Genomic DNA, 144,179 nt, shown 5'->3' on the forward strand with positions numbered 1-144,179 from the left:
AGCAACATCACCATAGACAGCTCTCCGGTTGTCTTCTACGAGCTCTCTTCTGACCACTTTCCGGTAATATTGACGTTGGGATCTTCACCAGAAACAGTGCCTATTCAACCACGGAGGAACTATTATCGCACCGATTGGGTCCAATTTCAACAAATCGCCGACCAACATATTAATATCGATCTGCCACTTGATTCCCCGATGGAAATCGATGCAGCCCTATCTTCCTTCCAGCATTCAATCACAGTCGCTCGTGATAGGACGGTTCCAGTACAACATATGCCGAGTTCCTCTCTTCAAATCGACAGTGTCACCAAGAAACTCATCCGACTTCGAAATATCTACCGGAGGCAGTATCAACGAACTGGCATCCTAGATAGGAAGACTACTTATAACAACTTAACTAGGATAATCCAGGAAAGGATATCTGAGCTTCGCAACAGGAACTTCCAGCAAAAGCTTCGATAAATTCTCCCACATTCAAAGCCCTTCTGGTCCTTAACGAAGGTGCTTAAGAAAAAACCGAAGCCTATTCCTCCTCTGATGTCACCCCAGGACGCAGCTGAAGGAATACCTTTAATCACACCAGTAGAGAAGGCAAATGCGCTAGGCCAGCAGTTTGTGTGTTCTCACAATTTAGGACTCAACATTGTTAGTCCATAAGAAAGAGCCGTTGCTGATAGCGTAGCTGAGGTTGACCAATCAGACAGCTTGGTTCCTGAGGAAAGTAGAGTCACTGCGAATGAGCTGATGGCTTTTGTGTAAAAATCCAAAAATATGAAGGCCCCCGGTTTCGACAACACATTCAACATTGAGCTGAAACATTTGAGTATTCAACACGTTGACTGCCACGACCATTCTCAGAATTCCGGTCTAAAAAGCCAATTGCATTTAATCATTTTACATTATTAAAGACTATAATTATATTACATAGTAATCATCAAAAAGCATAGAACATTGATTTTTTGTTCTCTTCCCAGAAGCCATCTATCCATATTAGCACTGATATGCTACGAGTTTAAGCGTAGCTACGCGACAATGGCAAGTAAACACAGTACGAGTTATCTCGTAGTTGGCAGTCAACGTGTTAACAGGTGCTGGGAGCTTGGTTACTTCCCTTCAATGTGGAAGTTAGCTAAAGTTATCCCAGTTTTGAAACCGGGGAAAGATCCTTCCTTTTCCAAGAGCTATCGGCCCATCAGCTTACTCTCTGCCCTATCCAAGCTGTTTGAAAAGTCAATACAAAGGCGATTTCTTGCTTTCGCAGATGAACAGGATATAATTCTGGAAGAACAGTTTGGGTTCCGGAAAGGAAGATCCACCATCCACCAACTCACAAGGGTTAACAACTCAGGTCATCTTGTTTCCACATTCAAGATCTCCAAAACTTGTTCCATCAGACGAATGCAGAATACGATTCGGTGATGAGGTCATTCAATGGTCCGATGAAGTTATCTATCTAGGACTCACCTTTGACAGACATCTGATATTCAGGTCACATGTTGACAAAATCGTTCAAAAATTCAGCATACTCATTAGGTCTCTGTATCCGCTGATTTGTAGAACATCTAAACTGTGCCTGAAGAATCAGACGGCTGTCTATAAACAAATCATCTACCCCGCAATTGAATACGCAGTCCCTGTCTGGCGGGGCTGTGCACGGACACACAAACTTAGGCTTCAGCGCATTCAAAGTAAGATCTTAAAGATGATTCTAAATCTACCCCCTTGGACAAGGACTAGTGAAGTACATGAGATGGCCTCACTGGATATACTAGAACAAAAATTCGAACAATACTGCACGAAATTTGAAGAGAGGTGCTCAATCTCTGAAATACAAATAATTCAAAATTTGTACGTATTAGGTTAGGGACAGTTATAAGTAGGTAGACATTTTATAAATAATTAAAATAAATATTATGATTAAACATTAGTATGTAAAACAAGAGTAACTAAAACACCTAATATTAATAACGAATCGTATGAACAACAAAGACGAAAGGCCAAAGGGTCAAAACACTTGTACTGTAAAATGTTGATGTAATACACAAAAATAAGATTAATAAACAGATATTTATGCAAAAAAAAAATGCAATGAGATTCGATCATTTCTTCTTGTGCGTTGGATGCAAGCAGACGTCGTGGGACCAGCAGCTTCGGAGAGTGCACCTTCTGCGTGGTTAAAAACCTAAAACGCTCAGGTCGCATCTCTCATTTGGACTTCAGTCGTCAGGTGGAGCAGTCGACAATGAAAGCAGACCTTTTGCGTGGTATAAAGTCTCAAACGCGTAGGTCGTGCTTTCATTTGGACATCAATCGTCAGGTGGAGCAGTCGACAATGAAAGCAGACCTTTTGCGTGGTGCCAAACCTCAAACGCTCAGGTCGTGCTCTCATTTGGACTTCAATCGTCAGGTGGAGCAGTCGTCAATGAAAGCAGAACTTCTGTTCTTGGTTCTAAATTTATTTCTTGAACTCAGGTCCAGTTCCTTATTCTAGGATTCTATTCGGTTCTTTTTAGAACCATAATAATACTCAAAGAATTATGCGAAATTTTGCTTTACTGTACTTTATACAACCCATTTTGATGGTCGAGGCGAAAAATCGTCTTCAAGTTTCAGAGCTTAGCTCCGGGTTTAGAATTCAGAGCCTGTGTGCTGAACTGGATTCTGGAAAAAGATTTCGGAACTGATTTCAGTTTCGAAATTGTAGTTCTAGAACTAAAATCCAACAGAATTCTGAGTCTGTTCTAAGTTCTGAATTTAGTTCTTAAGCTCAGGTCCAGTTCCTAATTCCAGAATTCTTCAAATCGGTTCTGTTTAGAACCATAATAATACTCCTAAAGAATTATGCGAAATTATACTTTACTGTACTCTATACGGCCCATTTTTATTATAAAGAACTATCTAGTTATTTCATTACATTTAATTGTGTTTCAGAATGTTTAATGTAACTAATCTGTAATTTAGTCTAGACACATCGTTTAAAATTCTAGTAGTGAAAAAGGGGAAAGTTGCACAATTCACACAATCGATCAACTACCAGTTCGAATTCGGAAGTACAAGGTGAGATGAAAAAACTGCAACAAAGTAAAACGCCATAATTTTTTCATTTTTTTTTTAAATTTTATTGAATGAAAGCAAAAAATGTCGGAAATAACATCAAATTTGAGAATCGGTTTAGATTTGTTCGAATTGGCCACCTTTGGCACGAACTATGGCCTTCAAACGGCCAATGAAACCATCACACGCTGCCCGAAAGTGGCTCTGCGGTATTTTGTCCCATTCTCGGCGAAGCGCTTGCTTGAGATGATCGACACTTTGGTATTTTTTAGTGCCAACCTTGCTTTCCAAAATACCCCAGGCACAATAGTCCAACGGATTGGCATCCGGAGATTTTGGTGGCCATTGTGCGGTGGAAATGAAGCGAGGAACCTCATTTCTTAACCATTCTTGGGTGGCGCGTGCTGAGTGCGATGGTGCTGAGTCCTGTTGGAATGTCCAAGGTCTGCGGCCGAAATGTTTGCGTGCCCAGGGCTTCAGAACTCCCTCCAAAATATTTTCGCGATAGATTTGCGCATTTATTTTGACCCCACGGTCGATGAATACGAGCGGCGAGCGACCATCGGCTGTTATGGCGGCCCACACCATCACCATGGCCGGCTTTTGAGTTCTGGTGGCCAACCGAAGTTGCAAATTTTCAGCTGACCTCTCTGGCAAGTAAACACGATCATTTTGTTTGTTTACAAACTGCTGGATAACGAATGGTTTCTCATCGGAGTAAACCAAATTCGGCAGTTCACCACTTTCGGCCAAGCGAAGCAACTCTTTAGCTTTTTCGAGTCTAACTTTTTTTTGCGCATCAGTAAGATCTTGCACTTTTTGGAACTTCAATGGCTTTAGTCCAAGCTCATTTTTCAATATTTGCCGAATGGCATATTGCGATATGTTCAGCTCACGAGCCATTTTTCGGCCACTGCGACGCGGATTTCGTTCAATTCGCTTCTTCACTTTTCGAACCATTTCTGCCGATGTTGCTGTTTTTTTTTCGTCCACTTCCTTGACGTCGGGCTACGCTACCAGTACCACGGTAACGAGCGATGGTACGAGACACAAAAGATTTATTCACTTTTAAATGCTGGAGGGCTCTAACGATAGCCACTTGTGGTTTTCCAGCCAAATGCAAAGCAATCACACTATCACACTTGAATTCCATCACAAATAACTTTTTTTCTGAAAAATTCCCACCAAAATGCTTTTGTGCGCTTGTAAATAATATAATGAGCTGTCACTAGAATAAATCTGACAGCTGTGGGACGAGCGGTTTAGAAATGACAGCAGTCTGAAGTTGGTTGCAGTTTTTTCATCTCACCTTGTATAAAGAAAGTGTGTCAGTTTTATTCGTATTCACGACATACAGTTATGTCTCTGACATTACACACCCGTACTTTTTGTTGTATTTCCAGGGTTCGCGACATTTCAGCGCACGTCCGGCAAACTTCCGGTGGAACCAACAGATTTCTTAATCCTGATCGCGACTGGATCTTGACGTAGATCGGCTTCTGAACGAACCTCTTGCGAATTTGATACGGCGAATTTCCATTGTGAGCGCGGCAATATGATTTTGCAATTCGGACACCGCAACTGATTCGGTGCCATTTACGGGTGCGGCAGCAACGTGCGAGGATGGATGCTCAGCCATCTTGTCTGCCATTTCAGCAAGCTTTCCTATAGTCCCATCGCTGATTGATAACACCGCATTAATGTTTGCTGGCATTCGCTGTAGAAACAACATCTTCATTAGATCGTCTGTCACAGTTAATCTGGTTGCGATTTCTTGCATTTTTGCGAGGAGATGAATAGGGCGCATGTCTCCAAGGTCGCAAGCACTCAAGCACTCGTTCCAGTCGTCCCTGTGCCGACACTTGGAATAGAGAAATCAAGCGTTGACAGCTTGACTGTTTCGTATTTATTCACATCTGGTGGGGCGGTGACTAAATTCGCTACATGGCAGATGACAGATTGGTCAATTTCCGCAATGATAAGATGGAATTTGGTGTGATCGCGTACAACGTTGGCCAAAGCAAATGGCGCCTCGGCTTGAGCGAACCTCATCACCGGATCATTTCTCCAAAAATCAGGAAGCTTGACCGATCTCGATTTGCCATTTGCACTTCTGATTTCAGCTATCACGTCGGGGTCACCTGTAAACCTGTGTTGCTAGTAAACACCACAACGGTAAATATTATTACCTGATCTCAGTGCTTTTTAAGAGTAATTCATAGACCTGTACATATTAGCATAACCAACTTTGTGAAACCAATGGAAGCATGATGAGTCGCTGTCCTTCCGTAAATCAGGTTAAGGAAATATTCATATTCATGAAGATTCAATTTTGCATTTCAAACGAGTATGGGAAACTCGAACCTGGATTATTATTCGATCGAAATATAGAATAGGGGTGATTGTCAAACACGTTTGCTTCGGAAAAACACTAGATTTTTTATACTTACTACCTAAGTTTCGAGATATTTCAGTTTAATCGGAAAACTCGGTAACTCAAGTAGAAGATCCGCACCACGGAAAGGAGATAACTTTCAAGTCCGAGGTCTGGTATTTCATTCAGCTAGCGATTTCAGTGTTTTTCCAGGTTGGGTATCGACATGAGAGTTATAATGATAATTTTTTGATAAGAAATTTACAAGCCGAAGGATCCACTAGAAAGACGCTATATCAATTTTTATTTCGGTGCTTTGTTACTGAAATGTTCAAATGATGGGGGTTTATTTTCTCCGGAATAATAAAAAAAAAACAAAGGATTCTGTTTAACCAAAAAGAGATGTGTTTATTTTAGGACTTCTGTATTTTTTTTCTGAAAGCTGTAATATTATTTTTTTTCAAATATTTGTATGTAATATGGATTTTTTATACAACATAAGGGTACTGATCGTAATGAAATGCGCTTCGGTAGTTGGGAAACGAGAAACTGAATCCTGCATTTATGCGTGTATGGTTTTATTCTTCAACGATTCATAAAGTTGCTTCCAACATCTCTCGAGCTTCCCTAGTTAGTATTTTTCCATGTAAAAACGATAGCTTTGTCAAAAAATCGTAACCCGATGATCAACAGCGTAACAATAGTCAATAAAACATTTTTTTAAAGCCATCATAAATCTATTTTTGATTCGATTTTAGAGGGAAAAATTTTTCCATATCGGCCAGATTTGCGTCTTTTTTAATTGTTCGATAATAAGGATCCGAGTACCGGAAACTCACAGGGAAAAGAAGGTTAGTGTGAAAGATTGTAATAGATCTCTTATTCCATTCAGTCTTGAAAATGAAGACATAATGAAAAAATTTAGATGCATTGATTTCGATTTTTTTTCTACTGTCTAATGTTGATTTTGATATGCGAAAATTAGGACGCATGCTTAGTGGTAATAAAAAGTCTTACTGAAATAAAAAAATATATATGCAAAACAATGGCTGCGAAGCGATAAAGCTTTTTTTCTTATAACTAGGATTATTTTTCTTGTAAGAATAGAAATAAAATATCATCTGCTCTTGAAAAAAAAACAAATTTAGCAACATGCACAAATTTAAGAAGAGCGAAACCGGTCAAACACTATTTCGTCGCTTTGCCAGACGCAAAATGGCAAAGAAAGAGATTCTTGGTCTGCCAATCTTCGTCAAGACAGAGCTACAAGTTGCAAGCCTTGCCAAATGGAAACCAGTTTCGTTCTACTTATTTAGGCAACATTTTGTTCTATTTACAGGTATGACTTGGAGAATGTTTTAAGAATTGTTCCTTTAGATGATTTAGACTAGCTAGAAAACATTCCTCTTGCTTAAATAAAATCTCATAAATACGCCGAGGATATGTACTAACCATATTAAGACAAAATAAAGTGACAAACGTAAGGAACTTTGTTTTTATCTTCTATCAAAATTGTGTATTACTTCTGTATACCACACTCTTAGTTTTTCCCCCTAGAACATAAAAAATTACGTCCAGCAGTAATGACTGCTCCAAAAAACCATCATCCAAAAAGGCCTTTTTCCAAAATATATACAGCAATTAGTTGTTCTAAACTACCTACGCTTTTCTCATCAGTTAGCTATAATACACAACTATCCTGCTCCGAAATAAATGATATTCTTAACAATTAACGTTACTCTACCTTCTCTAAGTCTATATAAAAAAAAAAACAAACAAAATACATTGGTTTAAAGAGATGAATATCATCAATCAGTCGACATTTTTTTCTTTGCAACGTCCAAGAAAAACCCTCCCAGCTCAGAAGAGAGGATGATTTCCCTTAACTGTTGGAATTGTTATCCACCGTTTGGCAGAGGGACGTCACGAGCGTTTCAAACTCCGGCAGGGACGTTTCGAACTGCTCGAGCTGCCGGGTTAGATCGTCCACGTCGTCATCCCCGTCGACGGCACCGTCGGCACCGGTCAGTATCCGACCGGCATCGTCGGCGTTGGCAGCTTCCTCGTCGTCCACGTTGGAGATCACGTTCGACAGCTGGTTGAACTCCTGCAGCGGCGGAGCATTGAAGCACTCGCGATAGAACTTGGCCAGATCGCCGATCGGGGAGTTGGTTGCCGCGAACGGGAAATGCTGCAATGGGAATAGGAAAAGAAAGAGAGATAGAGAGATGCTTAACGTGTTCAAACTAGTAAAGTCTAAATGCAATTCAATCTAAGCAAGCTGAACATTTTAAGGTTTCGCTAAAAAACGCCTATCGCCGTAGTCAAGACAACTGATGACGCACGCGCTCGTAGACAATTTTTCACCTCATTGCTACTACGATTTAAAAGTTTGTACCAGTAGATTGTTGTAGAAAACTGTCAGAAGAAAGTCGCGATAAGAAAAGTTGTTTAGAAGCGTACGCCAAACAGTGCGTTAATTGAGGTTCGATTTGCACAATCTACCATAAACTTTTGAACGGGTAGAATAAAGTACACTTCTTATCATCGACTACGTGAAAGTGAATACAGGTAGGAACAATCTACGATTGACAATTGCATTGGAAGGCATTACCCGAACAACACACTTACCAGTTCCTTCAGCAACCGTTCATCCTCGGGGCCGGTGTGCCGAACGGACCATCGGGACGACTTTCGGAATTCGCCGGTCAACGAAGCCGGCGGCGAGCTGGAATTGACACCGCCGCCAGCAGCCGTTCCTCCGGCCGTCGCCACCGCTGCACTACCGAGATTGGATTCTCCACCACTCTTCGGTGACTGTGACAATCGGAAGTTCATCGCTCCGGCGGATTCGAACGAGCCCTTGTTGCTGTTGTTGTTGACATTGTTGAGGTTGTTGGTGGCGTTGCTGTTGTTGTTGTTGTTTGCTTGGGTCGAACAGTTCTCGTCTGCCGTTGGAGAATTGATCGACTGCCGGTCCTCGTCGGTACCACTTTTGAGCGAACTAGTGTCATCCTTTGGTTTCGGAAGTAACCAATGGAACGGTGGCGTCTCCGGCAGAATGAAGTCCTCCTCGGTGTACTGCTTTACGCGGGAGGCGTCTACGAAGGCGCCGCATCGCATCGGTTTGTCCAAATCGATAATTTTCTTCTCACTGAAAAAAAAAGCAAGTAGAAGAACACTGGATTAGTTGAAATGTTCGCCGCGTTTGAGCAGGTGCGAAAAGGCGGTGCATTCCGAGTCGGCTTCGAATTGATAAGGTGAAGTTCAACACACTGATAAGTACTGCGTGGTCCCCATCAAATTGGGTTGTTTTTGGTTCAGGTCCGTATATCTCCTCTGCTGATAGGAAGTTATTTAATATTGTTACCCGACGAAAGAGCCGGATTGGTGGAACCACGAAAAAAAAACAACAACAACGAAAGCATCAAAGTAAACACAAGGAATATTCCATCACGAGTTAGTTCGTCTGATGTTCGACCTTGACCGTGCGAATATAATCGAAAACTGATGGTTCCCGAGGGGTAATTGTTATATCATTCGGTATTGCGTCGTTCGTTGGTCTGCCTTGCTGCTTTGCACACTGCCGAACGAAGGTTTTTAAAGTGGCATTACTGATCTCATTTTCATCCAATTTCATCTACTTGAGAGGTTTGAATCGTATTGATTCGAGTCGCGCTAGGTGCTTGCTTTTTTAGTAACTTGTATCTTTTACTTTGCTGAATTAGCTTGAGATTTTTGGGGTTTTTAACAAACATCTTTATCGCTTTCTTTTGCTTCAGTTGAGTATTCCATAAAAAGGTCTGAAACGAGTGTGACGAATGGTTGCTTCTCCTGGAAGTAGATTATAAACTGTCACGGAATGCCCGTAAGTGCTTACGGGTCCGCCCTATCAGCTGTTACCTTCTGTAACAGTAATATTATGAAAGTGACCTGACAAACATATTCGGAGAGGAGAATTTGTATGTCGGTGAACACTTCCATCGTTTCACTGAATCGGTTTTTCGAAAATGAAAGGGTTAAGCATTGGAACAGTTCGTAACGCGCTTCGTTTAACTTTTGTACAGTTTTTCTTTGTTTTAGAATAAGAAACAACCTAAACGTAAACCGCATCCGGTGAACTGAAAACAAAATTTCACACGTGACAAGAATACTTTCTATGTGACCGAGTAAAGACACATCGTTTTTCATTGAAAAACACTGGTGGCGTGGATTGCTCTTGTTTTCCTCTTTCGAGCAGAAATCGCAATGAAACACCGTCAGAATGTTGCATTTCTGCTCGAAAGTGCAAAATCAAAGCAATCCACGCCACCACTGTATTTCAATGAAAAACGGCATGAATGGACTGCAGAAGACTATCAATAAGCAGAATAACAAGCCGCATCTGTCTAATTTAGGGCCTGTAAGTTATATGATAATTTGATGTGTAGAGAATCGGAATGCGTAATTATGAATGAGTACTACGTAAAAAATGAATACAAGACGCTTCCGTGTGATCAGTTCTGACCGCATATCTTCTACGGTGAAAAAGTAATGGTTTGGCAAGCAATTTGTGAGCGTAGATGACTACCTTATGTTTACGCATTAGGGAATGTTTGAAATTGTGAATGCTTTTCACGGGCCGAAAGTATCATAATCCATCATTATTTGGCCGGATTTGGCAATACACTGAAGTCTGTTTTACGCGGATGATGTGCACCGTACTGGGACGCTTTTACAGAGGGGCCGTAAGGGCACGTACCCACGGCCTTAGGGGGCGCTTGACGGTCCTCAGCGAGCGAATGAAAAATCATTCATTTTATTAGCGCACCCAAATAAATCTAACCCCCGGGCCCCTTAATACATGAAAGTAGGACTGGTACAGCACAAAAAAGTACGCGCAAAAACGCATAACCATCTTCAAAAAATCATGAAACATTGAGATCTGGTGTTATCTAGACAAGAATTTGTTCAAAAAAATCTACTTTGGAACATTAAAATTTTGACACTTCCGAAATCGACAATTTGTCTAAGAAATGCATGAAACGTCCAGAATCCGCATTGAAAAAAAAAAACGCAAAACTAAAGAAAATTTGTTTTGATGCCAATTCTGGTACTTAGACAAAATTTGAGATTTCCGAAATCGAAACTTTTTATTTGATGCAAAATGTCTTAGAAATGCATGAAAAATCCAGATATGGTTTAACCTCAGAACATTAAAAGAAAATCGACTTTGAAATTTGGAATCTACTTTTAGATTTCCGAAATCGAAATTTTCTGGAGTATCTCAGAAAAAAATTTTTGAAAAAAAACATTGACCGGAGACCTCCGAAATCGAATTTTTTTGATGATGATATCTTAGAAATGCATAAAACGTCAATATCCGCAAAACTAAAGAAATTTTATTTGTATGCCAAATGTCTTAGAAATGCATGAAACTTCCAGATCTGGTGTAATTTCAGAAAAATATTTTGAGATTTTTTGATTTTGATTTCCGGTTTCAAAATTTTGTTTTGCAAAATGTCCTAGAAATGATAGTCCAGATTTGGTGTAAACTCAGAAAAAAAAATTTTGAAAAAAAATTCTGGGACTTACACTTATTCTGAAATTTCCGAAATCGAAACTTTTTTGTTTGATCCAAAATGTCTTAGAAATGCATGAAAAATCATGGTCTGGTGTAATCTCAGAAAAAAAAATATTTGAAAACAATCGACTTTGGGACTTGGGGACCGCGTAACTTCAGAAATCCGTATAGAAAAAAAGGTAAAACTGAGGAATTTTTTGTTGATGCCTAATGTTGTCGAAACGTTCAGATCTAGTGTAATCTCAGAAAAAATTGAAAAAAATTGACCTCTGGGACTTAGAAAAATTTTTCTTTTAATGAAAAATGTCTTGGAAAATGTATGAAAAGTTCGGATCAGGTTTAATCTCAGAAAAAAAGTTTTTTGAAAAAATAATCTGGGACAAATTTTGAAATATCTGAAATCGATACTTTTTTAAATGCAAAATGTCTCAGAAATGCATGAAAAGTCCAGATCTGGTATAATTTCAGAAAGTTAAAAAAAATATCGACTTTGGGACCGCGTAACTTCAGAAATCCGTATAGAAAAAAAACCGCTAAACTGAATAAAATTTTTTATTTGTATGCCAAATGTCTTAGAAATGCATGAAACGTCGAGAAATGCATGAACGTCTAGTGTAATCTAAAAACATTTAAAAAAAATCGACAATTGAGTGTAAGAGAGTTGGCTTAAAAAAATTTCGGGGTAACACCAAATCTCGAAATTTCATGTATTTCTATGACAAAACAAGAGAACCGGGCAATTTCAGAAATCCGCGTAAAAAAGCCATGTAAAAAATCCGCATAAAAACCTCGTGAAGAGTGACCTCAGTGTATGCGAAAAATAATTTAATTTCCTCAATTCCCAGTATTTGGAAATCAATCCGATCAACGGCAAATCGATTAACCTTTATTCGTCAAGAATTGAGAATCGCAGTTATTTACAGTTCTTTTCAAACAATATTTTGAGTCTTGATTCATACACGCACTTATTTGTCACTCTGGAAACCGTGCTCGGATCCTGATAAAATGTACTAGCAACTTATGGAGCAACTTAGTTCAGCAATCTTTTACAAAATCCATGGCTCTGTTTTGTTGCAAACACATACTCGGATATTTCATGATTTTAGCAGTGAAAGTTCTGTTAAGGATCAAGAGTAAACTAAGTTAACTTGTGTTGGTAATTTGTATATTGCGTACATTTTATTTGGTAGGTATGTCATAGATCTATGTATTCATATATGCAGTGCAACCAGTTTATCAAACTGACTTGCACGATTGAGTTTCAAACAATCTTTTATTAAAATAATTTATTCTCAAATGAATGTTCAGCCTGACTTTTTGGATGAAATATCAGTTTTGATCAATTTTTCACCAACGTTTGATGGAAAATTGTATACATTTTATGAATGTAGATTTTAATTCCCCAATGAAAATGTTAGCAACACTGCTTCAATGCATTTGTATTAGATTGCGCTACACAAAATAAACAAAACTAAATATTTCTGTTACAAAAGCAGTTTTCCGGAAAAATAAATAGTTTTACGACAACGTTCCATATCTATTGCATTTCGCGTGTTAAATTAAAGGTTCCTATTTTGCGGGTTTACTTATAGAAAGTACGTAAATCTTTATATCGCAATAATCCATATAAGAATGTGTTTTTTGCTAATCAAATGTAAGTAAGTAAGCTGTTGAAATTGCTCATACGCTTGCAAAGAGTCTTGCTCCTTAAGACATAACAGAAGCTCAATGCAAAGCAAAGTCTTGGCATTACATTTCTTTTGTGAAATTTGGCCTTTCTGTCAAAGCGTGCAGAATCATTGCATGGCTAGTACTATGATCCTACTGATACTAAGAATCCTTCCAGATCGGGGCTCGAACATACGACAATTGGCTTGTAAGACCAGCGCCGTATGCACTGAACCGCCAACCCAGGTAAACTACAGGATTACTAGACATCGAAGTGTGTTTGTTCTCAAATTAAGAAGTTAAGAACGGATCATCACAAACTTAGCAGCACTACTATTTGTCATAAAACATCGAACATGAATTCAACGAGATTGCACTCGACTGATCCAATATGCGGTCGCTTCGAGCAATACAAACTGTACGAAGAAAGAATGCTCTTTTCCAGCAAATGTTCCAGAATGATCATCTGCTTTTTGTAGACAAACGTCCGATCGTTGAGTGGAATTTTTTCGGCTCTACTGCGTCATCAGATGGATGACAAACACGTTTCGGCGCGCGGACAAACAAACAGCTCCGTCATTTTATATCTTCTTATGGATTAGCTTAAGGGGGAATTCCACTTTTTTTTGTTTTCGGTGTTGCCTGGACCAGCCGATGCGATGCAACGATTTTACGAGCAAAACAATCGAAAGACGAAGAAGATTTAAGTGCATAAGGGAATTTCTGATGATAATTTCAACCTCGATTTCATCACTAGTCCGAAGCGGTCAACAAACTTTACTATATAAATACTATCTGCCTAGTCAGGCCCTTTAGGGTGATTGTAAACTCAACCCTGAAATCCCTTACTGTTGCAGTTTTGGACAGCAATTGCGATGTCCGAAGTGATAACGATTATACTTCTGGAACGGAAGGGGACACGGGTCAGACAACTTGCCAGGTTGCACTGCACTGATAATAATTAAGTGCGATGTTTGCAAAATGTTGCTCTAATTAATGCTCGCGAGACAAGCTGCTTTTCCCACACGTGCCACACGAGCTCGCTCGCTCGATCCGTGCGAATATTGGGTGGAAATTTGCTAAGGAAAAGTGCAACCAAAAGAACTAGCCTCGACAAGGGCGCCGGCTGTTGCAGGTAACAATTAGAATAATGCGGTTATGTGTGCGACGCCGGTGACAGTGACTAGTTTTTAATAGTCGCGGTGTTTGGTAAGACGTTCAGCGGGGAAAACTGCTCCGTAGCTTGCGAGTGGTTTTTGCGTTATGCAATGTGCGCGACACGACTCCGTACTGGCGGGAAGTGTTACGAAAGCAGCCTGCTGTGATTAGAGCGACAGCCGGCAGTCAGTACAAATTATGAAAAGTCAATTAAAAATGAACCTTAATCTGTCTCACGGTGTCCGACTGCCGGAAGAAAAAAAAAACGAAATTTATCTACTTTCCAAAGAACAATAACAGACAGCAGGCTGTCGACGGTGCATAAAAATAAAAGTGAGAAGAAAAACAAAAAACGTTTGGTAAGATCCTACGATTTTAATCTGCGTTCAACATTCGGAATGGAAACCGAATGATGAATATGCTGCGTGGCCTGCAATTTACCACGTCTGTTAGTCAGCAGCGATAAATAAAACAATTTCCATGAATTTGAATTTCCCTACAGCGCTTCAGGCCCCGATGACGACTTTGGCTGTTTGTCTGACTGTCTCTGTTTCTACGGAAGGGGGAAGCTTGCGGAAAACGCAATCCTTCTTAACGCGACGCGTCCCACCCACACACATCAAACTTGAAGAAAGAAGTAATCAACTATTTTCAATGCGCTCGTGCTGATTGTGACTGTGCAGTACGAGAGAAGACCCGGGAGATGTGAATCTTTCTACATTTATTTTCCAACTACAATTGCTTCGGAAAGGGGAAACAATGCAACTGGGATAAATACGAGCGTCTAAATCATTTTACTTTGCATAACAAGCACTGACTGGCCGCCCGAAGTTACCGTCGGTGCAAGGTCTAGACTTTTACCGAGTCGCAATACCGTAGGTGTGTGATGGCAATTAATCCTCCCCGGAGGGACAACAGCAAGAAAAACGGCAATCTGCTTTCCGTCGAAGTTCCTCCGTGGGCGTTTTCAGTTGGCGTGTTCGATCCAAGTTGCCAGATGGTGTTGGTTGCTAGTCAACGACAGAAAGTGAACTAAATAACTAATTTTGTCAGCATTCGAACGCAGTAGGCGAATTGAAAATTTTCCGACATTATCGGTTCGTGTCGTGAATCCGAAAGTTTGCGCCGAGCGTTTTACATAATTTTCCCACGTAGTCACCACCCATCTAATAGGCGATTGCCAGTAAAGAGAGAAGAGTTCCTTTGTGGAATGCTTGCACTTTAGGAAAAATTTTCCGTTCCTCAAATTATCACCACCGACAAACCAACTCTGTTGATAACAGAGTCACACTCTCGGGACGGTCAAGACATTTGATAACCGATTGCCTCATCTGGAAGCGTTTGTAAGCGAAACAAATAAAAATTGTCCAAACATTCGTGCCGGACCCTTTATGCGCCTCATCAACGCGCGTTAAAATGTATGTCCCGGGGTGTGAACATATCAAGTGACATTACGCACCAAACACCACCGAATCAAGTTATTATTTACCCAATAGGCTACTGTTGGACATCGTCCGACTTTTTTTTTTCTGTCGACACTTGGATGACGTTAGTTTACATATTCGTACTAGTGCACATAAGTAGCTTACATCGTCAGGGCCCGACCGGCTGCAACATAAACAAACATAAACGCTGTAAGCTAATTCATCCGTCGTCCGGACGACCGGCGTTTCCACCTCGCCTACTCTTTCTGTCAGTTGTACGTTGTTGTTCACGATGACATAAGTTTCGTTCCCTTCGGGTTAGGGTTGTTGATAGTGCTTTTATTTTCTGCGTCAGATGATGGTGACTCATGTAGATTCTTGGAATTTTCGAAATGTTGTCCGTAGAATGAACTCATGCATGTCGTGTCCGTTAATGAGCATGTAGTGTCATTATGAAAACGAGTGTCAGTAATTTTTTTGGCATTCATCGCGTTACAAGAAATTGTTTGCTTCTTCGAGGCTTAGCAGACAGGCTCTCCCGGTCTTTCAGGAATAAAAGGGGTGTTGACTTTCAACGAGACGTTAGAAGTAATAATTGTCAGTGTTACAATAACTATAATTACAATACTTGAATAGTTTTGGGCCGTGTCTTTTTTTGTTGAAAACAAACCTCTATCTAGTTGGTCAAAACCAAATTTCATGACAATCTATCCACTGGTCATGTCAGACGAGTTCTAGTTTTCATCAAACTATGGAAAAGATGCACACGCATGAATGCGCTCATGCATAAAAGCAACGATGAAATCCACCATCCCCCGTACTCTTCACACCTGGCCCCCAGCGACTATTTTCTATTTCCAAACCGGAGAAGGTTTCTACAGGAAAAGAAACTTTCGTCGAATGCAGAAACGGAAGCCCATTTTTTGAAGGGTTTGACAAATCTTTAGTTTTTCAAAGGGCATTAAAATGTTATAGGACCGATGGGGCAAGTGTATCGTTCTAGTTGGAGAATATACTGAAGTAAGTAAAAAAGTCAACTTTTTCTTTGTTAGGCCCGGGACTTCTCATTCCATGTTATAGTATGTGGCGATGAAGAGTTGTTCGTTGTTTTCGTTCTCTTTCGATGATTATGGTACTATCGGTAGTCCTTTTCCCTAACTCCTTCCAAGGAACAATTGCTAAAACCATCATTACGATCTGCATTGAAGAAATTATTAGAAAAATATTGGAACATTCCGCAATGCTTTTGAAAGAGAATCATCGTGATATGATACTTCTACATTCGTTTTGACATTTTCAAATTGGACTATGTCTTTTTTTGTATGTCCAGCTTGGTCTACTTTGAAAGATTTTCTGATAAACTTACGTTTTGATTCAATATAAAACCACATATTTTTTGAAAATTGATGATCAAAAGATCTAAAAGGTGATTTTTTTGAGGTTAGGATTTTCATGCATTAGTATTTGCTCAGATTTTTTGAGGTTATGATTTTCATGCATTATTATTTGCTCAGTATGCTCTGACATTTCATCATGAATAGACTTACTAACGAGCAACGCTTGCAAATCAGTGAATGGGCCCTAGAAAAGTTGGCAGAAAATCCGCTTTTTTATCGACAAATTTTGTTCAGCGATGAGGCTCATTTCTGGTTGAATGGCTACGTAAATAAGCAAAATTGCCGCATTTGGAGTGAAGAGCAACCAGAAGCCGTTCAAGAACTGCCCATGCATCCCGAAAAATGCACTGTTTGGTGTGGTTTGTACGCTGGTGGAATCATTGGACCGTATTTTTTCAAAGATGCTGTTGGACGCAACGTTACAGTGAATGGCGATCGCTATCGTTCGATGCTAACAAACTTTTTGTTGCCAAAAATGGAAGAACTGAACTTGGTTGACATGTGGTTTCAACAAGATGGCGCTACATGCCACACAGCTCGCGATTCTATGGCCATTTTGAGGGAAAACTTCGGAGAACAATTCATCTCAAGAAATGGACCGGTAAGTTGGCCACCAAGATCATGCGATTTGACGCCTTTAGACTATTTTTTGTGGGGCTACGTCAAGTCTAAAGTCTACAGAAATAAGCCAGTAACTATTCCAGCTTTGGAAGACAACATTTCCGAAGAAATTCGGGCTATTCCGGCCGAAATGCTCGAAAAAGTTGCCCAAAATTGGACTTTCCGAATGGACCACCTAAGACGCAGCCGCGGTCAACATTTAAATGAAATTATCTTCAAAAAGTAAATGTCATGTACCAATCTAACGTTTAAAATAAAGAACCGATGAGATTTTGCAAATTTTATGCGTTTTATTGTTTAAAAAAGTTCTCAAGCTCTTAAAAAATCACCCTGTACTATCCAAGACAATGGTTCTCAATATTGAAGAAATGACTTGAAATTGGATTACCAATACAAATAGGGTAATTCGTTTTAGTTTTAGTAGTAAGAAAATTTGTTATTACATTTACTAAGAAAATTAGGCGAAGAAATGTTAGAAACATCAGAGACGTTCGGTCCTGGTGGATAGATGCTACGGAAGCTGTTTGAAAACACTCGTTAAAAAAAACTTGTGGTAAGACTGGTCTTACAAGCAAATTGTCTTATGTTCAAGCCCCGAGCAGGAAGGAGCGTGTTTAGTGTCAATAGAATTGTAGTACTAGCCATGCGATGATTCTGTACGCTAGGAATTTGCTGCGATGTCTTTGGAAACAGAATGGTCAAATTCCGTGAAAGGAATGTAATGCCAAGATTTTGATTTGTCTTGTATTGTAGCTTGCTAAGCATTTAATGATTGCTTGTAAGTGACCCGGGTTGGTGGTTCAATGCATAGGACGCTGGTCTTACAAGCCAGTTGTCGTATGTTCGAGCCCCGACCTGGAAGGATTCTTAGTGTCAGTAGGATCCATAGTACTAGCCATGCAGGGATTCTGTACACTAAGAATCGGCTGCGAAGTCTGTTGAAACAGAAAAGCCCAATTCCACAAAAGGAATGTAATGCCAGGACTTTGCTTTTTGTAAGTGATTATCTAGTATTTAATTATGTTTATGAGGTAGTTTTATGCGTAGTGGAGAGACATTAAAAGATGGTCGATTCCTGTGGGTCTTCTCCTTCTCTAAATAAAAAATAAACTAGATTTGTTTTAAACGAAGACATCGCAGATTCAAACAAAATATCAACAACAAAAAATCGTTAGAATTACCCGAAATTTATTTTTATAATATTCAATTCTGCGTGTCCAAATTGTTTCGAGGTATCTAACCGATAGAACTGTATGCTTCCAAGATTTATCGGCTCGTCAGATTACTCTCTGCGCTCTTCAACTAGCTTGGCGAGTCAATCAAGAGGCCAAATTTTTGCATTCGTCAATGCGTTAGGTGCATTCCTGGATGAATAGTTACGATCCGCCGTTCACCAACTGACCGGAATTATTAGCATTATGCAGCGAAATAACACAGTTTCTAAAATGACCGACCATTATCGGCAACATGGCGAAAAAACCAGTGTCAAAAAATGTCACGTGTTTTCATTGTCAGATTTTAATGCAACAGCCTAAGAATCGTTTTTTGCGGTCTCATTCTTCAATGCATTCAGAACAAACGAACAGAAACGAAGCATTATCTTTTGCCTTTCACTTCAGCAAAAGTGAGTATCAATAGCAACGTCATTCGTTTCCCTGCGACAAGACGAAACCAACATATCGTCGGCAGGAGAATTCAGTCGAGTTTCGATTCTCATTCTTCTTTCCATATAATGAAAATCTGTCTAATTTAACCATAGAAAGTTTCTAAAATACGATGAATTCAACTCCGGAGACACTTTGGAAACCAAAAATGTTACAAAACATGAACTCATTCACTGTCATTATTGATTCTTCGATTCGGCAGAATCTCGTCAGTATTCCACAGTAAACTGACATAATCGGATTCTTCATATGTCTTTATTATTGACGCGAATCATATCTCAGAGAAATGTGTAAGTTAAAATGGGTGGTTCTCTTTCTATGAATTGAGTAATCGCCACAAGGTAGTATTCTTGGACCCACTTGGTTCACTTTATTCTTCAATGATGCCGCATCGATCTTTACGATAAGCTGCAAGTTGCTGTGTTCTGATTTTAAAATACTCATTGTAGTACAGGGTCAGGAGGATTTGTAGCATATCTAGGAAACAAATTATACAAAGCGGTTGAACAAGGTAATGGTGTTCCAAATTTATTTTGATGTGAATACATCTTACTTTACTATGAGGCACCTAAAAATCTCGGGGAGAGTGATAAGTTTTTGATCGTGAATATCTCGTTTTATTTCACGTATCCATATATGCTTGTTGAGTAAAGCAGTATAAATTTTAATGCTTTATTAATTCTAGTCTGCGTAGTTGATTCGTTCAGTTCAGACCAGAATCCAATTCTAGGAATCAGTTCTGAAGCTCAGTTTCGGAATTCAAGATCTGATTCTGATTTTTTTTTCATTTCCAGAAGCCTGATCTGAAATTCAGTTTCTCGTCCAGTATCGAGTACCCTACTTCTGGAACTGAAACCGAATTCCAGAGCTTGATTTGGAACCGAATTCTGGATCTCAGATCAGGATATTGATTCGAGACCAGGACTTTGGATCCGAATTTAAAAAAAACGGAATTCTGGAACTGAAATAGAGGTTAAGATCAGAATTCAGTTCCAAAAATCCTGTCCGGGATTCAGATTTAGCATGCAGTTTCAGTGTTCAGACCGAAATCCAGAAACTGAACTCAGATTCAACATTAAGTTGTTTTTCATTATTTCAGTTCTGAACTGCATTTCAGAGTCCATGTTCGGGGATGCAAATCTAGAATTTGGTTCCAAAGTTCTGCTCTACCATTCTCGAAGTGTAACTGAATTTAGGAACTAGATTCGGAAGATTTTTGAAGTAAATTCCGGATCCAAATTTGAAAACGGAATCCTGGATCGGAATTCTGTAACTAAATCCCAGCTGCGGATCTGAAACCAGGTCCAGAGTTCAGTGTTAGGATTCAGGAATTCAGAGCCGAACAAGAATCCTGGTCTCAAAATTCAGTTCCACAACACAATTCAGTTTAGAATTCAATTTCCGAATCTAGCATCTAAATTGAGTTTCATAATTTAGTTCTAGCATTCTAGGCTAAAAAAATTGGTTCTTGAATCCCACATGGAACCCCTCGCGATCGTGAAACAACCAAAATAATAGTTGTTTTTCTGAATTTGATTGGCTAAAACTTGATACAACTAATCGATTGTTGTTTTTTCTAAACTGTCATTTTTGTTTTTCGATCAACAGAAACGATGGTTGAAATAACAAAATGTTTGGTTAAAAAAAAAGATGCTGTCAGTTAGTCGAGACACACACCTTTCAATTTCAATAAACCCGACTCCTCTGGTAGAAGGTAAAAGTTAAGTTACTAAAAGATTTCTGCTTGCCTAAATGACCCTCTGTCACGTCTCTCATTTTCCGTTCTATATATTCACATCCTTGCTCTCTCTTGAGTACTATCATTCTATAATTTTCATTATCTGTTTCTACAAAAATCATCTCTGGTTAGGTGAATATCGCATAAAAAAAAATTATTCCTTATTGATATATGTTCTGATTTTTTAAATGAAAATTCGGCATTTTAAGACACATAAAAATATGTAATATTTAATATAAATAATATACTGTCTTTTAGTTGTGCTGGTGTCAACGAAAATTGAGCCATTGCAACTTACAGTTTCAACAGATTATATGAATGAATATTAAACATTTTCATTTTAATCACTTTGTTCATACCATTTTTGTACAAGACTTGAAGATTACATGATGCTCATTCATTAACATGCATTTCACGATGGAGAATCAAGTTGGTTTTAAGACCAAAATTCAAACGCATACAATTCACTGGGTTCTAGTTTTGGTAAAACACGTTTTGTTAATTGCAATATCTCTAACGGCTATCAGTTCAGTGCATAGCACTACTTTATATCAATCGTTTCTTTTTGTAACACCAGAGCAGTAAAGATGTAGATAATTTATCATCGCATTAATATTCTGACAACTAGTGTTATGATAAACATCAATTTACTATCAATCAAAAGTTACTCTTCACGAGTTTTACAAACGTACAATAAGCAATTTCGTTTGTATGAAAATGTTTAAGAAACGCGTTTGAATTTCGACTAAAGTAATGGTTGATTTTCCATTGCGATTTTTGTTTTGCTTTGTGCTGTTTTTGACATTAGACAGCATTAAAAACAACATATTTTTCAACTACTTCAATATGTGCAAATCAAATTGCAAATTGGTTGAATCAACTAATTATTAGTTAAAACAACAACTGCAAAAATCAAAAATTGCGAGATCGTAGTTTTTTGATTGGAGGGTTTTCCGTGCAGTTCCAGAATTTACATTCTTTGACATCAAACGATCCTTTCTATTCGTTTTCACGTCATCCAGTTATGTCTCTGACATTACCCACCCACAGAATATTCTAATAACAGCCAAATCAAATATATAAGAATACATTGAAATATATTCATACAAATTATAACGTTGATTTTCGTCAAATGAAAGGCGTCACCGTGCTTTTACGGTGTTAATTCTCGGATCATTATATTTTATTACGTAGGGACAAATTAAATCAGCCTATCCGATAGCAAGAAAGATAAATAAAAGAAATAGGCCGGACCACAGTCTAATAATCTGTAAAAATAAACAGAATTCAATACTGTTGGCGTGAGTGCAGGAGTTTCTAATCTTTCTCATGTTTCAGGATCTTAATCATTTGTAGTGTTTAATCCTATTTACAGAAGAATGAGAAGACCGTCCACCAGACCAGAAATTCCTGATCAATAAACAAAAAACGGTATAAATTTGTCAAAAACAAAGCTGAGGTACTAAAAATTCCCGATGGGGAACTTGGTTTTCTGATCGATGTGCGGAACTCCTTTGCATAGCTAGGTGCTGTAGAATGAGACGCTACGAGACCTTTCATCAGGCCGGGGTTCGAACATAAGCCCCATCTAGCTTGTGGGACCAGTTCCTTGCCTTACCTGAACAAACGGTCCAGGTTAACCATACCCGATCAGTATATCATGACAGAAATACTTGTTAGAAATCTTAATTTTTACTAGTAACGAGACCCGCCTTCCATCGGCGAAATACGTTACGAAAATTGCTTTCTGTTATAAACTTGTTACAGCTTGCTGATCGGGTTGCCATTCAACTACGAATGAACTTTAAACTAATCCCATAAAACAAATAAACTGACGAGGATCGTGTCACAAATCGTCGGTTCCGTTGAATCAGCGAGTACTGTTGAAACTTTTCTTTGGGCAAACCAAAAAATTTTCCTGATTCAATGGTAGAAAATTTGCCATTTAAATCCACGCTATCGTTCAGTTGAATGTTGTCACCCGTTAGATTAACACATCTCAGTTCCAGGGAATTCCGGCGTACAATTTGCATAGCTGCTAGAAATCCGCTGTCGCGAATGAATGCTTATGGACACAACAAATCAGTGGAATGTTTACCCGTACATTAGCCAAACGTTCCACGCACGTAGTCCGCCGTCTAATTGGGTTGCTAAAAAGCACAGCTCTGCATGACTGAAGGAGCCTACTCACTCATCCTCCACGAGAGGATGACGTGTGCTAAATGTTTTTTGCTTGCCCGCGTCGGTAGCGCTCACATGACAACAGTTTGTGACTTTTCAGTATTTTATTTATTGCTTGCTACTCCTGTTGCTAGTACTACTATCGAGCCGGTTTTACGAAAATTTGTTGTTTTTCGGTTAGAGGAAGGTGGCACGAGGATGGGCGAAGGGTTTTGCGTTTTCGAAAATATCGCATATAAATTCCATCATTATTTATCTTGTTTGTGACGACGCGATTGCCCGTGGCCGGGAGGGCAGGTATGCCATTTATTTTCTTTGGCCAAATCTTTTCGTTGGCTGAAATTTGTTATATTAATTATTCTTCTCTCGAGTAGGTTACAAAAGATTTCAAATTTTTTCGGTTGCTGATGTTTTTTTTGTCGTCGTCGTCGTTTTTATGGTTCGATGATTAGAAAAGCCATCCCTGGGGGTCACTGTTATCGCATTCCACACTAGAACGGGAGGGGGGCTTAATGTTATCAAAACACCGAATGATTGTGCGAAAAGTTGACTCTTTTTTTACGGCACTTAGTAACTTAGAGATGATAAGGTTTCGTACCGATTTTTTTTTTCGTTTCAAATGGTGCACACGGCCTTCACTTATTCATCGCATTTTTAAACTCTTTTAAACATCGCGCGCCTTTTTGATGGCCACTGACGATTTTTACACACTGAATCCGAATTCATGCATTTTTCCTCACTGTAATCCTTTGTTATCACTCTTAGCAGCACTCGGTCCGGTGGCGGCGGTACACCGTATTTCTTCACCGTCACTTGTCCACCTGTATTTCTTTTTCTTGTATCCAGTTTCGGTCTCTCCGTTCTGGCGGACGACGATAAAAAGTGCCACGCAACAGGATATACTTACTTTTTCTTATTGTAGTTATAGCGGATGTGCTTCGGGCTGATATCCTTGAGGAAGTGATCGCTCTTCAGCATAATAGTATTGTCCCGTCCGGTTTGCGTGGGCGAGATAGTCATCTTGGTGCGGAAGGCTACTGCCATGTCTAGTGTTCCGATCTGGGTGCACAACTGTCCGACGCGTAACTGCTTGTGACCATCGCCTGTTGCGGAATGAAACCGAAAACGAGAAAGAAAAGCACGTTAGTTAAGTGGTGAACAGTTTGAATCGGGCTGCGTTGGTTGTTGTGTGGTTTGCTGAGTACAACATTGCTATGGAAGTAAGTAAGTAAGTAAGTACGCGACGTTCAGTCAAACACATACACACATCGTGTGCATGTCAGTCACGAAAACCAACGCAGTGTGCCACGGTTCCCATGGTATAGTGAGAGAATATGTAAGGGACCAATACCATCGTCGGTCGCAAGAGATGATGGCAAGCATTGGTGTGTGGGACGAATCGCCCCAGGGGGGATCGAGTGGCGACTGCCGTTTAGTTCAGATGGACTAATGGGTAGGTCGTGCGTCTGTTGGCGCTGCCCACACCAGGATTTACTCGTTAGATTCGCTCGTTCTCGTACACACATACACTGCCTTAACAGCAGACAGTTAATGACGTCGGCATGTGCATGCATTTCACATACTGAGAATGAACTGTGGAATTCGCTGATGGCGCTTGAATGGTATGCGATGAAATAACAATAACAACAACGATCATAGTAGACGATAAATACGCCCATCACCTACATATCCAACACCGCAACAGCAACACCGACGTGGCGTTTTTCGTACCTGACTCCGCGCACGGATAGCAGATCGGAAAAACAATTTAATTTACCAAAGCCGGCTGCGATGATGTGATGAATTATGGTTGGAATTTTGTTTGCGATTGGACGGACAATGCCGGAGTTCGTCATCAGTAGAAGGCAGTAATAGATTAGACAAAATACCATCCCTGTTAATGACTTTTTGTTTAGCATTCAAATACTTAATTTTCAATTACCAAATTGCGTCAACAATGTCATTACATTTTGATTCGAAGTTAGACATAAACATCAACATTGCTGAGGTTATCATTCTCAGTCGAGAATGGGCCGAATATCAGGGTTGTTACAAAAAAATTAAAAACCAAAACGCGCGAAATCCGCGTGAAGTCAAAAATTAAAAACGCGCGAAGTTGAAAACTAAAAAGCGCGATATTCGAGCGATATTTGAACTCCGTACCAGAATTTTTGAACTGTCATCCGAACCAGAATTTAATTCCTGAATTCAGTTTCAGAATTTAATTCCTAAATTCAGATTCAGAACTCATTTCCAGAGTTCAGAATCTGCATACTGAAATCGAATTTGGATCTTGGGTTCTGGAATTAGACTCTGGGATTATAATTCAGGTTCGGAATTCTCGTTGAGTCTGATGTTGTGAATTCTAGAGCTAATTCCACCGACTGAACTATTGATCTAGATTCCAAACCGGAATTCGGCAACTGAATTCAGAACTAGTCTCAGGTTTCGAATTCAATGCGGATTATGCACATTATGCGTATATATATACATCAATGGAAAGCTAAAGTCCCTAGCTAACAACTGATTAAGAAACTAAGTTGATTCAATCGATTGAGAAAACTTTATTATCAATTCGGTAAAGTGATAAATTTTGACCATTTCAAAAAAGGTGTTCGGTTACCGGCACCCCAAGAAATATCGCTAAAAATGGAAAAATATAAGTAAAAACTGCAAATTATTCAAAGAAAAAAGGCGGGTGGGTAATGTCAGAGACATAACTGGATGTCGTGAATACGAAAACAACTGACATGTTCCTTCACACTTCCGAATATCTATTAGTTGATCAATTGTATGAATTATGCAAGTTCCCCTTTTCCACATTTTTCGCAAAAACAAAGAAGGCTTCACATGATCTAGATTACTGTGAATTTCACACAGCGAAAAGTGCAAAAATCAAATCAAAGAGTTCTAGATTTGCACTAAACTGAGGATATTTCCCTTCGATTTGCGAGCAAGAAATCCTAATAGTTCTTTAGAAAACTTTTAGAGCCATTAGAACGGCTGATTTTGTGTAATGCTCTCCACCGTTGCTTTTTCACCAATGCAAATGACTGGCAGCTGTGACGTAATCGCTCTTGTCGGAAGCGAAACTAGCTTTGCAAACGACACAAAATACATCTGCCCGCAGTGGCGATAGAATCCAAACTGATACAATTTTTGTTTTTGCCTGATTTCGTTTGTAGCTTTTTCACTAATGGGTGGTCCTACCGGCTATAAAAACAGCAGCATATAGAATTTTAATTTCGATATTTCATTTCAGATTTGCATTTCATTGAAAGAAACTATCCGGATGCTGTACGGGATTCATTCCTGCCTTTCAGAAGGACCAAATTGTGGAACTCACTACGATATTAAACACTGTTCGAAACATTTTCTCGAACGATTTGTTGTACAGCAGCAGATATTTTGTTCTCTTCCTCAGAACGCTTTCTGATTGGCTGGTGTTGACATGGGTCAAATGAAACAGGTTTTTCAATAGTGTATTATTGAAATACTTCAATACTTTTTCTTTACACGCTTAGGTTAAAAATTTCGATTCTATTGGTAGTTAGATTATATAAATCCTTTCACAGATCACTGAGCTATGAGCTTTAAAATACGAGAAAGGCAAACGCGCCTTATGAATTATCCTCTTTGATATTCGTTTATACAAAACATTTCAGAAAAGTTTAATTTTGAATTATTTGAGATTATGTCACACAACTGAATATTTTATCATAAAATTGTGATCATATTTCCGATGGCATGTAGCAAAAATTATGTTGATTCGTTAGATACAACAAGAGATATTCACGATCAAAAACTTATCACTCTCTCAGAGGGTAAATTTTGAAAAGGCACCCCATAGTAAAGTAAGTCGTATTCACGACAAAACGGAATTTATTCTTTTCGGAGGCGTTTTGGACAAAAATCTTCATTGTCTGATGGTGACTTCGCCTTGGCTCTCTTGGCCAATGATAAGGCCGGTATTCCACCGGGTTTGCGGCATTGAATACGTTGCTGCAGTCAAATTGCTTGGCTTCTTATCCATCAAGCAACGTTTAATGGTATTAATCAGTGCATAAAAGTTCATTTTCCTTCACTTGGACGATTTGTTTGAAGTCACCATGGCTAACAGAACCAGAGAACTGAAGTTTTTACTTATATGACGGATGTATCGAAGTCGTCAATTTGTCCACGTGTTGCATATCACCAAAGATGCCAGCTAAACAATAAGTTTAGCTAGCAAAAAAGAAAAGATCGCGCCAATTTTCAAAAGTCTGTAATTTCTGACGAATGTCTGCAGACAATCTAAGTTTCAAAAGTCTGTAAGAAGTCTTCAGACGAAAAATGGTTTGCAGGTTAACTGCGATATTTGATAATTTACAGACAAATTTGCAGATATGGCATCTCTGCATGTCACTGACAATTTTTCACCATTTGTCGAGAAAATGGGGTGCCGGTAACCGAAATCGGTAGACATGTTAAAATTGACGAAAATAAACTATGGTTTCGAAAATTTTAATAGCATCCGGTATTAAATCACGAAAAAGATCGATTTCACCTCATAAATATTCAATCCACTCACCTTTTCGATTGATGCTTTTCAATTTATGATACTATATAAAACCTGTTTTAATCCACCGAGTGGTGTAATGATGCCTTTCTCATGTATAATATTGTGGTATTCTATTCAAAAATTTTTTCTTCGATTTTTGAAAGAAACCAAGAGATTGTTTGTGCATTAACTAGTACAACATACAGAATAAAGCAGTGCTTTGATTGCGCAGGCCATCCTTAAGAAAACGAAGTGGGTTCACTATTATATGCACTTCCGGCACCGGAACCCGAGAACCGGCATAATCAAAGTCGGTTCGTACGGCCACCAACTAACATGACACACAAACTCTACTAGTACGCACTCTAAATTACGATTTAAATGTTTGTCGCATCCGAAAATATGCAGTAATTTTTGATAGGACCATAAGACCTTTCAATTGACCCTAAGATTGGGAATAACGGTTTAGAGTCCGATTTATAACATTTTTCACGGTTTTTGTTCCGCCAGTTTAAGTGACGGTGTACAATACTGAACACACTTTACCCTATAACTCCGGAACCGGAAGTCGGATCCGGAAGAAATTCAGGAATTCCGTATGGGACCACGAGACCTTTGATTTGAATCTAAGTTTGTCAAAATCGGTTCAGCCATCTCCGAGAAAACCTAGTGAGATTATTTGACACACACACACACACACACACACACACACACACACACACACACAGAGAGAGAGAGAGAGAGAGAGAGAGAGAGAGAGAGAGAGAGAGAGAGAGAGAGAGAGAGAGAGAGAGAGAGAGAGAGAGAGAGAGAGAGAGACATTGCTCAGCTCGATGAACTGAGTCGAATGGTATTGGACACTTGGCCCTCCGGGCCAATTTTCACTAGTCGGTTTTTCAAGTGATTGCATAACCTTTCTATATGAGAAAGGCAAAAATAATAAAAAACTTTTGTGTTGATTTTCACGCAATTAAAAATTGTTTTAAGCGCAGCAAAACACATGACATTTGTCGGAATGACGCTATCTGCTTTCTGTCAAAATTGTACGGTGATGTTCCGGCAACCGAACATCTTCCCCTATATAAAAAAGAAGTACTCAACTAAATATCACAAATCGATCTTTAGAACCATTAAAATATTCCCAAAGGAATATGCGAAGTTTTTCTCCACTGAGTATGTAAATCTACAAAAAAAACAATAGCATTGTTTGTTGAATGGTTGAAAATCTTTATTCTAACACATTGCTGAGTTTGGCATATTATGTTTGAGTCGGACTGTTTAAAAGTCATATCAATTGAAAGGTGCATGGTATTTAATTAATACAACAAGAGTAAATCGAAACAAAATTATGTCCAGTAACTGTGGTTTGTATTCAAACTTCTGAATCCGGTGGACGGAAAACGTTACTCAGACGGATTGTGGGAAAAAGCGAAAGAAAGTGGTTAACTTTCTTTATTTAATTTAGACTTAATTCAGTCTTATCTGAATGTAGAGTTGTGTGTTGTGATTTTCTGCGCTATGTTCGATTCATATTAATTAATTAATCAATAATCTTATAATGAAATATGAATTTCAAATAATTGAGATTGGGTATTATTTACACATATGGAAAACTCTTGGTTTTAATGATTGGATTTAGATACAAATTGATAAATTTCGATCGAAATTGATCACATTTGTCAGCTGGCACAGGTAGTATCATTCAAATAAAGTTTATATGTGTAAAAACAATATAAAATTTGATCCGAAATATATTAGACAGTCTTCAATAATACGCTTGATGACAAAACGTGAATAATGTTTTTTATTTGTTAGGTTTTATAGTTAGTAATCGTTTCCACTCAAGTAAACTGAAATTTTGTCCCAAGTATATGGAATATGTCAAAACCATCACCATCTCGAAATCTCATGATAAGCACGTAAATTTGACTCTTCAATAGAAGATATAAATACTACAATGAATGGTTTGCTCCTGGCATACAACAATGAAAGCTGCAGAACCTAAAAGCCTTTGATTAAAACTACACATATGGACGACGTAAATTGTATTTGACTTGTAACAATGCAACAATAATTTCAAAAGTTTATTTTACCTTTTTTTATATATATAAAAAATAGGTATAGAATTCGCTCAAACTTTCGAAAAATTTTCCGAGGCCCGGAGGGCCGAATGTCATATACCAATCGATTCAGCTCGACGAACTGAGCAAATGTCCGTGTGTGTGTGTGTGTGTGTGTGTGTGTGTGTGTGTGTGTGTGTGTGTGTGTGTGTGTGTGTGTGTGTGTGTGTGTGTGTGTGTGTGTGTGTGTGTGTGTGTGTGTATGTGTGTTGTCAACAAAGAGGTCGAGATCTCAGAGATGGCTGGACCGATTTTTATCAAACTAGTCGCAAATGAAAGTTATTCCCGTCACCCAGAATGCTATTAATTGGTTTTGTGATCGGATGTTTACTTTTTGAGTTATACAAAGTTTTATGTCAAAATTTTTTGTCAGTATCTGTCACATTTGACCTTGAAAACAGAATATGTTTTCAGACTTAGATTCCGCACGGTAATAGCTATCCAACAAGCCATAGATTGTTGAAATCCGTCCATTTTTAACGGAGATATCGAAATTTTTGTGTAAGCGACTTTTTTCCCTATTCCAGCAGTAGAAGTTTTGAGCGCTGTATGACAAAGAAATGCTTGGGAGTGACGTAAAACCCGATTTTTATACTGTTACATACAATTGTTTCTAAGTACCAAAAAGACTGTGTACAGCATCCTTTTTCATGACATTTTACCTCGGACCGATTTTAGCACGGTTCGTTTTTGGCAACATAATCGTTCGAATATGACATATATAAATCAGATGATGGCATCATTTTCGAGTTGAAAGCAATTCCATAATTATATTGTTTTAAACTACTTAGAGCAATAAATGCTGGAAGAACATAACACCCATATACCATTCGAATCAGTTCGTCGAGATCAGCTAATGCGTGTGTGATAATAATTTCAAAATAATAATTTCACTCAATTTTTTTCGGAGATGACTCAACCGTTTTCTACAAACTCAAATCCATATGAAAAGTCTTAAGGTACCTGAATTATGTTTGGTTCCAACCTCTGGTTCCGGAACTACAGAATGATATATGAAACGAAATTAAAATTGTGTAACTTATTTTTCTCGTAGATGGCTGAACCGATCTAAGATTCAAATGAAATCTAAGAATCATCTAAGATTTAAATGAAAAGTTTTAATATTCTATGAAACATATTGCTTTTAAGTCAGATCCAACTTTCGGTTTCGGGGATACAGGGTGATTAGTATAAAAATGTCTATTTCACATAAATTAATCAGGTTTATCGGGTTAGCAGATTTGGATAGTCGATAACCAAATAAACTTATTTCATTTTTGGTTGTATTCAGTTTTCGATTCGGAAGGCACCCAAAAATTTAATTCGTACTACGATTTCTCAAAGATGTTTACACTGATTTTCAAACATTTTGAAACAAATGTAAACTATACAGCTACTCATGTGAATTTATCTGATTTCGGCTACACCGATTTTCGAATTCCGGTTTCAGTATCGAATCGTTGTTCAAAGTTCAATCGTTTTCTCAAAAAAGTCAAATCGAATTTCAGAAACAAAAATTAAATATTAAACAAACTTATAGTCCCATACAAAATAATGAATTTTATCCAATTCTGACTTCCGATTCTGGAATTACAGGATGATGAATTTTTAAAACTCAAACCGATATGGAAGATGACAATCCCGAAAAGCTTCAAAGTTGGATTCAAAACTATTGCAATTTATTTGTCAAGTCAATTCATGGCCATACGAATCGGTTTGGGTTATGCTGCTTCCTGAATACCGGCTCTGGCAGTACCTTAAATTACCGTAAACTCTGAAGTGGAACTTACTTCGACATATCATGGAATGTTTAATCGACTTTTAGATTCAAATTCGATCCGATTTGCAGTTTCGACATTACAGAGTAAAGAGTGATTAAAATCTCAAATTTTCGCTTAAAACGACGGTCATTAAAATAATGTCATGAAAACTGAAAAACCGAAGAATATTCATGCAAACAACACGTGCGGATTGATAAAAAAAGGTATCATCTCACTGCTAGGTGGATCAATCACGTTTTTAGATTCTGTACAAGCATCGGCGTCTCAATTTATTTCAGTTACAGAAATGTGGTAAAACTATTCAAAAAATAAAAAAATAAATGTAATCAAAAATATCCAGTTTCATTTTTTTCTTGGTCGCAATAATTTGACAATTCAAACCGCGCCAGTCGAAATCTAGTACCACCTAGTTAGGATCTCGGTCAAGTGATCGAAAGCGATACGTAATGCCACAGTTCAGTCGAATCAACTTCAAAAATAATCGTTTCGAGAAACTCGATTGCCTTCTGTTTTCTCTTGTTGTCGGATTTTACCCTGAATGTCTTTCTATTCCCATCTATATATTTTCCCTTTGAGCATTTTCTTCTTTGTTTCTTTTCTTATCCAACTTCGCTTCACAAGCCTGTCGTGCGAAATTTGCTTTAAGAATGAAATTTTTTATTGCAGACAAAACTTGAGATTTCTTGTAATTGCTGGTAACAGCTCTGCCGAAATAGCAGCTTGTAGAACTCGAGATAGGAGAGCATGCAATCGAAGTTTCGTTCACTGAAGAAAACATTAGCTAGAGCCGCCTCCTCAAAAACTTTGGTTCACCAATCCGGCCAGCTAGACCAATTGCTGAAACGTTTGTCCATCATAAACATTTTGGGGTTTCATCAAACTCACAAGTTTAGAAAAATTTCAAATAACCTTCTTTTCGAACAAATGTGTAATAATGTGTCTTGAAATTCGCGTGAAATCCACGAAAATCGCAACAACCCTGCTTCCAAAAATACGCAATTTGCAAGTTTTTCAAGACGAATGTATTCTTCAGCAATTACTGTCATCCTTCATCGATCATCGTAGTAGGCCAGTTTTTTTCTCGTTGAATTACGATGAACAACAAAACGTACTGCTCGATTGAAACAAAAATAGAAAGGATTGCTACTGTAATAGGTCTAGACATTGGCTGAGATTCAAACGGAGCAGGCTGGCATGAATCCAGGTACTTTCACCCTATCTATATAGTACAACATTTGACCGACACAATGGATCACTGCTGCTAGACGACACCAACTAAGCAAATGGCTTATGGGAGCGGGTTCGGTCCTAAAACAGACATATAATAAACAAACAACATCAAGTACACGCGATTTACGTCATCACTTTTAGTGGGCGTATAGTTCATATAAAGAGATAGAGAGAGAGAAAAAGATTGAATTTTTTGGCCCTCGGTTTTTTTTCTGCCTACTGAGTTCGGTCGAACTTGAAAAGATTTTTTTTTTCAAATCATAACCGCAAAGGCAATTTTCTAGTTAATGGTTGGTGAACTATGTCAAAATAATACTACAATGAATACTCCGACAGTAGACTAAAAATATAATCGCATCGTCTGATGCCGAACGATGATTGATTGCGTAATTGAATGATGACTGCCAGGTTCGGGACAGTAGTTCGGGTGACAGTTCGAAACTGGGCCGGGGCAGCAGGTGATTCACGCCGTGTTTTCTCCCGAGGGGTGGTACGACCATTATCTAATTAACCGCCGCCATTCAGGCGGCGGCTCTCTCAGTGCATCATGCTACTGTTACTGCGGAAGCGCTGAGAAAAACAAGAGCGGTTATGTACTGTTTAATCAAGCGGAGATTTTTCATTTTTCAAATGATTGGCATAAACTGAAGGGTGGGAAGATTTGAGCAGTTGATAGCCCCGGATAAATGGTCAATATCATTGGCGAAGTATTTGTTTCCGATTCTGGCGAATGATGAGCGAACTGAAAATAGATACCGATGAGTCAGGCGGAATTTGCTAGATATTTAATACAAAGCAAGATAGGCTTGAATTATTAGCTTCCAGTACAATGCAGAAATCTTTGCGATACAATCAACCGACAATTACATAAAAAATGTCACAGTTCAGAACATTTAAGCAATAATTGTTTGAGTCGTAAAACTCGACTCACTTAATATCTGGACGCATCTGGTAGGGTTTTGACAGCAGATCGTTCTGAACTTTCTAGTATTGAAAACTGTGATACTAGATTTTTCTAAGAAAGACTAGAAAGAAAGAATTCAGCTTTTTTTTTTAATTTGGATACATCATCTTTAATGATTATCTGAATTCTGGTTTTGCAAGCGATTTGTAGCTGTGGACAAAAACACAAAATTGTACCTGAAATTGTCTGTACCTGAAAAATCCCAGATTTATTTGGAATAATAAACTCTTCTTAACACTCAAACGTTCGGGTTAAGATTTTCATCGAATTTTTTCTTCAAAAATTTATAATGTTTTTGATGCGTTTGGCGTAAAAAAAACGGGTAGCTGCTTTTGAATTGGGACAAGGCATGCGGCATGTCAAAAAATATCTACTCCTTTTCACAAATTGTTTTAAGTCATTAAAAACTTATTTGGAGACAGTTCTCGGGGACCATAATTCGGATTCACCTGTGAACAATTTTGAGTGGTTCTGCGGTGTCAATGCAGTTTTACATTGTATTTTGTTCATTCTTACATAGAATTTGTTATACCTGATCACATTTTTATATCTTCTCAAAAAAGTTTATTCATATTGAAGCGTTTTAGTAAAATTGTCATTGCAGATTATTATAGGAATGTTTCCATGTATATTCATAGTTTTTTGGATCAAATACCTTAAATGGCAAAATCGACTTACCCCAACGCGATCGGGAATAACTCCGTTTTTTTAACCAATCAACACCGAAAAAAACAGAACAAAATTGAAGAATACCCGTTTTTTGACACCAAATGCATCAGAAACTATACATTTTTGAGAAAAAAAATTCGATGAAAATCTCAACTCGAGCGTTTGAGTGTTAATCCACCTAGTGGTATGATACTCCCTTTCTCTTGCCGTTTGAATGGTTTCATAAAAGCAGAACATTCACAAGATTCTATATTCGGCCGTTCCTATTGTGAACTGATTAAATAACCTAATATTCGCCTTCAAACGAGTCTAAGTCTGTCGAAATCGATTCAGGTATCTTCGACAAATTTTGACACTTGGATTTGTCGGTTACTTCAATTATGAGATTACAATCCAAACCTGATCAATGAACATCTAAGTTTATTGACATTGAATCGGTTGAAATCGGTTTAGCCATCTCTGAGAAAATTGAGCGGTAAAAAAACAACGCGTTTTGTCGTTTACGTCACTTATCCCATTATATCTCTGGAACCAGAAGTGTCAGCAATTTGATCTTCGAACTCGACCAATGGTCCAATAGTAGCTTTCAAACCAGCCTAAGTTTGTTGAAATCGGTTAGAAAATTTCCGAGAAAATTGATCGGTAAAACTATTTCTGAAGGATGCACACACAAACATTGTCCAATCTCGTCGAGCTGAGTCAAATGGTATATAAAACAATGGGTTGCCGAGACTCCGTCGGATTATATAGAAATTCTATTACTTTTCTATAAAGAAAGGCAAAACCCAGAGATCTAACTCTTGGAATACAAATATTTATATTCTTCTATGGGAGTGATTTATTTCGTAGAACATTATTTCACTGAAAGGATCATTCCACTGAAGACTAAAAATATTAATATGAGCGAGCCGGTAAAATATTGCACGTGACCAATGATTCAAGATACGGTTGTAAGACACAAATGTCGAAAGTACCAAGCACTTGGAAACCATAAAATTCCCCCTCACACATCAGCACATCTGTCTAGGTTTATTCATTCCCTCGGTCGGCTAGCAGTTTGATTGGCACTTTTAAATCGGCTACAACAGCAGCAATCTCGTCCATCCGCGAGTAAGAAGAAGAATAGTTGAAAAAGATCGTAATCTCGAATCCCACGCTTCATGCTGGGGTTTACATGCGATAGACAACGCATTAGTTTTATAACCTAAGGTAACTCAGTATTCTTCGCGATGAAATCATCCGACGGCTGCATTAAACATGTTCAGTGTTAGTTCAGAACTTTCAATTAATTGTGTTGTTTTGAGAAATGATCGTTTGAGTCGTAAAGCTCGATTTTCTGAACGCAAGTGACCACCAGAACCTGGTGGTGTTTTGACAACTGAATTTTCAAAAAAATAACCTCTTTCAGTACTGACAGTTTTGAAACACAATTCAACTATGAAATCCGACAGAAGTAAGTAAATATAAAATAAATATTGTCGGATCGAAACATTGAAAAAATGTTAAATTTAAATGAATCATTTGGTAAGCAATTTGCAACTGCGCACAGAACACTGAAGTTTTTTTTTGTTATTCCTCCAGAACAACATAACAGAACAGTTTTGGTTGTACTTTTTGACTTACAAAATGTGCCAGAAAAGATTGAGTCAATTTTTATAGTAGCTCTTGTTTAACTGCCTCTTGTTTGAGTCCGGGTTGGCGGTTCAATGCAATGCAGGACACTGGTCTCACAAGCCAGTTGTCGTATGTTCGAGCCTCGACCTGTAAGAAGTCTTAGCGTCAGTATGATCGTAGCACTAGTGATGCAATGATTCTGTTTCACAGCGACTACATAGCCAGAGGCTATTCCAAAAACCGGAAATTTTTATCTCGCAAACCGGGAAAAACCGGCAATTCACTTGCCACCCTGATACGTAGTATTCACATGCAGATTTTCTAAACTGTTTTCCTTGCTAGATATTAAAAAATTAGTTCAGGGTACATCCTCTCGAGCTGTGCCCATTACAATCATTACAAAGGCAACGCCGTCCATCGGTGTTTTGACAGTTTAGTATGTAATTATTTTTTTTTGTTTAACCATCTACTGTTGATCAAAGTTTGTTTTTAATTTGAAGTTTATGATTATTAAGTGCTAGTTTAACTTCAAATAAACACTAATTTATCAAGTTTTCTTGAAACAAGTACCCGTTTGATGAAAATTATTATTTACAAACATCGTATCGAGACTTTCACAGGTGGTATTCGGGTGTGCTGTGCAACGCTCGTTTGTCGTTCCGACTTACCCACACTTCGTCCCGCAAAGGCTTTCCAAGCTAATTACACAACACAGTAACTGGCGACATTCTTCCTGCTGCTGCTACTGCTCGATTGTTGCTCATTAGGGAAATTATTTACGCACGATCTTGGCCATCTTGGCCGTTAGCCGGTAGCGATCGACGGGATGTTTTATTTTCTCTTAAATTGGCATACCCCACCTGCAGGTTGCGTGGCGCTCACCCTGATCCGAAAGCTGACCGGATTTTTAATCTCTTTTGCCGAGAAAACCGGCAGCCACTTGAAACTAGGAAACCTGTGCTGATGGAAATCCCATCTGTGATAAACCTGTAGCTTATCATCCTAAGCTCGCGATTTCGAAAAGAAAAAACCTGAACGAGTTTGTTTTTCGTTGGTTGAAATAATTACATACACCAAAGCAATGTTTATTTTTATCTTCCAGCTAGCGCACGTGCTTTCCTCAATTTACTTTGAATGAACTGCACCGAACTAAGCGGTAAAAAATAGCGTTAGGCATGTAAGGGGTTTATTTTTTTTCGAATAAACTCGTAAACACAAATAGCATTTACTAATCCAACCATGACGCTGGTCATCGGTGAACGGTGAACGATATTTATTGATATTGTGGAAACAAGAGCCATCAATCAGTTTCGAGTCTATCATTGCGGTGCGTTTGTAGTGGACAGTCGAAGAAATAATAACCGAATCAATCATGCAGTCGTTTTCCTAATATTCCATTGAACATAGAAAGAATGTTGTCCGACGTAAAATCACCATTCGCTCATCAACCAGATTATTAATTTTCCCAATGCTGGAAACTATCAGAAAGTTTCGCAATCATGTTGACTTCAAAGCTGAGCCTGCCTACACAGTCAGTCCAGGACGGGATGAAAATGCGGAAAAACATTCGCAATGCTACAAAGTGGCCACTTTTTCTCCAGATCGCCTCTCGTCGTTCGTGGTTCCGACGCACAGTGGTTCGAATCAATAAAAACGTGGACATAAAAGCAGTAGCTGTCAAACCGTTCTTTTAATGCATATATTTGCTTTAAAGAAATTATTTACAAATATGTATATAATTCTATCCCAAAACTATTCTATTCAAAAACTACTGTCCCAATTTTGTTCAAATTTTGCACACACTTTCAACATGTAAAATACCAGACCCCAACGTTTTCTTTTTCGTTGTTTGTTATTTTGGGGATGTTACCAAGCTACAAATCTGAGGATTTTTTCGTGCAAAATTTTAGTTTTCACTTTGAACAACCACCAAAAATTAAAAAAATTAAAAAAAATCAAACAGAAACGTTGGGGTCTAGAAAAACATCTACTATATCTATGCTGCTTTGATTTGTTGACTTCTGATTAGTCTGCCCTGCGATACAGTGGACCGTAAATCATGATTTCGAAGTTCAAAAATATCTCTTCACCATCTTATTTCTCAATATTGTTTAACGAAAAAAATACAAAATGTTGTTCGAATGATGCTTTGTTATATGCATGTAACGTTTGAGTTTATTTTGTGGAACGATAGTTCTGATGTTTTTGGTATATATACATTATTATTTTGTTATACACTACCCAGCTGGTTAGGCATTGATATTGGCATCCTATGAGCATTAAAAATAGCTTCCAGCTCTGAATCAACAATCTGAAAGCTTATTGTCTGTAAAACGATCAGTATTCAGAATTGTGAATGCACACTAAGCCATAAATAAGCATAATCAATTATTGGCTATATATTTTGACAAAGTCGGCATTAAAGCTGTCTTAATAGCGACTAAAATGCTATTTAATGATTTTATGCTGTCATAATTAGGCATTAATCTGTGCTAATTGGTTACCGGGGTATATTAATTTGAAAGCTGGAAAGAAATTGCAACTGGAAGCAATTGATATGCTAGAACTTACAACATATCAAGAAAATAGAGAGCGACACAGAAAACTCGGACGTAAGCGTGACTGATACTGATTGATCGAATGCAATGCGACTAAGTGACATGTTGTAATGAATTATTAGGTAACATTGATTACCTAATTGATTGATCAGGTTGTGAAAAGTATTGTGGATTGATTTAAAACTGCCTGCAAGCCTCTAAAAATCATTGGACGAGACATGATTGCAATTTCCAATGGACCAATTTCCCAATTTCCAATGGACAATAAGTTATTTCAACACTTCTACTGAACATTTCGCTCAAACGCAAACTTGGGTATTGTCTCCTACTTTTTAATTGTTGAAAAAAATCATTATGCTAACAACTGTTACTCATAGGTGAGCTAGTAATATTTTTCCCGGTTTTTCACTAAAATTCCCGACTTTTTCCCGGTTTTTCCCGGTGAAATCAAATTCCCGACTTTTTCCCGGTTTTCCCGGTTACTTGCCACCCTGTACTTAGCCATTGTAGACTAGCTGGCGCACCTTCTTGCGAACATTCCTCATTGAATTCCGTACAGACTTCTTGGCGACAAGTTTTGACACTTTTTTCCAATCTTTTTCGAACTGTTGAATGGTTTCGGCTGCCGAGACATGTTTCCTAAGATGTGCCTTCGGTAATGCCCAAAATTCCTCAATTGGTCGAAGTTGTGGGCAATTTGGTGGATTCATGTCTTTTGGGATGAAAGTGATATTTTTTGTAGTATACCGTTGATTTTGAGTAGTGGCAAGAAGCAAGATCTGGCCAGAAGACTACAGGATCCTTGTGGCTTCGAATGATGGGTAGAAGTCGTTTTTGTAAACATTCCTTGATGCATATTTCGCTGTTCATTGAAGCAGTGGTGATGAAGGGTTTCGAAATCTTACCGCAGCTACAAATTGCTTGCCAGACCATAGCTTTCTTACCAAATTTTTGGACTTCAAACGATGTCTCGGACTGGTTTAACACTTGCCCTTTTCGCACCGTATAATATTGTGGTCCCGGCAAGGATTTGTAATCGAGTTTCACGTAGGTTTCGTCGTCCATGATTATTCAGTTCAAATTTCCAGCAAGAATCGTACTGTACAGCTTTCGAACCCTCGGCCTGATCGATGCTTCTTGTTTCGGACTACGTTTTGGTTGTTTCTGCTTCTTATAGGTTCGAAGATTCAAACGTTCTTTAGCACAAAGAACATTTGACTTCCAAGTGCTCACTTTTTTGGCTACATCCCGAACTGGAACCTCCTTCTTTTGCTCGAACGCCTTCAGCATACGTTTATGCAACTGAGGGTTAGCAGGACCATTTTTCGACCCGTTTTCGGTTTATCCTCAAAGGTGTTATCATCCCTGAACTTCCTGATTGCATTTCGCACGGCTTTTTCATTTACTCCTTCCATTTTTGCTATCGTTCTCAGTGACAGTCCGCGTTCTGTGCAACATTTAAACACAATTTTTCGACGTTGTTCTGCTGAAAGTCTACGCATTTCGAAAGAAACTAATGAAAACGAATAAACAACTGCACAAGTGGTGTGAGACGAGTGTAAACAACAGGACGCAGCCATAAAAATTGACAGATTCTGAACCACTTCGAAATGCCAGCGGTTTTTGGTTGCGTCCATACTTTCTGGGACAGTCTTTAGATATTTAGGTAATTGAGGTAGATTCTACGTAGATAAATCCAAAAGAACTGTTTTTAAAATAAAGCGAATATATCTCAATTTTTTTTACTAAGAAGCGGTTTTGGACCACTGTGCGTCGTTCGACTACTAGCGGCACTTTCGTTTCTAATAACGAAACGAACGAAGATTTATGGTTGCAAATTGAAACCGCCTCTAGATAAATGATAGACCATTATCGCCGGCTTCGGCAGAGAAAGGTTCGATAGGAGCCAAGAAAGAAACATTACAAACTCGGGTAGAAATTGGCAACTATCGAATGGTGCGCGGAATAGTCGACGTGGTCATCGTCTCTAATAGTTTTAATATCGGCACCATCATTTATGTATCCAATCTACCGATTCAGGCGATTCAGGTAGTCTGGACAGCATAACTGGAATGCATCTAGCACAAATCTGAGCTTGAGCGCATTTCCAATCGCAACTACAATGGCGCTGTGTCTGATGAGCCAATTTAAATTCCAGCAACTTCTGAACTAGTTAGAATCAAGTGAAGACAATGAATGTAACGCGTAGGCGGCGGGAGGTTTTTCTTCGTGATTCACCCACTCACGGACCGACCCGCTTCAGTGACACATTAGCGGCCTTAGCAGAAAGAATTCCTCCGCAAACCGCGCGCCGACGGTTGTAATCGGAAACGTTACCGACTGCTGTTGTAATAACGATTCGACGTCTTGGCTGTGGCTGGGCGCCTTCCACGTTTGACCTAGTTACATGGTTTGAAAACAAGTGCAATTAGAGACGACAGTGTGGTGTGACCTCCACATACCACATACCATAACATGCCGGTTTCGCTTCACCTGGTCGATTAATGCTGGTTTTATGCAAACAGACGAGCGAAACAAAAGTTTGTTTAATTTCCGTTGTAATCGTCGCCTTCTGGCACGAGCTATTTTTTATGCCGTTGGTTCTAATGAATTTTTGAAAACTTCGTGGAACTACCGTTGCCTTCATCAAACTTTCATTTCCGCTTGAACGCAACTGCTTCTCATTGCACAACCTATTTAAATTCCTCCGAATGACATCCATACGTGCTTTCTTCGCGTCATGACCACAATGAATGGAGTGACCAAATGGTTCAAAATTCGTGATGCATTAGCATACATTTGCATAACAATCAACTATCAGCTTCACGATATATTCAACTGCACTTCCGTCGCTGCTTTTGTTAAAAGTCTCTTCAACCCCAAGCGACCGGCCAACGTCAATGAGTTCACACCGAGGTGACAATAGTTTCACCGTTGACGTAGGTCTTCTTGTCACGTCGTTGTGCTGCTAACTGAAATGGCAAAGGTGGATCTGATTATCGGGTCTTCAATCCCGTGAACCATGTAACTAGCTCAAGCCCGGATTTGTATGTCATTTCATGGTTAGTTTAGATGTGAATCTCCCTAAAATAAAGGGGGAACGCGTCACTTGAGCCAATTCAGTTCTGATCTATGATCTGATTCCCAACTGTCGCTAATTAGTGTCGTTTTTTTCATTTTTTCTATCGTTTATTTTTCTCCGGCTTTAACCTAATTGTGGTGTGACGTTCGCCTGGGACATTTTTCATTGATTCCATTCGCTCGGTGCCAATGTTCGCCCTGAAATTTGATCAATCGAACAATTTTGTAAACTTTGCACTGTTATTTGTTCATTTCTGCTGGTATTGATTAGCACACTTGCTGCTCGAGAAAGAACCAAACAGAACGTTGAAGCAAATCTGCGTTACCCAAACTCGAGCTCGGAAATTGTACCAGCAGGTTTTCACGAAGTACCAAGGATGCCGGCTCATCGACGATTAAACATGGCGACCGTACGAGGAGATGTTCCTGTGAGGTTTAAGTTTGCTTTTATGGACAAATTTGGTAAAAAAATTGATGTTTTGGCTAGGGATATGCAACTGCGGAGATAAGACCAAAGTGTTCGTGACGAATAAGACGATGCTTTCGAGGCTATGCAAGGTAGAATACCCCAAAAACCGCGTACTACCTTTCATTAAAGCCCATAAAGGTCCCATGAATTTTTGGCTAGATTTGGCGAGTTGCCACTACAGCCGGAAAGTCATCAATTGGTAATGCGATAAGAAGGTAGATTTTAACGATAAAAACATAAATTCACCCAACCGCTCACAGTTCCAGCTCATCGAGAGATGTTGGGCAATAATGAAGCGGAGTCTTAAGAACGGAACGGAAAAACGGCTCGGGACGCGACTCAGATAATCAAAGTGTGGAACAAATGTGCCAAGAAAGTTGACTTCGGAGGTGTGCAGCGTTTAACGGGAGGAGTCAAGAAAAATCAATTTGTATTGATATTCTTTCCTCAAAGTACAGTAAATTACCTATGTTTTGATGTATTACCCTTATTCGTACGTCAATTTATTATTCCGTATTCTAAATGGACATAGCTTTAAGCGCACAAAGAATCATCGCACAAAATTTAATCGAAATTAGATAACAAAACACAATTGTAGTTTGAAATAGCGAAAACCGAGATAAATCGTTCTGTCGATTGAACTACACTGGATGTGATGAAGCACAGCTCAGTAGGTAACCCTATCGAACAGAACCCCCGTTCACATCAGCCAAGGATAGAAAGTAAAGTGAAAGTGGTTACCGAGGTAACCAATAAGCTTTAATATTGGCAGTAGAATAGCATCCTATGAGCATTGAAAATAGCTTCCAGCTCTAAATCAACAATCTGAAAGCTGATTGACTGAAAATCGATCAGTATTTAGAACCCTGAATGCACACTAACCATAAATAAACATAATCAATGATAGGCTGTATATTTTGTCAAAGTCGGCATTAAAGCTGTCTTAAGGGCGACTAAAATGCCATTTAGCGATTTTATGATGTCATAATCAAGCATTAATCCGTGCTTATTGGTAATCGGAGTAAATTAGACTGAAAATCAAATCACACCAGCCGTTCATAGTCTGAAAATGTTTCCTTCTCAGTTGTGCTTCATCACATCCGGAGTAGTTCAATAGACAGAACGTCCCGGGGTTAACTGTTTCGCAAAGTTTTAATTTCCGCTATTTCATGCATCAATATTTTCTTAGTTTGTCTGATCATTTCAAAATCGTTAATCCTTACATGCAATCATTAATCTAACTCAGATTTCTAGTTTGTCCTCTTGCACAATGTTAATACAAAGGTAGAAATAAAAAATCGGGTTACTTTCTCGAAATACAGTTTGGAAATTTTTACATCCGATTCGATCGAAATACAGAATAGGGGTGAAAATCACTACATTCCATTTATTACCTAGGAAAACTCATTTGCTGATAAGCTTCTTCAAAAGTGATCTTAATATGCATATTAACTCCATGGGCTGTAAAGTCCCGGGCCTTTTGGCTTTATGTTGCATGAGCATTTTACTATGAGAAAGCTCTGTTCAAAGTGGGTGCCGCGTTTGCTCACTGTTGAAAAAAAAAAAACGAGAACGTGTTGATGATTCTGAGCAGTATTTGGCCATGTTTTAAACGTAACAAACCGGATTTTTTTTCGTCGATATGTGACAATGGATGAAACGTGGATTCATCACATCACTCCGGAATTAAAACGATCGTCATCTGAGTAGACAGCAACCTCTTCCAAAGCGCCCGAAAGTACAACAATCGGCTGGAAAGGTTATGGGTCTCGGTATTTTGCGATGTGCGTGGTGTAATATTTATCGACCATCTTGAGAAAGGAAATACCATTAACAGTAAAATATTACATAGCGTTATTGGAGCGTTTGAAGGTTGAAATCGCAAAGAAACGACCACATATGGCAAAGAAAAAAAAATTGTTTCATCAAGACAACGCACCGTGTCACAAGTCAATCAAACCAATGGCAAAACTAAATGAATTGAATCCACCGTATTCGCCAGATTTGGCTCCCAGCGACTGCAGACTGTTCGCAGATCTGAAAAAAAAATGCTCGCCGGCAAGAAATTTCGCACGATTGAAGAGGTTATCGCTGAAACTGAGGCCTATTTTGAGGCAAAAGATAAATCGTTCTACAAAAGTGGTATTGCCATGTAAGGGCGGCGCTGAAATGATTGCGGTTGCTCTTGATGGAGATTACGTGGATGAATACATCTAATTTTGAACCAAAAAAAAAATCTTTTCGTTAGTCCCGGGACTTTTTAGCCCATGTGTAAATAAGAATTTTGGTAACTTACTATTATTGCCGATATTGCGAGCCAAATTTACTGTTAGTTCGCCAAAAACGCCCAGACATAATCATGAAATATCAACTCATCAGAGGTTTAGAAAAGATCAGTAGAAAGGATTCAGCACACAAATGCTAAAGTTTGAAGAAGAAATGTTCTACAAATCCTAACTTCATTTCAGGGTATGAAAAAAAAGACAACTAAATGCTGCTTCTACTTCGTTTATTTTATCGTAGAATATCGAAATATTTTCCCATCACCCTTTACGGTTTCAAGAGAAATGGCGTCGTGACATGCGATAAGAAGTGTCTCGCCCAATTTCGGTAAGAGCTAGCGCTCTGTTCGGAATCTTGGCAAAAGTAGTTGATGATTTCGGTACAACCATTATTTCCGGTAAAATTTAGCTAACTATTGTGCCAAATTTCAACAAAAAGATGCTTTATACTGAGATATCTCGGCAAAGAGTATTTGAATAACTGAACAATCAGTAAATTTTACCGATTTCATTGTGAAATATTATTCATGGCCGAGAATAGGTTTTGAGGCGAGCGGGTCATTTCGCCGAATACCCTTTAAACATTTCGCCGAAAGGGTAATTTCGAATACATCACAATATTGATTAGAACACTAAAAATTCTGTCTATTAATCCATTTGATGTGGCGCAGTCACGTAACCGACGCCAAGATGGCTCGGCGACACAAAGCACTCGGTGAATGGAAAATGCCGCAATCATTTTCCGGGTGGATACACCAAAGGACATGTTTTGATGAGTTTACTTGAGAATTCCATTCTGCGAACAATAAACCAATCTAAAAAAAATGTGGATTAAACACAGGGAAATGAATTTATCCGTTATTTTAAATATGATGATATATTTCAGAAGTGCAATTATAGGTCAGCAAAACGGGCGTGAATTATTCCAATCACGATATAAAAATAATTGAAGAAATAGCGAAATTACTCTTTGAGCGAAATGGCTTTTTGCGCAGTGACATTCGACGAAATGTCCCTTTTGGCGAAGTGGCCTTCGGTGAAATGGCTTTCAGCGAAACGACTTTGGGCGAATTGACTCTGATCAGGTTTTAAATATGCAACTGTAAAATTTTGAAAGATTGGGGCAACTGGTAAGCAATAGTACATTGGATAGAAACTGTTGTTTTGTTACACGTCGACTAGAGATGGGCAATTCGTTCGCGAACTGCTCAAAAGAACTAGTTCTTTTGAAAGAATGAATGATCAATAGTTCTGGTTTTTAAGGACGGTAGTTCTTTAGTTGAAAGTCGTGGACCTTTTTTTTTTTTGCTCGTTCAATCTTTTTCGAGACTCCGAAGCGAACGGTGTCTCGGTTATTCACGAAACAAGAGAACGAACGAATGGCTCTCGAGAACTAGTTATTTTAATAGAACTCTTCAACACTGATCGGTTCTTTGAAATGAACTGTTTTGTCCATCTCTAACGTCGACGTTGGTTGTCATTCGCATGCGAAAATGTGGAATCCATTTGAAGCACACATCGCATTTGGACGGGGTTGATCGATGGAAAGATGGTCTCGGAACATGATTTACCCGGCGAACGAGATTTTTCTCAAACACATACTAAACACAGTGACAACATTGAAGAAAATAAAAGAGAGAAGATAGAATCAAAGGTTTATTTTAGTTTGTTGCTAAATTAAGACTGAGGTACACCTTTTTTGAGATATTGAACTGTTATTTTATATGGTGAATTTCCTTAATAGAAGTGATTCTTGTTCGAGTCGATTTTCGGATTAAGAGAATCGAAATTATTTTTGTGCTCAATAAGAACTAAACTGGGAATAATAAATAAACTTCTGCATTAAGCATTCGCTTCCGTAGAACTTCTTCGTAGAAGAAAGGTGGTCATCTGGCAGAAACTCTCACGGTCATCGTACTCGTGAACCGAAAATCTTTCACTTTGCTCAACAGCTCAACCAAAATGAAGCGAGCACCTTTCATTTCCTAACCGTACCAAATGTCCGTTGGATCTAAAAATAAAATTGAGTTGGAGGTGTGTCTCGGTGATCAGAGTGAGAATCAAAAAAAAAGTACGTCTTCATACTGACGCGACAAGTGAACGGCAAACCGTTGAAAGTTTTCTTCAGCCGTAGGAGACGAAAATTGAAACCTTTCACTTGATTTCTGGAGAATCGACTTCAGATCATAATTAACCTCCTTTCGAACGCATGAAGGAACAGACAGGTAGGACGACGATAAAGTGACGGTAAAAATGGTTATTTTAGGCGGTGGGTATGTTATTTACTTACTTACCTATTTACAACATTGCCGAGTGGCGGCGGCCATCAAGGGTTGGACTATTTTGAGCTTGTTGTATTTTTACGATTTGTTGAATTATAAATAAAGTACTTCAACGGGGGCCGATTCGCATGTTGTGCGATTTACTCACAACAAAAATTTGTTGGTTGGCTGGTTGGCTCGAGATCGAGACAAGAGTGATGCTCGTATTAGTCGCGTTACAGTTGGTACGAACAATAAATATCAGAAACGCTGAAGCAAAACTTGTTCAGTTAGAATTCGCTGACAATTTTAAAAAGCATCCTGAAGGTTTTTTTTTTGCAGTTTTGGAACCAGAGTAATTGTGTCAGAACAATCCAGTCAGAGAAACGTGACTACAGTCAATAACTACAAACTGGCGCCATCGCAGAGCAAACGATGAGGAGATGAGTGCCATCATTTTCTCACCTTGTCATGCAATAGCGCCATTTGAGTGCAATTACTCGCCGGGGAGCTCTCTGGTATTGATTCGTTCGTTTCGAAATCGGCTTTTCACTCCGGCAACGTGTAACGACCGGCAAAAGTTGGTAGAGTCGCAATAAATCGTAATGATAGCAATTTTGTTGTCCCTGGTTTCAATATTTGTTGTTAGAGCACTCATAACCGAGTGCAGTTTACACATACCGGGTGGATCCCAAAGAGAGAAAGAGAGAGAGGATTGAAATAGTTGTATTCCTGTATTCGGAAACCGGTTCTGGTCGGTTTGCCTTGAATGTGCGTCATTCATGCAGTATAGTCGTACGAGCCTTTGCTTACATATTCGCGTAATGTTGATTAGCTATCAATCAATTACAAATAATAAGGTTTAGCATAACCTTCTTAAGACATCCTTGAAAGAGCGACAGACAAGACCCGCGCTAGTACAATGTGACTTTAGTTTTTCATCGGTTACAGCATCGTGGTCACAGTCTGCTACGGATGTTCAAACAATCAATTGTTCGAAAATCACTTCAAGTGAAAAGAGGCGGGTCTTCCTGCTCCACGTTTGATTCTGGGAGATTTCAATTCGCACGGATTGATGTGGGGTTCCGTTTATAATGATAGCAGATCATCTTTAATATATAATATTTGTGACAATTTTAACATGACAGTTTTAAATATGGGTAGCATGACACGGATCCCAAGATCTCCTGCACGTCCAAGTGCATTAGATTTTAATATTCCATATGATTTGACAAAAAATGTTGACTGGATTAAATACCTAAGTAGTATTTCAAGTACTTCGAACTCAATGGAAGAGCTCACCCCACTTATGACTTCCTCGTTTGTTCGATTCTGGAGGCCGCTGAACAAGCCCAAACCAAACGATTTCTTGGCCCATCGTCTAACAGAAGGCCTCCAAACCCTTGGTGGGACAAAAAGTGCTCAGATGCTAAAAACGCGAAACAAAATGCTTTCAAAACGTTTTTAAAACGAGGAGGAGGAACTAAAAAATTCTTGACTTTAGAAACCAACTACAAGAGCATAGTTGGGCCAAAAAATGTAGCTATTGGAGACATTTTGTCGAAGGTTTGTCAAGAGAAACCTCAATGAGCACTCTTTGGAATACGGCCAAACGAGTGAGGAATCGTTAAGTAGAATATGAGAATGAGGAATACTCGAACCGATGGATATTTGACTTTGCGAGGAAAGTTTGTCCAGATTCTGTTCCAACGCATAGCATTATTAGGGAATCTTCTTCAAATAATGGTTCCATTGATAGCCCCATTTCAATGCTGGAATTTTCCATAGCACTCATGTCTTGTAACAATAACGCTCCTGGGTTGGACCGAATTAAATTCAACTTGGTGAAGAATCTGCCCGACCTTGCAAAAAGTTTTGCTCAAGAAACTTGTTTGTTGGAATTGTTCAACAAGTTTCTTGAGTAAAATATTGTTCTACCTGACTGGAGGCAAGTGAAAGCTATCGCCATTCAAAAGCCACGGAAACCAGCTTCTAATCACAACTCATATACACCCATTGCAATGTTGTCCTGCATCAGAAAATTGTTCGAAAAAATTGGGTCGAGACGAACGGATTGTTGTCAGATACTCAGTTTGGCTTCCGTAGAAATAAAGGGCCTTGCATTACTTTCGTCTGACATCCAAATTGCCTTCGCTCAAAACCAACAAATGGCACCTGTATTTTTAGACATTAAAGGAGCATTTGATTCAGATTCTATTGATGTTCTTTCAGACAAGCTCCATCAACATGGACTTCCACCGGTTATAAATAATTATTTGCACAACCTTTTGTCAGAGAAGTGCATGTATTTTTCACATGGCGATTTGGCAACATTTAGAATTAACTACATGGATCTCCCGCAAGGCTCATGCCTCAGTCCGTTCCTCTATAATTTTTACGTGAATGACATTGACAGCTGTCTACACACTTAATCTCGTTCGGTAATTCTTGCCTCTTTTGACGAGTTTTGAACAGCCGAACTACCGAACATTTCCATTCTATTGATATATCAGCACAAATGAACATTTATTGACAGCAGTACATCAAGGTACCGCAATGATAAAACGTGAATTTTACCGAAAAAATCACCTACCGAGATTTGAACAGCTGAGGTCGGTAATCCAATTTAAGTGTGTAGTAACCCCATGTACACTAAGACAATTGGCAGATGATGGCGTAGTTTCAGTTACTGGACCCAAAGCTATTGATCTGCAAAAACCATTGCAAGATACCTTAGATAACTTGTCCGTTTGGGCTGTTCATCTGGGTATCGAATTCTCTGCGGAGAAAACAGAGCTTGTTGTCTTTTCGAGATAGCATGATCCCGCGCAGCTTCAGATTCATATGATGGGGAGAATGATCCAACAGGTTTTGACTTTCAAATACCTCGGGGTGTGGTTTGATTCCAAATGCACTTGGGGAGACACATTAGGTATCTGATAACGAAATGCCAACAAAGAGTAAATTTTCTTCGAACAATAACAGGATCTTGGTGGGGTGCTCGTCCGGAAGATCTAAAAAAATTGTATCAGACAACGATACTTTCAGTGGAGGACTATGGATGCGTTTGCTTTCGTTCCGCTGCAAACTCTCATATTGTCAAACTGGAGCGAATTCGACACATACAATGAGTCTTGAAGTTCTGGCGGGAGTTCTTCCATTGAAGGATCGTTTTTGGGAGCTTTCGTCGCGACTGCTAATAAGATGCGAGGTACTGAATCCCCAGGTTATTAGTAACTTCGACAAATTAGTCGAGTTTCAATCTCAAACAAGATTCATGACAGTATATTTTAACCATATGTCACAGGAAATCAACCCTTCAAGATATATTCCTATCCGTGACAGCCTCCTAAATGTTTCTGACTCAACTTTATTTTTCGACATATCCATTCAGCGCTCAGTGCGTAGAATCCCGGAACACCTACGCTCGATGGAAAATCAAAAAATTATTAACAAGTAAGTTCAGGCATATCGACTCTGAGAAAATCTTTTAAACGGACGGATCACGAATTGAAGAGGCTACTGGGTTTGGTATATTCAACAATAATGTCTCGGCTTCATTTAGGCTTCAAAAACTTGCATTTGTTTATATAGCAGAGTTAGCAGCAGTTCTTTACAGTTTGAGTGTAATCATCACTTAATCTCCAAACCATTATTTTCTCTTCACAGATGGTCTGAGTGCAGTTAAAGCCATTTGCTCAAAACGCTGCTGGAAAAAATGAACCGTTTTTCTTGGGCAAAATAAAACAGCGTCTGAACGACATATTGAATAATAACTATCAAATCAGAATAGTTTAGGTCCCGGCTCTTTCCATTACAGACAATGAAAGAGCAGATATTTTAGCCAAATGCGGTCCTATTGAGGGTGAAATTTATGAAAGACCGATTGCTTCCAACGAATTCTATAGCGCGTCTCGCCAAAGAACACTGGCAAGCTTCTTGGGATAGAGATGATCTGGGTCGGTGGATGCACTCAATTATTCCTAAAATAACGACAAAGGCATGGTTCAGGGGACTGGATGTGAGTAGGGACTTCATTCGTGTGATGTCCAGACTCATGTCCAATCACTACACGTTAGATGCACATCTCCTTCGAATTGGACTTTCCGAGACTAATTATTGTGCTTGTGGCGAAGGTTATAGCGATATTGATCATGTCGTTTGGACATGCGTGGAGTATCGTGATGTCAGATCTTAACTAATAAATTCCTTGCGCACTCCAGTTCACGACATTCTTGCTTGTCGTGACCTTCCTTTCATGAAACTTCTTTATCATTTCATTAAGTCCATTGGAGTTCCAGTTTAAATTTTATTCTATGTTAGACTGTTTTCTCTTCCATGAGTTCAACCAATAGCCAACTATATGATATTGAATAAAAGTGATGAACTGATACAAACAATTCTGAAATAGTTATAAGATCATGTACAAAATAAATGTATTTTATTTATTGTAAATTATAATAGCAACTCGCTTGATAAAAACAGTGTTTAGATTAACTAATAAATACCAAAATACAGGGTGATTTTTTAAGAGCTTGAGAACTTTTTTAAACAATAAAACGCATAAAATTTGCAAAATCTCATCGGTTCTTTATTTTAAACGTTAGATTGGTACATGACATTTACTTTTTGAAGATAATTTCATTTAAATGTTGACCGCGGCTGCGTCTTAGGTGGTCCATTCGGAAAGTCCGCTTTTTTATCGACAAATTTTGTTCAGCGATGAGGCTCATTTCTGGTTGAATGGCTACGTAAATAAGCAAAATTGCCGCATTTGGAGTGAAGAGCAACCAGAAGCCGTTCAAGAACTGCCCATGCATCCCGAAAAATGCACTGTTTGGTGTGGTTTGTACGCTGGTGGAATCATTGGACCGTATTTTTTCAAAGATGCTGTTGGACGCAACGTTACAGTGAATGGCGATCGCTATCGTTCGATGCTAACAAACTTTTTGTTGCCAAAAATGGAAGAACTGAACTTGGTTGACATGTGGTTTCAACAAGATGGCGCTACATGCCACACAGCTCGCGATTCTATGGCCATTTTGAGGGAAAACTTCGGAGAACAATTCATCTCAAGAAATGGACCGGTAAGTTGGCCACCAAGATCATGCGATTTGACGCCTTTAGACTATTTTTTGTGGGGCTACGTCAAGTCTAAAGTCTACAGAAATAAGCCAGTAACTATTCCAGCTTTGGAAGACAACATTTCCGAAGAAATTCGGGCTATTCCGGCCGAAATGCTCGAAAAAGTGGCCCAAAATTGGACTTTCCGAATGGACCACCTAAGACGCAGCCGCGGTCAACATTTAAATGAAATTATCTTCAAAAAGTAAATGTCATGTACCAATCTAACGTTTAAAATAAAGAACCGATGAGATTTTGCAAATTTTATGCGTTTTATTGTTTAAAAAAGTTCTCAAGCTCTTAAAAAATCACCCTATATTAATATGACATTCTAAATGTATTAGGTTTAACGTATTTATGAAAAATAGGGGCGGGTCCATAGTTTGTATTGACTTTTGACATTAAAATGACTGATGATGGGCAAAGTGGCCGATTGATTTGAGTCACGTTTTCCGGGTTGTGGAGTGTGATTAATTGATAATGATTACGTTCGATGGGGCACTTTGTTGTTATGTTCGTTCGAAACAGAAATAGTTGTGATAATCTATCAAAGGGCGAACAAAAAAAAATAGTGGGAATATACTTTGCAAAGGTTATCAAGACCGGAGAGATCCCGGTAACAAACACATCCAAATGGTTGAGCCGATGTACTTACTTAATAGGCTGATCAACAACCAAAGTTCAGCCCAATTGTTTTGTTTGTTTGAATTCTGGCTCCTCCAGAATGAATTTGTTTACTTCTAATAGCATCTTGTTGGTCGACAACACAGTGGAATTATCAGCGCAACGATGAAGTGACCTTTTTCAAACGGCCAAACGACCAGGGCAGCAAACAAAAGATGACCGCAACTAGCGGTGCGAGACACGATTCGCCGGCGAATCGCGCCACCACCTTGGGAAACGCCGCTTCACATTATTGGCAGGGCAGTAAAACCAAATCACTTTTGTTTACTTCTCGTCGTTGCCGTCCGATGACCACCGAATGTGCACTTGTTCGTACTTTGGCAGTATCCAAACCGTTTTTTTTTTGCGATTGTTTGGTAAATGCCAAGTCAACAGTCAGTCGAGAGCAGATTTAACCGACCGTAAACTTGTTCCAAGGAACTTGAATTTGATTTTACGTGGTGTTAGTTTAGTTAAGCTTCCAGTACGATAGTTGTTGCCAGGTGGTGGTAGGAAACTTCTACACTCACTACCGGTACTGACATGACAACAGCCTCTGCAACTTTGTAGGTAAAATGAATTAGCCGGCTTCAAAGTTACGAGTTATGTCAACAGATAAGATTAAGCTTTCCCGTTTGTTCTAATCAACGAGACAAAATATTTCATCTTTAGATCCTGATAGCCAGAATTACGTAAAATTAGAGTTTGAAACTTTGATAATGGAAAATGACTTTCAATTGGTATTTCAAATTTCGAATGACTCGATCACACGAGACAATCGTTTAATTTTTGTTGTTCACTGCTTCGAAACACACACGTTAACCCGTCTGTCTGGCAAGAAAAAGCAAAGGAAGGGAAAGTGGAGGGTTTGAGTTTGAGCCCCTTGCCCCTTGTTCTATAAATAATCCTGTTGTTGCTGGGTTCAAACTACATCTAGCCGGTTCTTTGTGCGCTTGACATTCTGAGTGCAGATCTACTCGGTGCAGCGTTGAAATGAATTACTCAACTCAATTCGTTCGTCGCTAGTGTTTCCAGGTCTGGTCAACTGTCGTGTTTTTTTTCAGTTCCTTATTGCTGTTGTGTGTGGAGCTGACGAACCGGATTCATACAAAGAGAGTGCCGGACACTCGTGACAATCGAGTCTTGTTGTTGTATTCCGGGATCGATTTCACTCGGTACGATAAGTATAAAAAGCGCTATTTTCAATGATTCATTAGGCTTCCAAGTTTTGATTAGTTCAAAACTCAGTTGACAGATCCAAAAACGATAAATTGTTCACCGAAGACGGCTTCCAAATTGGTCATTGTTTCGCGTGCCGTGTGGGATGTGGCACCGTCTTGTTGGCACTACATGTCAGGCATGCCCAATTCTTCCATTTTGGGCAAAAAAGCGCTCGCCATTCACAGTAACGTTCCGCCCATCGTTGCCTTTAAAGAAGTAAGGCCCGATGATGCCACCGGTTTATAATCCACAGCAAACAGTGATTTTTTTTTGATGCATTGGTAGCTCTTGCAATATTTATGACTGGTCTTCACTCCGGATGCGACCTTTTTGCTTGTTGATGTATCCATTCAACCAGAAATGAGATCCGTCGCTGAACACAGTGGATCTTTCTCCAACTTTGCCGGTGCCTATTCATGGTTAAATTATAACCCAAACAACGATTCATGATTAAATTATAGACCAAACTGAACAATGACAAGTTTGACAATGACACAAGACACGATTCATACGTGATCTGACAAAAACAGTTTTTTGTCGTTCTCATATACTCTTCATTTTCTCAGATACAGCTGAGTCGATTTTCACAAACTTGGACTTAAAAAGTCTTTAATAAAAATAGACAACTTTTGTCCTTTGTTCGGATCTTACTTTCGGTTCTGGGTGAGATGTGTTTAAAATTTCAAACCTTCATTTAGAGCGAAAATGTAAAAAACGATGCATTCCTATTAACTTGGGTCAAAACTGCTACAAATGAAACAAATTATGCTAATGTATGCCTAAACAAACTTTTTTATTCATATTAAATATTCAAAGAAAAAAGTCTTTTTTGAAGAATCGCTTAATAGTACGGATGAAAACATGAATTAGAGAGCAAAAACTACCCCGGTAACCAATGCCACATACATACTAATGCCACATTATGAAACAAATAACCGCTAATTGAACTATCTTTGCGTTTCGTCTTATGTCGTTTTCGTTTTTAAATTGCACTACACCGGTGTAGCGAAAGCTGCACCTAAACCGTTCGTTTTTACCAATTGCACTACACTAGTGCTACACTTTTTCTGCACCGATACCACTGGTGTAGCACTCATCAAAAGTTTGGTGTAGCTCTGTGCAATGAAATCGTTTATTGTAGTCAATGGTTACTGTTTATGTTTTCGTCATTTTTGTTCGTTTATTCATGCCTCAGTGTAGCACTGCACCGGTGTAGTGCAAATTAAAAACGAAAACGCCATTAGACTCGTCAGCGCAGAGCAGTTCAAATTGAACTGCTTACTGCAAACTTAAACAGTTCAATTTGAACCGCTAAGCAGACGTAAAGTTATTGCTATTCGCAACACACTTGTAATAAGCACCGAAGTGCTAAGTCTTTCCTGACGTGCCGAACGATGCCCTAGCACAAAATAAGGTTAACCCCTAAATGACCATCTGAATCGGCCAGTATTAGTCGAAACTTGTTTTCGTTCGGCACGTCAGGAAAGACTTAGCACTTCGGTGCTTTTTACAAGTGTGTTGCAAATAGCAATAACTTCACGTCTGCTTAGCAGTTCAAATTGAACTGTTTAAGTTTGCAATAAGCAGTTCAATTTAAGCTGCTCTGCACTGACGAGTCCAGGACGAAACGTAAAGATAATGAAATCGGTTATGTGCCCTAGCACAAAATAAGGTTAACCCCTAAATGACGCTAATTGAAGTTTCACCTCACTTGAGTCTGAATTAAGGCCGACTTTGGCAAAATATATTGCTATTCATAAATAATACTTATTTATGGCTGGTGTGCATTCTAAAAGCTGAACTCTGACTGATTTACAACAGATGAGCTTTCAGATTGCAGATATTTAGCTATAAGCATTTTTGGTGTCAATAAAAGGCTACTTTAATGCCATTATTAAAGCTTACAGGTTACCTAGGTATAGCACCACTAGATGGATTAGAACAGTTTTTTTTTGTTATTTATAGTGCTAAGATTAGTTGAGCTTCGTCATCTGGTAGATATAGTTCATTTAGATTGGTTGATTGTCTAATTGATAATGCATTTGGATTTGATGGTATAAAGGATCGTTTGAAAACAGTTTTACTAAACGAATGAATCCCCACGAATATGAACTCTTTATACTTACGAATGGATTTCTCTTTGATCACAAAGCATGTTTAATCATTGCAACTAGAAATGTGTTCCCCTAAATGATCGATCCGTAGCCATCCCTTGTACAGCTCGTGATACAACACAAATTCGAGAGTGCATCATCCTGCTTCATTCAATCGAACGTCACACACGAACTTTCTTCACGTTTCTAACCAGCTTAGACTGCTTCCAGCATGATCTGTCGCAATATTTATAATAGGCGACTCATTTGAAGTAGTTGAAAGGCATTGGTAAATTTCAAACAAAATGTTAGATTTTAAACTTATAGTTTTTGTTCGTCAATCTCTAGGCAGCCGGTTGCCTAGTTAGTCCCAATCTGAGGTGCTACGATAATGATAAAATAAGACGATATTTAAGTTATTTGTCCTAATCGTTCCGTTTTCACAGTTCTAAAATCTACAAATTAATAATGATTCCGCAAGTTGTATTCACGGCATTATCGGAAATTGTTTTTTTTTCATCCATTTATTTGACACGACTCAAAATTGAAAAATTCAACCGAGCCAAAATACTGATAGTGAAACTGCTGAGTGAAGTGCGAATTTCGTTTGTTTGTTAACATCAACAGAACGGTCACACAGGTTCGTGGAGATTTCGTGCTGAACGAAAAAATTCTACCTAAAAAAAGCATATTCTTACAAGATTATAGCCAATTGCCGCAATTTTGATGAATTAAGTTTACCTTCTCACTGCTCTTTTCTTGCACTATCATGTACAGAATTTGCGAGGCGATGGTTAATCACTGCACATCGAAACAATCGTCGGGGTTTGAGGTGTAACATTTATTCGATGTTTATCATCATTATCCAAAGATAACCATGACTGGTCGAATTGATTTACGATCGCAAGAATCGTTTTTTACTTGACAGTAGAGAAATAAATTATTAACCTGTCAAGATGCAATTATTATTATTATTATAGTCATGGTACCACTAAAGTGTCTCCTGAGTAGTGAAAAGCTAGTAGAATCTGATCAAAAGTTTACAGTATTACAGTTGAATGATGGGATTCGTTTTTTTTTCGGGTACTCTTCTTTGTACAACATCGAGTTTATGGGCACATTTGTAAATAATATTTGAATATTTTTTGTCTGCATCTGCAAATCACTTGCTAAATCCAACATTTTTTTAATGGAATTTTAGAGCTATTTCGTTTTTTTTTGTTCCGGGTGTGCGTCAATTGTCTCCAGTAACATTGTGTTCTTGTCCAATAATAGTTTTTCGCTTAGGGAAAGGTATTAGTAGGGAAGCTATAACCTTGAGGTACAAAACGCATTTGGTTTGAGGTACATATCCCCACTTATACGGGTGCAATCTGGCCCGAATTTTGTGGATTTTTAGACTAGGGAGCTTATTAAAGTATCAATCTGTCAAAGTATCGCCAGAACCGACCGCTTGGAGTACCGCAAAAAAGTAGTGCGCCCAGATATTGAGTGAGTCGAGTTTTTATTGTGTTTCAATCATTAAATTGTATGCGTACGGTAGCTAGCGACCGTTTATTCATATATCAACTATTTGAAATAATGTACTGTCGTACGAATAAACGAGTACTCAAACGTTCAGAAAATAATAGATCAAAAAATAATGTTCTATGGTAGCTTGCCTAATTCTTTTAGCCATTTAAATCTCCAACTACGCGAAACCTATGGACAAGTCTGATGAGTCGTCATCCTTCCGTAATGTAGGCACAGCGTTTACTTTGTTTATCACCCTTCGTTTTCCCATGAGAACTGGTGGCTAGCGTGCTGTTAAGATATTCAGATCAGTGGCGTCTCGTCTTCATGTGCACCTCGTGCACTGCACTTGACAGGTTTGTGGAAATTAACTACATAACCACCCACCTCTAATTTATTCATAGATAATCTATTCTCTCGATCGTGTTTCCTGTTTGGGAAAACAGAACCGAAAAGAGAATAATGAGCGTTTTGGCCAACTGCTTGCTTGCTGATTTGAAATTTTAATAAAAAACATGCCAAATTATGAAATGGCCCAACGACTATTTTTCACAAAAGTCATTCTGAAAATTCAATTTTCGACCACTTTTTAAAGCATTACTTGAGGGCGTATTTCAGCAATGACACGTTGAATAATGGTTTCCAAAACATCAATCCTTGCTGGTTCATACACATAAACCAATGACTTCACGTATCCCATACAAAAAATAATCGAGTGGCGTCAAATCGATGGCTTGCGTCCAAAAGAGTGAAGTTGGTAATTGCGTTCTTTATGGTGGTCCCAGACGGACGATTATGTGCATAATAAAATTCACGAAGTGATCTATAAACAGTTTAACACTCATTTTGAAACTAAATTTTCACAATTTGGAAGTGTTGTTCTGGTGATAGCCTATTCATGATGATTTGCCAAACAATACTGAGGTAGAGACGTTACTTTACACTGTCAAAACAGCTTTCAGACAATAGAGTAATCCCTTTTGAAAAAACCTCCTGGAAATTCACCCGTTAAAGCCGAGTGGTAATGCTTAGGTATAGCACGGCTTCAAAATATCTCAAAGTCCAGAATTCGTTAATCGATCGTATCCTTAATCGAACTAGAAGTACGATTTTTTTGGACTTTGAACATGTAAAGTTTCCTAAGCCAACTTTATTGTACAAGATTCTTGCGAAAATTACGACAGTTACCAAAAAAAAACTTGTGCACTTTCCGCCGAGTTTGATCAGAGCTCACCGAAATTAAGGTGCCAGAGATTTGGAAAATGGGTAATCAAATTCGAAGATGTCTTTGCAGAAACCATTCAGCTCAGCAGAGTTGTATTGAAGTTTGTTATCATCCATAGCGTCGAATGGAAAAAAGCTACTTAATTTTGCGCAGGTTTAGCATGGGGGAAAGGTAGGTTTCAGTTGCAACGTCGAAGCAGCTTTGTTGATGAAGGTATTGATTCGAATCCGGCTTCTGGTTCCAGAAATACAGAGTTTTGATTGCTCAAATCTCAATTTTCTGTTTCTTAATGGATTTCTATTAGAGTTGAAGAAGTACTCGCCTTTTTGTAGAGCCGATAGGTTGATGAGCGCACAGCGAAGCTCGTAACGTGACAATTGGAGACTTACTTCCGAAACATCGATTTCTCAGGGATGATTTGAGGTTTGAAAACGAATAATTGTATACTAAAGGGTGATTTTTTAAGAGCTTGAGAACTTTTTTAAACAATAAAACGCATAAAATTTGCAAAATCTCATCGGTTCTTTATTTTAAACGTTAGATTGGTACATGACATTTACTTTTTGAAGATAATTTCATTTAAATGTTGACCGCGGCTGCGTCTTAGGTGGTCCATTCGGAAAATCCGCTTTTTTATCGACAAATTTTGTTCAGCGATGAGGCTCATTTCTGGTTGAATGGCTACGTAAATAAGCAAAATTGCCGCATTTGGAGTGAAGAGCAACCAGAAGCCGTTCAAGAACTGCCCATGCATCCCGAAAATTGCACTGTTTGGTGTGGTTTGTACGCTGGTGGAATCATTGGACCGTATTTTTTCAAAGATGCTGTTGGACGCAACGTTACAGTGAATGGCGATCGCTATCGTTCGATGCTAACAAACTTTTTGTTGCCAAAAATGGAAGAACTGAACTTGGTTGACATGTGGTTTCAACAAGATGGCGCTACATGCCACACAGCTCGCGATTCTATGGCCATTTTGAGGGAAAACTTCGGAGAACAATTCATCTCAAGAAATGGACCGGTAAGTTGGCCACCAAGATCATGCGATTTGACGCCTTTAGACTATTTTTTGTGGGGCTACGTCAAGTCTAAAGTCTACAGAAATAAGCCAGTAACTATTCCAGCTTTGGAAGACAACATTTCCGAAGAAATTCGGGCTATTCCGGCCGAAATGCTCGAAAAAGTGGCCCAAAATTGGACTTTCCGAATGGACCACCTAAGACGCAGCCGCGGTCAACATTTAAATGAAATTATCTTCAAAAAGTAAATGTCATGTACCAATCTAACGTTTAAAATAAAGAACCGATGAGATTTTGCAAATTTTATGCGTTTTATTGTTTAAAAAAGTTCTCAAGCTCTTAAAAAATCACCCTTTACTAGGTGGATCTTTCCGACCCATTGAGCCTTGTTTAAGGCACTCGTGCCGACTTCAGTCCATTGTCCGGTAATCATTCTTCTCTGTGGTGTATAACAATGGATCCAGCCAAACATGTATTCGAAATGCGCTTGCGTTCATCTTTTCATGTTTCAAGTAAGTATGTGCGGGATCTAGCGTTAGGATTTCCATCTGCAGAATCTGCGGTCATCCAGTACCATTTTATGTTTTACTATTGTGGTTTTTGTCGTGAATACGACTTACTTTACTATGGGGTGCCTTTTCAAAATTTACCCTCTGAGCTTTGGATCGTGAATATCTATCTAACGAATCAACATAATTTTTGCTACATGCCATCGGAAATATGATCTCAATTTTATGATAAAATTTTGAGTTGTGTGACATAATCTCAAATAATTCAAAATTAAACTTTTCTGAAATGTTTGGTATAAACGAGTATCAAAGAGGATAATTCATAAGGCGCGTTTGCCTTTCTCGTATTTTGAATAGATCAGTGATCTGTGAAAGAATTTATATAATCTAACTACCAATAGAATCGAAATTTTTCAACTTAAACGTGTATAGCAACAGCATTGAAATATTTCAATAGTACGTTATTGAAAAACCTATCTCATTTGACCCATGTCAACACCAGCCAATCAGAATGCGTTCTGAGAACGAGAACAAAATAACTGCTGAGTTCCACAATTTGGTCCTTCTGAAAGGCAGGAATGAATCCCTTACAGCATCCTGATAGTTTCTTTCAATGAAATACAAATCCGAAATGAAATAATCGACATTCAAATTCTATATGCTGCTATTTTTATAGCCGTTAGGACCGCCCATTAGTGAAAAAGCTACAAACGAAATCACGTAAAAAGAAACCTATTAACAAAATTTGGATCAGTTTGGATTCTATCGCCACTTCCAGGGTTGTTACGGTCGCGCGGTTTTCACGGATTTCGCGATTTTCGCGGATTTCGCGCGATTTTTTGGTCAGATTTTGATGCGATGGCGCGGATTTCGCGCGAATTGCAAGAAACATTATTTCAGACTTGTGAGAGATTTGATCGAGAATAAACGGTTTCTTACATATTTTTGAAGCTTGTGAGTTTTTCGAAACCCCAAAAAATTAAAGATGGGGAACGTTTCAGCAATCGAGCCAGCAGGTCGAACTGACCGAAATTGTGAATTTGATAAAACCAAATTTTACGAGGATGCGGCTCTAGCAAATATTTTCTTTAGTGGACAAAACTTCGATTTTATACTCTCCCATCTCGAGTTGTACATATCGCTATTTAAGCTTGGCTGTTACCAGGAATTACAAAAACTTTTCGATATATGTACTTGCGTTGTCCCATCCTAAAGCGGAAATCGAAAGAAGATTTTCGCACTTAAAGATATTGATGTCTGATGGAAGATATCGTCTCAGTGAAAACACATTCAATAATGCAAATAACTTTATTAATGGAATGCTATTTTTCGATAATATTATCACAAATTTTGTTTGTGATGAAAATCTCATTCTTAAAGCAAAATTCGCACGACAGGCGTACGAAGCGAAGTTGGACAAGAAAAGAAGCGGAGAAGAAAAAGTTAAAACGTTCATCTAGTTCTGGACCCGACAGGATTTCATCCGTGGTGATAAGAAATTGTTCTGAAAGTTTGTTGGTTCCACCATCCAACATTTCCAATTGGTCGTTGCGTTCTGGATTTTTTTTCTGAAATATGGAAGAAATCCCATGTGTTTCCGGTTCACAAAAGTTGACATGGTGTCTCTTCACACTTTTTGATATCTGAAATGGAAGGTGAATTTTGCATACTTTCTCAATTTCCAGAGCAAGAATTTCTATGGAAAAAGTATCAAAAAGTTCTTTACTAATTAAATATATAATTTACTGAGAGGTACCACGAGAATGCAATGTCGTTCACTGCATCAAAACCGTCGTCCGAACACGGGAAAGACAAACAAGCCTCAAGAGTTTTTCTCTTTGATACTCGTTGATACCAAACATTTTAGAAAACTATGATTTTGAGTTATTTGTGGTTATTTAGTGCTACTGAAAATTTTATCGCAATTTGCAATAATGATATTTTTTATAGCATGAAGAAAAAAATGTTACTGGGTTTAGTACAACAAGAGATATTCATGATTAAGTTCTATCTATTCTTGTTCAGTGTAAATTTAGAAAAGGCCCCCCATAGTAAAGTAAGTCGTATTTACGACAAAATGAGTAACAAGGGTATAGTATCTAACCATCATGGAATTGCTGCTTTCTGCGCTGTATCGAAGTTGTTTGAAATTATAATTCTGAATGTAATAACACATAGTTGCTCTGATTGCATATCTGAGACTCAGCATGGATTCATGTCAAAGCGTTCAACTTCCACAAATTTAGTAACCTAATCTTCCTTAATCATATGTTCTTTACAAGCACGTCTACAAGTAATTTTATAAACACCGATTTCTCTGCTGTGTTCGACAAAATCAATCATAACATAACGATCTACAAGTTGAATAGACTTGGATTAAATGGATCATATTTAAATTGGCTTCGATCATATCTAACTGGTCGTGAAATGATAGTGAAAATAAGAGACTGTACAACATCGCCAGTTACTGTAACCTCTGAAGTTCCTCAAGGAAGTCGCATTGGACCGTTTATATTTTTACTATATCTCAACGCTTTAAATTTTTCGATCAAGTGTATGAAACTATCGTTCGTCGATGACCTTCAAATATTTCATATGATCAAATCTGTAGCTGACTCAGAGTACCTTCAAGAACTGTTAGATAATTTAACTAATTGGTGTAAAATCAGCAAAATGGTTTTAAATACCTCAAAATGCTGCGTCATCTCTTTTAGTCGCAAAAAGTTTGTATTCAAGTTCGGCTATAATATTTCATAAACTGTCCTCGAACGCGCATCGTTTGTTAAGGACCTGGGTGTTCTTCTGAATTCCAAGTTAAATTTCAAAGAGCACATAGATTTTACTATTTTCAAAGCCATACTTCCATTTATCTCGTAATGTTATCAAGAAATCGTTCCTCATGTTATTGTCTCATTAGATTTAGTTGCTGTAGAAGCACTAGATTTAAAGAAGTGTATCATTTGGATGATTGTAATCTATTGATGTAAGAGATGACGAGGTTTTACGCCTGCCGGAGAGCAAGTTTGACAGAAACTAACTCCAGTGGGGTTTCCCTGCTCCAAATAAAAGAATAAAATATGAGGAGGAAAAGAAAGACATACAGAATAAAATCCGACAAAAGAAAAAAGGCGCTGCCTTAGAAAACGAAAGCTTAACAGGAAGCGATAAATTGTATTGAAACTGTCATTAGAAAGATTAAATTAGATCATCCTGATGTGGTCGAACTTAAAATTATTCTTTCCGAGAAGGAAAAGCTTACCGAGCAAGAAGATGTCGAAGCAAATAATTGTCTTTGCTGAAATCTGTTCAACTTCTTTCAAAATCACAAAACTGTAAGCAATTTAATTTTCACTGTTAGTTCTGCGGTAAGCATCACCTGCACCAAAAAAGGTTGTGTAAACGCTTCGCTCAAATATCGCGCGTTTTAGTTTTCAACTTCGCGCGGATTTCGGGCGTTATTGTTTTCGGCTTCGCGCGGATTTCGCGCGTTTTAATTTTGAGATTTTTCGTAACAACCCTGCACTTCGAGCAGATGTATTGTGTGTCGTTTGCAAAGCTAGTTTCGCTTCCGACAAGAGCGATTACAGATTACAGCTGCTAGGCGTTTGCATTGGTGAAAAACCAACGAAAAGAGGACAACGGTGGGGAGCATCACACAAAATCAGCCGTTCTAATGGCTCTAAAAGTTTTCTGAAGAACTATTAGGATTCCTTTTTCGCAAATCGAAGGTAAAAATCCTCAGTTTAGTGCAAATCTAGAACTGTTTGATCATATTTGTGCTCTTTTCACTGTGTGAAATTCACAGTAATCGAGATCAAGTGAAGCCTTTTTTGTTTTTGCGAAAAATGTGAAAAAAGAGGAATGCTTGCATAATTCATACAATTGATAAACTAATTGATATTCGGAAGTGTTAAGGAACATGTTAGTTGTTTTCGTATTCACGACATCCAGTGATGTCTCTGGCATTACCCACCCACCTTTTTTGTCTCGGTTTTAACCTCCAGTCAGTGGCAGTGGTATTTGGAACCATTATGAAAGTTTTAACACCACTATCTCACGGTTTAATATCAAGAATCAACAGCCCTATAACATTTTTTATTATGCGTGTATGTTTCTGGAGTGAAATCAAAATTCTTATTACTGCCTAAATTACAACAGATAAGCTTTTTCATTGTACTTTTAGCTTTTTAGTAGCAAGGAAAATCATTTTGCACCTTTTCGAAGGCCTGATGCTGATTGACTTTAAGACAGTACCTTCTACATCTCGTCGATCTCCTTACCCTCATTTAGAGGTTGTTTAATATGCTCCTTTTAAGAAGAAAACAGTATCCTTGAATTTGTGTAGCGTGCAACAAGTACAACTCTGAAACAATTTTCTGCACCCCACATGGGCAATTCCTCAACGATCGCGATCGTTACAGCCCGCCTACCGTCGAATGTCCCAGCGAGCACAAAATTTACCGCCAAGATGAGTCGGCAATTTCCACATAGCTTCCAATTTCAACCAAAACCAACGTCAAAATTCAACCTTGCGAAGGTAATTCATTGTTGATGGTGGCGATTCCTCAAACAGATGCAGCGGACCGTCGCATTCCATTCTGCTGCCATGATTCCATTCCATTATTCGGTGTGCCATTGGACTTTGCATCCGAGCCTACCGATGCCGATCCGTTGTTGTTGTTTTCGCTGTACGATGGAACTCACTACTATAAAACCACCATTTACCAATCCAACGGCGGCTACAAATAGCAATAGAACCGCAAGGCCGACCGACTGAGTAGTTTTTAATCAATTTGTAGTTTTTTTCTCCCTCCTCTGTGAAATTGGTTTCCCCGTGAGGGCGCCTGTCCGGAATAGCAAGTTTGAAGTAAATTGTTAACGGAGTCACAATCGAAGGCACTGCCGGTTCCAGTTAGGGATTTTCCCTGTATCTAATCTCTGTATGGATTATCTCTGGTGAACTCGAACAAAGCGCTCGTTGTCTTCTAGCCGGTCGTCGATAGCAACGTATCCGCCAGGTGTCGGTAGCTGTAGTCATGATGATGGTGGTGGTGGTGTTGGTGATGGTATTGGCAGTAGGCTCAATGAATGAAGGAGTTGAGATGTGGGCACGGAGAAAATTACGGTGCCTATTTCGTCGCTGATAGTTATAATAGGGGAAATTATCGGAGTACAATTTCGTTAACCAGGACGGGTAAACTGTTGTACTTCCCAATATCATAACCATATACAATTTTTTCTGCATCGAAAATTTCTACCGGTAGCAGCCGCGAACCGAGTTTCACAACCACGAAACAGGTTATATGCGCGCCGTAGAAAACTCCGAGCGATGCTGTGAGGTGAAGATAGATTTCAAGGCAACGCGAAGGAATGGAATTTCGCGCTCTCCGAACGCTGTTTAAGTACATAGCAGTAGCAACCGGGGCCGGCAGCAACAGGTAAGAAGTAGTGACGACTGCAGTGCAGCGACGATAATTACTGAACCGACGACTATACAACAACAACAACAACAACTCCAAATTTAGAAATAGCTCGTCACGTCACGAGATGGCCGTGGGGTATATGAAGGAACTCTCGTCTGTGCTGAATTTGTTTATAGCTGCCATGAATGAAATACCTGCGATTTCTCATATTGCATGCGATAGCGAGTGAAAGTATCGTTTCACGTCGTCGTCGTCGTTCGACAGCTCCGGTGATATGATTATGAATGGAAGTAGTTTTTTTTTGTGCAGGGAATTCGCATTTGTAATTAGGATCGTCCGATCGCATGCTCGTCTAGCTCAGCCAATGACGTCAATGGCTAGCTGAACATCCTTTCCTGCACATGCCGCCACACATTTGAACAGCATTTGAATCCCTAGGCCGATGCAAATATTGCTAAGTGGTTGCGTAAATGTCCAACAAATGCATTAGTTGTTTCAATATGGATTGCGATGAGATCACAGATGTTGAAGCAGAAGAAGAGGGAGTGTTTATTTCTCTCTGTTTTCTGTAAATGCAGTTAAGAATACCCATCATTTAAACTAACATGTCCTTTCCATAACAAATCCATCTATTTTTAAAAGACCTTCTGCTAACGAAATGGGATGACTGTGCGATACCGCAGCGTTTTTTCCATGTGTCTGGTTTTTCCCCATCTCAAACATGGGCCCACGGATTGACAGCGAAGGATGAACGTTGTTTCGCGTACGTGACTTGAGTTTTAAGATAGCTAGTAAAATCAATGAGCACCTGATGATGACAACCAAGTAGAAGTGTCATCACAGTTCAAACGGTGGCCACTAATAGTTCCACTGTCGGTGCCAGATGAGATTCGTTTAGTTCGATTATAACGTATAGTACTACTTACCCAACTGATGGGTCTGAGGATCGCCGATGTAAATCCGATAGAAAATCTGATACGAATCGGCACTTTGCCGGCGGGAAAGTTTGTATGCAGGCGTAGAACGCGTAACCGAAAGTAACGATTTCAACAATAGTCCCATGCGATTGTAGATCGCATGTGTTGCCCGTAACTGCGATTCACACTGGTCTTTCTGTACACTGAGAGACCAAACTTCCAGAATCATATTATCTCCCTCGACCGTTTGGAGGGAGATTTCTACACACAACGGGAGCCGCGTAACGATCGATTCATGCTGGTTCACGTCGAGCACTTTTTTCGTCTCCTTCAGAACGTCCGACTGATCGTCAATGGCGATGTTGAACTGCAAAACAGAAAAAAAAACAAAAAATCGATATTAGATTTCAATTTCAATATGTGCTCTATCGGTACCACGTTTTTTTCTCTTTCTCTAAAGCCAAACAAATGAACTGCGGAAAAGTGTGTTAGTAGAAAGTATATCGATTTTCCACAGACGTTGACCACCGAACAAATGTGCCGTTCAGGACACGAACAGCGTGAAATGGGTGGTGAAATTCTCCTACTCATACAAGAAACTGGCACATCGTACTTTGAAACTGTTACCTTATTTGCCATTGGACCGACATGGAAGACAGTTTGGTATTGAACTAGACCTTGACTTTGCGGGTGGGCTAGTAATTTTCAATAAGCTATATAATTACTTCGTCGATGTCAAAGTGCAGGGTGTTGCACTGTTATGGAATTTCTGTATTTACACATAATCAGTATCATTATTCTTTATTGATCGTAGGATGAAAGAACGAATCCTTTGCTTGAGACAACCGGGAGATTAACTGATAAGACTACAATGGAAACTTTTTACCATCCAACATCGGGTTTCGTTATCAGGTTTCAAATAGGCAGATAAGTGGCGTGTGGTTCCCTGCAAAAAAAAATAAAACTGCCAAGCTGGAAAGAGTTTACTTTGAAGCACATTGATGGAAGCTGTTGCATTGCTTCGTGCACCAAGTAACGGTTGAAGTGTTTTACTACAACTTTATGACATCGTTCAATTGTTTTCATCCTACGGATACACACGTACACAGTAAGGGATTACGTAAGCTAGAGTAAATGCTACACGTGTTTCCACTTTCATAACGTATTGAAGCACAACTTAAAACAGAATGATTACTTTTTAGTTCATTGAAATAATGACTGTATCAAGTAAGAGCCACAATTGCCTAGTAGAAAGCTGGTAAGCTGAGTCATTTAGAACTGATAGATTTTAAACCACCCACCATCCGCCGAATATCTACAAAAAAAACGGTGCAAAATTGTGAACTCAAATTAGAAATCTATCTGAATCTTAATCTAAAGCTTGAATCACTGCATATCTAAACACACTATTTATTTTCTTGTAACGTTCCTATTTATCGGATCTCGAATATTTGAACCGAAGTTTGTTCTGAAATAATTCTTCTTTAAGTGCTAAAAATTCCTTTTTTTGTCACAGAAGATTAATTTTGGACATCCACTTTGAAAAATTACAAAAGCGACCAGATCTTTCGGTACGAATTAGGGAGTGTATCGAAAATAAGCTATCCACATACATTTGTGTTGGACGCATGTATTTATGATGGTTTTTTTATGCTCAGATCACAGCATGCTGTGCTTTTGACTGTCAGTTTTCGTTTGTTTACTTGTTTATGCGGTTGAAATTCCACGTTTTCAAAATGTCGCATATAGAAAAGGAAGTGAAAATTAAGGTTCTGGACTCATGGCTAAGTGAGAAGGGTATTACTATGCGAAAATTGGCGAAGCGATTTGGAATTCATCATGCCAGTGTTAAAACTATCATTACTAAGTTTGGGGAACACTATTCTTTGGATGAGCTACCAGGAAGAGGCAGAAAACCCGGTTCTTCCAACCGAAACTGGACCGGAAAGTGGTATCTCTAATCATGAAGAACAAATCAATGTCAATACGTGATTTGGCCAAAAAAGCAGGAACGAGTGCCGGAATGATCCAGCGTATCAAGAGACGAAATTACCTGAAGACCTACAAGAGGCAGAAAATCTCGAAATAAAGTGTAGAACAGAAGGAGAGAGCAGTAACAAGGGCCCGTAAATTGTATTCGCGTCTTTTGCAGAGTCCGGATGCATGCGTTTTGATGAACGATGAGACTTATGTAAAGGAGGACTCAAAACCCCTTCCAGGTCCACAATACTTTACTGTCGTCGTTGGTGAGGATATCAGCGATGCGGACAGGTCGATTCAAGTGGAGAAATTCGGTCGAAAGGTACTGGTATGGCAAGCAATATGGTCCTGTGGTTTGAAGTCAACCATTTTTTACACTACCGGAACTATAAATGAAGAAATCTATCGATCTGAGTGTCTCCAGAAGGCATTGCTGCCTTCATCTAAGAAGCATATTACACTTCCACTGTTTTGGCCGGATTAAGGGTCGTGGAGAGGGTCTTCAAGAAGACTGGTGAGGCAGCTGGGAACATGTAGGAGTTCAAAAAAAATTTGGGCTCAAACCGCCAAAAAAATGCGATGCAACAAAAGTTCGAAAATTCGTGAAGGAATAACTTAAATTGTATCCGGTTTTCATTATGCTCCCGTTTAACCTCGGACAATAAAGGATCAATTTTTAGTTTGAATAAAATATCGTTTTTTATCATAATTTGAAATAAAAATTTGTGGATAGCTTTCGTGCATACTTCCAAGCACCGGCGGCTAACACCCGCAAACTCGCAAGTTGTATCGCCAATGTTTGACGAAGTTTTCTTGCGTGATAATGGACGACGGATCTTATGTGCTGAAAAACTTTAAGCAACTTCCCGGGATGTTTTTCTATGCTACCATGCAACGGAACAGCTTAGAAGAGCATTTCAGAACGAAGAAAAAGATCGAGTTTCCCAAAAAAAAGGTTTTGTTTTTCAGGCAATATGCAGCTGTGGTCTAGCAAACCAAAACTTCATCACTGAAATACCATTCCTACGCAACCATGATACTTCTTCGGAATTTTGGTCTGATTTGGCATCTTATCACTAAGCCAAATATGTTTGGTAATGGTATAAAGCGAGTGGAGTCCAAATTGTACCGCATGAGACGAATCCACCTAACTACCCGTATTGGCGACCTATCGAAGGGTATTGGGCTCTCGTGAGAAGAGAATTTCCTCAATATAAAAAATGAACTACTACATGGAAAGCACATGAATAGCTTCGAACCGTGTATATTTTTGTTGAGAACAAACCTCTACATCAGTGATTCCCAAACTGGTCCCTACAGTCCACTAGTGGACATTAGCTCATTTTCAGTGGGTAGTAAACTCAAAATTGTTAACAGGTGTGCAATGAGTTGCAAACAGTGAGCTTCGATGATTATCTTTCTGAGAAAGACTCTCAGTAAAATGTATTCATGACAAATAATATATGGGTAATACACAATAGTACGGAATCCTGGTCTGGAATTCAGATCTTGGCCTAGAATCCATGTAAAAAATCCAGGTCCAGGTTCAGAATCCAAATGAAGAATTTTGTATCAGGATCAGAATACAGAATCAGGATCCAAGGTCAGAATTCAGGTCCAGAGCTCAGATCCAGATCATGCCAGGTCCTTAATCATGCTTTAAAATGTTGGCCCACAATCCAAGTTCGGAGTTATGTTTCTGAATCCAGCTTCAGGTTCAGAATCCAAAATCAGGATCAAGTTCCAGGTTCATGATTCTGGTGCATTCCCAGTATCTCTGGCGAAATTTATTGAGTAAAATTCTTGTTTGGAATCCTGAATCCAGCTCCAGATTTAGACCCGAAACCTTCATCGAGAGTTCAAGGCAAAAAAGTAGGTTCAGGTCTAGAATCCAAATCCATGCTCAGTATCCAAGTGTAGATTTCTGCCTCAGGCTCAGAAACTCTGTCAGAATTCTGGTTCAAAAACCATGTCCAGATTCAGTTTTCAGACCCAAAAACCTTGTCGGATATCCAACTGCAGGGTCCTGGTTCAGAATCCTGGTCTAGGTTTAGAAGCTCTGTCAATAATTTAGGTTCAAGTTTAGAATTGAGAAATCCCAGAGAACTCAGGTCCAGAATCCAATTCAGGCTCACAGTTCAAGTGCAAAATAGGTTCAAAGTTTAGTTTCGGAAACTCTGTCAGAAGTTCAAAAAACAGAATTCTGACACAGAATCCAGGTCCAGAATCTAGGTTAAGGTTCCTGTCAGGAGTTCAGATTCACAATCTAACTCCAGGTTTAGAACCCGGATCCATATTCCGAATATAAGTACTGAATTCTGCTTCAAGTTCAGAATCCATATTCGGATATAGAATTTCTTTCAAGAATCCAGGTTCAGATTCAGTATCCTGATCCAGCAACCTTGTTCGATAGTTCAGTATTCTAATCCAATGTTCAGGACCAGAATCCAAATCTAGGTATCGCTTAGTTATTACTGGGTGAGAGGACTTGGGAGTTTTTCTAACAATTATAGAACCAAATACTAACATATGTAATAAACACAGTCGTGCAGATCTTGATCACCAAAACTTATTTTTTGTCGTAATTTCCCCTGTGGATACTGATAAAGAATTCTTTATTTAGAATCTGGATCTGAACCTGGATTCTGTACATGGATTCTGAGCCAAGATCTGAATTCCATACCAGAATTCTGAACTACAATTGAAACTTAGAACCTGGACTTGAATTGAGTAACCTGACCTAACCTCTGAACATGAATTTGTGATCTGAGTGCAGAACCTGTATTCTGAACCTAAAATCGGGACTTCGATTTTGGAGTGGAATTCTTAGTCTGTATCGGAATTCTGGAACGGAATGCTGAACCTCAATTCTGGATCTATAGATATAAATTCTAAAATTGGACTCAGATTCTGGACCAACATTCTTGACAGAGATTTATTTACCTGAACCTGAATTCTGCATCTGGATTCTGGAATTTAATTTGTAACCTGGACTTGGGCTCAGGTTGTAGCAAGAGTTCTGACCCCGGATCAGCTCTTGACAGAGTTTTTGAACCTGAAGCTTGACTCTTCACCTGAATTCTAGACTTGAATTCTGGACCTAGTTTCAGAACAAGGACCTGGATTCTTGAGCGAAAATCAGGATCCGAATTCTAGGCCTGCATTTTGGACCTGGGTCATGTAGACCTGAACTCGTGACAGGAATACATAGGTTTTCTTGTGTTCTGGACATGAATTCTGATCCCAGGCCAAGATTCTGGGTCTGAATTCCTGACAGAAATTTTGGATCTAAACCTAAATTCTGAACCATGAACATGAATCTGAACTCTGGATCTGATCTCAGGATTCTGAACAAGATTTTGGACTCGAATTTTGAAAATCATTCTGACCTTCTGGATTCAATATAATAATAATCTATATATATAAAAATGCAGAGATCATTCTTTGTAATCGCATCACGTAAGAACGGATGGACGGATTGAGATGCTTTTTTTTGTTTGATCAGTTTTTACCCCCACCGGGTTCGTACATCAAAAAAATTAGGAAAACTTACCGGAAAAGTGGGAAAAACCAATAAAGTTATTTTGTATGGACAATGGAATTTTCCACTGCAAAAGTCGCCAATGATAGCTAGATCTACAATTGATGTTTGGCGCGCAAGGAGATGCTCAGTATTTCGCCGTTGAAGAAAAGAATACTAGATCTTTGGAAAATCGTTTGGCGCGCAACGAGTAGATTTGGGTGGAGATTTTACATGCATGATTGATTCGTCATTTGGAAACATGTGCTTAATAGGGTATCAAAATCATTACTTGCCAAATGACTGTTTTAGCTATACCGTAAACAGAAGCACAAGTTCTAATGTCATTTACCAGTAGATGTAGTTAGATGAATTATGTTGGCCATCGTGGCCGTGAGTTGAACAAATCAAATGTACGATTTTTTTACGATTTTTTTACGTTTCAATGATAGGATTCTGCTGTTGAAATAATGAGTTCAGATGAAAATATTTATGGTATTCATGACATTTGTAAGCTGCTTAAGCCAAATCATTTCATTTTCCGAATTTTGGATTACTTGACGAATTACCATATGCGAATCGTGAATATACATATATGTTTGATAATATGGTGCCCAAACAACAACAGCATACTCGCGAACTAGTTAGAAAATACATCGCTCCAGTTAGAAAATACATCCAACTGTGACTGCAAGAAGTTTGAGTCTTTCAGATATTTGATGAGATGAAACAGTTTGAAATCGTCGGCGAATGATAGCTTCATGCATTGAAATGCGAAATTCAGATCATTTAGATATAGCAGAAATATGAATGGTCCTAGATGGCTTCCCTGAGGAACGCCAGAGCTCACGATGAATGATGGAGTAACGCAGTCGCCAATTCTCACGGTCATACTACGACCAGTCAGATATGATTCAATCCAATCCATCATCCCACATGTCAAATCTTTAGTTTGAGAGAGATCTACAATCTCTGTCCAATACACTGACTCGAAGGATGAGATGGCAAACGGTGCATTTGTTTAGTTTTTGCGTAACAAAAGCATTGAACATATCCACAATAATTCTTGATGATATTTCTTCTTCGGGACGAAGTTATTGTGTTGGATAGAATTTGTCGTAATTCGTTAATTGTAAGCCAAGTAATCAGTAAAATAATGGAAAGAAACATTTGGGAACTCTGCTGTTCGAAAACACAAATTTAAAAAAATAATTTCAGGCGAGACGAAGTTCGACGGGTCAGCTAGTAATAACATAATAATGGATTTTTGCAACTGATAGATTGGAATGGAAATGTTTTTCGCAATTATATATTACCCACATGCCTATATAAATTTATCATGAATACATTTTACTCAGGGCATTTCTCAGAAAGATTTTTTAAGTATCAAATCCCACTGTTTGTGACTCATTGCCCACCTGTTAACAATTTTACTACCCACTGAAAATGAACTAATGCTCACTAGTGGGCTGTAGAGACCAGTTTGGGAATCACTGATATAGGGGAATACACACCGCATGAAAAATCGCATAATTTTGAAAATTCACATTCAAATAACCGCTAAGCTAAGGAAATTTTTTTCTTACTTAGAAATTCATGAAGCATATAGATCGCGACGTTTCGTGCATTTCTAAGACGAAACAAAAAAAATCGCTTAACCATGAACATTCGCATAAAAACAGAAAATTTCGCTAAATTCTGAAAAAAAAAGAAAAAATTTCGCTAAATTCTGAAAATTCGAATAAAAAACGCATAACTTTGAAAATTCGCACAAAAACCCGAATAAGAAAACCGCATGAAAGAGTGTATAGGAAAATTTCCAAGAAACTTTTGCCTAGTTTTGTTTTTCTTTACAGAATGCATAGTTATTCACAGTGACTCGAAATATTACAATTTTAGCTATTCTATTCTTCCCAGCATACTCCGGAATGGTGAAATCATTTACAATTATTTAGAATAGTTTAGTAGTTGAGCGTTATAGTAGAACGTTTTATGAGGCAAATATTTTATCCATTCATTCAGAGTAATTCAAATATCAGTAGACAAAGATTCATCTCAGCTCAATTGAAATAGAACTTTGCTATCGAGATATATCTCAACTACCCCAATCAATTGATTAATTAGTAAAATGAAAGACGTATTCCGCAAACCGGAAAACATAAACAACCTTTCGGAGCACATTTTGTTTACGGAATCCAGCAGCTTCAACATCCAACTGTAAATGTTATTATTTGCTGCGTACGAATGCCTCCCCCGCCCATCCACAACCAACCGAAGCAGTCGTCTGTCGAGGAGATCGCGTGCGGTTTGATTGTTTCTGAATGAGACAGAATTGATTTGTTTATGGTTTTCGCTTGAAGTTGTTGTTTTTTCTCCCCTAACTGGGAGACGATATTCGGACACAGTGCACGAGTCTGACCGACAACGGGCCAGTTCAAGGGCATTCGATAAGGACGACAAACGTGATTTTTTCGGGATGGCATTTGTTGTTCAAGAAAGTTACCAAGCGGAACTAACTTTTTGCTAGCTAGCAACTAACGATCGGTAATGGAAAACAGAAACTAACTATTGCATAGAAATCGTGCCGATTTTTTGTTGTTCTGATCTCGCGGATGCAAAACACCCGGCTGCAGTGAGCTGGAAATTCCAAGCAACATTTTTATAGACGGGGCATCGACGGGTGGTCGGCTTCTCCGCCAAGCCGAGAACCAGTTTGATGCAGTGAGCGTTCTTAAATCAGGCGGGGGAAAAAATAAAGTACACCATCCGCAGGGGTTCCGATCTGTCAAGGCTGCCTGCCTGACTTAGAGAACAACGTTCGACAATATTTGCACTGCTGGTGCTGTGATAAAACCCAACACACAAACAAGCAGCTGCACAGCACAATAAAACGTACGTTTGTTTACATCCAGACAGTGACTGGATCGGAATACGCGATAACGCTTTCAACTGCAAGCCCGTTTCAAGTCACAGTCACAGCTTAAATGGAGATCTTTTACTTTCTAGTTACTTGAATAAAAAAAAAACACGGAGATGATGAATATTGTTTTGCAACTAACACATCGTTGCCACAAGCCAAGCATGGAACTGTGAAGGACATTTACTCGTAAGATGCAGGCTAGAAAGCAAACAACAGAAGAATGAAACAAAAGTGGGAGCAAAGATCAACCAAAGATGTTTTTAGATATGGAAATATAAACTTTGTACTAAGTAAAGTTAGCGGATGACGCCACTTTTTCAATTACTCGTCATTTGAGATATCAACCATTTACACCGAGAAAGTCGAAAGTCTGCACCCTAAACTGTTTCAGACTGTGGCCCCCTTGTCTCCGTAGCAGAAATGAATACTCTGTGATTACTAAATTTATTGCACTATCGTGGGATAAGGAATGCCAAATTCGTTAAAACCCATTGTGTTTTTTTTCTACCATGTCAAGCTTTATAGGAAATTTTACAAAGACTGCTTCTACACCACGAATGGGGAGGAACGAGGAGTGAAAAATGAATGAATGGAACAACTTCTTCCAGTCGTCCACCAACGGATGTGGGTTGGATTGGAGTTTGAGCCACAAGGTAACAGCGTAGGAATGGACACCCCGGTGGGCGAAGGCTTAATGTGCAGCTCCGGGAGCAAAATAGCACTCCATTTATGGTAAGCCGGTCGGATTTAGAGTGAATTCTATTGCCTCTTTCGAGATGAAAATATTGAGGTGGCGTCACACTTACAATGGCTTTGTGAGGAAAGACGTTGTTGGCACTCTGCGTGCGTGGGTTGATTGTGAAACACAGAAATCGGTAGGTTAAATTCAGTCAACTTAAAGGGAATCTTTATCTTTCACTTCTAACATTATAAACATATTCTACCAAAAGCATTCGCGCTTTAAACTCCAATTGTAAAATAAATGTTTGTTTAGCAGGATTTTGCAAGCATAATAATGGATCACTTGTTCCTTAATGAACAGAATAAATTATTCATAATTTCAAATGTTCATTCATAGTTAAAGTAAGTAATTTTCGTTCCAACATATCAGATCTGAACTTTTTTTTATTTTTGTTATTTGTTATTAATTTTTTTTGCTACTAACGAGATCAGAATGACAAATTGTTATGACCTAATAATCGGGGTCTTTTCTCTTCGATTGTTACCAGTAACAGTTCAGCTGAAAAGTTCGTATCGTTTCTATGAGAGGGCGCCACTAGAATTAAATCCATACCATTTTCAGTTAGTACCAAACTTCAAAAGATACGTGTATAAATTTGACAGCTGTCTGATTATAAGTTTGTGAGATATTGCATTTTGAGTGTAGCTACTTTTGTTATTGTGAAAAAAATGAAAAAAAGGAATTTCGTGTGTGAAGTGGGAATTTCGGAGTGAAGTGATGGAACCATGTTTCGTCCATTGTTATATATCGACGAAAAAAATCGGTTTTATTTCGATATAACAGCTCCAAACACTGCTCAGAATCATCAATTCGTTGTTGTTTTTGAGCGATTGTGAGCTCACGCGGCACCCATTTTGCACAAAGCTTTCTCATATCCAAATATTCGTGAATAATATGTCCAACACGTTCCTTTGATATCTTTAGGGTGTCAGCTATCTCGATCAACTTCACTTTACGGTCATTGAAAATCATTTTGTGGATTTTTTTCACGTTTTCATCGGTAACAGCCTCTTTTGGACGTCCACTGCGTTCATCGTCTTCGGTGCTCATATGACCAGTACGAAATTTTGCAAACCACTTACGAATTGTTGCTTCGAATTCCAGACTTCCCGGTGCAGAGTCTGGATAACACTCATAAAGCCATTTTTTGGTATCGGCGGCACTTTTTTTCATGAAAAAGTAGTGTTTCATCAACGTTTTTTTGTTCTAATTTTTTTGTGAAACGATCTATGAAAAGTTGTTTTCAGAAGAGTTGTTGAAATAAATATTGCGCATAATTTTGCTGAGTAAAGCTTTTTCATATGAGTAAAAAGTTATGATTGTTTTTTCATCAAAAACTAGTCAACCTTCAAATATCAAAATTCATTAGATGCCAGATCGATAAAAATGTACCCTATGCGGCTACTGAAAGTTCATAATATAATTAAACATTTAAGAGAAAATGGGGAGGGTGTTTTTCTTTTAACTTATTTAAATTAGTCTTAAAAATACCTTGAAAAAACTCAAAAACATTGCATAACTCTTAAACGCCTCAACGTATCAACATACTTCCTTCAGCAAAATAATAGTATCAAGTTAGCCCTACAAGTGTTCCATACACTGTCCATTCGAGAAATGAGACACACAAAAACTACAGACTACTAGATTTTCTGCTGAACAATTTTAATTAATTTATTACCAAAATAACTGATTCAATTGATTTTGATTCCGTTATCGTAATGATCGTATCGTTAACATTCAGAATAAAACATAAGACAACAGTTGATTACGGTTTGGTATGTATTGAATAAATTAAGCAATGAATTATTCTAATTATTATCTAAAACTAAACATTTTGCTTGTTCTGGTAAGTCTTCTGAACTTCTCCTATTTTGTTTGTTCGACAATGCCAAGATAGGGTCTGAAGATAACAGCAGCCTTTTAAAAACATCTTCAATGTTCGCGATTGTGCTGAATTTTTTAGCATGGTGCTCTCTGAAGTTCCGGATACTTTTATTTCGAGTCTCCTGAGCTTCTTCACTAAGCATACCAATAGGTAAAATTGCGTGTCTAATTATCGTGGCTCCATGTATCAACAATTTATGAGCAGTTGGTGATATTGGATACCAGCCATACAACGATACATACAACGCTCGTATTTTCTCAGTGTAACTTTGGAATTCGTCGACGTTTATTTTATCGGCTATTGATTACACTGAGAACAACGTGAAATCCTTCCAACAGTGTTTCATCAAGGCCTGTTATATCTGCTGTTTCTTTCCACTTCTTGAAAAATTACCGGGCCGTGTTTCCGTCGTTGGAATTACCTCCTGATGGCAATGGCTCACCGATACGTAGGCCCAAATGTTCTCTAAACGCAGTTTTTATATTTGTATCCCTTCCCTTCACGGTCTTGTTCAGTTTGCTAACACGCCAGGTGGGGGTTTTCATACGCAATTCTTAAATAATATACTGTAAAATGTCCTTATTACTTTTACCAGCAATCATTAAATCCGTTAGCTTTTTGTAAGACAAAGCACTTCCTGAAACCCAAGTAAATCATTAGTTTGTTAAAATGAGTAGATTGTTTTTATTCTAATCAAAACTAATTGTGCGTCGTTTTCCGGTTGTCACAGGCTATTCGGTACACAAGTGGATGAGAAAAAAGGCGTCTCGGTACGATTTGGATAAAAATATTTGCGTTTCACTAACTTGCACCAGCTTGTTTGAGCTTTGGTTGTCAAGATAATGAAAATTTCTGTTGATATATTTAACATGGCCTCTACTTCATAATAACCATATTACACAGTGTCTCTGTTGCTTAAGCTCAACTGAATCAGTTATTTTGGTAATAAATTAATTAAAATTGTTCAGCAAAAAATCTATTTTCGGCTGTAGTTTTTGTGTGTCTCATTTCTCGAATGGACAATGTAAGGAACACTTGTAGGGCTAACTTGATACTATTATTTTGCTGAAGGAAGTATGTTAATACGTTAAGGTGTTTTAGAGTTATGCAATGGTTTTGAGTTTTTTCAAGGTATTTCAAAGACTAATTTAAATAAGTTAAAAGAAAAACACCCTCCCAATTTTCTCTTAAATGTTTACTTATATTATGAACTTTCAGTAGCCGCATAGGATACATTTTTATCGATCTGGCATCTAATGAATTTTGATATTTGAAGGTTGACTAGTTTTTGATGAAAAAACAATCACAACTTTTTACTGGTAGCTCATATGAAAAAGCTTTACTCAGCAAAATTATGCGCAATATTTATTTCAACAACTCTTCTGAAGACAACTGAAGACAACGTTTCACAAAAAAGTTAGAACAAAAAAATCGATTTTTTGGGAGCCACCCTACTCTTACCCGGGACAATTGATATAACTCGGTCAAATGAAAAGCTAGAAAGGTGCTTTTTTCAGCAAAGTTGCTCAAAATAAAATTTCTTACAACTTTACCGTACAATAAAATCATTTTTGAGCTCAATTATGAAAGTTAGATTTCAGATTTCAATCTAAATAAGGACCACCCTAGTAATATTTTATATCAAAATTTGATAACAAACAACTTTTGTGAAGACACCAACTACAAAAAAACTAATATTTAATAGTGAAAATATTTTTGTCACGCTAATTTCCCGTTTCAAACCATAGTGCATTCGAATCAGTTCGTTCAGTACGCAAAATGTCTGTGTGTGATTGTGTGTATGTAACAGAAATGTGCACTCGATTTTCTCGGAAATAGCTGGACCGATTCACTTAGACTTAGATTCAAATGAAAGGTCTCTTGGTTCCATAGGTTGCCATTGAATTTTACCCGGATCGAACATCCGGTTCGGGAGTAACGAGGTAAAATTTTCTCAGAGACTGCTCAACCGATTATCATCAACTCAGATTCAAATTACAGACCTTACAGTCCCATAGCCTGCTATTGAATTGCATATAGATCCGAGTTCCGGTTCCAGAGTTACGGAGTAAAATGTGCTAAATGAACTAAAAAAATTCACTCGATTTTCTCAGCTCATTAGAATTTTACGAGCTTAGACTCAAATTATAGGTCTTACAATTTCCTATAATCCCACAGAAATTCATCTGGATCCGACCTTCGGGTCCGGTGTTGAAAACTGATAAGTATAAAAATTTTCCGGAGCGTGTTTTTATACATAACACAAACAAATCGAGCCAAACACATTCAATTAGCCGAATAATTTTTCAACTAGGAAGGTATGGTTAGTATATGATAAAATACGTTGACTTTTAGTTTACCGGATCTTCGTTCCTGGTTCCGTAAGTACCGGAAAAGTGTATTTGTGCTCCAAACCGGAAATCTCAGAAACTTTCTCAGAAACGACCAGACCGATCTTTGCAAACTAAGATTCAAATGAAAAGCATTATGTTTTCATAAGTTAATGAAGAATTTGATCCAGATCCGGCTTCCTGTTCCCAAAATACAGAGTAGTGTATATGAAATTGCAACCAGTCATATAGAGAACGCAAAAAAAACCTTTTTAAATCTACCTAGTGGTGTAATGATGCCTTTCTCATATTATTTATATTTTCAAAAATTTAATTAGAAAATTCCGTGAAGAATTTTTTTTATTTTGCATCGTTGCACTAAATGATTAAACATACTTTACCCTATAGTTCTAGAACTGGATGTCGGACCCGCATGAACCACTATTTTCGGTACTTCTGGAACTTGGAACTTGGAACCAGTATAGCCAAAGCCGGTTCGTTTAGTAAGTTACTAATATATCCTACAAATTGAATCAATGTTAAACCAAATCTAGAAGAATTTTACCCTTTTTTGCATCCAGTTCCCTTTTTTCTTGGAGATTTTCTTCACCATTATCGGTGCTTGCGGAAGCGGAAACCGGGCACTAGTAGTCCCAAAGTAGTTTTATATATTCTCTAACTAACAAGGTCTGCCAACTAGATGAATTTAGCAGTAAGTTTTATAAAAATGTGCACCTCATTTCGCCATCGCTTGTGAAAAAATATTCATGAAATTGAAAATTTTCACTAATCGCACTGTAATACCGGAACCGGAAGTCGGATCTGGATCAACTTTTCAAAGAATTTTAAGACATTTTATTTGCTTCTTAGTTTGTGAAAATCGGTTAAGAAATTTTCGAGAAATTTGAGTGCGCATTTTTTAATAAGTTTGCACATATTTCCTTGTAATTTCGGAACGGGAAGTCGGATTCAAATGAAATTCAAGAAAGTTGTATGAGGCCATAAGACCTTTCATTTGAATCTAAGTTTGTGGAAATCGGTTCAGCCATCTCGGAGAAAATTGAATGACATTATTTGTCACATACACACACACAGACTTTTTGTGATCTCGACGAACAGAGTCGAATGGTATATAACACTCGGACCTCCGGGCCTCGGTTCAAAAGTCGATTTTTACAGTGATTGCATAATCTTTCTATATGAGAAAAGCAAAACGTGAAAAATCTTCTAAATTTGATTAATTTTTTTTACATTTTATAGTTTTGGTTAGCAACTGACCAGTTACGCCGGTTTCGAGCTCCCGGTTCCGGAGGTACTGGAAATAGTGGATAAAACTCAAAGTGGATAAAAACTCAAAAACGGAACTCTCTTCATTTTGTCAAAAACAGCTGGGTCAATTTTTTGGAGGAAAACGGCATTCTCATTACTTTGAACTATTTGCAATAGCTTGAGAACATCAGTGAAAGATAAGCGTGGACATTCCAAAGAAAGGTTCACATCGTTGAAGTACAGGAGGAAGATCGGGGGTCCAAATGGCTGCCTAGTGGAGTCCTTTACTAAGCAATAAACTCTTTGGATACAGAGTCATTCAATTCTAATTGGCGATTAATGAGCCATGGATGAAACCAACGCAGTATGTTAGAACCAAAGCACAAAATGTCCAACTTAGCGACTGTAAAGGCGTGGTTAATTTTTTTCAAAGACAGCGGAAAAGTTCGTGTGGATAATGTCAGTTTGTAAACCGCAGGACATAGCATCCGGTATAAACGTCGTGAAGGACAAAAGATTGATAGTCGTAGACCGTTTCTGCAATAAACCACTTGCAATGGTTGAATATTCGGTTGACAAAATTTTTCATCCGGATAGTCCTCGAACTCACTCACAAAATAATGTTGCTGACATCAGTTTCTTTAGCCTATTCTCCAATCATTAACTGTACGTCTTCGACATCAATATCAACATTCTTGTGATCCTACTATGGAATCCATAGTTGAGCACCTTGAGAATAAAATAAATCATAGATTAACTGAACAAATCAAATCATATTCTCAGTGGCATCTGCTTCTCATGTGCACCTCGTGCACTGCACAAACGTTCAAATTATAGGAATTAACTGCTCTATAATTAGATTCTCTATAATTATTCGATGAAAGCATGTCGGATGGTACCGAATAAAAAATAATGAGCGATTTTGTCCACAGCACAATATGCTCAAATGCACTCTAAGCTGTTTGTGGGTCAATGACAACCAAACAATCTTCTCATATCGCATTGCCGTGGTCAATACGTGGCGCTCTGAACTCAAGCACTTTGCCTTGTGCACCGAAATTGCGTGTATTTAGTCACATCCTATATACATCCAACTTAAAATTTCAAGTACCTCTTGTCGCTGTGTTAGTGTCTTTTCCGTGCACAAGAAGAGAAGACAACTCAGCTTGTTGTTCTCTCTGTCAAGTTTGACTGTGTGAGAACTTGCATGCACAACTTCAGTAGAGGTTTCAGTGGCTTATGCTTATGGCAGTTGGAAATAAATTGCTGTCTCAGTTGCAACGTCGGTGCGGTTTTATCGATGAAGGTATTGACAGATTTACTCGACGTGCAGAGCGCTGAATTCTTTTATTGTAGCGATTATATGAAATAAGTTTAATAAAAACTTCCCATCCAAAAGTATTTCGTTATTCCCTTGTATTGAAAAACACAAGCGAATATCTATTCCTCAATCTTTAGTTTTCACTTACGCAGTGCAAAGCAAAGTCTTGGCATTACATTCCTTTTGTGAAATTTGGCCTTTCTGTTTCAACAGACTTCGCAGCCGATTCTTAGCGTACAGAATCATTGCATGGCATACTACGATCATACTCACACTATGAATCCTTCCAGGTCGGGACTCGAACTGGCTTGTAAGACCAGCGCCGTATGCATTGAACCACCAACCCGAGTGTACTTACGCAGTGCACAATCCATAAATTTCGTCACGAGACGCTTCTACTGCTCTTTACGAGTCCTCAGAAATCAGCTTCAGTTTTCAAAAACGAAAACTAAATACTCCCTGCAAACGGTGGATGAAGTCAAAGTCGTCTTTTTCAATTTGAAATCAATATCTCACACAAATATGAACAAAACACAAGTATTTTCTCAAGATGGCATTACTGAAACAAATCAGCTTTCTGATTGATCTAAAACTGCTGTTAAACCCTTAAAAATTCGTTGGACGGGACATGGGGTGTTGCTCAGTTCCCAAAATGGATTGTTCAACATAGAATCAGCAACACGTTTTACTAAACTTCTCGCTAAAACGTAGAATTGGGTCAAAGTTTCAGAGAAGTTTCGCAGATCTTTTATGCATCAAAATGTTTCAATAAAACCAAACTAAAATAGAATAAAGATTCAAATTTCATGCAATGACTGGAATAAAATGCTACGTGAACATTCTAGAGAGAACACCAGAACGGAGTCATGACCAACTCTCTAAACGCTATTCGACAGATAGATTGTTATGAAACAAGAGAAGCACGTAAACCAAAATTTTGGCATTCTTCGAAGTTGCTACGGGGAGATTTGCAACCAGAAAAGTTTCAACATAAGCCGAAACGAGTAGACTGTATGTGTATGGTAACTACAAACAAAGCAATTTGCCTACCGTACTACGTGTATGGAAGGAATGGCTTCTAGTGATTGCATAGTCGGTGTGCCGCCCCAGGTGTACCGTGTTTTGATGGAATACACAGGTAACGAAAGCAAAAATAGGATGCCATTCCAATTGGAAATTGAAGAAGCCCGCCAAAACAGACTGTGTCTGGTACAAGGGTGACGCCAACCTAATTGCATATTGGGAAATACAAACCAAAAAAAAAAAAAACAAGCAGTTGAGTCATCGTTGTCTGAAAACGGCGACTGTGGCGCTAGAGATTGGTAACCCTAGTTGGATGAGGTGGAATAATAACGTCTTGCCGCCATACGACATGGTCGTTGATCTGGTCTCGTTTTTTTTTTGGTTAATTTCACTCAAGCTTGAAGATTGCAAAAAGGCGATGAAGCTGTTTGACTAATTGACATTGCGTAATATCAAGCAGGCGAACTCCGACCAAAAGAACAATTTAGTGCATGGAATTTATTTGACCTTAGTTGATAAAACATGTGCTTTCTGGAGATGATCATAACCTTGAATGACCGTAAGAAAAAATATTTGTTTACCTTCACAAGTGTAATTTTTTTTTCAGATTCCCAAATTCACCACTTTAAACAGCACTACGTTTCACGGATAAATTTTTGATATGCAAACATATTGTATTTAAAAAAAACCAAAATTGAATTTTCAACCCGCCATCAAAATCAGTTTTCTCTGCACTCTCACGGGTTTGTCACTACGCTGAGTAAAATAAAATACACAGACAAATTTCTCACAATTTTGAATACACCAACTTTTCAGCAGATGCTAATGTTTAGCTGAATTTTCAATGCAACAGAGCATAAGTTTCACCTCACTGAAATTGAATTCGCACAACTTATCAATAACTTACTTATTCAACTGTTTGTCTAAAATACCGAGAAAAGATTACATGGCCAACGCGAGCAAAGATGGAGCTTTTCCATACAACGTAGCTATAGGCAATGCGTCAACATATAGAGCATATAGCATAGCATACCTAGCCGAGTTTTCATCATCATCACCACCATCGTCGTCATCGTTCGATGCAGAGGGACCGTGGAATTATGTTGTACCAATACCAATACCCTACACCTATAGTACCTACAGTACACTCAGAAAAATCCTCACTTCAATGCTACGTGAAAACGTATGTGATTTTTATCCATAGAACTTTTCTTGTAATACTTATGTGAAGTATAGATAGCACAGAATGAACCCATGAACTCTTAGTCCACATTTGTATCACGTCATATTTACGTAACTTTTTTCGTAGATTCTATAGAATACTTTTGTGAAATTTATACAAAGTTCATTTGAATTGTGCTGTAAAATTTATTTCATTTTAACTTACTTTTTACCAGAATTTTACTTAATTGTCACATTATTTTCATGTAATTGTTACTAAAAAGTTCTATATTGAATCTTAATAATTTATATTGGTACTAAAAACTAACAGATTACATAGTCTGTTGGACATAACATTGCGATAAATTTTGTTCGCACGCAGATATTCTGAAAATTTTACTTTTTAAATTCGTTTCTGTTGAATCACTGGTGAAAAATATCAAAAATACAGAATGCTATGTTCTAAATCCTTTCTCCGAAGCAACTAAACTGAAGCAAACATTGTTCCCTTTAAGGAATGCATTCAGCTGGAACTAGTAGTTCAAGATGTGATTGATGTGCTGGAACACAATCTAAAGGTTTTGCCTTTTGAACTCCGCTGTAGAAAAAAACAAAATTGAATTGTTTTTCAGTTTCGTATTTTTGGAGCAGTTTTTGTGTTCCAGTTCCGTATTTTATTTACCCTAAAATCACTGTGATAAATACCTTAGAAGGGTCGAAAGGGATTTTTCCTATGTTGTTTGCTCTAGGTTTTTTCAACTGACGCCATATTGCGAGCACAAAATGAACATGACAGAATGAATTCAAGTAAGTGCGTGACACATAGAATATATGTGACAACAGCAATAATTCTGACATATGGTTCAATTCATGTTCAATCATGATCCGCTGGTTGTTAAGAAGATCACGTAAACTCCGATGACAAAGCCATTTTTGGAATCTACGTGTTTTTTCACATAAGGTTAACGTGTGGATTTTTTTGAGTGTAAGACAGTTCACGAATACATGCAGACACTGAAAAAAAGAAACTGAAAGAAACCTACACCAACAGCAGCCGTGGTACGGTCTAGGTTCAAAGCGTGGAAACCTTCGGTAAAACTGCAGCAGCACTATGGGCGTGACGTGATGAGCTGCGGGTAATAATTGACCGTGAAGTGAGGTAAAATTTTTTGACTGGTGCGGAATATTTCGATTTGAAATGAAATCTGCACAAATGGAAAATTCACGGTTTCAGATAAAGAATAAAAAACGTCCTTAGTTTTCATGAAATTATTTTAATGACCGTCGATTTAAATGAATTGTAATTAAAATTTTCGAATCTTCAACATGAATAGATAGAAATTGTATGAACCTTATTCCTTTCAAACTAAACGTGTTGCAATCGATTAAACATTCCATGAATTGTAGAAGTGGGTTCCTCTTTAAAGTTTTTGTCATTATTTATATTACTTTCAGAAACGGTGTTCAGAGACCAGCATAACCCAAAATAGTTCGTATGTCCATTAGTTGATATGAAAAATAAATTGGAATAGTTTTGAGCCCAACTTTGAAGATTTTTTAGTATCGTCATCTTCTATGACGGTTTGAATTTTAAAAACCCCTTAACCCTGTAGTTTCAAAATTGGAAATCGGATCCGGATCAAATTTACCAATTTTGTATGGAACCATAAATTTATTTTAATTTGAATTTTTGTTTATTAAATTCGTTCTGGTTCCTTTTAGCTTCTCTATTCCCGATACGTTCGGAAACGGAATTCGGAAATCGGTGTAAGCGAAGTCAGTTCAATTCGCCTAATGGATTGTTAACCATTTCATTAGATTCGAAGTTTTTGAAAATCAGTGTAACTATTTTAGAGAAATCGTAGTGCGTTCCACATAATATTTTTGGGTACCTTTCAGGATCGAAACCTGAATACTGGTAAAACGGAAATAAGTTTATTTGGACATCGACTCTCAAAATCTGTGAACCCGATAAACTCGATAAATTTGTGTGAAATTTTTCCACTAATAACCCTGTATCTCCTGAACCGGAAGTCGAATCTGATTAAAAAACAAGCAGTTTTATGGGACCTTAAAGCCTTTTATTGGAATGCTAGATGGACAAATCGATATAGCCATCTACAAGTAAAATGAGTTACATTGTTTTAATTTTATTACATATATCATCCTGTAGTTCCGGAACCAGAAGTTGGATCCAAATAAAATTCAGAAACCTTATATTAGAGCACAGGACTGAGTTAAATATGAATCTAAGTTTGCAGAAATCAAAAATTAATGAAATGAATTACTTTTCACGCACAAATTTGCTTATCTCGTGGAACTTCTTCGAATGTTATATGATTGTGTTCTTCCAGTAATTATTGTTGCAAGCAGTATGTTTCAATGTATATATTGAATATTGTTTTGGATTTGAAAATACTGCCATCTTTCTTATACATATGTCATATTCGAATGATTATGTTGCCAAAAACAAACCGTGCTAAAATTGAAACGTAATGGAAAAGGGTGCTGTGCATAGTCTTTTAGGTACCAAAAAACAATTGCATAAAACAGTATTGAACATTGTGTTTCACTTTGCTCCGAAACATCGCTTTATCATCAAGCGCGTAAAACTCCTACTACTGGAATAAGGCGAAAAGTCGCTTAGACAAAAATATGGATATCTACGTTAAAAATGGACGAATTTTGACAATCTATGGCTTGTTGGACAGCTATTACCGTGTGGAATCTATGTCTAAAAAGATATTATGTTTTCAAGGTCAATTGAAACAGATATTATCAAAAAACCTAAAATTTTGACATAAAATCTCGTATAACTCAAAAAGTAAACATCCGATCTCAAAACCATTTAAAAGCGTTCAGAGTGACGGGAAGACCTTTCATTTGCGACTAGTTTGATCAAAATCGGTCCAGTCATCTCGGAGATCTCGACCTCTTAGTTGACAACACACATACCGACACACACACACGGACATTTGCTCAGTTCGTCAAGCTGAATCGATTGGTATATGTCACTCGGCCCTCCGGGCCTCGGAAAATTTGTCTAAAGTTTGAGCGAATTCTATACCTATTTTTATATATAGAAAAAAAGGAAAAAACAATCAAAATCGCACAAAGGTCAATACAAACTTTTCCGAAATCGAATGAAAACGCGCTTCATTCATCTAAAAGGCTTTTCCATGTACCACATATGTATACTCATTTTTCATGTCACGGCTGGGTACAAAACAAAAGTTTATTGACTAACCAACTCAAATACATGTTGGCAGCGCCCTCCAAAATTTTAATGAAGCTTTCTGTACATGTAGACTCTGTCACGAAAAGCCACTTCGCATATTTTGTTTTTCCAAATTTGATTCACCTTTTTCACCATTTTTTTTCAAATAGCTTCAGTCAAAAAATGCCAAATCCCACATAAAATTTTTGCACGTGTGATTTTCACATAACTAGTCGACTTTTCGAATAAAATTATTGGAAAAAATAACTAATCGACTTCTACACTCACGATATTGATTTAAAGATTAAAAGGCAATTTACAAAAAAGGTGGGTGGGTAATGCCAGAGACATAACTGGAGGACGTGAATACGAACAAAATTGACATGCTTCTTGTACACTTTCGAATATCAACAACCGTTCGTTGATTGCGTGAATTTTGAAACTTTTACTGTGCATCTGAACTAAAATATAACTTAATGACGACGTATTCTACCACACTAATAATGCTGAATACATGAGAGTAAACCAATGCAACAAACAGTGTTAAGGTTGCTTTTTTTTGTCGTGAATACGACTTACTTTACTATAGGGAGCCTTTTCAAAATTTACCCTCTGAGAGAGTGATAAGTTTTTGATCGTGAATATCTCTTGTTGTATCTAACGAATCAACATAATTTTTGCTACATGCCATCGGAAATATAACCACAATTTTATGATAAAATTTTCAGATTTGTAACATAATCTCAAATAATTCAAAATTAAACTTTTCTGAAATGTTTGGTATAAACGAGTATCAAAAAGGATAATTCATAAGAGGCGTTTGCCTTTCTCGTATTTTTAAAGCTCATAGCTCAGTGATCTGTGAAAGGATTTTTATAAATCTAAATACCAATAGAATCGAAATGTTTCAACTTAAACGTGTATAGCAACAGCATTGAAGTATTTTAATATTACACTATTGAAAACCCTGTCTCATTTGACCCATGTCAACACCAGCCAATCAGAACGCGTTCTGAGGAAGAGAACAAAATATCTGCTGCTGTACAATAAATCGTTCGAGAAAAATGTTCCGAACAGTGCTTAATATCGTAGTGAGTTGCACAATTTGGTCCTTCTGGAAGGCAGGAATAAATCCGTTAGAGCATCCTGATAGTTTCTTTCGATGAAATGCAAATCCGAAATGAAATAATCGAAATTAAAATTCTATATGCTATTTTTATAGCCGTTAGGATCGATTTTTAGTGAAAAAGCTACAGACGAAATCAATCAAAAAGAAACCTCTTAACAAAAATTGGATCAGTTTGGATTCTATCGCCACTGCGAGCAGATGTATTTTGTGTCGTCTGCAAAGCTAGTTTCGCTTCCGACAAGAGCGATTACGTCACAGCTGCCAGTCATTTGCACTGGTGAAAACACAATGGTGGAGAGCATTACACAAAATCAGCCGTTCTTATGGCTCAAAAGTTTTCTAGAGAACTATTAGGATTTGTTGTTCGCAAATCAAAGGTAAATATCCTCAGTTTAGTGAAAATCTATATCAGTTTGGTTAGATTTGTGCACTTTTCGCTGTGTAAAATTCACAGTAATCGAGATCAAGTGAAGCCTTCTTTGTTTTTGCGAAAAATGTCCCTAATGTCGTAGAGAATTACGCAATTTGACCCTTCTGAATGCTAGAAACGAATCCCTATAGCATATTGATAGTTTCGTTCAATAAAATATGGCTATTGTATCATTGATCAACCCAGCGAATTAATGTTTTCTTCATTGGAAGATTATAATCGGTTGTAAACGCTACACCTACACCAACCATATCAGTATCCCACCCACGTACAACAGTTCAGCCTGGAATTAGATGACGGAAGTCAGCGGCATCCATCGGAATTCGAATTCGACTCATCACTCTCCATCACAAACGTTTTCATAAAAGGTTCTTTTCAGAGCCAGCATTATTTTATTTTAAGGAACTATACTGGTTATTTCATAATATTTGTGTTTCAGAATGTTAAATGTAACTAATCTGTACTTTAGTTTAGGTGCATCGTTTCAAATTAAGGAACATGTCAGTTGTTTTCGTATTCACGACATCCAGTTATGTCTCTGACATTGCCCACCCGCCTATTATTCTCTAAATCATGGCTGTTTTTACTTAAATTTTTGCATTTCTAGCAGATTTTCTTGGGGTGCCTGTTTTTTAAATGACTTTTTGAAATGACCAAAAATGATCACTTATTTAAGTTAGAGAACAATTCTAATCACTGGTATCAAATCAAATTAAACTTTAGCTTTCCATTGCTATAGAAAACAAAATCAAAATCAAAAATTATAAGCCAAAAACAAAACGGTACCGGTAACCGAACACCCTCCTCTACATTTTAAAAGCTGTAATATTCACATCTTATCAATATTTTAAAGTTTGACCATTTGAGTATGGTCCAATACTTTAGTGAAGTCGGTGCCTAATGTTTCTACACAATTGCGATTATTATTCGTTGCATTGAGAGCGAAGGTCACAAATTCAAGTAAATCAAATGTAGTTGATCGGTCTTCAGAAAAAAAAATCATGTTGATTTACTACCTTGGTCAAAAAGTTACCGGCCGTGTGGCGCTCTCAATTTAGGGTGCCACATCTGTCATTGATATTCTATCAAATTTTCAGCTTGATATATCTGGACATTTGTAAAAGTTACGCTACATCTGCGATTGTGCGTGTCTTCGATTTAGTACAATTTTAAAAATGGAATTGAATTCGCAACAACGGACTTGCACTGCGTTAAAAACGGTTTCAATGGTGCGACAACATTGCAAATGTTAGAAGAGTATTTCGGCAACGATCATCTGAAGAAAACAGTCGTTTATCAGAGGCACGGACGTTGCAGAAGTGGCCGTGAGTCTGTGAATGATGATGAGAGAAGCGGTAGGCAATTGACATCGAAAACCGATGAAAACATCAACAAAATCAAAGAATGGATGACGTAAACCGCAAACTGACTATTAGAGAGTCTGCAGAGGTGTTATGATAGGTTGGCGTAAAGCGATTCGTCGAAAAAGACCAGATTTAAGGACAAACAACTCGTGAATCTTGTACCACGATAACGCACCGTCACACAATGCCGTCGTCACCAGCAACCACCGAATTCACCTGATTTGGCTCCCTGCGATTTTCGCCTATTCGGTCAACTGAAGAAACGGCTTTGTGGAACGCGTTTTAGTATTCGAGATGAGATTATGGAAAAATCGCGAATGGCTCTGATGGACATATCGAAAATTGAATATAAAAAATGTTTCGAGGATTGGATCAAATGCTGGCTAAAGTGTGTTCCATTCGCATGGGGAGTACTTTGAAGGGGACAATATCGATTTTTATGAATAATTTTGTATTTTTAATGTTCTGATTATATTCCGGGAACTTTTTGGTCAAGATAGTGTTTGTTATAAGATTTGTTACATGCTGAAAATTTTTCCTCTATATTTTGCTAATTTTTCAAATAATTTAGTTACTTTCAGGATAGTTTCGAATGTGTGACTTGAGCTAGGATTGGAAGACGTCTGAATTTCTGGAAACAATGAACATGTTAGAAATATGTAGCAATGGAAAGGACAATTGTTTTGCCATTTGTTTTTTTTTTTCAAAAGTATTAGAGCAACACCGTCAGTCAATAGGTCCTCTTGATGTATACCTCTAAAGGAAAATTCAGAGGTTTTGTTGAGCCAGAAGGGTCTTGAAGAGACGATCTGAATAACGAGACGAAGTATACCGAAGACCAACTCTATTTTTTGAATGTGTTGTGTAAAACATTTTCTTAGGTTCGTCTTTACCGCAGAGATGGGTCTTAAATCTGTAACTTCTCCTATCAAGTTTCGGGTTCGAGTTTCAGTTTGCTGTATTCTTCGTCAATCATTTTGCAGTCTATTTTCCTCGTTAGATACTGAAGTAAATAGTAAAAACTAGCTCAAAACGGCTCTATGTCCTAACAAGTCTAGAATCAAGTCGTTTTTTTTGTTTCGATTATAGAGGTTTAACCTTAAGGTCATTCGCCTCTTCGGGCCAGAAAAATTTTCTGACCCTATGTGCGGGGATGGGAATCGAACCCAAGTGGGCTGCGTGAAAGGGCATCGACTTACCCATCACGCTATACCCGTCCCAAATCGTTATTGTTCAACTGATTGACTGTTTATTAACAGATTTATAGCAAATATAGTAAAGAAATTAGAATTGAAACACGGTGTTCCTTCTTCTCAAACTCTACACAAACTTTCCAGCTGAGATTTTGTTAACCTTAGAAAAAAAGCACAGCACAATAAATTGTGTTTGCACGTCACTTTGGAATTGTTGCAGGCGCTTCATAAACAAAGAAAACTAAAGAACTTCCAGTTAAAATGAACGTTACATAAACTAGACAAAGTGACACCTTGTTGTTTACTGAATGCATGAGTGTTTGAAATGAATCGTCAAAAAAAAAAAACACAACTTCATACTACCGAGGCAAGCCTACCAATTTATGCTTGTTATTTATCTCAAGGCAAAGGGAACCTGGGACAACGTGACTAGCAGCATGTTTGAGAATGATAAACGAACGATTCTATCTGTTTTCGGTGGCCTGCGTGAAGATCACAGCCGACCACGTGTATTTTCGGTATTTTCCACTGCCTTTCAATGACATTCCGATTGCGCATGTCTGCTGAATTGGGAAGGAGCTGGGTAGGAAAAGAATATCCTTTTTTACAGTACTACTACAAATACCAGCAACCGTAACGAATTACTATGGGCCTGTTTCCAGACTGTACCTAATTATCCACGTGGTTCGTTACTTTTGACGTTTGTTAGTGTTATTATTATTATTATTATTATTCGATACAATTGTTGTTGAATGCAGGTCCATGACACCGAAACCGGTTTGGCCTGCTTTGATTCAAACGATACTGAAAATCAAACGATATAGAATTTAAGGTTTTTTCGATTCGATGTTGACCTAAAATCAACTTAAAATTTAATCGAACATCCATTCCTACATTCCATACGAGATTCATTGAATCAGCCCCTGTTTAGTTTGACGTGCGCTCGCGGTACGCACTGATTGACCCCCGGACGGACGAAAAACCGAAAGAGGAAAGCCAACGTAAACAATCGGTTAATCAATGAACAACCTTTGAAAAACCAGTTTTTTTTTTGTTTCGTTCTCTAAATCATCGAACCCACATATGTACGAAAACAACCGTTTTCTGCGGGTGCCGTCCGTCCCTTTTCCGGAGTGAGCCAGCATCGATGACTAATCGGCTACCCGCCCGAACGAAAACGCCGAAACCACATGGTCATTGAATGGTACCTTCAGAGTGTGCTAATGGTCTACGTGCCGATGATGAGCAAGCCTTGCATCAGAAATCAAAACAATTTTTTTTCAGTATTTTTTTCGCTTACTGTGATCATGTAAAACGTGACTTTACGATTTGACAGTTTCGACTTTCTTCGATGTACACAAATTCTCACACGTAGCAAGCGTTGTTTTATTTGTGTCTCAAAAAAAAAATCATTTGCGGTCATTACAAAACTCGCATCGACCTCACAGAATACAATAAGAATACTTGTTTGCTGATGGGACCAGTTCAACAGTTTTTTTCACCATCACATAAAAAGGTCCATTTCCTTTTTATACTCTATCTGCTCTACTTTTTCCGCTGATCTTCGAACGAAATCCAACAATTTCAACATCATCATACAGATAAACGCTTTGATTGTAACAATGCTCTGTCGATGATCTCGAACGAACATAAAGCATAACTTCTCGATCTCGGTTGCAGTATGCAGTGGAGTTGTGATGGTTGCATTCCCGCATGATGAGCCAATGATATTGACAATTGACCGTCCTCGCACACATTCGAACCACGATTAAAAAGGTGTGTCTGTTTGGAACCCCTACACATACTACACTGATACTGTGCACGAGTGTGTACGAGTTGCGGAAAATTTCCAACACTGTCTCAACCATCGGTTTGGAAGTTGATGTACGAACGAGCATAGTTAAGGGAAAACTTCCAGGCAAAGCTGCTTGACTCCGTTGTAACCGAAGGTAAGCTAACAAATGTTGGACCATGGATAGGCGATAGCATATAGATTTGGTTAATCGCAGGCCCGTATCCAGGATTTCGTTTTGAGAGGGCACTGGTTAAAAATAAAACATCTAGCTTCTTTGTGTATCTATTTCTCGGTGCGGTTTTAGTATCTCATATTTATTTCTTAGAAGAAGAAGATCCAAAAGTAATCAATAAATTATAAAGTTATCTGAGAAAGGCTCAGAGCAAATATCATTGCTAAAGACAATCCAGGATCCCATTTATTAGTTATAATTCAATTGTTGTGAGATCAATAAGAAAGAAACTAAAAATGAGCTGATAAAAACTTAAAGGATCGTGTCCTATTCCACCTGTTTTATCACACGGAAAGACCGAAATCAGCATTTCGGCGATAAAAATTAGTTACTTTTCTGGTTTTAGTTAGTTATTTTATGGGACAACTAAAGAAATCTTACATTTGCTAATTTAGATTTTTTTATTTTCATTACCTTAATAATTCGAAATGGCTATTTTTGCCTTTCTCATATAGAAAGGCTATGCAATTACTGTGAAAACTGACTTTTCACCGAGGCCCGGAAGGCCGAATGTCATATACCATTCAACTCAGCTCGACGAACTGAGCAAATGTCTGTGTGTGTGTATGATGGCTGAACCGATTTTCACAAACTTAGATTCAAATAAAAGGACTAACAGTCCCATAGCCTGCTATTGAATTTTATTTGAATCCGACTTCCGGTTCCGGAGTTACATGGTAATATGTGAAAATTAGAGAAAAAGTGTGCACTCATTTTTCCCTGAAACGGCTCAACAGAATTTTCACAAAATAAGATTCAAATGAAAGGTCTTATAGTTTCCTAAAAATTTCTAGAACATTTCATCCGGATCCGTCCTCCGGTTCCGGAACTAAAGCGTGATAAGTGGAAAATTACCAATTTCATTAGTAGTATTTCACAAACGATGGTCGATGGCTTGTTAGTTCGTGGGCATAAAAACTTAATTCGGCACTACTGGTCCCCCCTTTTCCTGTTCCGGAAGCACCGAAAGTGGTGAAGGAAAACTCCAAGAATAAAACTCACTTCGACTTCTCTGCGATGCTTGAACCGATTTTCACAAATCATGATTCGAATTGAAGCTCATATTATCTTTAAAAATACTGTGAAATTTCATCCGGATCCGACATCCGGTTCCGCAGTTACAGGGCGATGAGTGTTAAAGTTTTCAAATCGCCAAATCGATTGACAATATATATAACACCTAAAGAAGAAAAACACAAAACAAACGATGCGTGCTTTGTTCTATTTCGTACACGCTATGAAGGAATCAAAACTGTTACGGATGTCTGCTAATGGTGTGTGATTTTGGAAAAAGACGGTGCTGCGGTTGATAAAAATTCTAGCTATTATATGATAAGTGCGATTGAAAGAATATACCAATTGCATTGAATTCAAGTTTATTTGAAAAATAAAAAATGCAATTTTCACAGCCAATAGTGCAGTAATACCGTGCCGGTGGTGTAATGATGTCAATAATAATAATGAAAGTAATAATCCTACTACACTGAGGTCTTTTTTTATGCGGTTTTTTACGCGACTTTTTTTATGCGAATTTTCAGAGTTATGCGGTTTTTTTTATGCGAAGTTTCAGAGTTACGCGGTTTTTTTTTATGCGAATTTTCAGAGTTATGCGGTTTGCCCTTCTGCGGTCTTTTTTTATGCGAAGTTTCAGAGTTATGTGGTTTTTTTTTATGCGAATTTTCAGAGTTATGCGGTTTTTTTTTATGCGAATTTTCAGAGTTATGCGGTTTTTTTTATGCGGTACGTAAATTCGCATAAAAAAAGACTTCAGTGTACATGTTTTATGCTGCTGATTCATGCTGTTTAACTTGACTTACATATGCTGAAGTAACAGAAGCGCAGGTTCGCTTCGTTTGTTAGATTTCGTCTAATTGGTTTAATCGAAATAAAGCATGAGATAGTAAGTCTAGGTTTAACCAGGTTTAAAGCTGTTCCAATTTGTAGGTCATATTTGTTGCTGGCAAACAATCCAACTTCGGCTATTCCGGTCATCTGAATCCGGTTTTGGAAGAATTGGAAATGGTGATTAAAAACCGCAAACAGGATCTCACTTGCTTTCCTTCAAGATGGCCACATCGATTTTCACAAACTTATAGGTTCAAATAAAAAGTCTTACAGTTTCATCCGGAATTCCTAAATTTGTAGTGGATACTATTTTTGGTTCCGGAACTACAGAGTAAACAGGATTTGTAGAGTTTGTTAGATTAGGTCCGAACAAACTTTCCTATTTCTCTTCAATGAACAGTTGTTTTATCGAATTCCACAGTAATATTTATGATGTTATGAGTAATATGAGAAAGGCATCATTACACCACTAGGTGGATTAAAACAGGTTTTTTAGTTGAATACACTAATTGAACGTGCTTCCATTTTCAGTTGAATTAGAAAAATAATATGTTGTTTTCAATCAACATGAACGGTTGAATTGGCTTCTGTCACCGAAAAAAAACGTTAACACTGCAACGACTACTAGCCACTAGATGGCACACTACTACCGAAAAGAATTTTGCCGTCGCGGTTGTCTTTTCTATATTGGCAGGTATAAATATGATAGCGACTTTCCGTGTTGTATTGGAGGAAAAGACATAAACGAAACATAAACTCCTTTTTCATAAAATTTTTCTTATATATCACAGTTTTCTTCATTTGACTCAGCGACATCGACTCTCTAACTGAAAACTTTGAGCTCTCGGAAAGCAGAAACCGAGCCAAACATACCATGAAATAACAAGAAGCCACAGAGAACACTGTGAAGGATTTTATTGTCTTGATCCAAAACTATGTTTCGAACAAATATAAACCTACCTATTTTTCGATATAGCCTTCAGCTGAAAAATAACTACAACCAGTTGCAATATTGGTTGGAAGATACAACGAACTTCGTTTGACATATACAATTAGAGGGCCACATTCGAAACTCACTTCACTTTACCGCGTAAAAACATTAGTTCACGGCATTTTCAAATATCGGAAATTTAAATATGGCCATATCGTAACACATGCGAAAAACATCAAAACAATTTGCAAGCAGTTTCAAGAAGACTGCTGTCTTTCAGCAGTGATGGTAACGGATAGAGTTAAATTTTCTGATTTTAATCACAAAATTCGTTGCCAATGACAATTTCGTGTTGGATATAAACTTTGCTGGTTTGTGTCCAGGATATTCGTCAATTGAACACATTCTCAGAAAACAAGAGTTTTTTCAGCAAAGTCAATTCTGAATTTGACTTTTGATTCCCTCCTGGACTTACAGGTTGTCGACAAATGATCTCCGAATACTTTTATTACATTAGTAACAGTTAATTTGGTCGTCACATTCATCAATTTCGACAACTTAGCAAGCGAGTAGTATGGTTTTTCGCGATACACAAGCAAAATTTTGACGGATCGCTACTCTTGCCTCAATACCATTTCCACAATCGCGAATCAAATAGCAAGCTTGATGCTGCTTATTGAGGTTGAATACGACACAACGAACTGAACAAATTTGTACTCTAATTTCAATAAAGGTAGATTGCAATCGCAACGCGATCAGTTTATTAAGACAAAAATGTTTGAGCTTCGCACGCAAACTGTTAAAATTTTTATTATTTTATTTATTACACATTCTACGTATCTCATCCAATGACAGAGTAAAGATGAGATAATCTGCAGAAATACTGCGTTCATTAATAATTAGGGATTGAGATTTGACGATATTTCAAATTGGATTCAGCTGTCATTCCTAAGCTGGCCTTTGAAACACTGTTGCAAAAAGTGTTATCGCAATTCTATATAAAAACATAGAAAAGCACCTCAGTTAAATACACAGTCCTGTCCACATATGCCACTAGAAAACATACCCAATGTAGAACTTCATGTTCGGAGAATGACAGAAATACTTCCGTTTCGGAAACATCGGAAAGAGCGGTCAACAATTTCGAAACATAACTCACAGCGATTTCTCAAATTCAGTTGAACCGATTCTCTCAAACTTATACTCAAATGAAGGGTCTTATAATCCCACTAAATTCTAATAAATTTATTCACTTATTTGTTTAGGAGCTAGGGAAAAACCCTCTGGAGCTGAGATTTTTGTTCTCCTTCTCCACTAGGCGTCCAACCTTCTCATCTTTTGCATCAACAGATTACATTTGTCCAAATGGTGCATAGCCAAATCTTAAATTACCCTTATCTAAGCTACAAAAGTAACTAACATCTTCTCATATCGATAAATTATCTTAACTAAACTAGCCAGAAAATTATCGGAGAAGATTGTGTTTGATGGTGTTTTGAAATCAAATTCATCAGAGCAATTATTGAATACGCGACACATAGCATGAGGAATTCTGAGAAAGGGATTAAACCGCAAATTACACCGATTACACTAGATTTCGAAGTTTCATGCATCAAACAATTTCGATTTCGGAAATCTCAAAATCAATTACAAAGTCGATTTTTTCCAAAAAAAAATTTTCAAGTTACACTAGATCTGGAGGTTTCTTGCATTACTAAGCCATTTGGCATAAAAAAAACATTCTTTAGGTTTTCGGGTTTTCCGCTTATTTCCAAAGTTACGCGGTCCCAAAGTCGATTTTTTTTTCAAAAAAAAAATTTGTTTCTAGTTTCAAAGTTAATTTTTGCAAATATTTTTTTTCAAGTTACAGGTGAAGACATTTCAAGCATTTCTAAGACATTTGGCATAAAAAAATTCTTTACTTTTGCAGGTTTTTATACGCGGATTGGTTTGTATGTAATAATTCATTTGAAACGCGAAAATTATTAAAAATCATTCAAGTAGATCAAGTATTTCGGCTTGACGACCTATTGCTGAAGTGTATTTAAACTTTTAATATGGCTTCAGATTGTCAACTTGTTTTCATGAAAACCTTTTGAAGTAACTTTTTGTGTATAAATCAGAGATGGAAATAAGCCCATTTTGCGCACGAAAATGTGAATCAAAATTTCCGAATGTGAATCAAAAAACGAACACCGTGAATTAAGAAATTGAATAACAAACCTTAAATTGAAATTATGTTTTAAATGGTGGTAAATGGAATTGAAGACCTTTTTAAATTCTAAGTAAAACCAAAATTCATCTTATCTAAAATCGTTCGTTTCAAAATTCATTATAATATCTACAATAAATATCATTCGTGCCGTGACTATCGGATCGATCGGACGTAAATTCTGCTTTCTCCAATCGCGTGGTGAATTGTTTTATTCCGTTATCAAGGTCATCCCGTATTCTATTGTGTGCATCAGTGCGGTCGAGTGATAGTTCTAATTAATCCGTTCTCAAGGCCGACTGTGAGCTTGTGTAAAGCAGCACTGCGTGTGGTACCGTTAGCCAGCGCCAGCGCTGGGCGCTGCGTATATATCGTTGTACATTAGAAACAGTGATAAATATATATAGTGATAAAAAGATTGGTTTCATTGGACAGTGTAGTGAGAGACTAAAAACAAAGTGCTTTTTCCTCAAAGAGGTTTTTTGCACTTTATTGAACTGGAGTATTCACCGGTCGCCTAGGACCGGGCCTTGTCGGCCGATCACCCTTCGAGAGCTAAAGCTAAGTATTTTTTTTCTTTTTCCCTGTTGTTCAGTACCATTAGATTTTTATTGCCCCCTAATATTTACCCGCACGGACACATTTCCGTGCCATGACAAAAGGCACAGAATTGCCTGACCTTCCCCTAGATGATCAAATGGATGCTTCTGATGGCAATAAATCTCGCATTAGAAGCTATCCCGATGGGCTTGCACTCTCGGCCGGACCGTATGCGGTTTACATCCGGACCAAAGCGAATGGTAAAAAATTGAACCTTCTAAAACTTTCTAATGACCTGTCCTCGCGATACAATACTGTACAAAAAATTGAGAAAGTACGCCCGGACAAGCTTAGGGTCTTGTTAGCCAGTGCAAAACAGGCTAATGAGATCGTTCGAAGTGAGAATTTCACGCGGGAGTATCGCGTATACGTACCAGCTCGCGAAGTCGAGATAGACGGCGTGATCACCGATCCGAGTCTGACTTGCGAGGACGTTCTTAAGCATGGGGCAGGCGGTTTTAAAAACCCCCTACTCAAGAACGTTAAGATACTGGACTGCAAGCAATTGCGTTCAGTATCGACCGCTGAGGATGGGACTAAGTCCTATTTCCCATCGGACTTGTATCGGGTGACTTTCGCTGGCTCGGCTTTGCCTAATTACGTCCTCCTGGACCGAGTCCGTTTACCTGTTCGTCTTTTTGTGCCGCGGGTCATGAACTGCACCAATTGCAAACAATTGGGACATACAGCATCCCATTGTTGCAATAAATCCCGGTGTATAAAGTGTGGAGGGAGTCATGCGGATAACTCCTGCAGTGGAGACAATGAAAAGTGTCTCTACTGTAAGGAGGGGCCGCATGACCTCTCTGATTGTCCCGTGTACAAATTGCGTAAGGATAAAATGAAGCGTTCACTCAAGCAACATTCCAAACGCTCTTTTGCAGAAATGTTGAAATGTGCTACGCCACCTACCGAAAATCCTTACGCTTACTTGTCAACTGACGAGAGCGAATATGATGACCCCCTCGAAGGTACATCTTCGGCTGTCCCTCATAGCTCATCAATTAGAAAGAGAAGAAATAAATCTTCTCAAAAGCTCCCTAGTAAGGGTTCGAAGATGTCCTCTGATGGGTTCCGAAAAATTACAACAACTGGTAGTGATGGCAAAAAACCAGAGAAAAAAGCTCCAGGCCTTGGAAAATTAAATTCCGAGCAAGAATTTCCATCACTTCCTGGGACTTCAAAACCCCCGAAAGTCCCTAAAGATCAGTCAGAAAATTTACCAAATACTGGGTTTGTTAAATTCTCTGATATTGTGGACTGGATCATGTCTACTTTCAATATTTCTGAACCTCTTAAAAGCCTGATAATGGCTTTTATTCCTACAGTTAAAACATTCTTGAAGCAGTTGACTGCAAAATGGCCCCTTCTTTCAGCGATCGTATCCTTCGATGGCTAAGACACCCACCGAGGTCACGGATACAATCACTGTTATACAGTGGAATTGTAGAAGTATCATCCCAAAAATAGATCCTTTCAAATTTCTAGTAAATAATCTGAAATGTGACGCATTTGCATTGTGCGAAACTTGGCTAACTTCTGAAATACCCTTAAACTTCCACGATTTTAACATTATTCGTCTGGATCGAGATGATTCCTATGGAGGAGTACTTTTGGGGATCAAAAAGTGCTATTCTTTCTATCGCATTAACCTCCCCTCGATACCAGGTATTGAAGTTGTCGCATGTCATGTTACAATCAAAGGCAAGGACCTTTGCATTGCTTCCATCTACATTCCCCCAAGAGCCTCGGTTGGGCATCGGCGGCTCAATGATATCATAGAGCTTCTTCCCGCACCGACGTTGGTTTTAGGAGACTTTAACTCACACGGTACGAGATGGGGCTGTCTTCACGACGATAACAGATCAACTATGATCCATGATATCTGCGACAACTTCAATATGACAATCTTGAATACGGGAGAAATGACACGAATCCCTGCACCACCAGCAAGACCAAGTGCGCTAGACTTATCCCTTTGCTCGACATCGCTACGGTTGGGTTGCACGTGGAAGGTAATCCCTGATCCCCACGGTAGCGATCATCTGCCTATCGTAATTTCAATCGCCACCGGATTAAGACCATCGGAAACAATCAATGTTTCGTATGACCTCACAAGAAATATTGATTGGAATAGCTATGCGACCTCGATATCTGAGAAACTAGTAACAACACAAGAACTTCCTCCGGAGGAAGAGTACACGTTTTTGGCTGGCTTGATTCTCGACACCGCGACTCAAGCTCAGACGAAACGTGTACCCGGCGCGAAAACTAACATCCGTCCCCCCAACCCGTGGTGGGACAAAGAGTGCTCAGAATTAAACGCGGAGAGAACTGCATCATTTGTCGAGTTTAGGAAAAACGGAACATCTGATAATTTCAGAAACTACGCGGCATTAGACGCTAAAATGAAAAGCTTGATTAAAGCGAAGAAAAGCGGTTATTGGCGTCGATTCGTAGACGGATTATCGAGAGAAACATCAATGAGCACTCTTTGGAACACAGCCCGACGAATGCGCAACAAAAACACCACAAACGAAAGCGAGGAATATTCTAACCGCTGGATATTCGATTTCGCTAAAAAAGTATGTCCTGACTCTGTTCCGGAACAGACAATCATGCGCGTCGCTTCATCAAACAGAAACGAAACACCTTTTTCGATGGTCGAGTTCTCACTTGCGCTTTTATCGTGTAACAATAAATCTCCGGGGTTAGACAAAATCAAATTCAACTTGTTGAAAAATTTGCCTGACTCTGCCAAAAGGCGCTTATTGAATTTATTCAATAGGCTTCTTGAGGATAATATTGTCCCACATGACTGGAGACAAGTAAGAGTTATCGCCATTCAAAAACCAGGGAAACCTGCCTCCGATCACAATTCGTATCGGCCGATTGCTATGCTTTCCTGTATCCGGAAATTGTTCGAAAAAATGATTCTGTTTCGTCTAGACAATTGGGTCGAGACTAATGGCTTACTCTCAGATACACAATTTGGTTTCCGCAGGGGTAAAGGAACGAACGATTGTCTTGCGTTGCTCTCAACCGAAATTCAAATGGCATTTGCTCGTAAAGAACAAATGGCGTCAGTTTTCCTAGACATCAAGGGGGCTTTTGATTCAGTTTCCATAAACATCCTATCTGAGAAGTTGCATCAGCATGGTCTTTCACCAATTTTGAATAACTTTTTGTATAATCTGTTGTCCGAGAAATACATGTATTTCGCGCATGGTGATTTGTCGACAATACGATTCAGTTACATGGGTCTTCCTCAGGGCTCATGCTTAAGCCCCCTTTTATACAACTTTTACGTGAACAACATTGATGAATGTATCAACACATCTTGCACGCTAAGACAACTTGCCGACGACAGCGTTGTGTCTATTATAGGACCCAAAGCTGCCGATCTCCAAGGACCATTGCAAGATACCCTCGACAACTTGTCGACATGGGCTCTTCAAATGGGTATCGAGTTCTCTACGGAGAAAACTGAGCTGGTTGTATTTTCAAGGAAGCGAGAACCAGCACAATTACAGCTTCAACTAGGGGGTGAAACCATAGCTCAGGTCTTCACATTTAAATATCTCGGGGTCTGGTTCGACTCCAAAGGCACCTGGGGATGTCACATTAGGTATCTGAAACAAAAATGCCAACAGAGAATCAATTTTCTTCGTACAATAACCGGATCATGGTGGGGTGCCCACCCAGGAGACCTGATCAGGTTATACCAAACAACGATATTGTCCGTGATGGAATACGGATGCTTTTGCTTCCGATCCGCGGCGAACACTCATTTCATCAAGCTGGAAAGAATTCAGTATCGTTGTTTGCGTATTGCCTTAGGTTGCATGCAGTCGACTCATACGATGAGTCTTGAAGTACTGGCGGGCGTCTTACCGTTGAAAAATCGATTCTGGGATCTCTCATATCGATTGCTAATTCGATGCGACATCCTGAATCCGATGGTGATTGAAAATTTCGAAAGGCTTGTCGAGCTCAATTCTCAAACCCGTTTTATGTCCTTGTATTTTGATTACATGGCTCAGAATATTAATCCTTCTTCGTTTGTTTCCAATCGTGCTCATTTCTTGGATACTTCTGATTCTACTGTGTTTTTCGACACATCCATGAGAGAAGAAATTCGTGGAATCCCGGATCATGTGCGCCCTCAAGTGGCCCCAAATATTTTTTATAATAAATTTAGAACAGTCAACTGTGAAAAGGTGTTTTACAATGACGGTTCAAACATCAACAGGTCCACAGGCTTCGGCATCTTCAATCAAAACATCACCGCTTCGTACAAACTCAGTGATCCGGCTTCAGTCTACGTCGCAGAATTAGCTGCTATTCAGTACACCCTTGAGATCATTGAAACCTTGCCCAAAGACCATTACTTCATTGTGACGGACAGTCTAAGCTCAATAGAAGCTCTCCGGGCAATGAAGCCAGGAAAGTATCCCCCATATTTCCTGGGGAAAATACGGGAACACTTGCGAACTTTATCTGAACGGTCTTATTTAATATCGTTAGTCTGGGTCCCTTCGCATTGTTCCATTCCAGGCAATGAAAAGGCAGACTCATTGGCTAAGGTGGGCGCATTAGAAGGTGATATTTATGAAAGACCAATCTGCTTCAATGAATTTTTCAGTATCTCTCGTCAGAAAACTCTCGAAAGTTGGCAAACTTCATGGACGAATGACGAACTGGGACGATGGCTACACTCCATTATCCCTAAAGTATCGACGAAACCTTGGTTCAGGGGGATGAACGTGAGTCGTGATTTCATTCGCGTTATGTCACGGCTCATGTCAAATCACTACACCTTCAACGCACATCTCCGGCGTGTTGGGCTTGCGGAGAGCGGTCTCTGCACCTGTGGCGACGGTTATCAGGACATCGAGCATGTCGTGTGGTCGTGCGTAGAGTATCGTGACGCCAGGTCGAAGCTACTGGAATCCCTTAGGGCCCGAGGTAGACCGCCTGAGGTTCCGGTTCGGGATGTGTTGGCGAGTCGGGATAGTTTATATATGCTTCTCATATACCAGTACCTTAAACACATTGATATACAAGTGTAATGTGTTATCCCTCGCTCAGAAAGTATAAACTCCACCTACAGGTTCGACACTAACATCCGCCCGATTCTCTCGATCCCCGTCCCTGTCCACCATCTTCATTGGAACTAACAAGATCTTTTTTTGTCACTAACTTTTTCGTTACCCCTTCCCTATCTATTCACCATCTCGATGGCAACTAATTAGATCTTTATCGTTTTCAAACATTTTGTTCCCACATCCCCTTTTTACCCCGTTTCCACAATATTTACTTTTTTTTTCATTCTCTTCCGTAACATCACCATCATCGTCCACGGAAGGCCGCCCCAGTCGAAAACCAGCATGCGGGCCACCCGCCGGGCCTTCGTAGCCTGGGGGTGTTTCCCGCGGACCCACGCGGACCGAAGGATGCGGCCAACATGGATCTTCGCCAACAGCATATGGAAGACCCTCATGCGATATTCAATTCACCGGCCACTACCGATAGCTTCTCGAGAATCCGCTACCGCTACATTACATAATGATACTTTTCTAGTTTTAAGTTAGTCGTAATTAAGATTAGTAAATACCCTTGGCATCTTAGAGCTTAAGCAGTGTGCCTTAAAATTATACTATAATATTGAATAAAAAAAAAAAATACAATAAATATGAATCCATTTTATGCAAACATTTCATTTAGGCGGGGCTGGTCGATGGAACGGGGTCCTCGGAACATGATTTGCTCTGTATACGAAATGGGTCATCGGAATTCGATGAGGGGGGTGTCATATCGGATTTTTTTTCGAAAGATCGACTTTCTGAGATTTACAAAATTCGGCAAAAAAATTGATGCCAAATGCCTTAGAATTGTCTGTAACATCGAGATATAGAGTCATCTCGATTTTTTTTAAATTTCGACTCAGACTTTTATGAGATTTCCTTTTGTTGACGAATGTCTTAGAATGGTATAAAATCTTGTCGAGATAACACCAGATCTCCTCGTTTCATGAAATTCAGACATTTCACATAAACAATTTTTTTTGTTTCAGAATCGTTTTTTTTATTCCAATATTACTTATATTTTCAGAAACATCACTAGAAGATTATGTCTTTCAAGTTTTTTTGTTTGGGTATAAACTACCACCACCTTTTCAATTTGTAAACAGGTATGTCAAGTTAGGGGTTAGACCACTGTAGAAAAAAAAGAGAATGACTTTTTTGGGGAATTATTTTGGGATCCGAAAAATGGAGTAATCCGAATTTTGTATAAAACACTTTTTAATATTTATATTTAGGTACAAAAAAATGATCAGTTTTAAAAATTTAAAAACAAAATAGCGGCTTGGTGGCATTTCCACGAAAGCGCTGAATATATTCGATAGTTATCTCCACAGAGGTACGTAGGGGTTTTTTAAATTAATTGATTTTTTTTGTAAAATGGCAGCCCTTCGAAAATAAAACCGCATTTTTTCATCACAAAATTGTTCATAAAAATAATATTCACCATTCAAAAACCCCTACGTACCTCTGTGGAGATAACTATCGAGAATATTCGGTAAAATTTTTGAATCGATTGGTCAAGATTTACTTGACATATGTTTCCGACCGCCAAAATGCAGCACTTTCGCGGAAATGCCACCAAGCCGCCATTTTGTCTTTCAATCTTTTAAACTGATTATTTTTAGGTACTTAAATATACATATAGAAAAGTGCTTTATACAAACTTCGGATTACTCCACGTTTTGGATCCCAAGATAATTCTCCAAAAAAGTCCTCTTTTTTCTACAGTGGTGTAACCCCTTAATATAGATCTAAATGTGGCAACCCTGCACACTATACAAAATCAAACAAAGCACGCTGTGTGCTGGGCGGTGTTGTTTTCTTCTTCCGTATCAGTACTACCGATTGAAAGTAGTCCCAAAGTAGACCCCAACTGGATGAATTTATCAGTAAGTTTTACAAAAATTTGCACCTCGTTTCGCCATCACTTTAAAAAAAATACTCATGAAATTGAAAATTTTCCACTTATCGTGCTTTAATACAGGAACCGAAAGTCGGATCTGGATCAACTTTTCTGGGATTTTTCAAGAATTTCAAGACCTTTGTTTTGATTCTTAGTTTGTAAAAATCGGGTAAGAAATTTTTGAGTAAATTTCAGAGCGCATTTTCTCATAGATTTGCCCAAATTGCCTTGTAATTCCCGAACCGGTTCGGGACAGAATTCAATAGCGATCTTTGGAACCATAAGACCCTTCATTTGAATCTGAGTTTGTGAAAATCGGTTCAGCCATCAGTGAGAAAATCGGGTGACATTATTTGTTACATTCACACGTACATATATACATACATACATAGAATTTTTTTTATCTCGTCGAACTGAATCGAATGCTATATGATACTTGGCCCCTCGTTCAAAAGTCGATTTTCACAGTGATTGCATGACATTTCCATATGAGAAAGGCAAAAAAATCGAAATGATACTAAATATTGACGTTTCATGCAATTCTAAGCTTTTGGCTTCAAACAAATTTTTAATTTCGGAAATTTTATCACCCTCACTATGTTGATTTTTAAAGATCGACAATATTCAGCTTTTGACCCCCCTTACCCATATCCGATTTAGCTCAAATTTTGCATAGAGACTTGTGTTGAGGTGCTTAAACATTTGAGCACTACCGCATGAAGAAATTAGAGATGACCTTAAAATATCGGCACCCTAGTGTCCATTCACCGTTTCGGCGATAGAGTGGGCATTTTTTTGAGAAACTGCCATTATTACACCACCAAATGTTGATCTGTCACTATCTGCTAAGCTGCGGTCGCAACGGAAAACGTTGAAAGAGTTCCCGAATAGCTGCTGGAAGTTGATACTGTCGACGAGTCCGGTCTCGGTTAAAATGATGACATCGAAATTGCAGTCAGCCGTACCCACCACATTCGCCCGATTTATCCCCAAGCGACTATTTTCTTCTCTAAGATGTTCATCGAATGATGCGTTTCACGAGGCTAAGGAGAATTCATGGTAGGAAAATGGTGTAGAAATGTTGGAAGGCCGTTGAAACAATTGTATTGCTCTTAAAAGGGAAATCATTGAAGAATAAAATCGAAATTTCGAAAAAAAGTGTTGATTTCTTTGTCATATCAGGTTTTTTTCTACTGACGTTAATAAATGGTTATTAAAACTGAAGGTCGTTTCTTCACACCAAAACAGAAAACTTTAATCACATTTGTCAACAATTTCAACTTGCTTGGGAACTTACAGAGAATGCCACAACAGCCAGTATGCGCTGGTGATGTAAATAATCGTACCGAAGAGTCAGACCGACGAGATTGATGCCCCTTTTCGGTACGAGATAATTTAAAGCTGCGAGTGAAATGCATTTGCATCATCATATGCGTAAACCGTAAATGAAAACGTTGCGGTATGGATGAGTGCCAATGAACCGACCTCCGCCGGTTATTGCACTTCGTCAAAAGATCAAGAATTAATCAAGAGTGGAGTTTACCCTCCTCCTCCTCCTCTGCTTGGGACATGATTAGAATATTTATTACCAACGCCAGCAAAGCAACAAAAAAAGTTTCCAAGTGTTGGCGTTGGACTTTGTAGTTCGCTTTTTGTCTTGTGGGTCGCGACCGGTCCGGCCCGGGAAATGATTGATATTGATTTGCCTGCAGTGTGTTAAATAATCACTTAGAATAACACTTCAGCTAGCCTTATTCGACTCTTGGCTTGAATTGTGTTACGTCAAAAATGGGTGCAATTCAAGATATCGAGCAGTGATTCGAGTATCATCAACAGGACGCTGAAAGTGATAAGCAGCCGCAATGATACCGCGAACCGGTTGATTGCTCTGTGCAAACATTACGGTGTAAAGTGGACACTAATTGCAATGTGATACTTTTCTGTTGTGTCATTCAACGTGAACTGGCACTGGCGCCGCCCCACATCCAACGGCAAATTGAAACACAGGGAAAAGGTTTCAGTCCGCATCGTTGGATTCCAGCAACCAGATATGTGTGGTTTATTCTGAGATATACCGCTCGAAGTGTGATGATTTGGCGCCACCGCTCGTCCCTTTAAGAGGGCGACCAAGATCGATAGATAGTGAACGGAAAGAGTTCTGCGTGGGGCCGACCGTTCGTTTTGTTTGTTGTGTTATACTAATGAGGATTCGAACGGACACGTTTTTTTAGCAACAGATCTAGCGATAAACATTGTGATAGGCAGTCACGTTTCGAATACTGATCATGTTCTTTGCAATACGGAGTGGTATTTTAATGTTTTAGTTTGTTTAACGTTTCGTTTTCGACTCATCAGTGCATTAGCAGTTTATGTTTAATTATTTTAACATTTTTGTTTAAACAACAACATAAGCAGGAGTGAATCGGCTTTGAAAAAGAAATACAACACATAAATTGAACTCGAACGGGCAAAACTTTCTGTTATGATTCTCCAAAACAGCTGATTCACTTCTTGTATACAAAGGAATGCCTGCAATGTACTAAGTATTGCTATTGTATTATTTGGAATCAGTGGTGTTATGATTGAATTGAATTGTTGAAAGATGAATCATTCAATGGCCTGATTCTTATCATTTTCGATTTTGATATTTTCATTCCGAACAACTAACAGAGTCTAACCAGAATTCACATACCCGCTACTGGAAAGGCGTAAGCAAACCAGTTGTGAATAGTAAACGACCTCGTTCGAGTCCAAATTTGGAAACCTTGTTGCAAATTCTAACAAAGCTCCCGCCGCCGAGACTTGGAGCAGATTCGAGTCAGTGTTTTGAGAAAAAAAAACAAAAAACAGTCTGAAAGCACACTTACCCAATCATTGCCGGACGACTTGGGATTGCAGTCGGTTTTGATTTTCTCGCCCAACCTGGACTGCACGATAATCTGTGCGGATTTCATTGCCAAAATTTTGACAAACTTCTCCAGGTTGCTTTTGTCCTGTATGTTCGTTTGGCATGCCATTTTTTCACTCGGTGGTGCCACTTGCTGTAAGCTTGGGAACAGGTAAAACGCTATCTGTAGTTACGACTAGAACATAGTGCTATGCGCAAAACGATTACAAATATTCACAATTTTTCACCTTTTTCCACAAATTACGAAAACCAGACCGTCGAGATTGCGTTTTTCGCACGAAAAGAAAATACTGATGACAATGGATGTCAAACTGACAGAAGAACGAGCATAACTGAGCGTGATAACGATATTAAAGTGAATTTGAGCTCCATGGAGCCCCTGGTGGTGACTGGCAAAAACCGTAGCGGTTTGTTGGTAGGTGGAATCTGTAGTATGCTGTTGAACATTTGAAATCGATGAGGCGGCGGCGTCGTTCACATTGAAAAAAATAAATACATTCTATCAATGGGAGCTGTTCGATCTGGTTGGATTTTACTGCTGATCTTGGAATAAAAAAAACTATCTAGAGCGAACGCGATGCAGCAGGATGAAATTTAATCGACAAGATAATCATTGCGTGCAAATTCGTTTGATGACAATACAAGTTTTGCGTGCAAGCTCGAACGAAATTTTCTTTGTTTAGTAACCCTCTAAGAAAGCAGTCTTCCGTTAGTTCTAACGTTGATCCGAAGAATGTCTAATAAACCGTCGAACGGGAAACCGAAAACCGTTTGCCAGATTTTGAAACAGACCGTTGAGCCGAGTTTCATTCTTTTTCGTTCAACAACCCCAACAACAGCCATTTGGAGCCCCGTTGGATTAGTTTTACTGAAGAATTTTGAATGTTTTTTTTTTAATAAACACTAATTACCTGCAGAATACTTGTACTTCACGTAGAATAACAACACATTTTTTTTTATATGGAGAAAACACTATTTTCGTAAGAAAGAAAACAACAACAAACCGTTCCAAAAAACTGAACGAGTACGAGTATGTCGTTCAACATATGCTCTGTCTAACAAGATCTAACCGCTTTCTCAGTGGGGACTTTTTCCGCCGTTTTTGACATTAAAACTGTCTTACAAAACTTCTAAAATAGCCGCGCAATCGTTTTCTGTCGTAATTTTGAACGAATATAACAATCCATTCGAAAACTCTTAACATAAATATGCATATGTAAAAGTGGAAATGTTTTCCAATAGTACACTATTGAACAATCAGTTTGAATTGATCCATGTTTTCACGAGCCAATCATACACACATTATCAGGACAACCAGCAAACTGAGCGGATATAATAGCCAAAAGTTGAGTTTTTTTTCATCATTCTTTCTGGACCGGTTCTCGCCGCACGACGAGCAGTGTGAAACATTTTACACATTTCAACTTTATTCTGTCTGGAGCAGCAGGAAATTTTATTTCTCCATCATTATTTCATCATTTATTTATTTTACTTCACAATCATTTCTTCTGGAGCGGTTTTCGCAGCACGTCGGGCAGTGGGAAAGATTTTAAGAATTTCATCTTTTTTTTGTCTGGAGCGATAACAACAGCAGGACGGGTGTCAGAGAAATTTAACTTCGTGCTGGTCATATGCGAATATTAGCTTCGGAACAAGATGGAGTACCGAAATGAACGCTATAGTTAGCAATTATGATCAAAGATGAATTATCTCGGCCATTGTAAGGGCTGCCATAACTAATCAAGCTATTCACTACTATTTCCCAAATTGTTTCCTGCTTTATACAAAAGCAAGCATCATTTCTTGATTTAGGTATGCCGACGAATCTGATTTTTATCAATTACTGAGAGAAAGTCCAAATGATTAAGATCAAAATCATTTGTTTTTTTTTCCTGGCGCAGAAGGTTTTACTTTTTCCGTCCGTCCTGCAGCAGAACAGCACATAGTGCGGATCAGTTAAATTTTAAACAAAATTTTTCGGAAAGGTTTTTTTTACGTGATTACTTTTGCAGATTTTTCCAAGAAAGCGGTTCTAACGATTACAAAAATAACCAGATATAGAATTTTGAGGTTGATTACTTCACCTCGGATTATCATTTTTCATATTTCGCACCGAAAAACGGTGTTTTTTCTGTTGCCATTCACTTTTCGAAGAATTGCACTCGCACGTAAAAGATTAGCAACTGAAAGATGTAATCGCGGGATTCATATCAGGCTTTTAGTAGGTAGTATTTTCTTTGATATTGAACGCTGCACGGAGCATTTTTCTCGAACGCGAAGCAGTCAAATGCTGGCTTTATTTGCACTCGTTTGGTGCGAAGTTCGCACTGTGAAAAGTGAACAAAGCAAATCCAATTATTCTAGATTTGCACTAAATTGATGAATTTTATCTTTGATTTGCAAGTTGATTAAGTATTTAATTTGATTAATAGTTCTTTAGTAAACATTTAGAGCCGTTTTCGTTGTCTTTTTCTCCAATGCAAACGACCATTATTTTTGGATTTTTCATTATTCAAACAATGTTTTCGTAATAAACGTGGTATTAACAACAATCTCACAATCTGGAGTAATTTCGTTACACTTTCGTGTTTTGAAAATTTCATCATTCAGGTCCAGAATTCAGGTACGGAATCCAGATCTCATCTCTATATTTCAAGTTCAGAACTCAGCATTCAGGTTCCAGGTGCAAAATCCAACTCCAGCTAAAGAATCCATATCTAAAATTTGGCTTCAGGTATGGAATCAAGATCCAAAATTCTAGTTCACAATCCTGATCGAGAAGTCAGGATCAGAATTCGTATAAAGGAACCAGGATTAGAATTCAACCCCTGATTCCCAGTTTACATTCCAGGTTCAGAATTCAAGTCCAAAATCCAAACACACATCTTAAATTCGGTTCGAATCCTGGTTGAAGTTTAGAATTCAGGCTTGGAATCCAGATTCAGATTCCGACTCCAGGTCTATATTTTCAGTTCCAGATCATAGCCCAAGCAACAAGAAGCTTCACAATTACTTAAAACATTCACTTTCTTGCTGCTTAAAAGTACATGTGGGACTTTTGAGAACTTGAAAGTACATAACAAGTTCCACGTGAACTTTCTCGCTGCATAGAAGCTGAGCAATGTATTCTAGAAGCAGCTTAGAAGTCCGTTCGGTTGCGTCGCGCGAACTTTCATGTGTGGATAATTATTTAAAAATGGGCTGCTTAGAATGATATTGATATTCTTTGAAAGCTGCTTGAACCGAATCAGTCCCTTTTATCTGAACTTTTGGTTAGTTGGGAGTCCAGGTACAGAACCCAGGCACAGAATTCAGGTTCAGAATAGGTCTTGAATTTAGGACCAGGTCCAAAATTCTGGCCTACAATTCCGATCGAGAAACCCGGTTCAGAATTCAGACTCGGAATCCTGGTATGGAATCCAGGGTCAAATTTTGTGATTCCAGGATTGAAAACTAGATCCAGATCTTGAGTTCAGATACAGATACCAAGTCCAGGTGCAAAATCAAGATCCAGAATCACGATCAAGAATCCTGGCTCAGAGTACAAGTCTATGTTGGTTTTAAATTCCGGTACGGAATCCTGATTCAGGTTCAGAACCCAGGTCCGCATCCAAACCTTACGAGCCCGGTCAAGATGGTCAAGATCTTAGTCAAGGAAACGAATTCTTGTTCAGAAATGAAGTCCAGACACAGAGTTGAGAATAGGAATTCAAATTCTGAATTTAGGACCAAGTCTAGAATCCAAGTCCTAATTTCAGGCTCAAAACTCTGTTTAGAATTCAGGTTCAGAATTCCGGTGCGACGTTCAGGTCCAAATTGTATATTCAAGTGCAGAATCCATGTTCAAGTTCAGGTTTTTCAGTGTCTCAGTCTACAGTCAGATTCAGTGTCTCAGTCTACAATCCAGGTTCTGAATGAATGTCCAAAATACAGGTGCAAAATCCAGATACAGATACTGAGTTCAATTCCAAAGTTCGGCTCCAGATTTTGAATCCTAGTCCGGAATTCAGGTTCAGGATCCTGGCCTGAAAAAAAAAACTCTTGAATCCTTTTCAATATAATATAATAATAATAATAATAATAATAATAATAATAATAATAATAATAATAATAATAATAATAATAATAATAATAATAATAATAATAATAATAATAATAATAATAATAATAATAATAATAATAACAATAATAATAATAATAATAATAAGAATAATAATAATAATAATAATAATAATAATTATAATAATAATAATAATAATCATAATGCAGATTAATCTGTATATAAGGAGTGTATCGATAAGTCAAACAGTTATTACTCTGAAATGGTTAATTTTTTGCAGCGTGTTTTGCGGTGACATGTTTGTTTACATGTCAATAACATCTGCGCAAACGATCGGTTTCGGTACGGTTTATCGTTTCAATGATGAGTCGAATTAATCCGGAAACGCGAAAGAGAATTCTTCACGCTTGGTGCTTAGAAAGTGGTGTCACGTACAACGAAATTGCAAAACGGGTCAGGCCAAAACAAGAGCGCGAAAATTGTATAACCGGGTTCTACAGAATAAAGACGGATGCATCCCGATCGACGACGAAACCTACGCCAAGGAAAACTCTCGAGCGCTGCCTGGACTGCAATATTATACAAAATCGGTGTACGAGGACCTGGATGACGCTGACACCACGGTGGCGATGGAAAAGTTGGGGCAGAAGGTGTTGGTCTGGCAAGTAATTTGTACCTGTGGTTTGCTCCTCCTCTCTTCTGGCTGGGTTTGGCTTCAGCCCACTACGCCAACTCCGTTCTACAGTGGTTGTCAAAAAATGATGTTCAATTCGTGGAAAAGGACATCAACCCACCGAACTGCCCGGATCTTCGGCCAATTGAAAGGTATTGGGCAATTGTCCAGCGGCACTTTCGAAAGGAAGGTACAGTGTCCCAAAACATGCAGGAGTTAAAAAAAAACTGGACCGCTGCCACCAAGAAAGTCACAAAAGTAACTGTACAGAATTTAATGAAGAATGTCAAGTCCAAGTGCGAGCGTTTCACAGAAACTAGGATTTTCTTCAATATAATTAGTGAAATGCATAAAAATGTAACTTTTCTACAATATATCGAAAACTGATGTCAAAATATTTTTTTTCCGCTTTTTTATTCAATAATCAATGTTGCTAACTACTTTTCGATATACTCTTTATATATGTATGTATAAATAAAATACAGATTAATCTGTATATATGGCAACCCTGTTTCGCATGGCATATTTTCACACGACCCCATACTAGTATGAAGATGTGTTCAACATCATCACTTTCGCTTTCGCATTGCCGTTCGTAATTGAATGTGTTAGTGACGGCACAAATTATTTTAATTTCCATCTTGATGAATGTTTTGGTAGGAAATATTGAACGTTTAATTAACTCTTAATGATAATCTGGGGCACTAAAAAGTGCCTTGAATTGTCACAATCAACAAGATCTGACGACTGATCCCTTCTGGTGCGATATAGTTGTTGTGTACCGGCCCTGCTGGAACTGGATTTCGTGAGGTCCTCGATGTTGCTCTCGTGTGTGTCTTGCTTCGGGAACAGTTGTTCAGCAAATGGTAGGAAAGCGACAAAATTCAACTAGTTCTTTATGATGATCTTAAGCACCGAAAAGTGCTTTGAATTGTCTGAAAAGCACTGAAAAGTGCTTTGAATGGGCCTTGCTGGACTTTTTGGATGCCTTTCCACTGGTTTTCAGTGCCATCGTGCTGACGGTGTCTCGTGCGTTAAGAGTAGCTGCCTTTAACTTAAATGACGCTATTTCTCACATCACATTTCATTTTATACCTGCTACTGGCAGCGGTGCACAGATAGCCGCTTTGCCAAAAAATTTTTTTCTTGTTCACAGAACGGGAAACAGTGAGACGACAGGTCCTCGATGTTGCTCTCGTGTGTCTTGTTTCGGAAACAGTTGCTCAGCAAATGGTAGGAAAATAGTAAAGTAAGTCGTATTCACGACAAAACAAATAAAAATAAGCATTAGAAAATACTTTAGTGTGTTTCTTCTCACATGGAACAAAGGATTTGATTTTGCTTGTGTGCAAAATTCGATAACGCATATCGAATAACGCGCAAAATACCGCGCGTCCACATCACTTCCGACGAGGCTTGGGCATGATCTTAACCAAAACGATCAGTTGGTTACTTCGAATTCATTTCAAACACTGCACTGTTCGCAAGTCGAACTTGTAACACCAGGAAATCAACCGGATCGGATCGGACCGTTTGTAGCAGGAGTGCTATTTTTCCCACTCAATCCGTGTCCGTTTTATCGAATTTCGCCCGCCACATGATGGGGACCTGGGGTGCGTGTGCTTCCTCGGGCACGCATCGCTCTTCTTTCTGGTAAGAAGTAGGCAGCTCTTCTATCGTGGCAATAAAGAGAGCAAAGCCGCGGCCAGCATCAATGGAACTTGATGGGAGCGTCGCGTCACTCCGGGGCCGAACTGAATAGACAACCAAAACTAACAAATAAAAATGTACCAATTCATCTCGATCTGGATTCAGTCGTCTTTTGTACGCGATCGTGTTCATATCTTTTGCCCGTTTTCTCACCCGTGGACCCGTGGTTGTTGGCCGGTTGGTTGGTGGCCAATCTGAGCACCTACCTTGCTGTCTTGTCTCTTCGGCGTGTCGTTGCGTGCGGTAGCCAGAGTTCAGTTGAAGTTGTGCGTTTAGATCTTCCGATAGTCCAGCCCAGCATCTGCTAAACCAATTCCAATTCTAGATCGTGGGGGTGAATGAATACTTATTTTTTTTGCGAGTGCAAAAAGTGTAGTGATCAAATTCGTTCGTTCGGTGACATATCGCCAGACCCGGCCCGGAAAAATCATTATCGAAAGTGCAGTTGTCGGGTTCTGATTCTCCTCGTTAAAATTCCGATCATCTTGAATCTAACAACACGTGTGCTGTTTCTTATAGCGATCCGGTCCCTCAATTCGAACATAAAATTGGTCATACTGTGTGTGTGTGGTTGGTGGAAACAGTGCAGATTATTTTTTTTATCGATTTTTCTCCTTTTCTTTCGGATCAGTGAAGAGCCCAGCGAGTCTTTTAGTACCGAAACGCATACGGGAAAAATTAAGAAAGAAAAAAACTAGTGCCAAAGTGGTGGAAAAGCTCCCGGGAATGTTTTATGGCTAAGTGAAGCCACGATGACAGCCAACTGTTGGAGAAATAATTTACGCTTGTGGCCAGTCCGGGTCTCGACAAATGCCCTTCGGTTGCCGGTTCCGTTGACGCAGATGGTGCTGCTGCTGATGTTACTACTGTTACTGACATGTGAGTGTTGAATTGCAGTTCTGGGAGGGAAAACAGGGACCTATCTTGAGTTGGCAATATTTCATCAGTTGTTTTTCCCTGAATGGTTAGGCGTTCGTGGCACTTTGAGAGTTGCCTGAAGGCTAAGCTTGGTTTTAATTGACGTATTAGCTGGTGGGAATGTTTGTCCATGATTTATGCCAGAATCACATTTGACGAATGACAGAATATTGAGTCTTGTTAATTTTAAGATATCAAAGCTTTGAATCCTTCAGAGTTTCAAGGTGCCTTTCATTGTTTATGATAATCGAATCGTACCGCCCTCCAGCAATATCCATTTATCGACATTAACTGATAGGATACCATCTGTCCTTTGAGTATGGAAAGCAGGTGACCAATTTAGGCTGTGAACCATTTGGCTGTTAATTTTAACTTTTGGTTAAAATCTGACACTCGAGCGGTTAATTTGAAGTTTTTCTTTTTATAGAGGCTTTAACATTAATGTCATTCACCTCTTCGGACCAGAAAAACTTTCTGGCCCTATGTGCGGGGTTGGGAATCGAACCCAGGCGGGCTGCGTGAAAGGCATTGACTTACCCATCACGCTATACCCGTCCCCTTTAATTTGAAGTTGTCAAAATAACTCTGCTCGAGAGAATGGTTATTTTTGACAGATCGATGGTTATTTTCCGACACAGAAAAAATTCTTGCAATGAAAATTCTAATAGTAATTCTTTAGATGAAAATATTTCCAGTGGAAAATAAACCCAAATAACTTTCCGTCCGTCAAATTTTCAAATGGGATGCAGTTTTACTTAAATTTTACTACTCGACACAAAATAACCACTCAAGTGTCAGATTTCAACCAAAAGTTAAAATGAACCGCGAAATGGTTCACAGCCATAATCAATCAAACAAGGTTAACCTGATTTTCTCTGACTTTCTGGAACTTAAATTCTTGTTTATTTCCATTAAAAATCCTGTGAAGGATGTACGGCAAGGCAATTTTCTCCGGCATCGCTTGATATATCATTTTAATCAGAAAAACGAATTAAATTTACTTATATTTTTAATTCAGGATTTCCGCTGTTTTTACCTTTTACAACCGCCATGGTTTCCGAAGATTGTAAGATTTCTTTGTCTTCCATTGAAAATGCAAAAGGTTTAGAACAAAATGCAATAAATCAAGTACACTCTTATCAGCCGCTACCTAGTTTTGGGTTAAAACCTAGCCAAAATCAACTAAAGTGCATCTCCCCAATTTTTGGTAACGAGTGATAACCTCAAAATTTAGGTAAATGTAAGTTTACCCAATATGTTATTCCATAACAAAGCACGCTACCCATTCATACCAATCAACTCAAAGTTTGAGTAGATAACGACCTAGTTTTGGGTGGCTTATAGCAAACTCGACAATGAGTGATTTCTCCTTAAAAAATAGGTAGAAATGATTTACAGTGTAGAATACATTTGGAAATTAAGCTTATTGAAAACGTTATGTTAATTTCTCAATCACTCGAAATAGCTTTAATTCTCGTTTTGAGATTAAAAATTTCCACCAAATAAAGATCGAATCCTTTGATATCTGGACTGCCTGTATTGTCTCCCCGATCCTAGTAGTCGGTTCTGGCTTAAATCCTCGTTAGAAATTAGTCTGAGAACTACCGTAAGAAAATAACGTATTCTACTATTCAGGTGAAAGTGACTCAGGATACTTCCAATGTCAAAAGGGTTTTCCAAAGTATCCCAAACCTTTCTACAATTTGTTTGAAGAAAAAATAATGATTTCATGAAAAGATAAAGCCAGACGGTTAATATGTTGTCTTGAAATTGCCGAAAACATCTAAGGAAACTAATAATTTTACTAGCCTGCTTCGATCGAACCGAGCGATAGTCGGATGGCGCAAGGTCTTGACTATATAGCGGATGAAGTAGAGTCTCGCTTCCCCCAGTATTTGAATATCGTCAGAAAACTTGCAGAATTCTCAGTCTAATTCACATAGGTAAACGATTGTTAAGCAATTGTCCATAAACTAGTATAACCTACAGAGTGAAACAGTACTCAGGTCGGTTATGCCATCTCTGAGGAAACGAAAAAAGGAACTTCCGAAACTGGAATCTGGGAACCGGTATAAGCAAAGTTGGTTCGAGAAAAGCGTCTGGGATCCATTTTGGAGTCGATGGTTACAATCTTCGGTCGTTCATCAAAAACCCAAGAACAAGGAAAGCCAAATTTATGTTTGGCCGTCTACTGACAATGACTGTCGATTGGAAAAGTTTTGAGGCATGTTTCAAAATTTGTTTACTTTTTATTTCCGGTGCTTCCGGAATCAGAAAACGTGAACATCGAGTTGTTTGGTTGTCTATTGACAATTGCTACCGATTGGAATAGTTCCAATTTTTAATACACTTCACTATAAAATTCCGGAACCGAAAGTTTTTTTTCGGATGAAATTTGGAAGTTTTATATGGGACAACAAGACCTTTTATTTGAATCTAAGTTTGTTTAAGTCGGTCACGGCATCTAAGAGAAAAGTGAGGAAGTAATTTGAAAAAAGATTTTGTTCGGTAATCACCCTGTAACTCCGGATCCGGAACTCGGATCAAAATAAAATTCAGGAACTTTGTATCTAACAATTATACCTTTCATTTTAATCTAAGTTTGTGAAAATCGGTTTAACCGACTCTGAGAAAAGTAAGTGCACTTATTTTCATTTTTTTGGGCATATCACCCTGTAATTCCGGAACCGGAAGTCGGATTTGAATAAAAATCAGGAACCTTGTGTGAGACCTTCCATTTTAATCAAAGTTCATGAAAATCGGTTAAGCCATCTCCGAGAAAAGTGAGTACACACACATACACACATACAAACATTTTGCGTACTCGACGAACTGAGTCGAATGGTATATGATACTCGGCCCTCTGGGCCTATGAAAAAGATATTTATTGAATCGAAAATTCGATTGAAAACCATCAGCAATTCAAACTAAACTAGAATGCATTGATTCTTCAGTGAAAAATGCTGTAGATTTAAATTAATGTTTAGTTTTGCATCTAAAGTATATTGAATTATAAAAACGTGAATAATCCACCTAGCAGTGAGATGATACCTTTTTTTATCAATCCGCATGTGTTTTTTGCATGGATATTCTTAGGTGTTTTAGTTCTCATGACATTATTTTAATTATCGTCGTTTCAAACGGCAAATTAAGATTTTAATCACTCATTACCCTGTAATTTCGAATCTGCAAATCGTATCGAATTTCAATCTTAACGTGTGACATTCGATTGAACATTCCATAAGATGTCGAAGTAAGTTCCACTTTAGAGTTTTTCGTCATTATTTATGGTACTTCCAGAGCTGGTATTCAGGAACTAGCATAACCCAAAATGATTCGAATGGCCATAAATTAATACGCCAAACAATTTACATCTTCTATATCGGTATGAATTTTAAAAATTCATCATCTGTAATTCCAGAATCGGATAAAATTCATCAATTTTGTATGGGACCTTAAGTCCTTTAATTTGAATTTTTGTTTTTGAAGTTCGATTTGGCCTTTTTGAAAAAATGATTAAACTTTGAGAAACGATTCGAAACTGGATCCGGAGTTCTAAGATCGGTGTAGCCGAAATCAGATAAATTCACCTGAGGAGTGTGTAGACATCTTTGAGAAATTGTAGTGCGAATTAAAATTTGGGGGTACATTCCGAATCCAAAAAAGAATACCGCTTAAACTGAAATAAATTTATTTGGTAATTGACTATCCAAATTTGCAAACCCGATAAACCTGATTAATTTATGTGAAATGGACATTTTTATACTAATCAACTCGAAAATGCTGATATCATCTGGTTTATAAATGCCATATTCGAACGATTATGTTGCCAAAAACGAACCGTGCTAAAATCGGTCCGAGGCAAAATATCATGCTGTACACAGTCTTTTGGGCACTTATAAACAATTGTATGTCACAGTATAAAAATCGTGTTTTCCGTTGCTCCCAGGCATTTCTTTGTCATACAGTGCTCAAAACTTCTACTGCTGGAATAAGGGGAAAAGTCGTTTACACAAAAATATTGATATCTCCGTTAAAAATGGACGGATTTTAACAAACTATGGCTTGTTGGATAGCTATTACCGTGCGGAATCTAAGTCTAAAAACATATTCTGTTTTCAAGGTCAATTGTGACAGATACTGTCAAAAAACTAAAAATTTTGACATAAAACTCCGTATAACTCAAAAAGTAAACATCCTATCTCAAAACCATTCAATAGCGTTTTGGGTGACGGGGAGACCTTTCATTTGCGACTAGTTTGATCAAAATCGGTCCAGCCATCTCTGAGATCTCGACCTCTTAGTTGACAACACACATACAGACACACACACATACACACACACAGACAGACATTTGCTCAGTTCGTCGAGCTGAATCGATTGGTATATGACATTCGGCCCTCCGGGCCTCAGAAAATTTTTCGAAAGTTTGAGCGAATTCTATACCTATTTTTTATATATATAAAAAAGGTAAAAATTGTAAAGTAAGTTAGAATTCAATTTTTTGTTCCAAATATGTGCATGAAAAAAGATTCAAATTCACCAAACATTTTTATCTGTTAAGCTCTACAGTACAGCCAAAGTTTCGCATGATTTTTTTTCGCTGCTTAAAGGTGCACGTGGAACATGTTCTGTGTTCTTTTCAAGTTGCCAATGGTTTGATATTTAGATAAAATTCGAGCTGTTGAGTTTGCTAGTAAAATAATCAATCAAATCAAATGATGTTTTCCGATGATACTTTGCAATCAGCTGTTACACACAAAACCATTATTTTTAAGCTGCAATATGTGACCGAGCGTCGTCGTGATGGAAAATTACGGTTCGTTTCAATGGTTCTTTGATGTTTGTATTTACAGAATTTGATCGAAAAGCAAATAAACGCTAATATGAGATAGCTAAAATTGAAAATCTGATTTAGAACCATCGTCGAAACTCGGCCTTCGATTTAAAAGTCTGGTTCCTTAGTGATTGCATAACATTTCCGTATTCCAAAATAAACCAGATTTATTTTCGTCACATATGTTTTCCACCGGACTCACCGTTAAATGAAATTTCATAAGGTCCCCTACAAGGTTTCTGAATTTCTTTTGGTTGCGACTCTCGGCTCTGGAATTGCAGGGTGATATTTACCAAAAATATGAAAATAATGTCGCTACACGGAACGACCGAAATTAGCTCTGCGCCTAATTCGTATTACTGTTTTTGAATTAGTTAAAACAAAATTTACAAAATAACTGTGAAATTAGTTAAAATCCAAAATTTACTTGGCTGAATAAAACTTTTGTTTTTAGAGAATTTATTTGGCGAATATCCTGGACACAAACCGGCAATATTTCAATCCAACACGAAATTCTCATTGACAGCTAGTTTTGTTATTAAAATCAGAAAATTTGTTTCTATTTATCTATCACCATCATTGATGAAGGACAGCCCAAAGAAAACAAAAATGAAATTGGTTTTATTAAAAAGTTTATTAGCCAAAAACTCATGAGAAGTGTCAAAGCAAAATTATCCATTAAAAAAGCTGAAAAGGACAGTCTTGTTGAAACTGCTTGCAAATTGTTTTGATGTTTTTCGCATGTGTTACGATATATCCATATAACGGGTGATTTTTTAAGAGCTTGAGAACTTTTTTAAACAATAAAACGCATAAAATTTGCAAAATCTCATCTGTTCTTTATTTTAAACGTTAGATTGGTACATGACATTTACTTTTTGAAGATAATTTCATTTAAATGTTGACCGCGGCTGCGTCTTAGGTGGTCCATTCGGAAAGTCCAATTTTGGGCAACTTTTTCGAGCATTTCGGCCGGAATAGCCCGAATTTCTTCGGAAATGTTGTCTTCCAAAGCTGGAATAGTTACTGGCTTATTTCTGTAGACTTTAGACTTGACGTAGCCCCACAAAAAATAGTCTAAAGGCGTCAAATCGCATGATCTTGGTGGCCAACTTACCGGTCCATTTCTTGAGATGAATTGTTCTCCGAAGTTTTCCCTCAAAATGGCCATAGAATCGCGAGCTGTGTGGCATGTAGCGCCATCTTGTTGAAACCACATGTCAACCAAGTTCAGTTCTTCCATTTTTGGCAACAAAAAGTTTGTTAGCATCGAACGATAGCGATCGCCATTCACTGTAACGTTGCGTCCAACAGCATCTTTGAAAAAATACGGTCCAATGATTCCACCAGCGTACAAACCACACCAAACAGTGCATTTTTCGGGATGCATGGGCAGTTCTTGAACGGCTTCTGGTTGCTCTTCACTCCAAATGCGGCAATTTTGCTTATTTACGTAGCCATTCAACCAGAAATGAGCCTCATCGCTGAACAAAATTTGTCGATAAAAAAGCGGATTTTCTGCCAACTTTTCTAGGGCCCATTCACTGAAAATTCGACGTTGTGGCAGATCGTTCGGCTTCATGATGAAATGTCAGAGCATACTGAGCAAATAATAATGCATGAAAATCATAACCTCAAAAAATCTGAGCAAATACTAATGCATGAAAATCCTAACCTCAAAAAAATCACCTTTTATAAATTTCTAAACCGATATGTAAAAATGACGTAAACTCTTAGTGGAAATTGTATTTATTCAGAATTTGTGCGCATTTGAATCGATTGTGCCTAATAATGTTTTTACGCGGAACAGTGAAGTGAGTTTCGAATGTTGCACTTTAATTGTATATGTCAAATGATGTTTTTTTAATCTTCCAACCATCCGGGCTACACCGTCCTGTGTATTACTTGTATTCGGTTTTTGTTTTCCGAGTGCTCAAAGTTTTCAGTGAGTAAGTCGATTTCGAACAACAAAACAGCGATTTAGAAGAAAAATTTTCAAAAAAAAGTTTATGTTTCGTTTATGTCTTTTTCTCCAATATAACATCGTATTTATACCTGCCAATATAAAAAAGACAACCGCGACGGCAAAATTCTTTTCGTTAATAGTGCGCCATCTAGTGGCTAGTAGTCATTACGGTGTTAACGTTTTTTCGGTGACAGTGCGCCCTATATCTGCAAATTGCAGAAGCCAATTCAACCATTTATGTTGGTTAAAAACAACGCTTTATTTCTCTAATTCAACTAAAAAATTAGTTGAATTGAAATGAAGTGTGCCTTAGCTAAGAAATGACAGCACGTTTAATTGGTGAATTCAACTAAAAAAAGGCCATTTCAACAAATATTTTATTATTATTAAGGGAATGAGAATTAAAGTATCTAAACAAGCAAATATAAGATTTTTTTAATTGTCTCAAAAAATAACTAACTAAAATCAACTATTTTTTTTGCCAAAATGCTGATTTTGGTCTTTCCGTGTAATGTTTCTCAAAGATTACTACACCGACTTTCAGAAACCTAAATTCAAATGAAAGCTATGAAAATCCCATACAAGGTTTCTGAATTTTATCCAGATCCGATTTTCAGTTCCGGAATTACAGGATAATGTCTGTTAAAACATGAAAATAATGTCACCCACTTTTTACAAATATTTTGTTACTTGGGTAGCATATTGAAAACGTGGACCATTCGATGTTTTTCGCGAGTTGATAATGTGTGATTTTTGTTTTGCTGGTATCTTTTCGGCAACATTGTTTTTGACGGATCACGCGTGTGTCTTGTGTCATTATCAAACTCTGGAGTCCCTCAAGGCAGTCACTTAGTTCCATTCTTATTTTTACTCTACCTCAATGATCCTAACTTCACATTGAAATGCCACAAACTATCCTTCGCAGACGACTTCAAGCTATTTTATTTAGTTAAATGTCAACAAGACACTATATATTTGCAGTCACAGTTAGACTTATTCACAAACTGGTGTCAGGATAATAGAATGGTTTTGAATGCCTCGAAGTGTTCCGTTTTGTCGATTACTCGTAAACGCTCACTGATTACCTACGACTATAGCATCTCGCACAATATACTGAAACGTGAATCTTCCGTGAAAGATTTGGATATCATTCTTGATCCCAAGCTGGACTTCAAAAGTCACATCGATTATGTGATTTCGAAGGCCTCCAAGCTCTTGGGTTTCGTCTTTCGTGTTACCAAGAGCTTTACTAATGTATACTGTCTTAGGGCATTATATTGTGCTCTTATTCGTTCGACGCTAGAATATGCAGCTGTTGTCTGGGCACCTCACTATCAAATCGACATTGCACGTATCGAAACTATCCAACGTAAATTTGTTATATTCGCTCTGCTCAATTTACCTTGGAGGGATCCCACTAATCTTCCTAGCTACAAAGATCGTTGTAAGCTTATTGACCTGGATCTGCTATCTGTTCGTAGGAATGTCTCCAAAGCCGTTTTTGTTGCTGATTTATTACAATCACGTATCGATTGTCCCGAACTTCTGCAATTGATTAATCTGGCCATTCATCGACGTAATCTGCGCTCTCATCGTTTCTTGAGTTTACCCATTGCACGAACAAATTATGGTTATAATGAACCATTTTCCAGTATGTGCAGAACATTCAATAGCTGCTCCAATGTTTTCGACTTTCATCTATCCCGAAATATGATTAAACGATTGTTTCATTGCCACTTGTCAGATTAACTTTGGATCAGGATTTGTCTGTAACCGTTTGTATTTTTGTTCAAACTAGTGATGGCTGAACAAAAATACAAAAATTTCTCCCATCACCGTTGGAAACTAATCAGATTCGCTCGATGATACTAACCCTTTCTCATCCCTTCTTATTTTATTCGTCTTTCTTATTTCTATTGGAAACTAATCAGATTCGCTTGCAAATACTAACCCGCCCGAACTTCCTTCTTTCCTCCGTCTTCCACCATCTTTTCGATCACTAATTAGATCTACTTGCCAATTCTAACCCCGTTGTTCGACCACGCTTACTTTCCACCCCCTCCATCTACCTTCGTCATCTATTTACTTATCCCTTTTTCTCCGCCAGTTGAAGCAAGAACACTATTGCTGCCCTGTAGTGCTTGGTGTCATCAACTAGATATTGGGTTATAGGTTTAGTTTTAATTATTAGTTTTTATTGTTAGTGTTAAGCCTTATTGTATCTGTTGGATCATTGTAATCTGTTGATACGAAAGATGAGGAGGTTTTATGCCTGCTGGAGAGAGAGATTGCCAAATTTAATCTCCATCGGGCGAAAAGCCTGCTCCCAAAAAATAAACACAATAAACAAAAAACTGATTCAGTTTCGTCTAGAATTTAATCATGAATAGACTTACAACGTCTAACATTTGGTGAATCGTCACTGGCAAAGTTGGAGGAAGATCCACGTTTTTTATCGAAAAATTGTGATCAGCGACGAAGCTCACTTCTGGTTGAATGAATACGCCAACAAGCAAAATTTCCGCATCTTGAGTGAAGAGCAGCCAGAAGCATTGCAAGATCTACCTATGCATTCCAAAAAATAACTGTTTGGTCTAGATTATGGGCCGGTGGCATTATTCGTGAAATACCGGCCGATATGTTGGAGAGTGTGCCAAAATTGGACCTTGAGCATGGGCCATCTAAAGCGGAGCCGCGGCCAACATTTGCATGTAATCATCTTCAGACATTCAATTATATTGATCGTTCAGATTTCATCGTTTTTCTCTAATTTTTTGTTTTTTTTTCGAAAATCTTATCTTATACCTCTTCAAAAATCACCCTTTATAACCTCGATTCTATGTACTGCTAATTCAAATAAGATAAAAATACAAATTAATTCCTGCCGAATTGACAGCTATAAAGAACTACACAAACTCATAATTAAAAACTGGTAAAGTTCTCTGCTCTGATTTTATTTCCCACAAAGCGATGTTGAAACCGTTAATAAAAGCGCCAAAAATAGTGCATGCGTGCCTCCTCCTGCAAGCACTGCTAAGCTAGAGCTACGGTTAAGAATGGAGTCACGATCCCGAACCCGAACCCAAACCGGTGTGCATATTGACAGTCAGGGATTGAACTTTTCCTATTTCAACTGGTTTTCGTTTTGGTGTTTTTTTTTGGTTTTTCGTACGAGAGAAAGTCGCTGAGAGTCGCATGTTTACTGTTTTTCCCTATTTTCAAATGTATTTCCCTGGTCTCCTTGTGTGTCACCGGCTTCACGTGTCATGATTTCGTCGGTTTCCCCCTTTTATGTGCTTACTTCACGTTACTGTGCTAGCCGACCTGGTATGTAGTGGGGGGAAGACCGTAAGATGGTGTTAACCTAGTAGTGATCGTGCATTTGTACTCAGACAATTGAACGATAAGCCGTCCATTAGACGAGAGAGATAACCGGAAGGATATTTGAGATGATTCTTTGTTTTGTTTAAGTGCATTAAAAGCAACGAGCAGATTGTTTCTAAATAACTCAAGTTGACGGTATCAAAAAAAAAAATGCAGAGCGTTACTAGATTCCCATGAAGACTCACTCCCACTCTAGATAGATTATTTTTTCGTCTCATTTCAACTTATTCATGCTGTTCGGTTGGTATGCTGCCGTTGGTTGCACACGTGTCAAAGCAAAGCATGATGATGACGGGTAAGCGCCGGGTGTATCAAATCGATTGGAAACACCAATGGGGGCTACCTGCATCCAACTTTAAACCCGAACGATGCGTGTTTTAAAAAGAATTCCCAACTTGAAGTCTTGTTCCCGATGTTGTAGAGTAAAAGTAGATTCCATCACTTCCAATCAGTTGTTATTCAAACAAACGTAACTGACATTGACATGTGCATAGCAAAAAAAAAACAGTTGGTTTACGGAAATTGATATGCACCGATATACATAATGATATGAGAGAAGTCTAAAACCATGGACACACATGATTGTTTTCCTATTTGACAGTATCAAATATGCTTATCTTGTGAAAGAAAAGAAAAAATGCCTGATATCGGTCCAAGTAGGCGCGACAAATTAGGCAATGATTAACACATTGGACGATCGTAAATAAAAACAAGTCCCACCAAGTTGTTGGCTACTCTGCGAAGAGACGAAGCTGATGGTGGTCGCCACCCTGTGGCTGGAGCCACCGGCGCACAGTGGTTCAAAAGCGCAATTTCACGCTCTTAATTGATAACTCATAGGATCGTGGTTTTTGAGGTACAGTATGTTCAGCAAAGTTGCTCAGAATGATAGACGCCATCTTTTGGCAAATTTTATTTATGTGATTAATCCCTCTAAAAGTGAGATAAACATTTTATTTTAGCTCAGGGCCAACATAGGGGCTAAGTTACTTCGACAAAGTTGTGCAAAAAGTTATTTCAAACAAGTTTGCTGAAGGTACTATTCCCGTAACTTGAGTGTAATTCAAGATATAATATAATTTCTGAAAAGGGTGTTCAAAAACCTGTTATTGTAAGAAAACATATATATTTTCATTTTATATGAGTTTTTCATGTTATGCAAAGTTTTACGTCTTTAAAAACTACACAACTTTCTCGAACATACTATGCTGCTATCATTTCAGTTTAATGAAATAGAGCAATTTTTCATGTTTTTTTAAATAAAATTCTAACTTGTCTATTATCAAAAGGCGCAGGAAGGTGCAGACGAGACTACTTACATATTAAACTACTTCAAAAGAGCTTTCATATCGTGGTTGAATTACTCGTCGTCGATCGTCTGCAGGCGAGATATGTTCTTTTTAAATATCCTTGTCCTTAACATTTTCAATGATAAGGTTCATTGTATTTCAGATCAGATTTCAGTATATATTCATTACCATGGAAACTCTTACAATAAAAGGTTTTTATGGACATCGAAGTTTACAAATAGAAAAGTTTAGTAATAATTACAGACGGTTTTTTGAAAGTAACTGTCCGACGTTTTTGAAAAGTGAGATAAGAATCCACGACTTTGAAAAAAGGCAATCATCATGTCGAATTACGTTATGTCATTTTTTGGTAAGTTTTTTCTATAGAAAAGCTCTGTGGATAAATATCTTCTATTCATCAATTAAAGTGGAGATCGATAAACGCTTGCTATATTGTACTGTTCATAATGATTAAGAAGTTTCTTTTATACAGATGTCGGGAGTATTATACACGCGAGCAATCCAGATCACTTACGAATCGGGATCCCATGAATTGGTAATTAGTTTCATTGAATCCTTTGGTTACAAATATTCGTGAATTGCCGAAACAGTCCAAGAAGAATCTGTCGAACGATGCTAAGAGTCTTTTAGCTGGTTAAGAACATTGCCAGCTATCATAAAATTAATACAAATAACTACAAAATGAGTTTTGATCATACTTTTCTCTACCAGAAGATGACATAACTTAATTCGATTTGATGATGACTTTTTTAAAAGTCGTGACAAAACAGTTACTAAACTATTCAATTTATAGACTTCAATGTGCACAAAAAAATAATATTTTGTGGCAAGTACCATAGTAATGAATATATACTGAAATCTGATCTGAAATACAATGAACCTTATCATTGAAAATGTCAAGGACAAGGATATTTGAAAAGAACATATCTCGCCTGCAGACGATCGCAGACGAGTAATTCAACCACGATATGAAAGCTCTTTTGAAGTAGTTTAATATGTAAGTAGTCTCGTCTGCACCTTCCTGCGCCTTTTGATAATAGACAAGTTAGAATTTTATTTAAAAAAACATGAAAAATTGCTCTATTTCATTAAACTGAAATGATAGCAGCATAGTATGTTCGAGAAAGTTGTGTAGTTTTTAAAGACGTAAAACTTTGCATAATATGAAAAACTCATATAAAATGAAAATATATATGTTTTCTTACAATAACAGGTTTTTGAACACCCTTTTCAGAAATTATATTATATCTTGAATTACACTCAAGTTACGGGAATAGTACCTTCAGCAAACTTGTTTGAAATAACTTTTTGCACAACTTTGTCGAAGTAACTTAGCCCCTATGTTGACCATGAACTACAGTAATATTTCTGTCTCACTTTTAGGGGGATTAATCACATAAATAAAATTTGCCAAAAGATGGCGTCTATCATTCTGAGCAACTGTGCTGAAGATACTGTACCTCAAAAACCACGATCCTATGAGTTATTAATTTAGAGCGTGAAATTGTGCTTTTGAACCACTGTGCGGCGGCGAGATTATCAATTTGTGTTTTGGTTTGATCTATTGGAAAATAGTGCGGTTTAGCTTCGGTGTCCAGTGCAAGATGTGTAAGATTGCGATGGCTGCAACTGACACGGAGTCCGATCCGGATGAATGGATCCGATCCGTTCAAGAAAACGCATTTTGTAACTGTCAAATTTTTATCAGATTCATTGCATTGAATCGGCTACAACTGACAGATTGGGCTCTAAGCGCCACCTTTCCCGTGAAACAACTTGTATTGCAACCCGACCGGTGTGTTCTGCCATTCACGGTCGGCCAAATGAACCAATCCGTATGCTAACCAGGTTATTAGTTTTTCGCCACTTATATTAGCTGAAATGAGTCAGATTAGCCGCCTGCGGATTTGCCATAACTTCTACTATTTATTTCCCGAGAGACGTTGGAATCACGAATCGCCTCAAATGGAGCTACACCGCCTGACCGAGGGAAGATTGGTTCTGCTGTGGTGAATGCTGTGGTGAATAAACCTCGTAAATTCATTAAAATTTTTACGACTCTTTTTTTATGATAACCCCCGATTTTGGCGCTAGACACACTTCCAACCTAGTGGGGCTAGCGAAACCGAACGAAACACACAAATTGATTCGGTGAATAATTTTACACCTAAACTAAATGTCCACCTCGTTCCGACCCGGCTATAAATAATATTCCGACATTCACGAACGGTCTGGCTGAGATTTTCTGATTGCATGAGGAAGCGATAAGACCATTTCCATTTAGTTTAGAGCTCCTACTAAAATGCCCATAAATGTGGGTCCGATTCTGATGCAGGAGCCGCCCGTAAGCTTCGGTGTGATGTTGTAACACGGTCCACATCATCCCCGTGTTCGAAGCTTTCACTGTCTGCCACCTGTCATTACTCGCACGTCCCGGAATGGTTTGTTGAGGTCACCAATCACGCAACCTGAACCTAATTTACACATTTGGAGCAAAAGGTGGTCGGGTTCGAAGGGGTCACCGGTTCCCTAGGTTATCAGCAGCAGTTCCATTTGTGTGTTTGGCGTCAGTGACCGGATGGATAATGGATTAGACAGGGCTGCCAGTTGTGCGAGGAACGCCTTCTTGACATGGTGATTGATGTTGTTGCAAATAATTTTCTTTCTTTATTGTATAGAAAATTTTATATATTTTTTTTTTATTCAAAAGATATTTTTATTCAGGCCTATTTGCATACAAGCTTTACGTGGCCGATTGAGCCGATTTTTTAAATAATTTTTTTTGTATAGGGGGAGAGGAGCTTCCATTTCCCTCCTGCGAGGATTAAGGGGCACTTTGTTCGTTGCTTGGGATTGGTGTGAAGGAAGCACCGTTGTCCTTTGCTGTAATTGTCTCCTTGTCCAGTTTATCACATGGCTTACCGTAGTGAACAGCTTTTTGGAAATATTGACATGTGGCCATCTGAATGTCATAGGTAACAAGTGATTTGCACGGAATTCTTGTATCCTGACAGAAAGGTACATAAGAAGGTATAGGCATCTTCAAGCGCATGCGTAACAAACGTACGCCATTTAGAATACCGGGGAAAAAATTCTTCCACTTTTTTTTCCATAGAGAGAATCTCTCCGTATTGGGACATAGTTTTGCGAATATATGAATCGGTGACGCTTGAGGTAAGATCATGCACACGAACTTCTATAGCACTATCTTCCATATATACTGGTATGTTGTACTTGATATTTTTATGCTCCACACAGTGCACATTGTTATTATCTTTTGCGAATTGAATTGCATCAAACTCTCTATTAAACTGTATGTAAACAACATCATTTATCTTATTACGTTGAAGTAAATGCACACGTTTAATGTCAAGATGCATTAACCCCTTAAGCAAACCTTCAAGTTCTCGTATCAAAGGACGAATTTTGCACTGCCTGAAGTCAACAACAATTGTATTCTTTCGTGTCGGCGGTAGCTTTTGTTCGTTTGGTTCACTCATTTCGAGATCGTTCTATTGTTCACTACACAATACTGTACTTGGTTTCTTCCGTCCCGAATGTAAGCGGTTTTGTTTTATCGACTGACTTGGATGAGATGTGAAAGCGAACTGAAAATTAAAATATTATCATCTAAGAACACCGGTTTAAATACATGCAGAGAAATGGAGCTTGTTAAAAAAAAAACAAAACAGAGCCAAGATTTTATCCGGTTATTCCATTCATTCGGTTCTAGCACTAAAAATGACTTTAAACGTTTTTTGCTCTGGAAAGTTCAAGTCCAATTTTTGCACACAAAATATTAATTCGGTTTTCGTGTTCAAAACTACTTGAAGAAGGTTTCAACGATAAGTTGCATTTATCAGCCGTTCATATAACGCTCAATCACTTTTTAAAATTGATTTTTTGATTAAAAGCTTTGGAAACTAATGTTTCATTCATGTCTATTCATGTTAAATTGAATATGTGTGTTAGGCTGCAGATTTTTTTTTTAGATTGAATTGAAGAGGCTAGGCTAGCAGAGTTAGCAGCAGTTCATTATAGTTTAAGTTTAATCGTCACATTATCTCTAAACCATTATTTTCTCTTCACAGATAGTCTGAGTGCAATTGAAGCCATTCGCTCCAACGTTTCAGGCAAAACGAACCGTTTATCTTGAACAAAATAAAACAGTGCCTGAAGTTTGGGTCCTGGCTCATTGCTCCATTCCAGGCAATGAAAGAGCCGATATTTTAGCCAAACGTGGTGCTATTGAGGATGAAATTTATGAGAGACCGATTGCTTTAAACGAATTCTATAGAGCGTCCCGCCAAGGAACACTTGCCAGCTGATCTGGGTCGGTGGATGCACCTTATTATTCCTAAAATAACGACAAAGGCATGATTCAAGGGACTGGATGTGAGTAGGGATTTCGTTCGTGTGATGTCCAGACTCATGTCCAATCACTACACGTTAGATGCACATCTCCTTCGAATTGGACTTTCCAAGACTAATTATTGTGCTTGTGGCGAAGGTTATCGTGAAATTGATTATGTCGTTTGGACATGCGTATCGTGATGTCAGATCTAAACTAATAAATTCCTTGCGTACCCAAGGTAGACTATCCAATGTCCCAGTTTGCGACATTCTTGCTTTTGACGTTCCTTAAGTGAAACTTCTTTATCATTTCATTAAGTCCATTGGAGTTCCAGTTCAAATTTTATTTTATGTTAGTCTCTTTTCTCTTCCATGAGTTCAACCAACAGCCAGCTATCTTATATTAAATAAAAGTGATGAACTGATACAAACAAACATGAAATAGTTATAAGATCATGTACAACATGAATGTATTTTATTCAATGTAATTTACAATAGCAAATTGCTTGATAAAAACAGTGTTTGTATTGACTAATGAATACCAAAATATTAATATGATATTCGAAATGTATTAGGTTTAAAGTACTTTTTATCGTCGATGCCACGGCGAAGAAAAACTTTTGTACATTTCCTATGAAATAAACGTATTTATGGAAATCGTTTTTAGTTATCGAGGATTTTTATTTATTTTATTATTTCAATAATTTACTTAATTTTTAGTCCGTCTCGAAAATACATAGCGTATAGCGATTCACAAATATCCACGAACCGAAAGCCGGCATCTTCGATTTTACAAATTTCGAAAATTATAACTATAATTCATGAGAAATGGTAACATATTATTCACTTATATACTGATATGATGCACTTCACTTGCACTTCAATAACTTGATATTATAGTAAAAATCTTACAAGCCAGGTGTAACTTCATATAAAAAAGATATTGTTTGAATATGATCAAGTTCTTATACAAATTGATTGTACCAAAGATTTCGGTCAGTAATAAAAAATGAACAACTTCACTATATGCAAGAATATCAATCATTAGTTTGGTTATAAATTGACCGTCTTAAGCAACTTGCATAAATGTGTCTCCATCATATTAGTCAACTAAAAATACTCATGATTTGTAACCATACAAAGTTAGTTTCTGTTTTACTAGCGAACATAACAAGTCGTAAGCCTACTGCACTCAGTTACTGAAAATATTTCGTTCTTCTTTGTGTCGGTTTTGCTTTGTGTGATGATTCGTTCCATTTATGTGGTAGAAAATTTTTTCGCACCCTACTTTGGCACTGAATTTCGGGGCTACCACGTTTGGCATAAAGTCGTTTGGCATAATACCGTTTGGCATAACGCCGTTTGGCATAATGGTTATTTTGAATAACAGATGAACATGCTGCTTAATTAATTAATTGCTTTTATTTACTTTAATTTATTTTAATTAATTGCTTTTATTTACTGAAATTTTGTAAGGTCTAATGCGACTACGCCTCATCGTTTTTAATGACCTGCTGTCCGACCTCGCTGCCGCTCGTTCGGACCTAACTGAGGGATAGCTCCTAGCTTTGGGTAATCGGGGCAAACGCCCGAAACTAGACAGAGGTGATTTCTACGGGGGCAAACAATTATTATTATGACAAATGTCATTATGCCAAATGACCATTATGCCAAATGGTCATTATGCCAAATAACCATTATGCCAAACGGGATTATGCCAAATGACCTTATGCCAAACGGTCCGCCCCCTTGAATTTAAAAGTGAGTTCTTAAAAGGCGACCCATAGTGAAGTAAGACGTATTCCCATAAGAAGCACAGATGTTTTGTTGCGAAAATTCTGTTTAATTGTTATTTTGCACATATAAATTGATTGATAAAATTGATATCCGACATATTTTCTCAGTACTCACATACTCTTTCAAAAATAGTCCCAATAATGATCTAAAACATTACCGAAGATACCAAAATCAGTCGGACGAACAGTTTCTTAGATATTCACATAGGATTTTTGCATAAGCTCTTCTCAAAAGTTACTCTAGAGTTAGAATGTATAGAACTGACGAAGCGAATTGTATTCTTTGTCGATGAAGAATGATATGAGCGAAATCAATAATATAAAAGTTAGTCCACCTTCAGTTACAATTAGAGTCGCTCTCATGCATAGATGCTAGGTCTGCATATTTGTCTGCAAATCAACGGTACTAAATATTTTTAACTTATTCCTCATTATTACCTAAGACATTGCAGACTAAATCGATCGGACCAACCGTTTCTGGAATATATATTATAGAAATTTTTTCTTAGTTCTTTCTTAAAATTTAGCCTGGAGTTAAAATGAAAAATTCATGATGCAAATTGTTTTGTTCGGCCATAAATAACGCCTATGCAAAATTTGAGCTATATAAGAAAAAAACAGAAAGAAAAGAATTGACCTTCAATATCATATGGAATTGCTCACTGGTCAAAACTTACGGAACTCACCCCATTTTCTCAGAGATGTCTGATCTGGTTTTCATAAACTTAGGCTCAAATAAAAGGTCTTACGGTCTTATAGATTGCTATTTTTATATAATCCGGATCCGACTTCCGGTTCTTCCGGAACCACACAGTGTATTTAAAATTTCCAACCGTAATTGACAGCGACGATGTGAAATATGGATAAATTCATCTAAAGTTGGTTCAAATCTATTTGAAATTTAAGTAACTAAGTAATTGCTGGCCAACGAAACGATTACGGTTATATCGGTTCCTAGGTTCCGGTTCCTGAAGTACCAGAACTTAAATTGAAATGCATTTCGCTTATAGTCAAATGAATCCTTTTGTTGTTGTTTTGATTATAGAGGACTGAACCTCAAGGTCAGAAAACCTTTCTGACGCTATGTGCGAGGTTTGGGAATCGAACCCAGGTGGGCTGTGTGAAAGGAATCGACTTACCCATCACGCCATACCCGTCCCCAATTTTTTCAATCCTATCCTAGTGACTATAGAGTGAACTTTTTCCGACCTCGGCTACACCGATCTCCGGATTCCGGTTCAGTATGTACCGGAGAAACTCAAATTCAATCCCTAAAAAACTGCTGAAACCGTTTTGTAAACACAAATGAAAAAGTTTATGGTTCCACATAAAACTCCGGAAATTTTCGTTTCGATCCGGCTTCCGGTTTTGGAATTACATGGCAGTGAGTGATTGAAATTTCAAACTGTCTTTCAAATCGAAGATGCAGAAAAACTTCTTAATTCATTAAAAAATGTGCTTAAAATTATTTCAGTTTTTAGTTTATAAAGGGTGACTTTTTGCCGGTATCTTTTCGGAAACACTGTTTTTGGCAGATCACGTGTGAATCGTGTCTTGTGTCATTATCAAACTTGTTCTGTTTGGTCTATAATTTAATCATGAATTAAATTATAGACCAAACGACGATTCATGATCAAATTATAGACTAAACTGAACAGGTTTGATATAGACACAAGACACGATTCACGCTTTCTGATCTGTCGAAAATAGTGTTACTAAAAAGATACCAGTAAAACAATCACCCTAGAACTAAAAACAGAAACAGTTTTAAGCACAATTTTTGTCGAATTTTCAGGTTTCCTGCATCTCCGATTTGGCGCTGGCAAAGATGGAGGAAGATTCACTTTGTTATCGAAAAATTTTGTTTAGCAACGAAGCTCATTTCTGGTTGAATGGATACGTCAAGAAGCAAAATTGCCGCATCTGTAGTGAAAACCATCCAGAAGCTTTGCAAGAGCTACCAATGCATCCCAAAAAAGTCACTGTTTGGTGTGGATTATGGGCCGGTGGTATTATTTGTGAATTATCGGGCGATATTTTAGAGAGAGAGTGTGTCCAAATTGGACCTTGCACATGGACAACATTTGCTTGAAAACTTTGAATTATGTCGATCGTTCGTTGGATTCTAATAAAGATTTGATCCATTTTTACATTTTTTTTGTGTTAGTTTTGAACATCAAAACCAAAACTTCTTAGAAAATCACCCTTTATTAGGTGAGAGACATGCGAACCGAGTTTCAATTTACCGGGGACTAGTTTCCGGCATCGTAAGTACTAGAAATGGCGGAAATCTTCAAAACTGTTTCCCAAAAAGTGTTTTGAAGAATCCCGCTGCAGTATTTATGAGATAATGACTAGTATGAGAAATGCATCATTACACTACTAGGTGGATTAAAACAAGCTTTTTTCGGTGAAGTGTGCAACTAACCCGACAACACAGTATTGATAAGTACGAAGGTATCAATACTGTGTTGCCGGGTTAGTTGCATACTTCACCAAAAAAAAGTTTGTTTTAATCCACCTAGTAGTGTAATGTTGCATTTCTCATACTAGTCATTATCTCAAAAATACTGCAGCCGGATTCTCCAAAACACTCCAGAACTGAATTAAAAAAAAACAAGCGAGAGTCAGATCGGGCTGAAACCAAATCATAAGACGGGTGAGGCGGAGGTTCCAATCCATTACTTTTCAAATAAGTTTTAAACCACAGTTTGCGGCAGGTCGTGACCGTACTCATACTTGGTTCGATATTCTGTCCGTTTCCTTTCAATTTCTATTTCCAACGAACTATTTAGCTTCGATACAATGATTTTTGAATGGAATCTTGTCAAATTTTAAACTGTATAAGTGTTATTTGTGAGAAACGCTTCTATTCTCTAATACCAGAGTACCAGGTCGGCTGAGGCGTATCATTCGGATGATACGAATGAAGTGGAGAATTTTCAGCATGATTTTTACCCAAAAGGATAGAAATTGCGTGCCGCACGAGTTGAAGACGAGCGTTTTGAATTAATAATTTTTTCTAACAATCAAGTCTTGAATTTTGGAAAAAAAAACGTTGGAATTTTACCACAAGACATTATAGAATTGATGAGTTTTTGAGCAATCATTTATCTCAACTCTTCGTTCTATTTCAATCGAGTTATCTCTATTATCCTACGCATAAATTTCGAATACAAACCAAACTGTCGGTAAATTTCAACTTTTCGAGCATTTATGTGTCACAATGCAGCTAGAACCATCGATCGATGAAACGATCGGAAAAGAATTCCTCGTGTAAGTTATGAGATGCATCGACAAGATTAACCCCTCGTAGATAAAACTCATTAATAAAAATGGTAATAACCGGAGCGATAAATCGCGTCAATCTCACCTCTCTTTCTCTCTCTGTCTCTTGAAAAACGGTCCGACTGGTCGCCAATAGAACAACACGAAACCGACAGCACTGCTGCTGCTGCTGCCCCCGGTGGCCATGCAAGATTTACATCATCACATCTGGTCGAATCGCTGTTGGGTTGGTTTCGGCGCAACATCGTGGCATCGGCCAGCGGGTGGTTCGGCACACGCCGCTGCTGTGATGTGAGTTACCTACAGTTGCCTAGTCTCAATGGGGACGAAACATTGTCACAAATAACGCGGTGCGACGCGGCGGCGGATGTTGAGATGACGACGGGTCCACCCACGTGGCAACCGTTGTCACCCGATGCCAATGCTGCCGACAGAGTGCAGCCAGTGCGGATGCTAATGTGATATTCATATCGGGCGAAAAACTTTCCCGAAAACAATCATAAAACGGCCATTAGTGCTCGTGACCGCGTGTACGCCCGGTCCGCCTGAAGTCTGGCTGACTTTGTGTACTTGTGTCGTACAGTGTCGTGTTAGAAAAGTGCCAACACCACGACGCCGCACAACAAAACTAAGAGCTCCGGAAAAAAAAGTGACTTCAACTCGAACTGACAAGCTGTTGGCAGGTCTCTTGATGACGAGAAAATTGTTTCGGGAAAAGTAGAGTGCCTATAACCAGAGTGACGACATCTTATCCGTAATGTTGGCAACAATTTAAAACATTCCATTAGCTTTACATTGAATTGACAGGTCGTTTGCTCGTTTGGAACTGGTAGCTGTCATTCCAAACGAACAGCTGTCGCCACTCTGATTATAGTCACTCTAGGGAAAAGCAAGCTCTGTCTTTTTTTTCTATTTATTTGACCCACAGCTGTCAGAAAACGATATTGGGCTCTTATTTGTTTGGTGATTGCTGTTTCAGTGGCTTCCTTAAATGTTTTAGATTTGTTTCAATGGTCGAAAGATAGAAAAAGGAAAGAAGTTTGAATTACGCACTGATTTGTACATTTATAACCTCACGGATCAGATAAGCCGTGAGTCGAGTTGGATATTGCTCTTCCAATATCCGCTAGCAATTTATTTCAATCGGACATGAACGGATACACAAGCATCTTCCTTCGGCATCCAGCTTTACCTGTACTACTGCCGGAATGAAACAATAAACGTCCATCGTAAATCAGCCCGGCTTTGCAGAAAATATTTCTCAAGCGGTTGGGTTTAGCCCCGACGTGAAGTAGAGCACTCTGTAGAACAAGAATGCTGTGTTAAGCGGAGCAATTCCGGTTCCCTTAAATTTATTTAAAAATATGTTTCCACACCCCAGAAGCAAATATTGAAAAACGGCAAATAGTTTTCCCATACCCAAAGAGTGATCCTTGAAAGCATATATTTTCGCAGTGACCTCTTTGAAATGTTTTCCTAGAGCAGCATTTTTCACACTTTAGTTCAGTCTAAACAAGTCGTGGTCAGTTTTGTAATTTATCGCTGTTGCATGTTTTTTTTTCAGATGAGAAAAAAGAATCTGAGAGATTGTCTATGTTTTGCAATCTAACGCTACGCTGATTTACTCTTACCTGTGACGAAATACTTTACTATAATAATTGATCAGTAAACTCACTGAATAAAAATTTACTACTAATTTTTGCAATCCTCACTGAAAGGAATCTTCAATGGCAAAAAATCAGTTACGAAAAGTTCACTAGTAAATATTCTCCTCGATGATATTGAACAAAAAATTTTGCTTCGAGATATGAATCTCGAACAGAAGATTTTTAGCAATAAATTAATAATTGTTACACCCAAACTTCCGTTTACGAACACTTTATTACGTTATCTCTTTTTACGTAATTCTTTTTACGAACCAAATCCAAAAAAAAACGTAAACTTTTGCATACAATAAAAACTATTTCCGGTTCAATTATATTCCATGCAAACTACCACAATATGGATATTTTTGCAACGAGTTGAAAAAGTAGATTCCTGACAGTGTTCCTGTTCTGGAAATCCAAGATATTCGAGTCCCGAAGTATGGTCGTTCACCTAAATTTTTAAAATCGATTTTTTTAGTGTAGAAGTCGAATAGGATTTTTTCTATGTTTTTATTCAAAAATTTGGCTAATTTTGTAAAAATCACTTGTACGACACATTTTTGAAGGATTTGTCAGTTTTTGACTACAGCTAGTTGAAACAAAAAATGGAAATATATGTTAGACAGTCTAGATAATTTTTGGAAAAAAAAGTATGCAAAGTGATTTTTTGTAACAAAGAAGTACATAAATTGTATATCTACAGCAAGTTTCATTAAAATCTGAGAGCGTGCTGCCAACATTTGTTCGAGTTAGCGCGAAATTCGTCTATGTCGACAATATGGATATTCCCAGGACGGATTTGATTAGTAAACAGATCGAAAAAGTCTTGTGATCTTGCTTCTAGACTAAGGTGCACATGAATGGGGCGTCGTATTTCACACAAAAATTATACTCAAGAACACGTGAAATTGTGTAATTTAAAAATTTCATGCACACCAAAAAAATTTGAATGTTACTGGTGACTTAATCCCTCATATGTTACGATGTAATTCATAAAGACCTAATTTGACAAATGACGGAAAATCTTATTTGTAATGACTTAATGTTAGATGAGCTTGAATTTTACTGGTTTCGACTGTAACTTGCGTTCTGCTGGCAGGTGCGACTGTATGAATTTAAATGCACCTTTTACCAGCAAAGCAAATACATGCTTCTGTGGTTCACTCGATTAACAGACGTACTTGCGATCCAATGATTCTCGGTTCAAGTCGCGACGGTTGCTCTCAGTATTCTTTTTTTTTTTATTCAATGAATTTCATGTATGGAGTTGTAGACACAAAATTAAATGTTCTTCCACGTAAATTTGCGTGAGCTTCGACACTCCATTTATGTGCATCTAATAAGATGTAAAATCACAGGTTTTTTTTAAAGTGTGTGGCTTGACATCGAATGAAATAAAAAACAAAAGACCGTTAGCAACAGCGCGACTTGAACCGAGAAACATTAGATCACAAAGCACATCAGTTAATTGACTGAGCCACAGAAGCACATGATGAATACTTGATACATAGCAATCCGTACAGCGGCAATTGCAAATAACACTCGGATCCTGTAAAATTCTGTACGAATGGAATATTGCGTCATTTGACACGTTAAGTAGTTATAAATTGTATCGTTTTGTAGAATTATGTCACCTGTAAAATTCATAACATTTTCCTGTGTAGAAGCCGCAAAATTACGTATGGGGTCGATTCGAAATCCAAGACGACTGGCGACTTCCGGTTTATCGATATTTCTTGAGAACCCTTAAGGGGGGAGGGATAATTTGAATCAAAAAGCAATTATTTTCGTAATTTTTTACGGAGAAATAGCTTAAGCAAATTTATTCAAACTTTTTTTTTAAATTATAAAGCATCATTTAAAGAATATTTACTTGAATATTAATATCGGCGTAGAATTATGTGAAATCAAAAATGTTCTTAAATTTACTTAAAGTACGAGTTATTTCTCCTCTCTCCGTCGTTCTCAAGTTATTATTCAGATTTTTCACAGTTCGTGGCATATTTAAGCAGAAAACGCGGAAAACTACCATAATATGAAAATGGGAAAATTTCAAAAACGCCCGGGGGAGGCATTTTATACCAAGAAAGTATGTTCCAAGTTTGAGAAGAATCGGTTCAGTAGATTTCGCAGCATCGTGTTCACGGACTTCGAAAAATTGATTTTCGGAAAAAAACGCGTTAAATTTTTTTTCTCAAAAAGTGAGCAAAAATATTTTTGGTAACTTACATTGAATCATTAAATTTTTTGAAATGTTAAACTGTTTAACCCTTTCCTCTCCCTAAAAATAAGGGGATTTCCGGAACAGGGTCGATAGCAATAAACGATTCCTTAACTTTTCGTTTGAGTGTTTGAACAGAATGATTTTACAAGGATAAATTTTTTAAATATTACCATTTAATTCTGTTATAAGTATATCACGTCACTATACAAATTCTTTATGTATCTCACGACACTATAAATCTTGTATAATAAACGTCACATCACATATGCACATTTCGAATACAATTTATATTCATCTTCAGTGTGATAGTTTTGTTTAGTTATATATGACTGAACAAAACTATCACACTGAAGATGAATATAAATTGTATTCGAAATGTGCATATGTGATGTGACGTTTATTATACAAGATTTATAGTGTCGTGAGATACATAGTGAATTTGTATAGTGACGTGATATACTTATAACAGAATTAAATGGTAATATTTAAAAAATTTATCCTTGTAATAAACGATTGTTCACTTGCATAATTGCAACGGTACAATTATAAAACGCAACACAAGAGGGTAAAAAATTGTAGGGGACAAGACCGATTAAATCAAAAATGTAATGTTCAAATACATTCATAAATTGAAAAGTACACAACAAATCGTTTTCAGCTATCTGGGATTGATAAATTCAAGTTGGAAAATGATATGGCATTGATTTTAATAACTTACTTGTGAAACCTGTCTTGAAAATACAAATCGTAAAGTAATTTGAAAAAATGTCCACAAACCAAATTAAGGAGTTCTAAAATATAAATTATTGATATACACTCGCCAAGCATGGACAAAAAGTCCTAATTCCTTCAAAAATCATGAGAAATAGTAGATAATTATTCACTTATATACTGATATGATATGTACTTCATGAACTAAATATTTTTTAAGCCAGTTGTAATTTCATTGAAAAAAGAACTTGTTTGAATATTATTCAGTTCTCCTATAAAATGACACATAGTTGGAATCTTTTCAGGTTTTGATCTGTAACCAGGAATGAACAAATTCGCATTGGCGAGAAAATCAACTATCAGCTCATTTTGGTTATAAATTGAATGACTAAATTGATCGTCTAAAACAGGGGTTCACAAACTATTTTGGGGTCATGGACCCCTTTACTAAAATTAACTTAGGCCTCGGACTCCCATCAACTAATTCCTTTGAAAATTCAATTTGTTGCTTTTTGAATATTGATGTAAAATACTTATCAATTTCTGCGGATGGTCAAATAAACACGACTTTTTTAGCGTAAATATTTCAAATAACAACTTATATCAAACAATAGGGGATCGATTTCTAGACCTCGTCGAACCCCACAGTCAGTTTTCGTTTACGCCGGCCCCCGCAAAAGGATAACGACCCAAAGGGTCTATATCGACCACTTTGAGATCCCCTGGTCTAAAACAACATGTACATAAGTGTCTCCCTCATATTAGTTAATTAAAAATACTAGCGAACAAAACATGTCGTGAGCCCACTGCACTCAACCACTGGAAAAATATTCCGTATTTCTATGTGTCAGTTTTGTACGCTATGCTTTGTGCGGTAATTCGTTCAATACATGCGGTTGAAATTTTACCGTCCTTTATTTTAGCATCGAATTTCACCTTAATGCTCGTTCATACCAAGTATTTTAGACAACTTCAATTTCGAGTTATTTGTGGTTATCTCATACTACTGAGAATGTTATCATAATTTCCATACTCCATTTCCTATGATATGAAGAAAAAACTATGTTGCTGCGTTAAATACAGTAAGAGATATTCGCGATTAAGTTTTACCTATTCCAGTAGAGGGTAAATTTTAAAAAGGCGTACTAAAGTAAGACAAAAATTACTTTTGAAATAAGTTTGAAAGAAATCATTTTTTCCTTACAAACTAACCAAACTGTACCGTTATAAAATTATTAATCATTACTAATTATTATCTGATCATTGATTTCAATAAAAAAGTTTATAAATTCAAAGCACATCAAATATTAACTTTATAAAAAGTTTGTTCAGTTCGAACTGATTTTTCAAATTAAATTTACTATGAAATTGTTTGTCAAGGAAATCATCCGAGCCTCGGTTGTAAAGTCCGTTTCCACAGCAATTGCACAGCCTTTCTATATCAGAAAGGCAAAACGAATGGTTAAAAAAGGGGGACGGGTGTTGCCGGACGGGTTAGACGATGCCTTTCATGCAGCCCACCTGGTTTCGATTCCCAATCCCCAGCACATAGGGTCAGAAAGTTTTTCTGGACCGAAGAGGCGAATGACCATAAAGTTCAAACCTTCATAATCGAAACAAAAAAAATGGTTAAAAAAATTTTTGACCCTTTTCAAAAAATATGTATGCAAAGTGGCTTTTTGTGACAAAGTCTACGTGTCCAGAAAGTTTCATTCTGAGAGGGTGCCGTCAAAATTCATTCGAGTTGGTGCGAAATTCGTCATTTTCGCCGTATCTTGGCAAAATAATTGTCGAGATTTGCACCGCCGAGTACTCGGTAATCATCTCGGTAGAAGATAAAATTGCGGAGTTTCAACATCTTAACTTTGACAAACGTCAGTTATCACCGAAATTGTCTGTCTGTTCGGTATAACCTTTACTGAATATTCGGAAAAAGAAACAATGAATTACTGAGTCTTCAGTAATTAAAAGTCTAATGATGCCTTTCTCATATCAATCATACTATCATATATAATACTGTGGTATTCTTCAAAATAATTCTCTGTGATTCTTGAAAGAATAACCGAAATCGGTTTGTTTGACCGTCTACTGATAAAAACTATTATTTGGAAAAGATTTGAGGTCGATTTAGATTTTTTTTAAAGGTTTTTCCCCATTTTCAGTGATGGTATACCATTTTTAACCCA

General features: G+C 38.0%; 2 protein-coding genes across 3 annotated transcripts; one reads left to right on the forward strand and one right to left on the reverse strand.

Moving 5' to 3' along the window:
* Positions 1-5,813: 5,813 nt before the first annotated feature.
* LOC131439212 (autophagy-related protein 13 homolog) lies at positions 5,814-109,404 on the reverse strand. Of its 2 annotated transcripts, XM_058609966.1 has the most exons (6): positions 109,345-109,404; positions 109,077-109,257; positions 66,130-66,487; positions 23,753-23,948; positions 8,063-8,585; positions 5,814-7,622 (listed from the first exon to the last, which is right to left on the reverse strand). In XM_058609966.1, exons 2-6 carry the CDS (start codon positions 109,224-109,226, stop codon positions 7,314-7,316), a joined length of 1,536 nt encoding a protein of 511 aa, XP_058465949.1. In that variant the 5' UTR covers positions 109,227-109,257; positions 109,345-109,404; the 3' UTR covers positions 5,814-7,313. The 2 variants fall into 2 exon arrangements, with proteins under 2 accessions (XP_058465949.1, XP_058465950.1); XM_058609967.1 differs by lacking the exons at positions 109,077-109,257; positions 109,345-109,404 and adding an exon at positions 83,692-84,089.
* On the forward strand, positions 16,672-17,654 carry LOC131439213 (uncharacterized). The gene is made up of 2 exons (XM_058609968.1): positions 16,672-17,242; positions 17,346-17,654. The coding sequence occupies exons 1-2, from the start codon at positions 16,778-16,780 to the stop codon at positions 17,439-17,441; spliced, it is 561 nt and encodes a 186-aa protein (XP_058465951.1). The 5' UTR covers positions 16,672-16,777; the 3' UTR covers positions 17,442-17,654.
* Positions 109,405-144,179: the final 34,775 nt, after the last annotated feature.

Source organism: Malaya genurostris, chromosome 3 (genome assembly GCF_030247185.1).
Source record: "Malaya genurostris strain Urasoe2022 chromosome 3, Malgen_1.1, whole genome shotgun sequence".
In the NCBI taxonomy this organism is placed as follows: domain Eukaryota; kingdom Metazoa; phylum Arthropoda; class Insecta; order Diptera; family Culicidae; genus Malaya; species Malaya genurostris.

Excerpts from the sequence above, each read along its gene's own strand:
- LOC131439213 (XM_058609968.1), top strand. The coding sequence starts at position 16,778 with ATGAATAGACTTACTAACGAGCAACGCTTGCAAATCAGTGAATGGGCC. Across the intron at positions 17,243-17,345 it reads TCATCTCAAGAAATGGACCG|CTTTGGAAGACAACATTTCC; the intron begins GTAAGTTGGCCA and ends TAACTATTCCAG.
- LOC131439212 (XM_058609966.1), bottom strand. The coding sequence starts at position 109,226 with ATGGCATGCCAAACGAACATACAGGACAAAAGCAACCTGGAGAAGTTT. Across the intron at positions 23,949-66,129 it reads TCCTCAGACCCATCAGTTGG|GCGATGGTCACAAGCAGTTA; the intron begins GTAAGTAGTACT and ends ATTCCGCAACAG. Across the intron at positions 8,586-23,752 it reads TATAACTACAATAAGAAAAA|TGAGAAGAAAATTATCGATT; the intron begins GTAAGTATATCC and ends TTTTTTTTTCAG.